Source organism: Brassica napus, chromosome A8 (genome assembly GCF_020379485.1).
Source record: "Brassica napus cultivar Da-Ae chromosome A8, Da-Ae, whole genome shotgun sequence".
NCBI classification, from domain to species: domain Eukaryota; kingdom Viridiplantae; phylum Streptophyta; class Magnoliopsida; order Brassicales; family Brassicaceae; genus Brassica; species Brassica napus.
In genome coordinates, this window is record NC_063441.1 from 525,109 (window position 1) to 667,084 (window position 141,976).

The 141,976-nt window shown below is 33.7% G+C and overlaps 16 protein-coding genes, 2 long non-coding RNA genes and 2 pseudogenes across 24 annotated transcripts; 9 read left to right on the forward strand and 11 right to left on the reverse strand.

The window, feature by feature from the left end:
* The first annotated feature begins 5,886 nt into the window (after nt 1-5,886).
* Nucleotides 5,887-8,364, forward strand: LOC111212106. Its single transcript, XM_022713530.2, has 7 exons — nt 5,887-6,329; nt 6,551-6,637; nt 6,737-7,000; nt 7,073-7,237; nt 7,328-7,381; nt 7,456-7,602; nt 7,684-8,364. Exons 1-7 carry the CDS (start codon nt 6,156-6,158, stop codon nt 8,059-8,061), a joined length of 1,269 nt encoding a protein of 422 aa, XP_022569251.1. The 5' UTR covers nt 5,887-6,155; the 3' UTR covers nt 8,062-8,364.
* Nucleotides 8,365-8,629: 265 nt separating this feature from the next.
* LOC111212107 lies at nt 8,630-10,372 on the reverse strand. Of its 3 annotated transcripts, none has more exons than XM_022713532.2 (6): nt 10,126-10,372; nt 9,894-9,949; nt 9,480-9,700; nt 9,124-9,394; nt 8,961-9,038; nt 8,630-8,859 (listed from the first exon to the last, which is right to left on the reverse strand). In XM_022713532.2, the coding sequence occupies exons 3-6, from the start codon at nt 9,689-9,691 to the stop codon at nt 8,809-8,811; spliced, it is 612 nt and encodes a 203-aa protein (XP_022569253.1). In that variant the 5' UTR covers nt 9,692-9,700; nt 9,894-9,949; nt 10,126-10,372; the 3' UTR covers nt 8,630-8,808. The 3 variants fall into 3 exon arrangements, with proteins under 3 accessions (XP_022569253.1, XP_022569252.1, XP_022569254.1); XM_022713531.2 differs by having other exon boundaries at nt 9,480-9,710; XM_022713533.2 differs by lacking the exon at nt 9,894-9,949 and having other exon boundaries at nt 9,480-9,710; nt 10,126-10,346.
* A 6,522-nt stretch (nt 10,373-16,894) lies between these two features.
* LOC111212108 (arabinogalactan protein 21-like) lies at nt 16,895-17,353 on the forward strand. Its single transcript, XM_022713534.2, has one exon. The coding sequence runs from the start codon at nt 16,993-16,995 to the stop codon at nt 17,167-17,169; it is 177 nt and encodes a 58-aa protein (XP_022569255.1). The 5' UTR covers nt 16,895-16,992; the 3' UTR covers nt 17,170-17,353.
* Nucleotides 17,354-18,261: 908 nt separating this feature from the next.
* LOC106443649 (ATP-dependent RNA helicase DBP3-like) lies at nt 18,262-21,042 on the reverse strand. Its single transcript, XM_013885200.3, has 7 exons — nt 20,757-21,042; nt 19,975-20,430; nt 19,806-19,894; nt 19,575-19,674; nt 19,139-19,393; nt 18,766-18,923; nt 18,262-18,669 (listed from the first exon to the last, which is right to left on the reverse strand). Exons 1-7 carry the CDS (start codon nt 20,910-20,912, stop codon nt 18,387-18,389), a joined length of 1,497 nt encoding a protein of 498 aa, XP_013740654.2. The 5' UTR covers nt 20,913-21,042; the 3' UTR covers nt 18,262-18,386.
* Nucleotides 21,043-25,688: 4,646 nt separating this feature from the next.
* LOC106443639 (serine/arginine-rich SC35-like splicing factor SCL33) lies at nt 25,689-28,126 on the reverse strand. 2 transcript variants are annotated; one of them, XM_022689699.2, is made up of 6 exons: nt 27,993-28,126; nt 27,473-27,630; nt 27,236-27,313; nt 26,539-26,709; nt 26,348-26,440; nt 25,689-26,249 (listed from the first exon to the last, which is right to left on the reverse strand). In XM_022689699.2, exons 2-6 carry the CDS (start codon nt 27,616-27,618, stop codon nt 25,934-25,936), a joined length of 804 nt encoding a protein of 267 aa, XP_022545420.1. In that variant the 5' UTR covers nt 27,619-27,630; nt 27,993-28,126; the 3' UTR covers nt 25,689-25,933. The 2 variants fall into 2 exon arrangements, with proteins under 2 accessions (XP_022545420.1, XP_022545419.1); XM_022689698.2 differs by having other exon boundaries at nt 25,689-26,255; nt 27,993-28,125.
* A 234-nt stretch (nt 28,127-28,360) lies between these two features.
* On the reverse strand, nt 28,361-33,225 carry LOC106443628 (serine/arginine-rich SC35-like splicing factor SCL33). The gene is made up of 5 exons (XM_022689700.2): nt 32,173-33,225; nt 31,535-31,699; nt 30,523-31,299; nt 30,323-30,436; nt 28,361-30,237 (listed from the first exon to the last, which is right to left on the reverse strand). The coding sequence occupies exons 3-5, from the start codon at nt 30,624-30,626 to the stop codon at nt 29,856-29,858; spliced, it is 600 nt and encodes a 199-aa protein (XP_022545421.2). The 5' UTR covers nt 30,627-31,299; nt 31,535-31,699; nt 32,173-33,225; the 3' UTR covers nt 28,361-29,855.
* A 229-nt stretch (nt 33,226-33,454) lies between these two features.
* On the forward strand, nt 33,455-35,156 carry LOC106428098. Its single transcript, XM_013868845.3, has 3 exons — nt 33,455-33,713; nt 33,836-34,174; nt 34,254-35,156. The coding sequence occupies exons 1-3, from the start codon at nt 33,563-33,565 to the stop codon at nt 34,916-34,918; spliced, it is 1,155 nt and encodes a 384-aa protein (XP_013724299.2). The 5' UTR covers nt 33,455-33,562; the 3' UTR covers nt 34,919-35,156.
* Nucleotides 35,157-36,884: 1,728 nt separating this feature from the next.
* LOC106443609 (F-box/kelch-repeat protein At1g55270) lies at nt 36,885-38,958 on the forward strand. The gene is made up of 2 exons (XM_013885159.3): nt 36,885-37,216; nt 37,413-38,958. The coding sequence occupies exons 1-2, from the start codon at nt 37,151-37,153 to the stop codon at nt 38,652-38,654; spliced, it is 1,308 nt and encodes a 435-aa protein (XP_013740613.2). The 5' UTR covers nt 36,885-37,150; the 3' UTR covers nt 38,655-38,958.
* Nucleotides 38,959-40,685: 1,727 nt separating this feature from the next.
* On the forward strand, nt 40,686-42,065 carry LOC106443595. Its single transcript, XR_001288054.3, has 2 exons — nt 40,686-41,005; nt 41,802-42,065. It is a non-coding gene; the product is annotated as an uncharacterized LOC106443595 (long non-coding RNA).
* A 6,373-nt stretch (nt 42,066-48,438) lies between these two features.
* Nucleotides 48,439-50,046, reverse strand: LOC106443584 (non-specific lipid transfer protein GPI-anchored 6). Its single transcript, XM_013885136.3, has 3 exons — nt 49,616-50,046; nt 48,938-49,048; nt 48,439-48,728 (listed from the first exon to the last, which is right to left on the reverse strand). Exons 1-3 carry the CDS (start codon nt 49,953-49,955, stop codon nt 48,586-48,588), a joined length of 594 nt encoding a protein of 197 aa, XP_013740590.1. The 5' UTR covers nt 49,956-50,046; the 3' UTR covers nt 48,439-48,585.
* Nucleotides 50,047-56,673: 6,627 nt separating this feature from the next.
* LOC106443573 (E3 ubiquitin-protein ligase BRE1-like 2) lies at nt 56,674-61,846 on the reverse strand. Its single transcript, XM_013885130.3, has 19 exons — nt 61,593-61,846; nt 61,341-61,502; nt 61,173-61,260; nt 60,850-61,080; nt 60,598-60,765; nt 60,293-60,486; nt 60,116-60,199; nt 59,913-60,032; nt 59,639-59,825; nt 59,396-59,556; nt 59,009-59,080; nt 58,671-58,747; nt 58,392-58,586; nt 58,227-58,299; nt 58,064-58,150; nt 57,811-57,948; nt 57,519-57,721; nt 57,275-57,437; nt 56,674-57,161 (listed from the first exon to the last, which is right to left on the reverse strand). The coding sequence occupies exons 1-19, from the start codon at nt 61,704-61,706 to the stop codon at nt 57,030-57,032; spliced, it is 2,649 nt and encodes an 882-aa protein (XP_013740584.2). The 5' UTR covers nt 61,707-61,846; the 3' UTR covers nt 56,674-57,029.
* Nucleotides 61,847-67,090: 5,244 nt separating this feature from the next.
* Nucleotides 67,091-68,698, reverse strand: LOC106375419 (transmembrane protein 45A-like). The gene is made up of 2 exons (XM_013815320.3): nt 68,018-68,698; nt 67,091-67,659 (listed from the first exon to the last, which is right to left on the reverse strand). The coding sequence occupies exons 1-2, from the start codon at nt 68,526-68,528 to the stop codon at nt 67,241-67,243; spliced, it is 930 nt and encodes a 309-aa protein (XP_013670774.1). The 5' UTR covers nt 68,529-68,698; the 3' UTR covers nt 67,091-67,240.
* A 5,410-nt stretch (nt 68,699-74,108) lies between these two features.
* Nucleotides 74,109-75,621, reverse strand: LOC106360014. Its single transcript, XM_013799628.2, has one exon. The coding sequence runs from the start codon at nt 75,587-75,589 to the stop codon at nt 75,047-75,049; it is 543 nt and encodes a 180-aa protein (XP_013655082.1). The 5' UTR covers nt 75,590-75,621; the 3' UTR covers nt 74,109-75,046.
* Nucleotides 75,622-85,684: 10,063 nt separating this feature from the next.
* On the forward strand, nt 85,685-88,513 carry LOC106375410. Of its 2 annotated transcripts, none has more exons than XR_001275261.3 (3): nt 85,685-86,402; nt 87,475-87,754; nt 88,152-88,513. It is a non-coding gene; the product is annotated as an uncharacterized LOC106375410 (long non-coding RNA). The 2 variants fall into 2 exon arrangements; XR_001275260.3 differs by having other exon boundaries at nt 85,723-86,402; nt 88,210-88,513.
* A 5,324-nt stretch (nt 88,514-93,837) lies between these two features.
* On the forward strand, nt 93,838-94,713 carry LOC106375402 (dirigent protein 20-like). The gene has a single exon (XM_013815298.3). It carries the CDS (start codon nt 93,929-93,931, stop codon nt 94,496-94,498), a length of 570 nt encoding a protein of 189 aa, XP_013670752.1. The 5' UTR covers nt 93,838-93,928; the 3' UTR covers nt 94,499-94,713.
* A 5,933-nt stretch (nt 94,714-100,646) lies between these two features.
* LOC106450253 (uncharacterized protein At1g65710-like) lies at nt 100,647-102,587 on the reverse strand. The gene has a single exon (XM_013891899.3). It carries the CDS (start codon nt 102,070-102,072, stop codon nt 100,855-100,857), a length of 1,218 nt encoding a protein of 405 aa, XP_013747353.2. The 5' UTR covers nt 102,073-102,587; the 3' UTR covers nt 100,647-100,854.
* Nucleotides 102,588-105,225: 2,638 nt separating this feature from the next.
* LOC106375384 lies at nt 105,226-106,740 on the forward strand (annotated as a pseudogene).
* Nucleotides 106,741-107,658: 918 nt separating this feature from the next.
* On the reverse strand, nt 107,659-108,898 carry LOC106375369. Of its 2 annotated transcripts, none has more exons than XM_013815268.3 (3): nt 108,669-108,898; nt 108,427-108,545; nt 107,659-107,979 (listed from the first exon to the last, which is right to left on the reverse strand). In XM_013815268.3, the coding sequence occupies exons 1-3, from the start codon at nt 108,821-108,823 to the stop codon at nt 107,960-107,962; spliced, it is 294 nt and encodes a 97-aa protein (XP_013670722.1). In that variant the 5' UTR covers nt 108,824-108,898; the 3' UTR covers nt 107,659-107,959. The 2 variants fall into 2 exon arrangements, with proteins under 2 accessions (XP_013670722.1, XP_013670714.1); XM_013815260.3 differs by having other exon boundaries at nt 108,427-108,548; nt 108,669-108,882.
* A 3,358-nt stretch (nt 108,899-112,256) lies between these two features.
* On the forward strand, nt 112,257-115,867 carry LOC106375361 (inactive protein kinase SELMODRAFT_444075). Of its 2 annotated transcripts, XM_013815248.3 has the most exons (9): nt 112,276-113,487; nt 113,566-113,720; nt 113,790-113,884; nt 113,975-114,738; nt 114,808-114,968; nt 115,034-115,110; nt 115,187-115,334; nt 115,410-115,559; nt 115,649-115,867. In XM_013815248.3, exons 1-9 carry the CDS (start codon nt 113,313-113,315, stop codon nt 115,733-115,735), a joined length of 1,812 nt encoding a protein of 603 aa, XP_013670702.2. In that variant the 5' UTR covers nt 112,276-113,312; the 3' UTR covers nt 115,736-115,867. The 2 variants fall into 2 exon arrangements, with proteins under 2 accessions (XP_048594376.1, XP_013670702.2); XM_048738419.1 differs by having other exon boundaries at nt 112,257-113,884; nt 115,187-115,559.
* Nucleotides 115,868-116,405: 538 nt separating this feature from the next.
* Nucleotides 116,406-116,897, reverse strand: LOC106360004 (annotated as a pseudogene).
* Between the last annotated feature and the right edge of the window lie 25,079 nt (nt 116,898-141,976).

Sequence of the window (141,976 nt, forward strand, 5' to 3'; positions counted from 1 at the left end):
GCCTTTGTTCCAATGTTTGTTGTTACCCGACTCACTCCTTGAGGATGATCTTCCTCTTGAGTCTGCATATAGTCCTTCTGACTGCTATTTTCCCCGAGTATGAAGACCCTTCTGCTTAAGCTCAGCCTCTTTAGAGTAAGCAGCTGTCATGACCTCGTTTACAGTCAGTGTGTCTCGACCTGTTCCATATTGTAGGGTGTGAACCAATGGTTCATATGCTGCTGGTAACCCGGAGAGAAGTTGTATAGCTTGGTCTTCATCACTGATGTTGATGTTGATACTGGCTAGGTCTGCAATCAACTTGAGGAACGAATCAACATTCTCTTCTATAGACTTCTCCTCTTCCATCTTAAAGCATGAGAACTTCTTCTTTAGGTAGATTCTGTTAGGTAAGGACTTAGTCTGATAGTCTCTTTCTAGTGCCTTCCACATTCCCAATGCCGTGGTTTCATGCATGATCTTCCTCAGTATAACATCTGAGAGACATATGCTGAATAAGCTCCTGACTCGGAGGTCCTTATCAGACTTCTTATTGTCGACTTTAGCCTCCTTTTCATCTTCGACCTTTGCTGTGTCTGACGTTGGTTCTTCATCGTTGAGAACTGAGGCTAATCCTTGAATCTCCAGTTGCGCAAGCATCTTGAACTTCCATAATCCAAAATCTCCCTTTCCGTCGAACTTCTGTACCTCGAACTTCCCTGGCGTGGGTTCCATACCGTAGTAATCGATTTCTTCCTCCTGTTACCTGCAGATAACAAAGAGCAAACAACCCCACAGCAATCCAGAATCCAACGCTAACACTTAGATCGATTTCAGAGAAAGAAAGACTCCCTTAGATTCCTTGATGATTCAGATCTAATCTTTGCCGATCCACCTTGATTCTTTCGAGTTCCTTCGGATCCCTCTCTCCGCACTTCACCGTGCTCTGATACCACTTGTAGAAGATCCTAACTCGATCTTTAGCTCGTTCACTCTCACGATCTCTCTAGTTTCTCTCTCGTGCTAAACTCTCGTATCACTCGTATGTAGGTTCGCGACTCCGTTATACGACTCGATCGAGATTACGTAACAAGAAAGAGGTTGAAGGAAAGAGATGACACAAGCAAAGTTTTAGAGTTCCCTGTCAATGTGACGAGGTACGTTTCCTTCAGGATCGGCACCTGGAATCCACTATATTTTTCTTGGGTGATTACAGAAGCTTCTTACTCACAGGATAACAATGGCGAACTCTCTAAGCCTATCTTATAAAGGCGATGCCGTTACAAGCTTTTATCCCCTGTGTCGCACTCCTCGTGGACTGTGTGTCAATTCTTCCTCTTGGGCCTCTTTCAGCTATTCTCAGGCCCAAGTCCATGCCACAACTCACACACCGAAAGAGAGAGAAAGAAGTGGTTATGGTTTTCAACAGTGCGGTGGTTGTGGCTGTAGCCGACGTCTTCACAGACACGTGGCAGATGATCTGGAGGGTTCCGTCGTCGCAGAGGATCAACGCTGAGCAGCTCATGGACATGGCGATTTGGTACCCGATGTATCAGTTGAGTCGTTTCGTGCTCTGTTTTTGGACTTTCATGTGTCTCCCTCCTGATGATTCCTTCTACTCCTACAGCTAGGAATCTTAATCCGCTTCTTCTTCTCCTTCTTGTTTTCATGACTATTACAATTATTAATCTATTCATATTGACTTTTTACTGACTTCATTAATCCTTTCAATAGCTTTTCTGAGCTTCTTGATTAGGTGATGCCTCTGTTTCTTGAAAATGTTACAATCTTTTTCTTGTTTTTTTTCTCAGTCTCTGTAAATTGTTACACTTGGATATTCAAAATACAAAAAGAAAAACAGATATATAATGCTGGTTTTGTGATGATTTTGTTCTTTAAGCAATGGTTGTTTTTCTTTCCATGTTGGTTTTGTGATGATTAACATATTGATCTGCTAAAAATGTTGTTTGATTTTTTTTCATCTAGTGTTGATTCTCATTGCCTTATAAGACCATGAAGTTGTTTACTGCTTAACACACATTTTAACACTTTCAAGAAAGTCAGATGCTTTGTAGAGATGTAACGCTGTTCTAAATCAGATCACAGCTTCTGGTGTCTGTGTCTTTTTTGATGAATCAGTAATACTACAGGTAAGGCAACGACATCTTCCATATGGGCCGGTCTGTTTCAATTGACTGTGTTTAGACTTTAGCCCAACATGTTTGCAAATTGTTAAATGCAAGTATATCATGAAGGATGTTTGTCCATATTGACCCATATTTACCTCGTTTATTTATTATATTTTACAATTTTGGTCAATAATAGTCTTGATTTCGTTTTGATAACTTTTGTAAAAAGAAAAACATTTTCTGTGTGGTGTAAAACAGAAATGTAATAATCACCCAATGCATGACTTTTAGTGTGAAACAACAAAAATATATGAACATATACTTGACATTTTGTGTCAAAGATAGTAACAAGTCAAAATTGGATTCAAAAGTTTCATCTTTTGCATAAGTGTCTGTGATTCACCAGGAAAAAGAAGATGAAGATAAAGTCACATGTGTCTCAACAGTCTTTCCCTGAAGACAAAAGCTTACATCCATTCACATGATCATGTCCAATCATGTCATACATACATCCCTACTGTGTCTTTACATGTGGAAACACAAAACTATTAATAATACACATGTACACATATAGCTTTTCAAATCTACGAAACTTGTTCTTGGCAATATTAAGAACATATATAAGTTCAAAAAAAAAAATACTAAGAACATATGCAAAGGTGAATTTTTCAGATAGATTTTAAAGTTCTTAATATTTACATTTTCATATTATTAAGTTATTTAATTAAGGCTATAATTTCCTAAAACATTTAGAATCAATATAGGTTAAGAAAGTGTATTATGAGTAATTAAGAGATTCTTATTCAAGTATTCTTCTCCCATATTCTTTTTTTTTTAATTGTTAAAAAGCCCCATTGAGATGCTCTATAAGACTATAAACCATATATGATGACACTTAATGTAATAAACTTTCTACCCATCATTTCAATTGTTTCCGTTTTTCGTAATCTATTTTCTCAACTATTTATACACACAAAAGAGAATCTCGATTTGTTAGAAGTTTATAAAGTTTGCATAATGAATGCAATAATGGAGTGGTCTAAGGAATAAATAAATAAAAAATAGTAGAAAAAGCTTGTGGTTCCACCTCCTTTCTCATGCATGCATTAATCAACAAATCTTTTATAATCCATCATATGCGACTCTTTTTATCATATCCTAGCCAAAAAAAGAAACTAATGGTTTGAAAAACAATTTGAAAAGAGATTTTAGTACACTTCAAATCTCCAACTACCATTGAAAATCATAATTGCCCACACTTGTGGCCTTGTGGGATAAAAGTTTCGTTAATAAAATCGTTTTCTACAACTCTTAAAAATACCACCAACAACGAACTCAATCGGGCTTAATGTGGGATCTATCAGTCTTCGTTCAAGTAGAACGTAAAAACATATATATAAATAATTGCTTACATGTGAAAGTGAAACCAATATAATCTCATAATATGACGTCAATGCACCATGTGGATGCATAATGGCGTGAATATTGCATTATATAGATAATACGTGTTTGTGATATCGTGACCTAACAGCGATTATCGATGACACTGCTCACTCGTGTTTTTGGACTTACGCTCAAGTGGGCGGAAGCTACAACATCAAAATGTACATTTTTAAATTGAATAGCGCATTATAAAAATAAATGATAAAGACAAGTTTTGGGTGGCTACCTAATGGAACTTTGTCCATATCATCCATTATATACATAATACTGTATACTTTTTTTTGTTCATGTTTTTTATAATTGAATGCATTGCCTCAAATCTCGACCCATTTGCATATGGTGAATCGCACAAAAAACAATCACCGACAAGAATCCAATCACTCTTTATTGAAATGGTCCTCTAGATTTATGGGTCATTAGTAAAATTTAGACCCTAAAAATATTGATTGAAAGTGCATAGTTAAAATGAAAAATTGAACTTCCTTTCCTTCGCATTGGATACCTTTACTATTATTATTCACTTTTTTGACCGTTTGGCCACTTATTAACATTATTCCGATTTTACCGCTCTCCGTGATCTGTGCGTCAGTCATGGGCTCACGGGAGTGACATACGCGTACGGTGGGTGATTACAACTTCTCTCACGTGTGGCTTTTGGTTACAACACGTGTGATCTCTACTGGCAAGCTTTTCCAGTTAATGGCAGTGACATATCCGAATCGAATCGATGATGACTCTGTAGCTGAGGGTAGTTAAACATAAACGGCGTTAATTGGAAGTTTGGAACCTTTAACGGTAGGTTCTGCAGTGCTACCGGAACTACCCATACCCTTAATGTAAAGTTTTTCTCCATAACACACTCTCTTTTTTTGTAACACTCTTCTATCTTCAAGATATATTTTATAAACATTTTTCTTAATGAACATTCCCATCTCCGTACTACACAAAGCTGAAAAAAATCAAAATTCATATATAACATTAAATGTAATGTTATAATGGAAATTTGCATTTACCCTAATTATGGGCATGCAAGTTAAAAATAAATACATTATGGGCTATCTTTGACCAGGGCATGCAATCTACCACATTTTAACGAATTATAAAACAAATACTCCTTTGGCGGTAGCAGTACAAATTTGTTCTCATTATATCAAAACCCTATGTGGTGTTATTCAATTTATATGTGTTTTTGCATTATTACTATCCAGTGTTCACATTGTTTTTATGGTTAATCACTTTCACAGTTGACGAAAATTGAGGTAGATTATATAAATTACTAACATCAATCTAGTATTAAGAAGTCCTTTCTAGTATTTTTATCTTCTATATATATTTATAAACATTTTATTATCAATTTTGTAATTTCTCATCTCCGTGCTACACAATGCTGAAAACCACAATGCATACATTTTATAATTTTATTGTTTTTATGGATTTTTAAAAAATAAATTTGCACCTATCCTAATTATGGGCATGCAGTTAAAGATAAAGAATGAGATATCTTTGACCAGGGCATGCAGTCGACCACATTTTAACGAGTTATAAAACAAATACTCCTTTGGCAGTACAATTTTTTGTTCTCATTATATCAAAAACCATGTGATGTTTATTCAATTTATCTACTCTTCAGCTTTCACATTGATTTAGGGTTAATCACTCTTCACCGTTGACGAACATTGAGGTGGATTATATAAATTACTAACATCAGTCGTGAAAAACAAAATTAATTATTTTAAAATATCAAATAATGCAGAGCAACATGCGAAAAGTATTAGAGCATAAAGAATCTTTGTCTTAGTGATGAGTGATAACATTGAAATTCGAATTATATCAAATAATATTATTATTATTAACCGTGGATTAAACGCCAATCTGGCTCTGAACCCTTCTGACCATTCCACATTGTCTTCTTTAAAATTTTCAAATCATTTTCTTGGAATTTCCACCAGATTCCTTGATATTCTTATAACCATTTTACGAAACTATTTCAATATTTCTTTTGATTTTCCATCAATAGTTATAGTCCTAATAGAAACTTAGGTTCCTGTCATTTTCAGCATGTAATAGCTATATTCAAGTGTATTAAATATCTTCTTCTTTGACATCAGTGTATTAAAAATCTTAAAAAATAAATTCGTGTGTCAAATAGTTTATACACTTTATTTAGAACAAAATATTTAGAAATAAAAGGCGAATATTCGCCATAAAGGGTAAAAAATAAAAAAAGCGAGTTGGGAAAAGAAAAAAAAGAAGAGAATATTAAATTATTTAACTTTGAATAATTCTACAGAGTGGTAAAAATAATTAAAAAGGATATTGGAGAGGGGAAAGTGAAGTGATAAGAGAGAGAGAGAGTGAGAAAGTAGAAGCTCTTTGAGAGGTGAGGAGAGAGAGAAAGGAGTGAGAAAGTTTGGATTTTGAGCTGTGTGGTTGGATTCTTGTGAGAAAGAAACCAGACCCACCACCACTTCCAAAGCCTTGTCCCAACGAACCACATTATTGTTCGAAGCTCATCTCGTTTAGGGTTTTCTTTCTTCTAAAAGCTCAGAGTGTTGTATAATTTTGAAGAAAGCTTAAGGTCTTTTCAGTGCTTAAAGGAATACAATGGGAGCGGCGCATCTTAGCAGGGAGAAGTTAGCTAGAGGTTTCTTGGTGTGTTTATGGCTGTGGGGTTTCTTCTCTCTATCATACGCCGCAAGGTCCGGCGTATCTAAGCAGAAGTTCGAAGTGAAGAAGCATCTGAACAGGTTGAACAAACCTGCCGTCAAGAGCATTCAGGTAGATCTTCTTCTTATTAATTATTCTTTTGGGTTTTTCTGATTGGATTGAGTTTGGTAAGCATCATAATAATCTGATGATTCTTGATTTCTCTCTCCTCCAACTACTACACAATGATGATGATGATTTATTTATTTCTATTTGTTTATTTTGTTCTAATTGAACAAATAGTACTTATGGTTCCTCTAACTAAAGTTTCTAACTTTGGATTTGGTAAACAGAGCCCAGATGGTGATATCATTGACTGTGTTCCCATCACAAAGCAACCAGCTTTTGATCATCCTTTCCTCAAAGACCACAAGATTCAGGTTTACATATTAACTTAATTTAGATTTTTATTTGGGGCTTTTCTTTTTTCTGTGTGTGTGTTATAAGTTGTGCTGATGTTTTTAAGTTGCTTCCTTTAGATGAAGCCTAACTACCACCCTGAGGGACTCTTTGACGACAACAAAGTGTCTTCTACCACTAAATCTAAAGACAAGGAACCCCATATCCCTCAGTTATGGCATCGTTATGGCAAATGCGCTGAAGGAACCATTCCCATGAGGAGGACAAAGGAGGACGATGTCTTGAGAGCAAGTTCTGTCAAAAGATATGGCAAGAAGAAGCATAGAACTGTCCCTTTGCCTAAATCTGCAGAGCCTGACCTCATCAACCAAAGTGGCCACCAGGTGAGTCAACTGTGGTTTGTGTCTTTTTTTGTTGGATTCTTGATCTGACTTGTGTTGTTTCTTGAACTGTAGCATGCCATAGCTTATGTGGAAGGGGACAAGTACTATGGAGCTAAAGCGACTATTAATGTGTGGGAGCCAAAGATACAGCAGCAGAACGAGTTCAGCTTGTCGCAGATATGGCTTCTTGGTGGCTCTTTCGGACAAGATCTTAACAGCATTGAAGCTGGTTGGCAGGTACACACACTCAGTTAGCTTCCACTGACTGTAAAAATATGATTTTGTTTCTCATGTTCTGTTTATTAACTCGTGTTTTCTTTACTACAGGTGAGCCCGGATCTGTATGGTGACAATAACACAAGACTCTTCACTTACTGGACTGTAAGTTCGTAAAACCACTGTCTAAATCAAATGCTTATGGTCATGTGCTTATGCTTTTAGCTTACTATATGCAGAGTGATGCATATCAAGCTACTGGCTGCTACAACCTTCTTTGCTCAGGCTTTATCCAAATCAACAGCGACATAGCAATGGGAGCAAGTATCTCTCCTGTCTCCGGCTACCGTAACTCGCAGTATGACATCAGCATTCTGATCTGGAAGGTATGTTAAGAAGCCGTAAAGAGAATTGAGAAAGAGATGAGTCACCTTTTAACTTGGCCTATGTTACTTCCTTTGTCGCAGGATCCAAAAGAGGGACATTGGTGGATGCAATTTGGAAACGGCTACGTTTTAGGATACTGGCCATCTTTTCTCTTCTCCTACTTAACGGAAAGTGCGTCCATGATTGAATGGGGAGGGGAAGTTGTGAACTCTCAAGCAGATGGCCACCACACTTCAACGCAAATGGGCAGTGGTAGATTCCCTGAAGAAGGCTTCAGCAAAGCGAGTTACTTCAGGAACATTCAGGTGGTTGATTCTTCAAACAACCTCAAGGCACCTAAAGGACTTGGAACGTTCACTGAACAGTCTAACTGTTATGATGTTCAGCCCGGAAACAATGATGATTGGGGTCATTTCTTCTACTATGGAGGTCCCGGTAAAAACGAGAACTGTCCATAAAAGTAGTAGACAACCAAGTGATGTACTGTACTGACTCACCTGTCCGGTTCTCTTGTTTTTGTGAATTCACCTGTGTTTCTATCTACACACAGTCCACCTTCTTGGGTAGTAGTATTAGGGATGGGTTAAAGTTTATGTAATGGTTAGTTTTTGGGTTTGTTTGGTTTCTTCTTCTCCATGTAAGTAGATGGACAAGAGGAAAGTGTGTCTTAAGTTTCTTTGAAAACATTGAAACTTTACTGTCTCCTTTGTATTGTGTCATTTAAACTGTTTAATCAAGTAAGTGAATCTGTCTTATTCTTATTAACAAGTTTAAGAGAAAATTCAAATGGTTTAAATTAACTTCTGCCTGAATTATTGAATTAATCTGCAGTTAGCGGTAGCTGCAGTTTTGGTTGGTATGTTGTAACATTCAGACACTTATCTGTTTGCAGATTTCATTTCCTCAAATATATAAGCTCTCTTTCTCTTTCTTCATCCATTTCTGAGATAAGAGATTCAAAAACCTTTTTCTCATCATGTAGCTCTAGGCAGATTCAACAAGTTATTAAATCAATAATAAGAAGGCTGAGAAAAGAGATTTTGATTAGATTAGCTTCAAAAGCAAAACATTCAGGAAAAACACAAATGCGTCGTAGTTGTTGTTGACCTGAAGAGAAGACATCTGAAAATGTAATGAAAGAAACAAAACAGATTCTTGTGCGTTCTCTTCTCCCTTCTATCCTTCACCAAAATCTTGGATGTTTTTTACTCTGAATCGCTCTCCATGCTCCCCATTGCCTTCAATCCTCTTGGTCGCTTCATAAGAACATGAGATTATCAATCACATCATCTTTGCATCCACAAATAAACTAAGTCTTCTAACATACTTAATTGCAGAAAGAGACAAGATCAGATACCTTCTTTGAAGTCTTCTTCTCTCTTACTTCATACCTCTCTTTGCAAAGATCTGATAGCCAAGTACCTGGACTCACCAGCTACATAAAAAACATTATAACATACTCATGAGATTTGCATCACAATGAGACTATTAAAAAAAAACAAGTGATGAAGGGGACTCACAAGCAAAGTCTTCTGAACCAATTTGGCTCGTTTCTTGGGTCTTTGAGGAAGCTTACACCCTTTCATAGCCAAGAAATCTTCTTCCTTCTCTTTATTTGACAAAGTTATAAACAACTTTGGCCACACATGCTTCTTGGTCTCCTTCACAGGTTCCTTTATAATCTTCCCACTCTCATCTACACCCATTGAACCCCTCGTTGTGTAGTACCTATCTTCCTTCTCAGGCGACGCCACAAACGATCTCCTCACGTTACCAGGAGACTCTACAACCCTATCACCCAAGAGACAAAACATAAAAAAACTAAAGAAACAAATCACTCAAAAAGAGAGAACACAAGCACTGAATCAAGCTTTACTTGTTTGGACGGTTAAGATGACGAGAAGGAGAGCCTCTCTCAGAAGAGACAGCACGAGAAATGAGTTTGCGCTTATTAGACAAACAATCAGATGACTTGCGGCTTTGATCTTTCTTCACTTTCATGCATCTAACTCTTTTCCTCTCCCCCCATTGCAACACAAAATCTGCATCAGTGGTACCGTTTCCTCTTTGTCCTTTCACTTCTTCCATTGCACAATACTTTAAGAACCTTACAGAAAACCAAACAAAGAGACATACTCACACATTAAAACATTCTTCCAGACAATAGACAACAACAAAAAAGATCACAGCAACACTAAGAAAGTTCCAGCCTTTCTATAAGATTAAATGCACAACAGAGATAAAGAAGACTAATCTGAACTAATCAGTACAAAACAAAAGACTCACTAACCTCAAGATCTGCAACTTAAACTCAGCGGCTTTAGCTTCCACAATACCAGAATCACTCTACAAAACAGCAATATCCAAAACAGTATAATAAAATTAGGATCTATTCTTCAAATTATAGGTTCTATAAATGGAATTAGAGAGTATTAACAGCAGAAGAAAGATCCATTTTTCAAATTTATAAAACTCAAATCAACCACTATATATACAGAGAAAATTGCATAGAGAACACTTACAAGAGTGAAACTTCATGAAACCAAAGACAGGAACTTTTTGGTAAAATAGAGAGAAATAAAATTAAAGTTTTGATCCTTTTTTTTTTCTCAGAAGATTAGATTCAAACTCCACCAAGGAAGAGTGTAGATTTAACACTGTCTTCTATTTTGCTCTCTACAGGTCTTGTTCTCTATCTTCTTTACACACAGGAAAAGAAACTGCTTAACCTCTCTTGTACGCTCACTCACCTTTTTGGCTATTTTGCTCATCTTCATTGTTTAGCCGTCGGATATGAAACGTACGGTGAGATGGATTTCTAGAAGTTAAAAAGACTTTAGCCTGTTTTGTTATGGATAGTAGCAAATGAAATTATGACACGTATGTAATTTTGACGGGAACACGTTACACGTTAAGACAGTCAAGATTTCGAACCACGCGCTAATTCTAAAGCCCTTTAATATTTCCATAGCAGTGGTATTCACGTGCCAAAGCTACGCCTGGGGTTATATTGAACCCTTTTCAAAAATGAAAAATTATTCAAACTTGGGCTAAGGCTAAGATAGGCCTTCCCCAGATCTCTCTCTCTCTATGGCCTCTAATAATCCATTTCATTAACATTTTATATTCTTTTTTTTAATCGAAACATTTTATATTCTTCCATTTCATATTCACATATCTATATGTTAATGTATGTCTTTCTTCATTACTATCATATTAATATTAGTTTTCTAGTCTGTATACAACGCTTAAATATTTTGTAAGAATCATGTAAGAAAAAAAAAGGGAAAATTACTTTTTTAGAACGAAAAATGATAACTATGTCTCATTAGGTTAATTTTTATTTTGTACAATTTTTGCCTCTAATGCCATTTAGTATTTTCAAATATAAATGAAATAAATAATTTTACAAACAATTTTTTTTTTCAAAAATAGCAAATACTAATGAAATATCTATATCAACTTAGTGGTATTTTTTTCTAGTTCTAAAAATATTTAAACAATAATTTCATATTTTTTTATAAATAAAGTAGAATTAGCATTCTACGAATTAGAAAATGAAATCTATTTTTTTATTGAATCTACTATGTTTAGAATATGTGATCTATTTAGTATACACATTCCGCACTTATCCTCTCTTCTAAAATCTGTAGAAATCAGAAACTACACATTACTATAAATCTAAAATATGTAGAAATAAGAATTTACAAATTACTATAAATCTAAAACCTTTAGAAATCGATTTCAAACATATTTACTGTATTCTACTATAAGTATAATACAAATTCTACGGATAAAGATAATCAATTCCGAAAATATGCGAAGAAAATATTTGAAAATATTATGTTTCCATGTATTAAAAATCGATTTTCAAAAAGAAAATAAAAATCAATTTGATATTTTCTTTTATTTTAATCACTTTTTAAAAATTGCAAAAATTAAATAAATTGATTTAATTTGTTTTAAATTAAAACTTTTAAAAGTTAAAAAAATTCCATTTTTATTTGGGGATTTTTAATGTTTTCTTCTATTTTAATCACTTTAATTATTTGAAAATATGGGAAGAAAATATTTGGAAATAATTCTGTTTCCGTTTATTAAAAATTGATTTTCAAAAAAAAAATATTAAAAATCAATTTAATGTTATCTTTTATTTTAATCACTTTTTAAAAATTAATTTTTAATAAAAAATCGTTTTTTAAATTAAAAATTAAAAAATAGCATTTTTATTTGGGGATTTTTAATGTTTTCTTTTATTTTAATCATTTTAATTATTTATTATATTTTAATATTTGACAATTGTTTTGTTAATTGTAATTGTGAATTTATAATTGAAATTAAGAGTATTATTGTCATTTTGAAAATATTTAGCCTAATGAAACATAAATAATATGAGATTATTCTAATAGAACATAATTATTATTTTTTTGGTCTAAAAAAACAATTTTCTCAAAAAAATATTACCTGAATGTTCGTTTCATCTCTCTTACTCTTCACACCTATCTTCCTTTTCTTTTAATACATGGGCTCCGGTTGTTGTTAGGACTTTGAGGATTTTGTGGGATTATAAAGTTTCTAAAACTTTTTTTTTACCAATTAGACTTTTTTTTTAAAAAAATTAATCATTCAAAAGTCTCTAAAGTTATTGAATCTGATTGTTTTTTTTTGATATCGGAAATAAAAACTTTTACGAAACTAGTTAGCAACCTCTTGGCCAGCATTTGGAGCTAGCCAACTTGGTGCAAAGCAGTTGACGAACGATGATCCGAAAACGCGTGATCTTCCCCCTTTGGCAAGAGTGTCCGCACGGATGTTCACAGCTCTTGGAATATATGCTATGGAGAAATCGATAAACTCAGCCGATAAAGCTTTGATCTCGTCTAATTCAGATGCCATTGCAGGCCAATCTTCGTCATCCCTTATCAGCTTAATTAGTTATTCACAATCAGAGTCAAAACGTACCGCTCTGGTTCCTTGCCTCAGCACTTCTTGCATTGCCCACAATAGCCCTTCGGCTTCGGCGTGGAGTGGGGACATGGCAGCACTTAGTCCCTGTGCTCCAAATAGGGTCGGTATGTCGTCCTCCAGCAGTACGAAGCCCATCCTGACTCTGTCTCTTTCATTAATCCAAGATGCATTAGTTTGACATCTCCATCTAACTGCGGGAAGCTCTTGCATACTAGTCTTGTGTCGTGTTCTTCGTTGTTTGTCGCTGTCTCCCTCCGTGTCTTCCGGTATTCTCTGCGCTAGTGTCCAACTCGCAGCTTCTTTAACCGCGAGTTGCATTGAGTCCATCGGCGTGATATCCTTGTCTTTGAAGATCTTCTTGTTACGCGCTTTCCAGATATACCAGGCGATCCATGGGAATGCAGCCAGTGCCTCTGACCTCACTCCAGTTTCCTTAGCACGAAATAACAAGAAGTCTATGTTTGAGTATAGAGAGTTACACGGGAACAGCCCCAGAGAAGACGGTATATTGGATAGAGCCCAACATTGGAGGGCCGTTGGGCACTCAAAGATTGTGTGATTGATAGTCATTTTCGTCACCGCATCGAACGCATATACTTTTATTAGCACAATGTCTCTCTTTAAGTTGCTTCGTCGTCGCTAGGTACCCTAATATAACTTGCCATAGAAAATGTTTAAGTTTTCGTGGGGCTTTGAGCTTCCATATTGCTTTCTTAAGTTCCAATGTACTAGGTTCCGTTACAACGTTCGGGTTGGCCGCAGATTGGAAATACTAAAATACAAAAATACAAAAAATAAATAAATATTTTTTTAAATCTCCAAACAGATTTTTGTTGAGAAATTGGCAATTATAACCATTAAAAATTAATTAGGAAAATAACCATAGGAACTAAATGGCTAGGATACACAATATATATTATGTAGTAATTACAATTATACCCCTCTGCATAAGCATATGTATTGGTTTTGTTTTTTCTTTCTTTTTTTATTTGTTGTAAATTTTTTTCTCCTCTAATCTTATTTTATATTCTAGCTTCTTTAAAAACAATTACTCAAATTCAAAAAATACTCACAAAAGATGTAGATTTTTTTTTATCTATGATGTGTTTTGAAATTTTTTTAAAAAATATATATGTGTGTGTGTTATAACATTTGATATATCATGTTAGAGTAAGAAAATCGAGTTATAAATGCTATACTATATCGTAAATTCATATAATATAGTCTAATTTTTGTTTCAAATGATACCCCATATTTAAATATATAGATTAAATAATTTTATATGAATTGATTTGTCTAGATCTTCTCTCATATTTTCTATATTTTCATTTTGTTCTCTCCTCGAACAACCAATATGTAATTGGTTATATTATATTTTAAACTAGGATAGGCCCGCCTTACGGGCGGAATATTAGTTAATTTGATATTCACTAAATGCTCGAGTTGACATTTGTTTTAAGATTTAAGAATTTGGTTATCTGTTATGTATTACTTATTAGTATGCGGTGGTATAGTTGTTTTTCGATTATTCTTGCTTTGGTATTGTATCAAATTAACTAACTGTCCAACTCATAATTATAGATGTACAAATGTGGATTTGTGATAAAGTTTGATGACAATACTGTTTTTTTTTAATTCTTATTCATAGTGGAGTGTGCATGTGTCAGAAAGATGCCTATATCAACTTTTATGTTTTTGCGTATGGATTTTAAATATATATTATTTTGTATAATGCATACTTGCTCTACAACAGTTGTTTGTAGACTAAAAAAACTGTTCTCTATATTTTTAAAAGAGAAGATATTTAGTCTAGAATATAATATGTCTATATAGAGAAGTTGAGTGTTATTTTAAAATGACATATGTATAGATGTTTTTCAACCATTACTTCACTAGCACAAAACATTTATAACTGCAAATACCTTTTTTTAAAAGCAAAACTAATAAAAGTGTGTACAACAAATGTATTTTGATATATATTATATGCATCAAGTTATAAAGGTTGGAAACATTGCAAAACTGTTTGGAGCAAAGTTTTTAACTTCACGATCTTCATCTTGACGTCAGTTCAGTGCCGGCCCTGACCACAAGCAAAAGAAGCATGGACTTCCAGCCGACACGATAATAAGTATTTTCGCGGCCACATATTTATAAAAAGTGACTTTAGCCTAGTGGTTCTAAGAGAAAATACCAGTGCTGGAGGTGTTGAGTTCAATTACCTCTGACAGTCTTTTGTTTTATTTTGGCCCTAAATATAAAATGAGACACGTGTCACTCCCATAACGCACGACTTGATGACGTGGCATCACAGGAGAGAGGCGAACATATTTATATATATATATATATATATATATATATATATATATATATTATATACTATTTAGTTTTAGTGATACAATATAGTTTTTTACAATATTTTTTTATTTATCTTTCTCCACTTTCTTTTTTTCTTCATTCCTTCTTATTCTCTTCATTTTTTTGTCCTTCTTTTTTTTTCTCTTCTCGTCTTTATCTTTTTCTCTCTTTTCTTTTTGTTTAGGTTTACTAGGACAACTGATAATGGAGAATTGTAATACGTTTTGGTCCTTATTGTGCTCCATGGGTTGGATGTTTTTATTTTACTTGAGATGCTAGTGCAGTTAGTAAGTCAATTATGTTTACTAATATGCTATTTGTATAAATGGATTATTCTATACTATTTGTCAAACACATATAGTATAGTATAGTTTTTATGATTCATATTACTGTTATTATCCTTTGGTGTCAACTCTCTAACTGCTCGAATTTATCTTTTAAGGGGCGAATAAATGTGGTTCTGGTGAGTAAAGAGAAAATCTAAAGAATAGAATATAACAAGAAAAAGACGAAATTATAACAAAAATGGGTAAATATATTAGTCTATACTATGTATCAATTTAAATATCACATTTGCCAAACCTTCACAGGTAGAAAAAGAGTAGCTGGTCTATTTTCATGCCAAACTGTCACATCAAACCTCATATTTTATTACATGGTTATCTGTCTAATATTTTCAAAATAGTTATCTTACCAATTCACCCATATTTGTTTATATTCTATTCAGCCACAATTATCTATATTATAATAGTGTATTCTTAACAACTGGTGAATTTGTTTCTTTACAGTCCTCATAAGAAACATCAAAAAGGAGGCAAGCAAAGATTTATAAACAGAGTTCTGGAGAAATTTACTAGATTTGAATCCCACCAACGGTCCATTACATTTCAAAGTAAAAATGTTCCAACTTGGAACGCATAATGCGTTGGTCAATCGTCAAAAAAGTTTTCACTTCTTATTTTAAGAATTAACATACATTTGAATCTCACTTTCTCTTGCGGCCTTGTTTAAACAACTCCTTAAACTTTTGCTGAGTTAAAACTTCAACCGTTAGTGATAACTGATAACTCATAATGAAATTGTAAACACTCATAGAAAAGTAAAAGAGAGAGAATAACTCGTTTTAATTTCGAAATGCTAAAAAAAAAACGGCGGCAAAGACTTCGTCTGATATGGTCAACAAAGACAGTCCAGCCTTGAGCATATGACTATGCATAGTTGTTTGTTTGTTTGGTAAGTTTTTCCAGCTAGCTATTTATCATTCTTCCTCTTTGGTCAATTTGAATTTTTTTTTCTTCAATGAATATACTATTTGTAATACAGTACTCAATGATCAAAGACAAAAATAAAATAAAATAAACAGTCATAAAAATATTAATTCTTTTTTTTTTGTAGTGGGGTTGCTGGTCATTTTCACAGTTTGGTGTGAAAGTTGATACAAGCTTTCCCCAATTTCAAGAAAACACTTAAAACGGCTACCTGAACCTTTAATGAAATGAAAAACATTACAAAGTGTTTCTTGAAGAAATATTCCCCAAAATATATAGTACTATCAATGAAGATTATTCTACAGCAAACATGCTACTATAATTTAATATAAAAATGCGTTTGTGTGACGATAAAATATGCTACTTCTTACAATTTCTAGAAATAGTAAACCTATAGTATTGTAAATCTAACTTTGATTTTCTTAGTTTTCTTAAAGCAAAAGTTAAAAGAAAAAGAAAAAAAAAACAATTAACGTAACTTGATTTCTTTTGAACTCTACTCATGTCAATGAACACACAAATTTATTATTAATGAAAAAAATTAAAGTAAAAGTATTTTTAAATACAATTGTGAGGTTGGAAAGAAAAAAAGGATAGTGGGTGAGAAAGAGTGTGGTTTGGCCGTTTGGGCCAAGAGACAGCCAATTTGCCAGCTGTGAAAGTCTCATTCAATTGTTGTATAAATAGACAATACCATCCCCACAAACTATTATCATCATAACACAACACAATACTCACAAAAAAAAAAAAAATCTCTCTTATAAATTCTTGTTCTTCTACAAACATCAAACATAAACAATGGCAATGAAGATGATGGTCGTTTTCATGGTCGTTGCAGTGGCTTTCTCAGCTGTAGGACAAGCAGCTGCCGCCACCGTAGATGCTCCTGCTCCAAGTCCAACTTCTGATGCTGCCATGTTCGTACCAGCATTGTTTGCATCCGTTGTTGCTTTGGCATCTGGTCTTCTCTTTTGAGCCAAAAACACACATTTATCATTCTTTTTTCGGTTCATTATTTTTATTGTTTTTGTTAATGAGTTTGTGTGTGATTTGATTATATTGTTATAGAGTGTTGTATTATTCTTAATGTAACTATCTGTTTCTATCTGCTTGTATGTATCAAAATTCTTCAGACTGTTTTATGGACTCGTTTATCTTACTATATGTCCACAAATCCATCGTAACTTGTTAATTGAAGTTACAAAATATCAAATTCATTGATTCAAAAGATCAATAAGACAGAAGGGATACTTCGGAATTGTCTAAGAGCAACCAATCATGCGATGAGCTGTATTTGGAAGGATGTGTGGAGGCACTAAGATGCGACATCATTATCATTACCATGGTGTTACGGTGCCTTAAGGCAACATGAGTTTCCATGTGACTCACCACCAAAAGAAAGCTAAAGATGACCCCACAATAAATGATAATCACTTGAATAAACTAGACAACTTTATTTGCAATAAAAAAGGACATGTAATATGTGAAGCAATCTCCCTTGAGATTTAAGTGTTTAAAACATACATAGGAACCCAAAACAAACCACCCACTCGCTAATCTCTAGTTTCTTTTCGCGTATAGTAGATTAACCTCCACTCTCTATATACATAATAGACTAACCTTAAAGGGATAAAGATTGGGTATGTGGGATGTTCCAGACAAGAAAGCCATGTGATGCATAGAAGGGACCATACTGTAGCATTTAAGTTCTCATTACTTTTACATGGACACAGAAAACAAACGTCTTTGTAACTGGCCGCCGCTAACATTGTCCAAATAAGCTCTCTATATCAGTTCGTTTATGTCCTGATAATCATAAAGTTCAGTGATTAAAGATAAGACACTGATTAACTGCTTTACGAAGCAAGATTTAAAACAGGAGCAGCTACGTACAATAATCTAGAGGTCTCTTATTAAGAGAGACTCTCGAGTCTTGAGAACCTAGACTGTTGTCACAATCTTCTGCTGTACAACTTGCACAACAGTCTGGACCCATTAAGTCTCTTACTGAACAACTTGACGCAAACTCCACTTTAACCATATGATTGCAATCAGATAAGGCAGATATCAGAAGAACAAAAAACCTCAATACTCAAAATTAAATCACTTTAACCAAAGTTTTCTGCAGCTAAAGCTTTCAGTAAGTAAAAACCATTGTAACTTCAAAGAGTATTGGGAAACAACAATTTTAATCAATCAGACATAGAAGCAGACAGATTCCTCCAAGAGTCAGGCACGCACTGGCCACAATCCTCGAGAACATTCACCAATGAACCAGCCAGACCAGACACATCCTCCTCTTCTGTTACAAAGCTGTGTAGCACACCACGAACACTGTCTCTAGCCATACTTGTCAGTATCTCAACGTATGTTTGGAACGATGGAACAAAATCAGGAAGTAGAACGGTTTCAAAGTTATTCATTCCGGTTGAATCAAACTGTTCAATATCAATCAAGTATGCCAACTGTCCTCCCCTACCGAAACCATAAAGAGGACAAACTGTAAGAACAACAAGGAGCTAATGGTCTTTTATAAATAATACACCAAAAGTTGAGAGAAGCTCCCTTTACCTCTTTGTGATTGCTGGGATAATTGTAGGCTCACTGTTGGCTATTACAACAGAGAGACCCTTGAGCTTAAGTAGAGCTGTCAACTTTCTGAAACTTTCCTCCTTTGCAACAATGTTTATTCCCCTTGAAGATGTTGTTGAATCCAGAACTTCTGAGAACTGACAAAATATCAAACGTTTGCTTTTTGGTTTCAGTGGACAGTTCCTAAGTAAAGTATATGACAGCCAAATAAAAAATGCAACAAATTGATGGATGACAATGTGTTTACTGCTGCTCAAAATACAAGGCTAATCTCGCTAATGTAAATAGAGAAGTCTAAACTTGAGCAAACGTTGTTTATAGATTAAAAAAAATAATGTAACAAATAGCGTACCTTTTGCAGCTTTTTTTTCTCTGAGGCGCAGACATTTACAGTCTGGATAATACAAGAGGCTTGGCTGGCTACAGAATCACTGAGGGAAAGTCTGTTAACTGATCTCCCCAAAAGACTCTGGACGGCTGGAATATAGGAAGCACTAAAACTGTCGTTGAAAACTATTGATCGGTGCTCGCTGGAAATGGCCTGCTTAATGGATTTCACCGCATCTAGATAACCACTGGCGCAAAGTGAACCTAGTTCATCAATGACCTGTGTAGATATGAGATTTCAATTAGCAGTGTGTTGGAAAAAAAACTCTTGTATATAGGATGAAGAGCTCCATAGCCATGCTACATGGAGTTAGAGAGAGACTGATCGATCCCATAAGAACCTATAAAAAAAACTGCAACGAAACTGAAGCAGAATAGCTAAACAGTAAACAGGAGCATACCAGCAACGAAACCCCCGATATATCAACTCCCTTGAGGGCAACAATCTCCAAAAGTCTCTCAGGTGTGGAAACTAGAAATTCAGGTTCTAAGCTTTTTAATCTACAGCTCAAAAAAAACAGCTTGTCAGAATTAGAGGAAAAAAAAAGATCCTTCTCCACGTAGCAAACTAGCAACAGCCTGTAATCTGTGTAAAACGAGAAAGAGAAATATAATGGATTGGTAAGATGTACCCAGAAATCTGATGATCTAGCTCGGCTCCATTGTGTAAGCTCACTGCATGAACTCCAAGACGTTTCAGTGCCTTGCAAACCGATCGAACCTAAGCATCATGACAATAAACAAAAGGTCCATAAGAATGTTGGTAAATAAAAACAGCTGACAGTCACAAGTGGTGCTAACCTGAGCGGCTTTGGACTGAGATGGTACGAGATACAACAGAAAAGGGCTGTTGCTCAGTGGATTCTCCTCGTCTTTCTCCCGTGTAGAAATAGCATCAGTGGCAGTTGAAACGATCCATGCGATTTGTTCAAGGGTGGAAGATGTTCCACTAGTCTCAACAACATCTTTTCCAGAATGAAAAGATTTCCAGAACTCAATCCCCCAAGTGCTAGTGAAGAGAGGCTTCTCAAGCTGATGAAAGGAGCTCTCTATATCGCTCAGGCACAGCATCAGAAACTTAGGTGGACCGCCAATGGACAGTCGAGATGGTTTCTTGGCTTGTCTAAGAGATTTATTCACTGAAAGAGCATCTCTAGTCTTGGCCTTGGCCTTTTTCTTTTTCTTTTTGGCAATGTCCACTTTGCCCAGCTTTTCATTGAAGGGGTCTTCAGGTGTAGGAAGGCTAAAACACATTCCCTATTATTCAATAGAAACATTCCCAAATTCATCAAACACAGACTCAATATCAACAAACAGATTATTTGATCTATAAACTTCCATTTTTCATTTCAACGCTCGTAGAGAGATGATTGTACCCTATGATTCAAAAGAAACATTCCTAAATTCATCAAACACATAATCAGATTCACTAGACACATTCCCAAATTCATCACACAGATACTCAGATTCACTATGCACACTCCCTAAGATTCAATATAAACATACTCAAATTCAGTCAACACACTTGATTCTTCTAATAAACTTCCATTTTTCGATTTCAAAGCTCTCGTAGATGATTAGACCTGACACATGCTGCGTTTGCCAGTCTGGCGGCGCTTCTTGGCGGCGATGATTGCGGCGATGCGAGTGGATACGGTGGCGGAATCGTTCTTGCGATTCATCTTCTTACGGTTGGATTTGTTCTTCTTCCTCGCCAAAGCATCGTCGCCTTTCGCCATTACTGCTGCTCTCTCAGGCGGCCGTTTTGCTCCTTTCTCGGGTTTTAGGTTTAAAATCCCCTTTTTTATATATCTTATTTAAAAAAAAGAATAAAAAGTCAGAACTTTAGAAGCGGCCCATGTATTGCGAGGGAGGAGAACCCTAAACCCCCTACCAATGTTTTTAAACCCTACCATAACATTGAACCGAACAGTTTACCGGGTTGTTGGGTCAATGGCTCAACCATAGATTAATAAATTAATTAATTTTTTATATAATAATATATCAGCTATGTAAATAAAAATATAGAAACTAAAATTTAATATTTTCTAATTTTATTAAAACATAAAATAATAGTTTGGATATGTATATATTTTATGTTTAAAAACTCTTTTTATATTTTTATTTTCATTTGACATACAAAATATCAAAAAAAAATAGTTTAGACTATTTAAAATTTTTTCTAACAAGATAAGAGTTATGACATCTAAAATAAATCAAAACATAAAATTTATAAATATTTAAATGTCTAATTGGAAGAATAAATTAAACTACAAATACAAAATAAACCAAAAGTAAAAGATAATTGTAATAAATTATCAATAACGAAAATAAACTAACACCAAATAACATCAACTAATTTTGGTTCTCTCTACCATCATCGTTCACTTTATTTTCTTCAGGTGACATAGTAAAATCTTCATCAAAATCTAAAAATCATAAATATAAAACTGAAAAAAAAAAACATAACTTTTTTTTTGTCAGTACCTAACTTCTTAATTGGAAACTTAGAATATAAAACAAAATTAAAAACTAAAAAAAAAAGAAGTAAAAGTTATTTATTGGTTCGACCAATGGTTCAACCAGTACCGGATTCCGGGTTTTACCGGGTTTACCAGGTTTCCAAATATTGGGTTTTTCAAAAAACCCAAACCGAATTTACCGGTTTAACCCCGGATCCGGGTCGGGTTTCAAAACACTACCCCCTACTAAAGAGTTTAGATTGTGAATTACACTTTCTTTACCTCTCGTCGTCGTTAAAAGGAAACACTAAGTCTCCTTCAATTTTCTAGCCATTTGTTTAAAAAATATATTATACTATTTAATAATTAATTTATACTACTATTTTTCTACGAGGCTTTAGATTATAATAAAATTCAGATAGCATTTATTTCATATGATTCAAAATATGATCGCGTGATTTCACATTTAATTATTTTCCATAAAAGAATATTTATGCATATATGGTGATGATTGGTTCAACCGTAGCTCTAAAATTTAGTTGCAAAAGTTTTTTTTTTTTGATGAAATGTTAAATTTATTGATCATAGTAAAAGAATGTATTTACAAGATTCACATGGCTAAAAAATAATAACTAGAGATTTAAGTGAGATGAGCTCCAAACCATCTACAAAGCAGATCCCTGAACTTCGGCTTCCGGAAGTATCTAGTGGATGAGATGCGGTTTCGCATTGCCTTGTCGACTATACGAGCTAACTGATCCACCGGTTTTGCAGTGTTATTGTGCCTCCTGCCGTTTCTCTCCTTCCAAATATAATAGATGGTAACCTGAAGAACCATTCTTAGCAATATAAACGTTATCCGATCATAGGTACCAGTCTGAAGGCACAAGATATTGATGCCCCAATCCGGATCAGGCTCAGCCCCAAACAGATTCCCTACAACCTTGAGCCACAGTGTGTAGGTATAAGGGCATGCAAAAAAGAGGTAGTCTCTAGTCTCATCTGGCTCACCACAATAGAGACACCATTGCGGACTACCCCACTTGCTAGTGCGATGACCTGTAGAGAGCCTGCCACGGAAAGCTAACCACGTGAAAAACGCGTAACGGGGTACACGTTATGGAAACCAAACTAGCTTACTCCAAGGCACTTTGCCCTTGCGACTTCGTATCTGTTGCCAAACTTCAGCGGAGATAAAACGATCACCATAAGAGTCAGGTCCCAGTTTTCATTTCACTCCATCAGCTTCATGATTCAACGTTATGGGAGTCGATTTAATTTCCTGTACAAGAGCAGCAATTTGATTATAGTTGTAAAAGTTTAGCGGTAGGTAAATTTGTTGTAATTGTAAATTATAAGTTGTATCTGTAAATTATAGGTTGTAGCTATTTTAAAATAAAATATGTAAAATCTGTGATGTATATATAAAATAATTATTTTTTATCAATAATTTATATTAATATTTTTTTATAAATTATCAAAGTTTACTGTTATTTGAAATGTGATATGTAATATATATGTTATTTAAAATGTTTCAATAATTTTTACAACACGGAAAATTAAATTAAATATTTATAGATATTTTTAATTATGATTATCTAATTTATTTGATATTATATAATTTTTTATTTTATAGATTTTACAGCGTATAAAAGAAAGCTTTAGGTTCTTAACCTAAAATACATTAAAAAAAATTGCTTTAGTTTTTTTTTTGCTCAATTTTTTTTTTTGCTGTAACTTTATAAATAAAGCTAAAGCATCCCACTATATAAAAGAAGCTAAATTCTAGCTTCCTAAGACTATGCACATGGGCAAAATAATCAGGATCAACCAATATGCCAGGTCATAACGAAGTAGGCTTGAAATTAAAAAAAAAAACAAAATCATCACGGCCCAGTCCATAGCCTCATCTCCCTGCCTCTCTTCATATGTATTTTGTGTCACAGCTCATTAAGCCCAACTCCCAGACAAATCCAGAGACGCTCTTACGGTTCGGGTTATATCGCCCCTTCGTCTGAAATCATCATCCCTAACCCTAAGCGGCGTCTCGCTCTGTTTCGTGATTCTCTTCCTCTCCCCCAACTCATCCCCCATAACGCCTCCGACGAGAGTGATGGTACTTCAATGTGCTCTCATAAATCCTCCATTCATGATCCCCACAGACCTTCCACATACCCTCTCCGTCTCAATGATATCTAGATCCCTATTTATACCTTTACCTCAGATCGTAAAATCCATACCCGTACCTCAGATCTTAAAATCCAAACCCTCAGATGTTAATTGAATGTTTAAACTTACTTAATATTTTAAAACAAAAAAAAAACTGATATTAAATTATTTGACATCTTATTATGGAAATTCACATATATTAAAACAAGGAAAGTCATAGTCTCGAATTATTTGACATCTTATTAAATTTTATTTGTTATAATCATAACTTAATTTATTAGTAATATTTTTCTTACCAATATCAGAGTCATCAAGTTCGAACACAACGAAATGTAAACGCGGACGTCCACTAGGAGTACGGAATAAAGTGAAAGGTATACACAAAATTAAATCACTTAATCCAGCAATGTTCTATATTTTTCAATTATTAAAAGCCCAAATATAATAGAGACATGTCTCGACTACTTGCTCCAACAAAATAATTTCATTTACTTATTCTACTTATTCCCGAACAGCTCCATCTGCGGCAATTTCCAATCAGGCTATGTTACGCAATGACAATTAACAAAAGTAAGGGTCAGAGTTTGAAAGATGTCATACTATATTTGCCACAGCCCGTTTTCACCCATGGACAGCTCTATGTTGGTCTTTCCCGAGTTACTACCAAGTCAGGCCTCAAAATTATACAAGGAAAAGATCAAAAGATAGGAAGGGTTAAAAACATTGTCCACAAAGAAATATACAACAGTCTATCGCACCTACCAGGTAATCCAATATTATTTGCAACCCAATACACAACATTATACAAAAATACTAAATTCCTTTCTCTTTCTCCTCCAGAATCACGATCCGATGATCACCCAGAGCAGACTTCCCGAAATCTTAAACAACTGTCTATACCATAAAATGCAAACTACCAGTAAGTCTGCCCACCCGAAACTCTTCAAACTCAATAATTAAGATGTACTAACAAAATTGTTTTTATCTATAGGTCCGCCCGCAATAGAAAGTGGCCGCTCTACAAGATCATTCATAATATACTTCACAGACATTGTCTACATCTTATCTTATTTTAATTTTTTTTTGTTATCTACCGGATTCTATTCCCTTTGGACAATTACTTATTTTTACTATCAAACTATTTTGTTTCTACGTCTTCACATCCAAAAAAAACAAAACTTAACTCACATTTTCAGAAACTAAAACTCCAAATTTTAATAAAACATTACTTTAATTATATATGTATTCCGCGCGAAGCGCGGACATCGGCTCTAGTGATTGGTAAAAGTTTATAGAAATTTGATGTAGGCTTTAACTATTAAAAATGAAGATACAACATGATTGATAAATTTTAGTGATTTAAAAGTAAATAAATCTAAAATAAGGTGATAAAACCCAACCAATCACCCCATATTTTACCAATCATGTAAAGATTTTTATACTATCTTTTTCCAATATGTTTCGTGGTTAATTGCAATTTATTTATATACTATTTTTAGAAATATTTACATCATCAGCGGAGATTATTCTAAATTTTGCGTAAAATATCAAATTCACAAAAATTAAAATAAATAATAAACTTCAATTTTCTTACATTTCATTATACCATATAATACATTTTAGGGTTTGTTTGTGAAATGACCAAAAAATATAGGGAAAATAAATTTTTAGTAAGAGGATTAAAATAGATAGAAAAAAAAAGAGAAGAAAGGGTGAAGTTTTGTTAGTTAGTGAATTATAATTTTTTTTAGGGTTTTTTGGCCTAATTTCCCTACATTTTATGGTTTTGGCTAAAAATATACATTTTATGGGAGAAATTTTTTTCTCAAAAGTTGATTAAAAAATATTCTCTCAAAAGTAAAAAAACTACAAAATATTTGAAACTTGGTTCTAAGAAAGCATATTCATTACGTAGATGACATCATTGTAGTAAAATAAAGTTCCTACAAAAATACTGATCATCAAAACACATGAAGCCAAGATTGGACACTACATACATCTCATCTTTTCAGATCATCATAACCTTGTCTTAGGATAAGGAAGAAAAAAAAAAAGAGAGACAACCATAAAGACTAGAGAGGACTATTAACAGAGTGAAGAATCAATCACTGGCTTGGTGAACTGTCTTCCTATTGCTCCCCACGTGGGCTGCGGCTTCTCGCTGGTGGTACAGGTGTTTTGCTCCTTATTCTCCTAGGTCTCCTACTCCTGTTTCTGCTCGCTGGTATAGGTGTGTTGCTCCTTCTTCTCCTAAGACTCGAACTCTTGTTTCTCCTCGGGCTACGGCTAATACTTCTTCTGCGTGGGCTACGGCTAATGCTTCTTCTGGGGCTACGGCTTATGCTGCGGCTCTTACTTGTGGCTGGACTTGCACTGCGACCCCTTGAGCCATTGCTGGCGGGTGAGCGTGAGTAGGACCTCCTCCTCCTATCATATCCTTCTTTCCTGCGACTATAGAGAAATAGTGAGCATTGAATAGTTACTCGAGTGGAGAAGTTTATTTTGTCCACACAGATGTGTTGTAGTGGAGTTCAGACATAAACCTTGAGTGACGTCTTCTATAAGGAGAAGGAGAACGAGAAGACATAGGCGAGCGAGAGTGGTAACGAGGGGAACTACGCCTTCTATCCCGAAACCTAATTCTCCCACAAACACAAAAAGAATGTTAAAAAACTTAAAATTCAATTGATAAACATAAAAGTTCAAAAAAGAAAGAGAAACGCTCCAAAAGCACCTTCCATCACCACGCTGCTTTGCTCTCATTTTAGTCGGTGTCTTCCTGTTATTTTCAGCAAATTCAACAGCCATCTTACGGCCAAGAAGAACGTAACCATCCATGTGATCTTTTGCCTCAGCAGCATCAGCAGGATCCTCAAATTGAACGAAGCCAAACCTTCTCTGATATCTACATTTAAAGATACAAAATGAGACCACGAAGGTGTAACCACTTTACAACACAAGCCTCTGTTGAGGAATAATTAGCAATATGATATCCCCTGCAACAGACAATATATCACAGGATAAACATGAAAATAAGTAAGCACTTGCCTGCTAAAACTCGCAAGTTTCAGTATAAAGAATTGACTTCTTCAAGACTTTGATTCATCTTCAAATTTTGAATACAACCCAAACTTCACTTGAACTCTTCACTACCATATAGAAGAACATCTTCAAAAGGACTCTAATTACTTCTTTTGATGTCTTCCAATTCTTTAGATTCACTGTTAAACCTCAACAACTTCAATTAACATATCATAACTGGATCCTTCTCCTTAAGCAAGGACTAGATAAGTACTAATTCCAAATTGACTAATCCACGCTCTTTTTTTTACTTTATGCTCTAATAAACGCATATTAGAAGATTCTGGCAAGGCCTTAGTAAGTAAAAATAAAGCGTATAATGATGTCATGTCTAGGAAACATGCTCTCACCCCGTACGATGATCCCTTGGCAAGTGAATGTCCTTGAGAGGACCGAACTGTTTAAATGACTTCCTGAGATCTCCTTCCCTGAAGAATTGAAAAAGGATACAGATTGGAAGCATATTCACCAAAACCAAACGAAGTTATCAACTTTCTTAAAGTCTTCTTCACAGTACATAAACGAGAACGTCAGGCATAGATATGAGGTGTATCCAAACAACTAGTAGAAAAATCAAGTCATGTTACCTGCAATCACGGCTTAGTTGGCAAACAAAAAGACTGCTACGAGCTCTATATCGGCCTCCTCCTCTAGGGCTTGGGCTTGGGCTTCGACCTCGCCTTCCATGACCTCTAGGTGGTGATGGTGATAGAGTGTAGCTCCTTCCCCTCATTGCAGTACCTCTCTATCAGTCAATCAACACAAAAGCAAGAGACTTAGGCAAGAGCTCTGACAGCAGACCATTCAATCTTGAAACCTAGAAGAACTAGGCCTTCTTCATGAATCTTGCAACTTAAGAACATAACTACGTTCACGATACAACTCTACAAAAGTCATCTTTGTTCCAAATGAGAAAAAAAAAAACTAAAAGAGAGCAATACTAACTGAGATCGCAAACAGTTTCGAAAGGCGAAAACTTTCGATTCGATCCTTGAAAAATCGATCGAGATTACCGTCTTTACTACAATCTACCGTCAAAGGAAGAGCCTCGATCGATGAATGGAATCGCGGCCGAGAAAAGAGCCGAGGGGAAGAAGATAAACTTACCGGAGAACGGAGGTCGGTGGTGACGACGAACGGCACGGCGAAGCTTTGCTCTATTGATTGGAGAAGATTGGGATTAAATCGTCTATTAAAGTCCCCTTTTGATCTCAAATAAGAGCGGGTTTTTATAGTGGTTATATTGTTTTTGCGTTTTAACCCCTAGAAACTCTTAAAATACTGTTTTGTGCCTAAAATTTCCTCTTTTTTCTAGAATGTCCCCTAGAATGTCCCCTTCATAGATCTAATTTTGGTTGTTTTACATTCATAAATGTTATATTTTCAAATATTTAGAGGAGGGAATTAATTATATTAACTATCATATTGGTATTTTTCTTCAACTAGTGAGAAATTATTTGTGTCAGAAAACAAAATCATGAAATTTACAAGGTTAATAGTAAAATAATAAAAGAGTATTGCATAAGACAGTTTCGTGTCTCAAAAGGCAAGCCGTTGGAGATACTTTTAAATGGAGGAATAGTTCATACTGAGGGTAGAGTTTCAGAACGAATCGATTTCCTTTTGAGCCAGGAGGAGCCTTCTAGATTTGTGCTTTTCAGGTTTGGTTTGATCCTCCCTCCAAAGTGTGTCTCTTTTAGCACATTGAATTGGCGTTTCATCCTCTTTTCCCATAAATTTATGTCCTCTAGTTTGCGGATACGTTCTTGAATGTCTTCATAGAGAACACCCCACAAAGACACTCTCTTGAATCTGTTTTTAGAGTTAAAGTGTTTCCTGGAGGAATTTGATATTGTGGTTTGTGTATGTTTTTGTCAGAGAACATTACTGTGGCGTCATTCTTGGATTTGAATTACCGTTTTGTGTGTTGCAGAGGATGGGAGAAGTTGGGTGGGACGTTTGTAATCCGAAACGACGAGTTTCCGGCTTCTCTGCTGGAGAGCCTTAACAAAACTTACAAGCTTGTCTTTTGAAACTGCAGATTCGTTTACGTTCTTGGTCTTCTGCTTCGTGGTAAAATATACTATACAAACGAGCCCTGAGTAAATTATACACCACTATGTAACTGCATATTTTCTTTAAGGAAGAGAATGATAAATAAATATATACCAGGACAGAGAGAGCGAGAGAACAGAGGAATATAATATAACTGTAACGCCCCGACCCGCCCACGGCTAATGGGCCACCCACGCCCGCTCTCTCGGCCCGTGGGCCCCATCCCGTCTGACGGTCGGTCCGTTAGTTTTCCAAAGGCTCGAAATCATTGTTTACTGACCCTGCAATCACCACCCGACCTTTCCCCATGCTTTGGCCTCACTCGCACGCTATCGCGAATCACTTCCCGATAGGTCACCCATCCTTCCACTACTCCAGCTCAAGCACGCTTAACTCTGGAGTTCTTTCAGGATGTGTTCCGGAAAAGGTAAGTCAACTTTGGTGACATAGGTAGCCAAATCAATTCTCTTAAGCCTTTTCACATATCACAACTCGGGATGTTACAATAACATTGTTTGAATGGCCTTCACGAATGAAAAGGTTGTGGTGAGAGTCTTCTTCAAATAAGCATAGTCTGGCTTATCATCAAACAAGTGAGTAGCAGTAAACGAAAGTAGGATGCAAACTCTGTTGGAACACACACACATGCAAAGTTACATTTTCTATATATCATCAACCATCTGCACTTCATCACATACTCATATGAACGAATCAGAACCAATAGTAGATAAATGCTATTTATATATATATATTTTTACATATTTCATAGTCCCCACTAGGAACCTGCTGGACTACATACATCTATAGTTGAGATCTACACCATGTCTTCCTACTTATTTATAAGAAGGTTAAAGGTTTTTATAAAAGAGAGACGACCATTAAGAAACTAGACAAGACTATTAAGAGAGTGAAGAATCAATCACTGGCTTCCTGAACTCTCTTCGACCTACTGCTCCCCACGTGGGCTGCGCGACTTCTCGCTGGTACAGGTGTGTTGCTCCTTCTTCTCCTATGGCTCGGACTCCTGTTTCTTCTCGCTGGTAGAGGTGTGTTGCGTCTTCGTCTCCTAGGTCTTGGACTCCTGTTTCTACTCGCTGGTAGAGGTGTGTTGCTCCTTCTTCTTCTCCCAGTGCTCGGACTCCTGTTTCTGCTCGGGCTACGGCTAATGCTTCTTCTGGGCGGGCTACGGCTTAAGCTGCAGCTCTTACTTGTGGCACTGCGACCCCTTGAGCCATTGCTGGTGGGTGAGCGTGAGTAGGACCTCCTCCTCCTCCTCCTCCTATCATATCCTTCTTTCCTGGGAGAGAAATGGCGAGCATTGAATAGTTATTCGAAGTTTATTTGTCCACACAGATGCGTTGTAATGGAGTTCAGACAGAAACCTTGAGTGATGATGTCTTGTAGAGGGAGGAGAATAATGATCACCACTACGTCGAGGGGGAGGAGGAGAACGAGAAGACCTAGGCGAGCGAGAGTAGTAACGAGATCTAATGCTCCTACAAACACAAAAGAATGTTAAAGATTTGGCATCTCTCTACTTATTCGATTGATAAACATGAAAATTCAAAAAAGAGAAAAGCACCTTCCATCACCACGCTGCCCTGCTCTCATTTCAGTCGGTTTCTTCCTCTTATCTTCTGCAAACACAACAGACAACTCACGGCCAAGAAGAAGATTACCATCCATCTGATATTTTGCCTCGGCAGCATCATCACGATCTTCAAATTCAACGAAGCCAAACCCTCGGGGATATCTGCATTAATTTGACATATTGAACAAACAAAGCAGTATCTCAGACTAGGAACCAAAAATACAAAGGGTGTACCACTTTACAACACAAGCCTCTGTTGAGGAACTATTTAGCAATATGATGATCCCCTGCAACAGACGATATCAACATGAAATAAGCAAGCACTTGCCTGCTAAAGCTCGCAAGTTTCAGTATAAAGATTTGACTTGTTGAAGACTTGTATTCATCTTCAAATTTGAATAACAAACCCAACTTCAAAGTTGAACTCTTGACTACCATATAGAAGTATACAACATCGCCATAAGAACTCTAATTACATCTTTTGATGCCTTCACTTCTTTAGATTCACTGTTAAACCTCAACAACTTCAATAAACATATGAAAAATCCACGCACTTTCTCCTATTGACACAGAAGAAAACTAGTGGTTTAAGACTTCAAATGAAAGAATGGAAATGGAAATGGAACTAAACATAGTAAACAGATTCAAGAAAGAGGGGGAGTATCTAATTAGATGTTGAAACATGCTCACCCGCTGTAGTAATCTCTTGGCAAGTTAATGTCCTTGAGAGGACCGAACTGTCCAAATGACCTCCTCAGATCTTTTTGCCTGAAAAAAAAACAAGATGACATATAAGAATGACAAGTAGAATTTGCTAAAAAAAAAAGAATACAGATTGGAATCATAGTCAACAATAGAGAGGGCTAAGTTTTTCACCAAACCAAAGATAGTTATCAAGATATCTCCAATCAACTTTCTTAAAGTCTTCACAGAACAGAAATGAGAACGTCATGCCTAGATATGCTTAAGAGAATGGCTCAAGGGAGTTATCAAGTCAATGTACCTGCAATCATGGCTTAGATTGCGAACAAAAAGAGTGGCAGAGAGGTCCCTATATGGTCCTCCTCTAGGGGTTGGGCTTGGGCTTCGACCTCTCCTTCCATGACCTCTAGGTGGTGGTGATGGTGATGGTGATGGGGTGTAGCTCCTTACCCTCATTTCAACCTCTCTATCAGTAAATGAACGCAAACAAGAGATCACAAACGGTTGGACGTTTAACAAACAAGAGACCACAAAAGCAAGAGCCTTAGGGAAGAGCATCTGTGAGAACTTCAACAAATCATTCAATCTAAAATACTTAACGAAACATGAAACTAAAAGAATCTTGCAACCTAAGAACATAACTACGTTCATGATACAACTCAATGGCTCTAGAAAGATCATATTTGTTCGAAACGAAAAAAAAAAAAAAAAACTAAAAAGAGACAAACACTAACTGAGATCGCAAACAGTTCAGATGGAGACAGAATGATGCAGATCAGATTTCAAGAGCAGTAAAGAAAAGTTGTTATATACACAAAAGGCGACAACTTTCGATTCAAATCGATCAAGATACCGTCTTTACTACAAGTTACCGTCAAAGGAAGAGCCTTGATCGATGAAGGAATCGTGGCCCAGAAACTTATCATGTAAAAGACTTACCGGAGAACGGAGGTCGGTGGTGACGACGAACGGCACGGCGAAGCTTTGCTCTATGGATTGGAGAAGTGGATTAAATCCCCTTTTGATCAATACGGGCGGGCTATTAGGGCTTATATAGTGGGTTATTATTTTACATTTTAATCCCCAGAGTCTCTTAAAATACTGTTTTGTGCCTACAATTACCTATTTATACAATGTCCCCCCTTAAAAGATCTAATTTTGGGTTTTTTAAGGTTCATAAATGTTACTTTGTCAATATTTAAAGGAGGAAATCAGTTATATAAATAGCATATTGGTGTATTTATTCAACTAGTGATAAATTATTGGACAATTCTCTCAAATAGTATTTTTTTTTAAAGTTTTTGTCATAAAAATAGATTTCAAAAAGAAAATGACCAAAATAAATTTTATTTTATTTTGAAATATTTATTTTTCATTTTTGAAAATTTGAAACCATATCCCGAAAACTTCACCTATTAAATATAAACCATAAATTTAGATTAGTTAACCATAGGATAAAAATACATTTTTACTCAAAAACTCAAAAAAAAGTATCTTAAGAAATTTCTCTAAATTATTTGGGTCAGAAAATAAAATCTTGAAACTATAGGCGTTAATAGTAAATAATAAAAGAGTGCGTCCTACTCTATAAAGATTCATCAAGTCTCTGCCAAGTGCCAACCTCTGATCAGAGGCTTCAGAGGTTCTGTTTCTGTAACCTGAGTTTCGGTTTCTCTAGAAGCAAAACATCACACACATCTTTGAATCAATCAAAGAAATAAATAACAAGAACACACATGCAATCTGCATTTTTTTTTCTAGGCACTCGGTTCGGTTCGATAATACCGGTTAAATGTGCAGGCAGCTAATAAAATTTTGAACAAACGACACTGCCTCTATCAGAAGTTTCACTGCCTCTCGAATACTATTTTTGTAGGAAGCTTCTATGTGCCGTGCTGCGTCTCTCTTCTACCGTGAGAGTTGCAATTCTAATGGCGACGGAGTCAAATTATATTTAAATGTCCTAGCTAGAAAATCATGTCCATGATTAGATGATCTCTTCCTGAACCACTTGGATTGGAAAATTGTTTCTTGTTCCTGTAACCCGAGTTTCTGTTTCTCTATTAAGACAATTTCAGACAACTTTTTGAATCAATCAAAGAATTAAAGAACACATGCAATCTGCCTTACTTTTCCTAGGCTCTCGGTTCGGTTCGATAATACCGGTTCGGTTAAATGTGCAGCTAGCTAAAAAAATTTCAAAACATGAACAGAGACACTGTCTCTTTCAGAAGTTTCACTGCCTCTCGAATACTATTTTTTTTTCCTCTCATGGAAGTTTCTATTTGCCGTGCTGCGTCTCTCTTCTACCGCCTGAGTTGCAATTCTAATGGCGACGGAATCAATTTGCCTTAACCCTTTATCTTTCGCGAGGTTAACGAAAAACCCATCAAATCAATTTCGTAAAAGGAGAAACCTTTCCTGTCGAACTCGTCGTTCTCGATTCGGTGCAATCTGCTCGAAGACATCCGATTATCAAGGTAACATCATCTCTCCTATTCAAATTCACTCTCTTTCTCCTCTCAATCGATCAGTAGAATGTTCAAAGATGTTACTTTTGGTTCTGTTTCCACTCTTTAATCGAAAGGTTTGGTGGTTTTAGATTACCAGAGCTATGCAAGACCTTTGCGTCTCTTACCAGCAGAAGAAGTGAAAGTTTCTATTGCAAAGAACCCATCCTTAACTGTGACCAAATCTCAATCTCTTTATAAGGTGAAGCTGCAGACAAGTAACGTGTTCGGCTCAGGGATCAGCGACATGAATGCTAGAGTTCTTATCTGCTTGATAGACGACAAGGGCGACTCAGTGTTACAGACAATACCTGCAACTTTGTCAAGCAATGATGAAAGCTTCAAGTTTCAGAGAGGCTCCGTTGATGAGTTCACGTTTCTAGGGCCGGAACTCGGCAAGATCAGAGCTTTTTGGATCAGCCTTGAGTCTGGTCAGCTTCTTTTCACTTGGAAGTTGATTTCGTTAGATTTCACAGATGAGTCATGTGTTGTTCTGTTTTCATGTTTTAGGACAATGGAGAGTTGGAGGAGTGAGCTTGTGGGTTGTTAAAGGACCTGTTCCTGGAGAGACCAATGTAGAAGAAGCGTATTGTTACCGATATGATTTTGAAGTCGATGAGATCTTGCTTGGAGAGAGCAGTGACCTGTCAATGGTGGAACTCAGACCTTCACGTATCACTGAACTCACCGACTCCGATCAACTCTCTTCATCTTCAGCTCAGAATCTTGACCGTACAGTTGTTTCCAACGAGGAAAGCATGGAAGAATATGAAAACTTGAAACTCTCTCTGCTTCTCTATGATGCACTTCTCATCCTTTTAGGAAGCTCTCTCGTTTCCTTCTCCCTAGGTGAAAATTCCGCCATTGCTTTCTTCTTCGGTGGAACAGTTGGGTTTCTCTACTTGCTGCTCCTACAGAGATCAGTAGATGAACTTCAAGTACCAGGATCTTCTTCCTCATCCGAAAACTCCAGTCAAATCCTCAGCGGAAGAGTCAAGATTCCTGTTTTAAGTCTCGCACTGGCCATAGGATTGTCAGTTTTAGCAGTCAGAGGTTACAATCCCACTGCATTTGCAGTCACGCCGAGAGACATTGTGGTGGGGACTTTGGGGTTTCTTGTGTGCAAAGTAGCCGTTGTTTTGGCTGCGTTTAAGCCCTTGAAGGATGGGTCTTAACACTTTCAAGAGAGACAATGGTTTATCTTCTCTTCTCTTCCTGGGAATCTCTCACTTGAGTGTTTAAAGCCTGAAAATAGATGTACATAACTTTATATACAGAAGATATATGTAAATAATGTGTATCTTACATACATCAAATGAAAATTTGAAATACTGTATGTGTAAGTGCACTTTAGTCTTTAGTAGTTAATGTGAATCTTACATACATCATATGAAATTGATATACTGTATGTGTATGTATTACTCTTTAGTAGTCCATATGTATCTTACTACGTGATACATCATAAGAAAATGATATGATGTATGTGTATATCTGTACTTTAGTCTTCAGTAATCCATGTACTAATAATCATAGCCAGTGACAGTTTGATTCTTACACAATTCTATCTATTATGACTTTAGCCTAATGTTTTGTGATTTTTGTTTTAGAAGAATGTATATTATCGAGGACAAAGGAAACTGTATGTATGGCATACCAAATCAGTTTGTTTTCTTAAGGGTTAAGTGAGATGTCACTGTCAAAGAATTAGTTAGGCAGGGCATGACTATGATTAAAAAGTGACCTTAGGGGGAGAAATTATATCATGGGTAAGGTTTTTTCTCAATATAAGATAGACACATTTATTTATCATAACTACTAACTACCATTATGTTTATGAAATATTGTCAAAATGTACTTTTAATCATTTGTATAAAACATATAATCAAAGTGGTGTTGAAAAATCATCTCTTATTAAGTCATAACTCTCTTGCCAGTTGCCATCATTGGTCCATTGACATGCATTCTTGTGTGCTTGAACTCATCATTTTATTTCTTTCTATTTGTATAATTTTTCATTTATTTGTTAAGCTGCCTCAAAGTAACCTCAATCATAAATCACTCCTTAAATAACATAATGATGTTTCTGTTCTACGTAAAGTTTGGTTTAGCTATATGTGAATAACAATGCCAGTTTTGGTAGGTTAACCATACTAGCATTTATATTAGCTGTATTGTACTTGGTATGACTTTTCTGTATGTATGATAAATGATATCTTGTTTGTATGCTTGTGAGTCTATTTGCATGCATATAACGTATGGTCTCAAATACTCAAAAGAGTCTTTCATATATACTTTTTAAAAAAAATATTTCATATGATGTTTGGCTCTTATCTCTTTGTACCTTCTTGAAAATGAGCAACATTTTGATAAACACCCTATACACCTCAATTATTAGAAATTTTTAATTAATATGGATAGATAATCGACATATAGTTTTGTATTTATTCTACATATAATATTTGAAAATTATGGTGTTTGTATTCAAAATATTCATGAGTGTCCCATTCCCATATGACAAAATCGCCCCCTTCCTTTAAATAGTTTTTGATGAAGTGGTTGAACAATTGCCGTATAATTTAATGTATTTTTTAATTAAATTTAATACAAAAGGTCGGTAGATGCAATGTAGTCCAAACATACCATTCGTAAGGCATCAATTAGCGTAATTTGTTGTCCAAACATTTATATTTAAATACACCTGACAGATTCCAACTTTTTTTTTAATGCAACGGTTTTAACTTGTACATTTTTAACCTTTTTACTAGAATTGTACATACTTGACTAGTATACGAATAGGGTAAACTATAATTTCTAATTAAAATTTCAACTTTTTTTTGCTGACTTACTGATAAAAAAAAAACCTTTCTTTACGTTTTGAAATCTTGAGTGGAAAATGTGTTAGAATTTAATGTTGAACCTTACACATGGTTGACTAAAAACCCAACAAACCTTACACCTTTGTTGACTATTAATTCACTGGCTATAATATTTTGAAAGGTCTATAATGGAATATTTAATCATGCATTCATTCATTCAATAAACTCTAGATTCTTTCTGTAATTACCAAAAACACTAAAAAACCTCTAAGACTAATACTAGTAATATAGCATTAATAATAGTATTAAATACCTACGCTTTACTTATGTTTCCTGAGAATTGTTAAAAAGCGTCAAGAGAGAGAAAGTTTAGAGAGAGAGAGACCCACCAGTCCCATTTTACCGTGTAGAGAGAGCGAAGTGGAAGGTAAAGCTCACGTTTTGCTTCTTCTCAGCCGCACCTTCTTCCTCCCCTCCCATGTACTGTGAGAGATTTGACCGTTAGGGCTCTCATCGGATTCTTCGATCGGCCTCAAAGTTCGTAACTTTTCGAAGATCTGTGTCTCTTATGAGCTTCGTCTTCTGAAGAAGATGGATCTATCTTCTCAACGCCAATCCCCAAATGGGTCCAGAGGCTTTCGCCTCCAAGCTCCATTGGTAAGCTCTTCCCTTCACCAAGAATCACTAACTATCCTAGTTTCCATTTCGGGAAAGCTCTGCACTTGCTCTGCCTTTGTTCAATTTCTTTCCTTTTTTAGAAACCCTAATTCAATTTGCTTCGAAAACGCTTCCTTTTGCAGAAAGTTTGCTCCTTTATTTGATATCTGAAAAAAATTGGAATCTTTTTTTTCAGGTGGACTCTGTTTCTTGCTACTGCAGAGTAGACTCAGGTCTCAAGACCGTAGTGGAAGCAAGAAAGTTCGTTCCTGGCTCAAAGCTCTGTATCCAACCTGACATCAACCCCAACGCTCACCGCCGCAGCAAGAACTCTAAGCGTGAGAGAACAAGAATCCAACCTCCGCTTCTCCCCGGCCTCCCTGACGACCTAGCCGTCGCTTGCCTCATCCGTGTCCCTCGCTCAGACCATAGGAAACTCAGGCTCGTCTGCAAGAGATGGTACAGGCTTGCTTCCGGCAACTTCTTCTACTCTCAGAGGAAGTTGCTCAGGATGTCTGAAGAATGGGTTTATGTCTTTAAACGTGACCGTGATGGGAAGATCTCTTGGAACACGTTTGATCCCGTCTCTCAGCATCCTCAGCCGCTTCCGCCTGTTCCTAGAGAGTATTCAGAAGCTGTTGGGTTTGGTTGTGCTGTGTTGAGCGGGTGTCATCTTTACTTGTTTGGAGGTAAGGATCCGTTGAGAGGATCAATGAGGAGGGTGATCTTCTATAACGCTAGAACGAACAAGTGGCATAGAGCACCTGATATGCTCAGGAAGAGACACTTTTTTGGCTGTTGTGTTATAAACAACTGCTTGTATGTAGCGGGTGGGGAGTGTGAAGGGATTCAGAGGACGCTACGGTCGGCTGAGGTTTATGATCCGAACAAGAACAGGTGGAGTTTCGTTGCTGATATGAGCACAGCGATGGTGCCTCTTATCGGTGTGGTTTATGACAAGAAGTGGTTTCTCAAGGGTCTTGGGTCTCACCAGCAGGTCATGAGTGAGGCTTATGACCCTGAGAGTAACTCGTGGAGCCCGGTTAGTGATGGAATGGTTACCGGTTGGAGAAACCCGTGTACTTCTCTGAACGGTCGTCTCTATGGATTGGATTGTAGGGATGGATGCAAGCTCAGGGTGTTTGATGAAACTACTGATTCATGGAACAAGTTTATGGACAGTAAAGTTCACTTGGGGAACTCGAAGGCTCTTGAAGCTGCGGCTCTTGTTCCGTTGAACAATAAGCTTTGTATAATCAGGAACAACATGAGCATGAGTCTGGTTGATGTCTCGAATCCTGATAAGAACAATCCTAGGGTGTGGGAGAACATTGCGGTGAAAGGGCAGTCAAAGGGCATTCTCAGTAATATATGGTCGAGTATTGCAGGGAGAGCTGTGAAAAGTCATATTGTGCATTGTCAAGTGCTTCAAGCATGACATTAAAGAAAACTCAACAATTGAGCCAGAGAGTTTAGAAGAAACCAACCACATTGAGCTTCCAAGAAGAGAAGACGAATGCTCAATAAGTGTTATACAAGAGCTCATGTCTGGTCTTAACAGTCATACAAGAGCTGAGAGAGAGTAAGAATAGACATGGCCATCTCTTCTGGTGTTGTTAATCTTTGTTAGTATTTATAGGAAGGTGGTATTTAAATGGTGTTTTAGCAATTGTTATAGCTTTTTTTGTTTGTTTACATTTTGTATTCTGTGGATTTGTAAATCTCAAGACTTTTCTCTCAAAGTTCATCTGGAAAGAATAACATGATCTGTATCTGAACGGAGAAAACTGATAGTATAGTTTACCAAAGAAAAAAGCTCCCTGATAGTATATGTGGAAAGTTGAATTTTATTTTTAAAGCATACAATAACAAATCTAAATCTAAGTCAATTTCATATCTAAATATTTTCATTATGTGTGAAAGTGTTTTGGAGTTGGTGGTTTAATCAGATACTAGATTTTGATCCGCGCTTTGAAAGCGCGGGATTTGTTTTCTGTTAAGTTAACATATCAAAACATGTTTATTTCGATTGTATTAGGAAATAAAATTGTAAGATGTGTAATTATGTTTCGAGATTCATAGTTGACAAAACTGTTCATATATTTGACTTAAAGACTGGTGTAACCGCAACGGGTTATGGTTGCGGTTGGACGGATGGTTGCGGTTTTACGCGATATTCAGGAACTTTATACGATTGGTACTACGGTTAGAACTTGGTGCTTTTAACAATATTTACATTTTATATAATTATAAAAATATTAAACATCATAATATTATAATAAATATAAAAATTATATTTATAAAATTATATTTTTTATTTTTTAAAAAAATTATAGAAAATATTTTTATTTTAATAATTTATAATATAAATTAAAATATAATAGATATATTTTAGTATTTCTATTATTTCAGTTTTAAATTTTTATTTTTATTGTTGTATTTATATTTTTTTGAAAAGAAGAAAAAAAAATTTAACTTCCCGCAACCGCCTGCAAACGATAGCTGAAACCAGCTTTTGAATTTAAGAGGTTTAGAACGGTTTGAAGCTGTTAAGAGCGGTTTCAATGATTATTGCAAAACACCAACAATCGCTAACAACCGTAAAAGTTGTGTTTGCGGATGGTAGCGGAGAAATCAGTCATGCTCTTAATGACAACATAAATCTCTAGTTTAACAATATAGATTTTATATCGTTAACTAAAACACAAAATAAATTATGATTTCTATACCTTTAGAATTTTAAACTATGCATAAATATAATCTTACACATATAATATTTATGTTTTAAAGTGTAACTTAGAAACACAGTATGATTATTATTCTTCTGCTAGAAATAGAATAACATGGTTTTTTATCTTAACCATTAAATTTAAAAATAATAAGTTGTAATGTTTTTAATAGAAATACTTTACAATGTTTATAATTTTCAATTCAATTAATTTAATTTGTTATAAAATTTAGACTGGACTTGTTAATGGGCAAACTAAATATTTATTTTAATTTTGAATAAAACTATCAAAATGGGCTGTATTTTGAATACAAATTGTTTATCAAAGCCCGTATTTTCTAAATTGGCCCAAGCCCAGTCGATTGTTTGGTTCAGTTTTCAACAGAGCTCCTTTTTCTGTTTTCATGTTTCAAAAAACTTTTCGGTATCACCCAAAAAAGTAAACTCAAATGGCGATTGAAGCAGAGGACACAATTGATAGATAGTTGGCTCCAAGGTGTGCTCATATCCTGTATTTTCTCCGTCGTTGATAGATAATTGGCATCCTAGATTCTACTTAACCAATTTCTTCTTTTTTTTTTTTAATTTCTTCTGCGTGTGATGTCCGATGGCTTAAAAGGAATGGATCCGTTGAAATCAAAACCGATCTGAGGCATTCACAGAACATATTGGTGTGGACGTTCGATTTAGTATTCAACTAAGAAAAATCTCCAAAGATGTGGGTTCAGATTGCCAGTAAATCGTTTCATTCCATTTTTTTAATCTTTTTTTCTCTTGCAAGGATCTATGAAGATAATATTAGGTGTCTTAATTTTAAAAATATGAATTTTCTGTTAAAATATATTTTTTCCTTTAAATCTAGTTTTTATTTTACCACAGATGTTAGTCCATGATCTCACGAAAAAATCAAAAAACATGTTAACATGTCTAAGTATTTACCTTTTTGTCTACAAATATTATTTCTGAAGTCTCACCAAACCTGGGATTGGATGGTTTCCAGGTATGCACCATTTTGGCGCTTGGATAAGCCACACCGTTTTCTATGGTTTAATATCATCAAGGTAAACAGTTTTTTGCTTGGAAGACATTATATGAAAAAAATAGAAAACAGCATGTTTGCTTTGAGGCTAGATGGCCAATATATATAGGAAACGTAAAGGGTGAGGGTTTAGGATATTCCTATTCAATTTAGTTAGAAAATATAGGCCGTTAGTTTAGGAAAATATCATAGCTCGAGAATCTAGTTTTTTCAAGTTATGGAAAATTATAATTTAGTTGGAAAATTAAAGATTTGAAAAAAAATTAGCATCTACAATATTGATATGTTCAAGATATGGAACTATAACGATTGGTTGGATATCTATAGTTTAGTATTTTCGATATAGGTTTGGTTTAAAATGTTGCGCCTTTTTTGGTTATTGATCTGGTTATTTGCAACTACAATATATTGCACAGCTGTTAATCCCGTTTAATTCTCAAAATTTGGGGATTTGTTATTCATTTTTTTAATATACCGGCATTTAAACCCAATAGTTATCCCTACATATGACTGACATTTTGTAAAAATTAATAATTTAATTAATAAAATAAACAAATAATTATTTGGGGTTTAGGGGTTCGTTTGTAGCTTCATACTGTACATCTAAAAATTGAAGCTTCCAAATCTATGAACACGAATGTTATATATACTTGAAGTTTATTATCGATTGCAATACAAATGTATGGTTGAAGTTAATGATTGTAATTAAAACATTGAATTACATATTAATAGATAAAACATTTGTATTGAATAATGTAAGTTTTAATTTTGAAACCTGCTGAATCCAAAGTTGTAAGTTTTAATTTTGAAACCTGCAGAATCCAAAGTTCGTGAGGAGAACACAGAAATTTAAATGTTCAAGTGTCAGTGCTGATGGAACATGATGAATTAAATTTCAATATACAATTTTCTGAACATATAAAGTTAACAAAAAAGGTGTATTTAATCTTTTTTGATGGCTACGATCGAAGGAAGGAGTTTGATATGTATTCTAGAGTTGTTGAATTTGTTAACGTCGTATAGTTTTGGTGTAGATAAATAGATATATTAATTGAGTAAAATGAAAGGAAAAAGATCAAAAATAGTTCCTGTTGAATTAAAAGGAGTAGTGAATATATGTAAAAAAAATCATAGACTAAAAATATTTCAATGGCAGAGATTTGTAAATATTTCAAAACTCCAAGGGGATCTCAAAAAAGGCCCTTCAGTTTTAATAATATTGATAGTTTAACCATTATTAGTTTTTGTGAAGTTTGCTTTTATGTTTTTATATGGTTTAGTTAATGGTATATATTTTGGCCTTTTTGCATTAAAAAGTTAATTGCTAGTGATATTTTAATTTTGCATAAATAATAGTTTGGACACTAGAAATGATCCATTATAAATTAGTTTTATTTTCAAAGCATACAAGAACAATCTATTCTAAGCAATTTCATATATAAATGTTTTCATAAATGTGTGAAAGTTTTTTGGAGTTGGCGGTTTAATCAGATATAGTTTAACCATTATTAGTTTTTGTAAAGTTTGGTTTATGTTTTTTTTTTGGCATGGATTTGTTAATGATATATGATATTTTGGCCATTTTCTTTAAAAAAATGTTACTGCTAGTGACATTTTGATTTTCAATAAAGAATAGTTTGGACACCAGAAGAATGATCCATTAGAAACCAGTTTTTGTGAGTAATTGGATACTTTTTTCTAAAAATAATTATTACTACCATAGAAAATTCTTATATCTTGTGATCTTCTTCTCTCTTATTATCACAATAACTTATAATTTCTTAATGACGACCTTTCATCAATTTTGTCCATGTTTTGAATCAATATAGCAGTCATTAAAAAAAAACTTTGGATATTATTTTTCAGTTACAATTGTTTATTAGATTTGAAACTTGTAAACTTAGGAAGAAAGTATTGAGAACGTGTTGTTGTATTCAGTACTCACAATGAGAATATATACAAGACAAAGAGATCTTCACAATAGATCCTTAGTTATCAACATCTACGTATATTCTATATTCTCTAACAACTCTTATACGACCTTATCTCGACTCCAGCGAAGCTTACTCCTCAAGTAATACCAGACCGGACAGAACCAAACCGTACCAACACTAACACTCCCCCTCAAGTAGGTGAATGGAGATTACGTACACCTAACTTGGATAGCAAGTAGTTAAACACAGGACCTCCCAAGGCCTTTGTCATGATGTCTGCTAGCTGCTCTGTAGTGCGCACATGCCTGGTCACAATCAGTCGATCCTGTATTGCATCTCGAACACTATGGCAATCAGACTCTATATGTTTCGTACGTTCATGAAACACAGGGTTGTTTGCAATATACAAGGCTGATTTGCTGTCACAGAACATCTCCATTGGCCACTTATGTTGCACTCCCATGTCGTTCAATAGTCTTTTCAACCATTTGAGCTCTCGCAACGCAGCAGCCATCGATCTGTATTCTGCTTCAGCAGATGAATGAGAGACTGTGTCCTGCTTCTTAGTTTTCCAGGAGATTGGAGAGTTCCCGAGCAGAGTGATGAAGGAAGACAATGATCGCCTCGTATTGGGGCAAGCAGCCCAGTCCGCGTCGCAGAATATACGAAGACGAAGATCACTCGCAGCGTTCAGCATAATTCCTTGTCCGGGGCATCCCTTTAAGTATCTCATCACTCGTACCACTGCATCCCAATGTGCTTCTCTTGGTTTGTGCATGACCTGCGAGAGCACATGGATAGCATAACTGAGCTCAGGTCTCGTAATGGAAAGGTACACAAGCTTTCCCACAAATCGTCTAAACCGTGCAGGATTCGTGTAGAACGCCCCCTTATCTGACAGTAACTTATGGTTCTGTTCCATAGGAGTCGAAACTGGTTTACATCCGAGCATCCCTGCTTCTGCAACAATGTCTAAGGCATACTTCCTCTGAGACAAAAACATTCCTTCAGGTCCCCTTGCGATTTCAATTCCCAGAAAATACTTAGCTCTTCCTAAATCCTTCATCTTGAAACACTCATTCAGGTACACCTTGAACTTGCTCATCATCGTTGAATCATTTCCAGTCAAGATCAAGTCATCAACATAGATGAGCACTCGCAGCGAGTTGTCTCCTTTGATATATGTAAACAATGAGTAGTCAGAGTAGGATTGCTTAAACCCAAACTTCTTTAATGCCGTCGTCAACTTTGCGAACCAACATCTCGGCGCCTGCTTCAGACCATAGAGAGATTTCCTTAGCCTGCACACTTTTCCTGGTGTGGTCGCTTGAAATCCAGGAGGCATCTGCATGTACACTTCTTCTTTCAAATCCCCGTGGAGGAACGCGTTATGTACATCCATCTGGTGCACTTCCCAGTTCTTAGCCGCAGCCACTTCCAACAAGGTTCGCACCATAGTTAACTTGGCTACCGGGGCAAACGTCTCGTCGTAGTCTTCTCCCTCTACCTGTCTGTTTCCACACACCACCAAACGCGCCTTTGGTCTCTCTATAGTTCCGTCGGCGTTGTATTTGTATTTATAAATCCACATACATGCTAGCGCCTTCTTTTCTCTAGGAAGCTTCATCACATCCCAAGTTCCTTGTTCTTCAAGTGCTGTTACTTCTACTGACATGGCTTATTTGAAGTTGGGATCCAACATAGCTTCTTTAAAACTTTTCGGTTCTGTTCCCTCTGTGATGACTGCGAGGAACACTTGATGTTTCTGTGAAAACATAGCATCAGTAACATATGCGGAGAGTGGATAGGACGTTTTACCTTGAACCGAGTCGGAGGACCTTGATGGAGTTGTTGCAGGTGAGATTGGAGTGGCGTTATGTTTATCGACGAGGCATTGTGCGTTGTATGTCACATAGTCCTTGAGTTTCACCGAAGGTTGTGACACGCGATGTCCTCTCCCCAGCAACTGTTCCTCTTGAACAGGTTCTGTAACTCCGATTTCAGCTATAGGAACTGCAGGTACTACTTTCTCTGTCTCAGTACCCAGTTCTGCTACTCTTTCTCCCACCGTCAATACTCCAGATGTCTCAGACGGTTCGACCACTGCATCACTAACACTCCCCCTTGATTCTACGACCAGTGGTTCTTCATGTAACACTCCCTGATCATAGAAGATAGGTAGCTCGTCGCTTCCAAGTGGTTCATCGTGTTCATCAAGGTATGGGAATGTGTCCTCTTGGAACACGACGTCACGAGACACAAAGAACTCGTGGCTCTCCAGATCATAGAGCCTCCAACCTCGCTTCCTGTATGGATATCCAACCATGATGCACCTCCGACTTCTTTCCTTGAACTTATCTTTATCTCTAGACATCTTGTGCGCGAAGCACAAGCAACCGAACACCTTGATGTCATCATAGTTTGGTGCCTTGCTGTACAAGCACTCATAAGGTGTCTTCCCATGTAGTAAGCTGGAAGGTGTTCTGTTAATGACGTGAGCTGCAGCAAGAATACATTCGCCCCAGAACTTGATGGGGAGACTCGCTTGAAACATTAACGATCTCGCGACATTGAGAATGTGTCGATGCTTCCTCTCAACTCGACCATTCTGCTGTGGAGTGGCAACACACGACGTCTGATGGATAATGCCATTGCTCGCGAAGTACTTAGACAAGCAGACAAATTCAGTACCATTGTCGCTCCTCACTGTCTGCACTGAGCGACCAAACTGTCTTTGAACCAGTGCGCAGAAATTTGGCAAAATCGTCTTGACCTCAGTCTTCTCAAGTAGTAGATGTATCCACACAGCCCTCGAGAAGTCATCGACGATTGTAAGGAAGTACACTGCACCGCAGGAAGATTGTTTGCGATAGGGACCCCATAGATCAACATGTATTAACTCAAATGGCACTGAAGCTTTATTAAAACTCTCGGAAAACACCCCGCGAGTTTGTTTTGATTTAAAACAAATGTCACAACCACCAAACTTTTCTTTATTGTCTAAAACACCAGAAACAAAAGGCAAATTTCCTAAAACACCAAATGCAGGATGTCCTAATCTCCGATGCCACAGCGTCTTGTCCTCAGCGGCTTTGATTCTGTGTCCTCGTGCCATAGTAACATCTCGATAAACATAAACGCCATCCCGTTCTTCACCGGCTCCAATCAGGGTCCTCGTAAAACGGTCCTGCAACACACACAGAGTGTCAGTAAAGACAGCAAGACATCCGGTTTGCTTAAGCAACTTAGCAACCGATAACAGTGTGCAATTCAGATTAGGCACAAACATAACATTCATCAACGTAATCTTGTCTGAGAGCCTAAGAGAACCACTCTTTGACGCGAGAACTTGACTACCATCTGCGAAGCTCACAGGGCAGTTCACAATATTAACAGTTTCAGTAAGCAGAGAGAGATCACCAGTCATATGGTGAGATGCCCCGGTGTCGAGGATCACCTCACCGGTCTGCTGCTTACCATTCAACTTGTCAGGAATCGGTGAGCTCTTTTGCTGCTCAAGAAGAGAAGTTAGAGAGGCCCACTGTTCGTTGGTGAGTCCAGGAACACCAGCGCTGCTCGTTGCTTGAGCTGCATTAGCCTTTGCCTGACCACGGCCTCGCCCTCTTCCTCTGTTGCGTCCACCACGCTCGCTGTTCTGACTGCGTTCTGTCCACCACTCCGGGAACCCGACAATCTGCCAGCAATCCTTCTTGTCGTGTCCAGACCTTCCACAATGAGAACATACCAACGAGCTACCACGACTGCGAGCCACTGCTGCAATCAAACCACTCATAGACGCACTGTCGCCAGCACCTCCGTCTGATTTCGCCATGAACCCGACTGCGTCTTGTTTAGGTTCAACTCTGGACGACACCAGACGTCTCTCTTCCCTTATCACTCGCTGATAAACAGAGTTGAGATCTGGTAAGGGCTCCATGCCAATGATGTTCGTACACACGTTACCAAAACGAGCATCATCTAGTCCCATTAGGAACGTGTGCACTTTCTCCTCTTCATACTCTGCAACGAACTTCTCTGAGGCCCCGCAAGTACATTGTGGGATTGGTTTGTATCTGAGAAGCTCCTCCCACTTGAGCACCAAGCGACCAAAGTATTCCATAACACTGGAACCGTCTTGTCTACAAGCCGCTAACTCTGCCCTCAGTTGATGTACTCGAACCGCATTCCCGACGGAGAATTTCCTCTTCAGATCATCCCACATCTTGTACGCATCAGGCGTGAACGTCACGGTTGAACGGATCGTGGGCGAGATGGAAGCCCTTATCCAACCCACAATCATTGAATTTACAGTCTTCCACTGCTCAGCTTCTGCCGGCTTCTCCGACTCACTCGGCATAGTCAGAGATCCATCGATGAATCCTGTTTTACGCTTGGCATGCAGCGCGTTCTCCAGCTCCGACGACCACTCGGCATAGTTCTCTCCTGTCAACGAGACTGGAGAGATGGAGACACCAGGATTATCTGAATGTGACAGAAAGTAAGGTGAGGACATACTGCTCCCACCACTGACGCTTGCAACTGCAAGATCTTTTGACATGATATTTTTTTCTCAACAATTTCTTCTACTGGATCTAGCACTGCTCTGATACCATGTAAACTTAGGAAGAAAGTATTGAGAACGTGTTGTTGTATTCAGTACTCACAATGAGAATATATACAAGACAAAGAGATCTTCACAATAGATCCTTAGTTATCAACATCTACGTATATTCTATATTCTCTAACAACTCTTATACGACCTTATCTCGACTCCAGCGAAGCTTACTCCTCAAGTAATACCAGACCGGACAGAACCAAACCGTACCAACACTAACAAAACTTGTGAACATTTATATATAAAAGGATGCTAATTTTTATCATGGAGCAGATGCAATTTTTTCTTCAATCAATTAATGTGAATTTTGAAGAGTGAATATGGTGAAAAATACTTCAATATACATACTTTATTTTTTCTTCAATACATACTTTGTTCTAAGCTGTTGTTTTACATATTTTTGAATCTTTATTTTAGAGAATATAGATTATGGATTGCTATGTGGGAGGTGAAACACTTTTTCCTCTTTGGATTTGTTTGAACATAATTTTTGATGTTTTTTTGTTTTACTCTATTTTCTTAGTTGCATTAAGATATTATTGTTCATAATATTTACTTTAGTTTCTTCAAGCCCACGGGCTGCTGGTGAAGCTTGTTGGTTATGGTGGGACGGGTCTGGGCCTTGTCACTGACACTGAACCGTAGTTTTAGTGATCATTCGTTTTTTTTTCTATATTTACATGAGAAAACTAGATTAGGCTAAGTGATTCATGCTAACGTTATTTTAAAAGCTATGATTTATAAACAAAAAATAGCATACTAACACCTTGTGTTTTTGACAACACCTTACTAACAACATTACGATTTACTAAATGATCTTAACTTACTACATTTGTTATGTCTCATACAAGAATGCACTTTTGTGGAAACAAAAAAGCACTAGCGTACACAAGAGCAAGTAACAACAAGATTAAAAGCTACGCTTTCGTTATTAAAATCTCAATACCCATTACAAGTTTGCACTCACTTACATGCATAAATCATATGCATGCACATGCATATATAAATTTAGATGTAACTATTTAACATAAATTAAAGCAGAAGAACGTAACATTAAATAAAGGAGGAAGACGTGAAAGAAGGGATAATGAAGAGAAGATGAGAGAAGAGAGCAAATATTAAAAGCTCAACAGCCAACCAACTCTTCTTCTCTCCAGTACTCTTCACTTGTTCAGCTTTTCCTCCTCCAGTCCCATCTTTATATACATACACAAAGAAAAACATTTACAGAGTCAGTAAATTTGATAAGCAGTAATTAAGCACACCATCTTTATTGATTCATATGTATTGAATTATTGATCATGGGATTAGCTCAATGGTGTGCTTAATTAGATAGTAATGTTGATTAGATTAACTTAAAAGAGATGGACTAATTACTTGAGCAAATTTAATTGATTTTAGTTACCTTTAACATTATGTGAAGGAGATGTGGAGTTGGTCTTTCCTTCATATTCAATCCTTCCTAAGCTCTCAAACTCTTTAGCCAGTGTCGAGTTTGGAGATAAATGCAGAAGCGCTTTCCCATAAAATCAAATGCAAACAAGTTTAAAATAAATAAAAATTCGTGATTCAGTAAACAAAGAAGCAAATCTATATCATTAAATACCATCAATTGTCGTTCCATACCGTATAATAACAACTGAAGAAATAATAATAATACAGTACTATTTAACAATCTAAAATATTATAAAATCATACATTAATAATTGTATGTGATCTCCAAAATAAAGACTAATAATTAAAACAGACTAAAAGTTCTAGTATCTACGGCTTATATATATATATATATTATTTTTATTTTTTTGATAAAAAAAAAAGCTGTAGATACTAGAACTACTTTCATTTCCATATGGTATAACAACTAAACTAATAAGGGAAAGAAGAATAAAAAAACTCGCAGTTTAGTATGAGAAAGGAACATTCCCCAAAAAGAAAACAACTAAACTAAAACGAAGAATACTTCAAATAACTAATAACTGAAATAAGACTGTCCATTGTACTAGGAATCACCTGCTTAGTATACGTACATGATCTCCAAAATCAAATTTAAAAAAAAAACAAAAAAGAAGAGAATGAGACTTACAAATACACTTGGTGATGTTAGGAGCTGTAATATGACAAAGGGTGGGAATATGAGCAGCTAGTGTTGCGTTAAACTTGAGGCCAAGATTAGGATCATCTTTGTCTTTGACCAATATGCAAACACACTTCTCACTCTTTGTTATAACCTGATCAAAACCACCACAACAATCTTTTGTTGGAGCCTTTGCGTTTCCTCCCACGTATGGGAGACATGGTGAGAGTGCTATCAACTGGTCCGTACACTCTTCTCTGTCTTGATCCAGATCTGAGCTTCCAAACCCTACCAACATGGAGGTTATCACGATGGTTATGATCATTAGGGTTCTAGTTGATTTCTCCATGGTTCGATGTTGTGATCTTTTATGATCTCTCTTTCTCTATATATAGATATATGTATCTGTTGATTGGTCGTCACTTTTTAGCTAGATAGAATGGTGTGATCGTGTGTATATATATATATATATATATATATATATATATATACACATACATACTATCTAAGTGTCAATGTATTGGTTGGGTGATGAGAATTTATTACATTTTCACATTTATAGTTGTGTCAAGATAAATAATTTTTAAACGTGTAATATTATATACTACTAGTATATTGTAGGAGTGTTGATTAATTATGGCTTACGACAACTTTTCAAAAGAATCAACTAATTCATTGGGGAGATAACTAATAAAAAAACATCATCAATTGGAACTTAATTATATCAAGAAAGCGGAATTTTTTTTTCTAAAAAAAATAGTTAGTATTTTGTTTGTTAGTTAGTTTGGCTTCAGTGACACAATTTATTTCCAGCCAAAAAAATATATTCCAGTATTGTGATATTTTCAAGGGGAACAAATATTTTACCGTGATAGTTATTCTTATGAAATAATGTGAATTTCTAAAGTTGTTAATCCACAGTACATGTGGGTCAATATACATGCAAAAAGATTAATTATATGATGGCATAGAATCTCTTCATCTACGTTAACTGACTATTTGAGGATGTATGTAATTTTTCAAAAATGGACAAACAAGGCAACAACTACATCAAATGTCATATTCATATATACAACCCTTAGATGTTTCACGCATTAACTATATAACTTGGTATGTTTCCGAATATCAAATACACCTAAAACATAGAGCGATTGAAGTTTTAATAAGAAAATTGCTATACAAAAGTTGTATAACTTCTTCTATATACTTTGGCAAAAAAAATTCTTCTACATATATAGTATTTGAATAGTGATTTTGGATCCTCAATCATATTATTCTATTTGAATAATCCAATCACTATTCAATTAGTATATAGAAGAAGTAATTGCTATACAATAGTTGTATAACTTCTTCTATTACCACTATTCATAATTTCAATCATATTATTCTATTTGAATAATCCAATCATAATTTTTAAAGTTAGATGGCGAAATGACAAGCCTACAATTTATGAGAGTCATTAATGGTAGTCAAGCCCTAGGAACTCTGCAATTTGCATGCATGTGGTTATGAATTTCAAACAACTCCAATTATTGTCCTTTCCTAGCTCTAATATACTCCATCCGTTTCATTATAAGTGTCAACATATTTTATGAAGATTAAGAAAATTGTATAGTAGATTAATATATCCCTCTTAAATATATAATTAACAAAATTATATTGAAATTGTAGAATGATACTTATTTTGAAACAATATAAAAAATCTAAAATGATACTTATTACGATGAGTATTTTGATTAGTATGTTTTCAAGTTGCTGATATTCTTTTTCTTTCTTCTTTGTGTTAGTTTACGGATATTAAGCCTATAATTTTTAATTTTTTGAATAAGGCACTGATAACATACGTGACAGATCTCAAAATTTAGTTCTTTTCTTTCTAACCTTGTGTTATTCATTCTTGCATGCGTATTTGTAAAACGAAACGATGTTTTTACCGACTGAACTAAAACTTCGTTTTGTAGGGATCTTGACTCCTAGCTCAGTTTCTATTTTCGGCCAGTATGTAACTTTCTTCCTAAAGTCCTCATAATAATTGAGGTAAGATATATGTACATGTTTCCCTATACTATATGACTATAAAATGATAAAGAGCTTGAAAAATTAGTTGAGATATCTATGATTAGATTCACATGGATAGTGCTCGGTTATGGTATTAACGTAAGTAAATGGTATATTTGATGAAAAATTAACGTAAGATAAAAACCAACCTTTCTTTTGAGGGACTGTTACCGTCCGACGATAATCATATAAAATATTTTGTATTTTTTCCACTATAAACCTTTCAAAATTTTAAATTAGTTATTGCGAATAGTTGCGCGGATAGAAGAATTAACTTATTTCGGTGAATCTCACCTTCAATATACGAGAGAAAATGGTTACATCTCTTGGATTATCAAAACATGGGAGAGAATCTCCGATTATCCAAAAATATGGCTTGTAATATTATATGAAACTCATAAAATAATATTTGAAACTCATATGAAATAACGTATAAACTGTGTGTGTATATTGATGATGGTATACAAGTATATATACAAGAGAGGACTACGTATTTAGATAACTACAACATATACGCTATCATTATCTCTATAAATTATATCATTATCTCTATACCCTCCCTCAAGTTGGAGGTGAAAGATCTTGAATCTCCAGCTTGGACAGTAGATATGAAAATGTAGTAGCCGGTAGAGCTTTGGTTAGAATATCTGCAGGTTGCTCGGTAGTTCTTATGTGTTCTGTAGTGATCAACTTGTCCTCCACAGCATCACGAACAAAATGGCAATCAGACTCAATATGTTTAGTACGTTCATGGAAGACCGGGTTTGCAGCAATATAGATGGCTGCTTTGCTGTCACAGAAGAGTTGCATTGGGTGATCATGAGATATTCCAAAGGCAGTAAGTAGTTGCTTGATCCATTTGAGCTCTTTCAAGGCAGCTGCCATGGATCGATACTCAGCCTCAGCTGAAGACAAGGAGACCATTTTTTGTTTCTTAGTTTTCCAAGATATGGGAGAAGACCCAAGTAGAACAATGTAGGCGCTTAGAGATCGACGTGTCAAGGGACACGCATTCCAGTCCGAGTCACAGTAAGCTCGAATAGAGAGATCAGAGTCAGCGCGGAGTAAGATGCCTTGGTCAGGAGAGCCTTTGAGATAGCGCACCGTTCGCAAGGCTGCGTCCCAATGAACTTGTAAGGGACACTGCATGAATTGAGTAAGAATATGAACAGCATAGCAGAGCTCCGGACGGGTAAAAGTGAGATAGATCAAGCATCCTACTAGACGACGATAAGCCTCTGGATCAGCAAAGTTGGGAGAAACAGCCAGAGCGAGTTTATGATTAAGCTCTATGGGTGTGGAACACGGTTTGGTGCCCAGTAAGCCAGTCTCAGAGATGATGTCTAACGCATACTTGCGCTGAGAAATAAAGATGCCGTCAGCGTTGCGAGCAACTTCAATGCCGAGAAAATACTTGAGTTTGCCCATATCTTTCATGTGAAAGCACTTACTCAAATAATTCTTGAATTTTTGTATGGTAGAAAGGTCGTTGCCAGAGATAATGAAGTCGTCCACATAAATCAAGATGTGTAGACTTATGTTTCCCTTGATCAGCGAGAAGTGTGAATAGTCGGCTCTGCTTTGCTTGAAGCCATAGTTCTGCAAAGCGGTACGGAGCTTAGCAAACCAGCAACGGGGAAACTGCTTAAGACCGTAAATAGACTTTCGTAGGCGGCAGACCTTTGTAGGGTCAGGATGTTCGAAACCAGGAGGGAACTTCATATAAACCTCCTCTTTCAGATCTCCGTGCAAGAAAGCATTGTGAACATCCATTTGATGGATTTCCCAATTCTTAGCAGCAGCAATTTCAAGCAAGAGGCGCACTGTGGTTGGCTTAGCAACAGGCGCAAAAGTGTCAGTGTAGTCTAGACCTTCTCGTTGTCTGTTACCACAAGCGACCACGCGAGACTTGCGTCGAAAGATTTTACCATTTGATAGATACTTGTTTTTATAAACCCATTGACACGCAATTGCCTTCTTGCCCGGAGGAAGAGAGGTGACGTCCCAAGTGTGTTGCTTTTCAAGCGCTGTGTACTCATCACCCATTGAATCATTCCATTCATCATCGAGACAAGCTTCCTTATAATTGCGAGGTTCAACGTTTGAAGTCAGAGCTGCAACAAACGCCTTATGCCCTGCGGAAAAAATTGCCCGTGAAAGGTAAGCAGAGATGGGATAGGGTGTCGTACCTGAGACCGTAATAGAGGCACCCGGAGCAGATGAAAGCGGAGCGAGAGGAGGGGGTTCTTGAAGTGTAGTGGCATTGACGACGTAGTCCTTTAGTAACACAGAAGGTTTGTGTGATCTATGACCACGACCAAGTAGTTGAGGAAGTCCTGGAGATAGAATATCAGGTTGCTCAATGGCTGAAGGTACAGGTAAAGCTGGTGGGGACGGAGATGAAGTAGTAGGAGTTGGAGAGGGAGTGGTAGATGGTGTAGTAGGAGATGATGGTTGAGTATCAGGAGTAGGTGTGGAAGGTAGTGAAATAGGTAGAGTTGTCACAGGAGATGGTGAGGAAGTCGGTAGTATCCAGTCATCAATGGCAACATCGGGTTGAAACACCGGAGGTGTCACATATTGTGTATCGTGTGTTCCAGGGAACTGATCTTCTAGAAACACCACGTCGCGACTTGAAAAGAATTCATTCTTCTCTATATCAAATAATTTCCAAGCTTTCTTGCCATAGGGGTAACCCATAAACAGGCATTTCCGACTGCGATCTCCGAACTTATCTCTATCACGCGGTCGACGGTGAGCATAGCACAAGCACCCAAAGGTTCTTAGAGAATCAAACGAAGGAGATACTCCATGAAGAAGCTCGTATGGAGTTTTCCCGTGTAATAGTGGTGTAGGTGTACGATTTATCAGGTGGGACGCAGTGAGGATGCTCTCACCCCAAAAGGAAACTGGTAGTTTAGCCTGGAATAAGAGAGATCGAGCCACGTTCAATATATGGCGATGTTTACGTTCCACACGGCCGTTCTGTTGAGGTGTGTCAACACAGGAGGTTTGATGTTGTATTCCTTGTTGCCGAAAGTAAGAAGACAGCACCATGAATTCGGTACCATTATCAGAACGAACGCACTTGACAGGTTTATCAAACTGCTTCTCACTCATTGTACAGAAGTTCTTTAAGAGACTTTGAACTTCAGATTTTTCGAGCATAAGATAGGTCCACACTGCTCTGGAGTAATCATCAACTATAGTCAGGAAGTATGCAGCACCACAAGAAGATAAGGTACGATAAGGACCCCAAATATCGCAGTGAATTAACTCAAAAGGTGCCGAAGCTTTATTAAAACTATCTCGAAAAACAGAACGAGTTTGTTTGGCTTTGAAACAAATGTCACACGCAGGTGTATCCAAATCCACACGAAAATCAGAAAACATAGGTAAAGAAGAAAGCATCTTGTAGGAAGGGTGTCCAAGTCGTCTGTGCCATAAAACTGTAGGAGATATCTTCTCTTTTCCAGTCTGATTAGCCTTCGCAACTGTGACCCCTTTGAAGTAGTAAACCCCCTCTCGCTCTTCACCTGCTCCAATCAGGGTCCTCGTAAAACGGTCCTGCAAAACACATAGTGTGTCAGTAAAAATAGCAATACATCCCGTCTGTTTAAGAAGCTTTGATATTGATATCAAAGTGCATGTAAAATTCGGCACATATAGAACATTAATCAACGAGTGATCTTTGTTCAACCGCAATTTGCCGATCTTAGTAACCCTAGATGCTGAGCCATCAGGGAAAGTAACAGCAGACGGAGTAATGTCTATGCTATCATGAAGAAGAGATAGATCACCGGTCATATGATGAGAGGCGCCGGTGTCTAAAATAACATCTGTAAGTTTTGTCTTACCAGAGAGTCGATCAGTTGACAGCTGATTGGTTTGAGTCTGAAGTAAACTGATCAGTGTAGCAATCTGATCTTGAGTAGAAGTAGATGCATTGCCGGCAGCTGCAGTAGCAGAGTTGAGACGCCCACGACCACGACCACCTGCTACATGATTTTTATCCTTTTTAATAAAATGTTATCCTTTTTAATAAAATTACGTCGATCATATACACAAATGTATACCAAGACACTTTATTTTTATCCCAATACATGATTTTTTTTCCAAGCAGATTTAGTTAGCACAATGGCTGTGACATTAATGTGTTTATTTGCCCGTTTACTTAGTTTCATTTGTTTGTTTGTCCTTTGTTTAATCTAAATATGAACGTAAGATTCGAGTTTCAAAAAAACTCAGTTACATATGCATGTGATTAGCAGTAACCAAACAAAACGAATTTAACAGTTTTGTTGGTGTTTGTCTTGTTCTCTTCAGATTCTTCACGAGAAGCCTGAAAGCAAGATTTGATATAAGCAATTAAGCATTCTAATCTTTAAATTATAAAAAAAAAATTCAAAAAGTTCTATTGATTGCTCACGAGAAGCCTGAAAACAAGATTAACATATATTCTGTTGATTTTAAATTTATGTGATCACATAAGGTTTTATTGATTGTAAATACACGTGAACGGTGATACTAAAACAAACCACTAGTCCAATGTGTTTATTGATACAGTAAAACACTAAAGAAGTTCAATCTCTATTACTATGAATGATACTTTCGACATCTATGTAGATGATGTGTAACCATTAGCCAATTAGGTAGTCGTATTATCAAGTAAAACCGTAATTGACTAATACCAACATTTCATAATCAGAAGAAAGTACACTACTAATGATTATTGTAGATAAGAGGTTAGACCATCTTCACGTGTAATTAAAAGCCTTTAAATGTCACCAGATTATTAGGTACTCCTACCAAACAATAGATAGCTCACAAGCATCATTTAGCTAAATCAATTATATTCACTTTGTTGATTTTCTAATTAAAGATTTCACCAATTAGTGATAAACTTTTCACATAATTCTTTATAGATCTTAGGAAAAATACAGACTACTCATTCACAAGCCGCAAGCTATAACTGGGAATCAAACAATTCCACAACAAAGCATGAGAAGTTTCACTGCAAATTGCAAAGATGCAATATTATCTTACTGCTCTGGCCTATTTGTGATGTCTTTGTCGGTCCCCATGTCATTAAACGAAGGCATAAATGGAGGCAACACAAAAAAAAACACACTACTGTCAAAATACTTAAAAACTACACTCTCTCCATAAAGATGCCACACCTAACTTCTCATCACCGACTTAGCTGGAAACACAGAGATTTGGTGGTTATATCTTAACCAACACATCCACAGAAGAGGCCACCATTTCCCATACAATATATTATTGAAGAGTGGCAGGTAAAAGATGAGATTGTGGACCTTAAAGTAGTTAAGTGTGTTATGTACTAACACCATGTGTGTGTGTTTTACATTTTGACAACCCGGACGTCACTCTGGCCAAACGCCGTACCACAACCTGGACATTTCCGGTGTCGGATCTCCAAGCTTCGTTGGATGCATTGCTTGCAGAAGAGATGAAAACATTTCATAATTACCACCTGGACAAATATTTGTTTGTGTGATATTAAATGCTGATAATGATATGACAGTGATAAGAGAGGATAATCAGATCATTATGTCTGCTGTGCTGATGAGATATGAGAGTAATTACCTCTTTAGGCCGATCAAAACAAACGCCACACTTGAGGATGTTTTTGCAATTCTTAACTTCTTCCTGGAGTCTGAGTGTTGCAGCTTCTACACTCTCAGAACCCAACTCTTCAAGCTCCTTGTTCAACTCCATCAGCTCTTCCTCAAGCTTTTTCTTCTCACTCCTGTTCAGTAGATAGATATTACAACCAATCTGCCAATATATAGTTATTCAGTTCAAACAAGAGATCTGTTTCCAGGTGCACCTCTCATCATCCAATTCCAGTTTGATTTCGTCTGTCCTCCTGCTGATCTGTTCATATTCCTTCTCGGATGAAGAAACAGCCGATTTGATCCACCTGAACTCCTTTTCAGCATCAGCTAATTCCCCCTTGGCGGTTTCGAGACTGAGAACGAGGTGACGATCTTCTTGAATCAGTTTATAAGCCTCAGCGAAACAGCCTTTCATCTGTAAACGTTGGACCATTAGTAAAAGGACAGTGAAAAGAGCTGTTTTGGGAGAGTTACAATAACTAGACAAGAGAAAGCTTCTCTAACCTGTTCCTCACTATGTGCAATCCTTGCTTTTAGAGTCTCTACTGATGCATTAACATTTTGCAGCTGCTTTTCCATTACTTGCTTCTCAGATAAGTGAGTGTTGTAAGCATGCTTTGTCTTGACACTCTCGGAAACAAGCTGCATCAAATAAATAATTTAAAACTGATCTGTTCAAAGGCTAAACAGAGGTAAGAAAAGGTTTGAATTGAGAAACGAGCCAAAAACAACATGTTCTAGTAGCAATAAAACCAACCTTGATATTATAATCATCCCGTTCAGCCACCTGCTGCAACAAATGTTGGTTCTGTGTTTGCATGTCTTCATAGGCTTGACCAACAGTCTAGAACAAAGAAAGTTTCGATGAGCATTTTAGACTTCTAGATTTAATAAAGTCTAATAGGATGATTGTAGATTACCTCCATTTCAGCAATCAAAGCCTCGGCCTCCTGCTCTTTGACTTTGATACCTTCCTTAAGTTCCAAAACCTCCCTAAAATTTAGAAAACAGTATCATAATAGTCCCAACACCGGTGACAAGGATAAACTCTATGACCGTTGATGTGGTAACATGAGAGAGCATACCTCTCAGAAACATCTAACTGAGTCCTCAGTTCAGCAATTTCAGCCTTTGCGGTAGCAAGCCGTTCTTGGCAAGCAGTTTCAGTTTCATTAGCCGCTTTCACTCTCAATTCAAGAAAGTGTTCATCTAAAACATTTTTCAGCTCCTCAGCCTGCGCCTGAGCTTTCCGTTGTGATTCCTTGATTTCTGCTAATCCTCTGAAATTGGAAAAAGCTCAAATCTCATATTTTCAGCAACAAAAGGAAAAGGGTATTGGATAATACACTCAAGTAGTCACTTACCTTTCATCATTACACTCACGAGTATAGATGCTCGCTAGATTTTGCAACTCTAATTTCTCTTTTAGCAGTTTTTCAATCTGCAATGTTACAATAAACCATTGAGACACTCACAGCTAAGTTTTCTGGAGTTTCAGTAATCAGCATTCATGAATTCCTAACAGATTGCTGAAGATAAAAACGCTAAGCATGCTGAAGAATTAAGTGCCTCATAAGATGGATACCATAAGAAGAAGTTATTAGCCATGATGGCCTAAGGGGAACGTAAATTGAGTAGAAAAACATGGTAATGAAAAATGGGAGTAGATGGTCATGGTTTAAAGGACATAAAGAAAACTTACTAGAGCCTTGAGAGATTTAATTTCCGCCATCTGTTCAGCACATTTATTCTCTAAACCCTTCTGTTCGTCTGCCTTTTGTTACCATGAGAAAATCAATACTTCAGGGAACAGTCCACTTTATTAGTCCAATACAAGTGAACGAACTTACACATTTGTATTTTATAGTTATACCGACTAACGTTGCATAAAAAAAATCTTATCACTTCTCCTCATCTTATCACCACTCAAGTCATAGAAAATAATACCTATGCCACATTACTATGTGAGTAAGTTGTTCTTAATAATAAATCATGCAGTTACTGAATAGTCCATCCATACAACATATAAATAAAACAAAGCTAATGGCATTTAGGAAGAAAAAAACAGAGGAAATCTTTGCGTGCATACCTTGTTACTTAACGAAACTCTCAGCGACTGAGCTTGTTGACGCAGGTCAAGAGCATCATGTGCGGTGTTCTTCCACCGTTTCAACTGCGCTTCCATCATTTCCATCTCTTTAGACAACGTTGATGCCATTGTAATAAACTCCCTTTTAATATCTTGCCGCTCTGGAACAAGAAAATACTTTGTTAAGAGCAGAAACTTAAAACGTTACACAAGCAATGAGTACTGAAACGGAGTGACCATCACCAGAGTCTTGAATAGCTTCTTCTGTTTCTAGCTCCAATCCATTCTTTTCAACTATACAACTCTGCAGCTTCTGTTCCAGCACTTCAATTCGAGAACCAACACTAGTAATCTTCTGTTTAGCTGCCTCCAGGGATTCTTCCCTTTGATTTAGGTCCTTCTCTCGTCTCATTACAAAGGACCTTTCAGCCTGAACCAAGGGTTAGACAAGGATCTGCATGAAAACTCACTCACATACGAGGGAGAGAAACACACGCAGATTAAATAAGAAGCTGACCTGAGCGGCCTCGGATAAAAGTTTATACCGATCCACATCATCGTTCCAGTGATGAAGTTGCTCTTTGATCAAGTTATACAGTCTAGACGAGTATATATACTGGTCATCCTTTAGTTCATTCTACATCCATCAAGCAAAACATGTCACTGTCAACTGCAACTATTACTCTTCGAAATATCTTTATCCAAATACTGTGAATATACCTCAATATCTTCACACTGTCTTGACAAGGAAAGATTATACTCTTGTGCAGCTTGGAGCTCAGAGAGACGACCTTCTGCCACTATCTAGAGTGATCATTAAAAACACTACTGAGCTTACAAATTGGGAAGGAAAAGAAAGATAATATGAACTACTATAGCAAAGAGCGAGCTAGTTACCTTTATTTCATCAATTGAGTCCTTCAATTCACGCAACTTCGTTTTATCTACAGGCTTCTCAGGAGAAACGCTTCCATTAGCTACTGCTGGTGATGATGTTACATGACCTTCACATGCAGCATCCTTTTGCATTTTCAGGTTTATCAATTTTCGTCTATTCTCTTCAAGCTCAGCCTTGATCTCTTCCAGTTCACCTTCAATAACCAAAGTTATTCCACACTCAGAGAAGAACTAGCAAAAAAAATGTGCCACGCTTGTACAGACAAAGAGCTGATTTTCTCATGTTTTCTAGAATAATGTATGACCTTTGAGGTGTTTAAGCTCGGATTGATCTGTTGAATGGCTGCTTACATACGCTTGAATCTGCTCAGTCTGTTCTTTGTGCCTCGCATTTAAAGCGTCAATCATCTCACGCAAGTTTCTGGCCTCCTCTTTCATTAAATCGTTAATGTTAGACAACTGAACAGTGGCGTCTGGAAAAATAAAAATAGTATGTGAATTTTCTATTAGCCACTAAAAAAAAAACGAACTGATAATTATCACACCAACCAACCAACCTTCTGCAGATTTCACAGCCTGTAAATTCTGTGATATGCTTTCAGCTTTAGTCCTCTGAGTAGCAATGGTGTTTTCAAAGACTCCCATCAACTCCACTGTAGAGGAATGACGCAGAGAAAGAGCTTCTTCAACCTTTCTCACTACCTCATCACTATTACTAGCACCTATGGAATCTACTTGAAGAAGTCTACATAGAAACATTTCGTCAGCAGCACAAGGCGGAACTGAACCTAGAAAAAAACAAGACATATACTTAATCATCTATGCTTATACTTAAGAACAATAGAGAGAGAGAGAGAGAGAGGGCTCTTATTAATAATACCTCGCTTTTTATCTGCAATGTCCAAGTATTTGAGAGCCTCTTGATTGGCTCCAGCTCGAACTCCAAGCAAGACCAGATCATCTACCAACTAAACCATCCAAAATCCATTAATTTAACAACCACAGAACCTCTAAATTAAATCATTAAGCGATGCAATTAGTCTCTGACCTGGTTCCAGAGCCGGTTAACAGAGATAAGCTGGTCATCATAAGAGCTTTGATTGAGATGCAACTCATGAATCTTAGTCTCAACATCGTACATACGTTTCTTCTGCAGGTCTAACTGCTGCACAAGCTTCTGATTCTGTAACTGTAGAACCGTGGCATCAACCTAGAAGTGAACAGTCCTTAATTCAATCAAAGGCCAAAGCTTTGAAGTGAAATAATCATTCGTTACAAATTCTCAGAGGGAAAGACTTACACTTTTAGCGACGGGATGAGACGGTGAAGAGTTAGGGGCCGTGGCGGTCGGAGAAACGGAGTCCAGAAGATGAGGCTTCTTCTGCATCGGCTCGTCCGAGTCCTGGTTCTCCATAACACCTAAACCCTAAATCGATAATGACTCGTTCTCAGGGATTACACGGAGGTTCGGAGAGTTCGCCGGAGAATCAATTTCAAGTCGACTGATTATTGTTTTTTTTTTTAATCTATTAAGAGAATAAACAAACTAAAACGGTGCGTTATTAGCTTCAATGCCCAGTGAAAACCCAAAGCCTATTGGGCCTATGTTGTATATATAGAGTGAGAGGCCCAATACAAACGTACAAAAACTCATTTCTGGTCTGTTTTCACAGAGGTAATGTAGCTTTGGTGTTGAGAGTCAATCCGGTTAGGCTTAAACCGAGACTGGTTATGTCAATTGAGTTGTCAAAATTTGAAGAGGACGGTTTATCCGGTTCAGAAAAGTTGTTAGCTCATGGTTTATGGTAGTTTGGTATCAACTTAATGTGTGTAACAAACTCTATCATATGTGGTTAACCCATCTCTTCAAAGTGAGCAAGAGAGTGATTATTCAAGATTCTTGATTCATTGTAACAGAAGAAGAGAGATAGTGAACTGCTGAGAATCCACACCTCGAGACGTAGGGTTATTACCCATCATGAGGGCCTGAACTCGGTTAATCATGTGTGTCACTTTTGTTCTGTCTTTCTTTCATTGCTTGAGAGAGTTATGAGGTTGGGAGTGTTTGTTGTTCTTGAGCTCATTGATCCCAACAGCTAAATCCTATTAATCATGTTCTCTTCAAGCTAAGATCGGATTTATGCACAAGATCGTATATTTAATACGAAATTAAATATGGACTTATTTGCTAAATAACCAAAAAAATAAGGGAAATTAGATTTTGAGAGAGAGAGTAGAGAGAGATAGGAAGGGAAAGTAGGAGACAAGGGGTGTTTTTAGTTAGTTAATGAATTTTGGTTTTTGTTGTGTATAGTGAATGCAATTTAATTCTTTTTCAAAAAAAAAAAAGATCATATATTTAACTGCATTATCTTCAGTTTTCTAGAATTTTATTTTGTTTTAGGGTTTTCTCTATTTTAATTTACATGTAATCATCAAACACAACTTTTTTAAGAAAAAAAAATCTGAAAATTAAATTTTACTATATTTTAAATATGAGAAATTCGAGTTAAACAATACATTAACAAAAACACTGGTGTTCCAAGTCATTGAGATGGTTGGAAAGAATGGAACCCGTCAGAGTCAAAATGTTGATGTCTTCTAGTTACAATGCTAAAGAGAAAAAGATTATACATAGTTCTTAGAACATCTCCAAAAGAAACTTTATAACTTAAAGTTTTTTGCTCTCTAAAAAGGAATTTCAAAACTTTAAATTTGAAATTTTAAGGAGTGAAACTCTATATTTGAAGTTTCACTATTCAAAACTTCAAATTTGAAGTTTCATATTTTTATTTGCATTTTGGTCCTTACAATTACACATCACATTTATGATTCATAAATATTTTCTTGTTTATTGTTTTAATCCTTATAAAAATGATATCTCGTAAATATTTAAGTTTTGTTTACAAAATTTAAGTTTATACATAAAATTAAAAATAAGATTTTTTTAAAACTAGATTTAGATAACAAAAAATATACAAAAGAAACTTAACAATTTCTTTTTAAAATAATTACATGAAGACATAACTATTACATAAATTTAAATATTACAACAACACTAATAGTCATGTAAGTTTGAACCGGAACCTTCGAAATTTCTAAATATTGTCCAATTTTTTTTTTGTGTAACTGAAGATGGTTGTTGTTGATGATGATGTCTTTTCGTACAATTATTTCTTATTTATATTAAATATATTCACGAGTATTAATATTATCGATAAAAGTTAGTCTTTTAGCAATTTTTATGTTTCTCTTTTACTTTCTGGTTCTTATCTAATGTATTTACAAATATTAATATCACATGATTTTAACAATTTTTATATCTAATCTACAAATTAAAAATGAGGATAGTCATTTTTATTTCAAAATGCACTAGTAGATCATATATGCATTACGAAAATCACTTTATGGAATAATATGGTATTTTGATTGAAGTTTAATATTAATTAAGTTATTTTGTTTAAAATTTTATATGTTTATATATGTGCTAGTTATTTACAAAAAAGTTTTAATGAATTCAAATTAGTTATGATAAATATAAGGACCATACTATAAAATACAAATAGTTTTAAAGTTGAGTTTGAAGTTTTGTTTTTGGAGAAAAACACATTTAAACTTCAAATATAAAGTTTTAGAAACTTTAAAATAAAGTTTCTTTTTGGAGATCTCTTAGTGTTTGAGTTTAAAAATTGGGAACCATGGTGATGAAATTTGTTAACTGTGAGGTATTTAGGCCTAATAATCCTTCCAGACCGGAAAAAATTTGATTCGTTCTTATGACATAGTACAAATTCTTTCCCCCCCCCCCCCCCCCCCCCCCCCCCCCCAAGTTTCGGACTAGGAGCGCAATGTTGAATTTTTTTTTGATAGCGCAATGTTGAATAAACGGCACTATTGCTGAATAATTCGAGCCGGGTGCCACATGTCTACAAGTGTTCCTATGTTGTGTGTTTTATGTCCTAATTAGGTAAACTTTACAATGGTCATATTTTGGCGACAAAAATAGCGATGAATATGCGTTATTTCTCATTATATTAAATTTGTATTTAATACGTGGTGAATAATTTGGTATATGTTTATGGAATTTCTTTGTTCAAGCTAGAAGAATACATAAACGACAGGTTCTTCCTACTATAGCATTATAACTAGAACTTGATCCACATGGTATTTATTTTTAATTTTCGTAAATAAACATTTCAATATCTACATTTTATTTTATTTAATATTTAAAATAACCATGTACACTTAACCATTTGGTATTACAAAATGTATATTATACAAGTAACCTGATGTTGCTAAAAGCCTATGATTAGCAAAATATCCACCTCAACTTAGCAAAAAAAAAAGCAAAATGATATTTTTTATTTGATGTAACTTAGTCAACTGATATTTTATTTTATTACAATAGAGAATATTCGGTGATACAATTTACTATTTGATTATGAGATAGATAGTTATTATTAGGGGTGGGCGTTCGGGTTTGGATCAGGTATTTCAGATTTTCGAGTATTTCGGTATAGAGGTAGAAAACCCGTTCGGATATTTATATACTTTGGGTCGGGTTCGGGTATTTTTACTTCGGGTTCGGTTATTTCGGATCGGATTCAGATATTTAGATTTTGAAAAAAAAATTAATTTTTTATTTCTCAAATTTCTTGTATTTAAAAATATAACTTTCACTTAACTAATTTTTGATTTTTGATAGATTGAATGATTAATAGATTTGGACATAACATTTTAAAACTAAAAAAAAATTAATTTGGTTATTGTTTTTAAATTTTGGATGTAACTTTTTGTTAATTCTTGAAATAAAAAGTTTGACATACATTTCAAGTGAGTAACAAATCATTTTCTCAGTAATTCTATGTATATCATATGAACTTAAAGTATGTGTAGTATCAATAGAAATATTTTATATAAAATAAGAGATGTAAACTAAAAATATATGGTTAATTATACATATGTTCGGTTATCTTCGGATATTCATTCGGGTTTGGATATTACCTGTTCGGGTTTGAATATTATCCGTTCGGGTTCGGATATCCAATCTCTCCTAATTCAATACCCGTTCGTATATTTTGCTACTTCGGTTCAGATTTTGGTTTGGGTTTTTTGGATCAGATTCGGGTGCGGCTTCAGATATCGGGTAAAGTGCCCACCCCTAGTTATTATTACTTTAGTAACACATATTATTGATGTAAATTAAGGTTAAATTTTAAAATTATTTCAGTTTTAATAAGATAGATGAATTAAATAATTGTTATTATGACAGTTTAAAACACAAACATTTTATTTTTACATTGAGTAATTATATTTTGTGTTTTGATCGATCAATTTTACCACGAATGTTGATATCATAAAACAAATCCTACATTTATAAAACTTATATTTATGTCAAAATAATCGAAATAAATATTTAATACTAAGAATCTTCAGATACTATAGATTTTTGAAATTGAAAAAGTATATTATTATTTTCGGTTATGTAGGCGATTAGGTTGGATGACTATATTGATAATATATCGTATAGGATAAATTAAAGGTAGATTGATTAGTTATAGAATATAATCTGTTGGTAACCTAGATTTAAGCAAGTTAATTGGACTGAAAAAGGAAAGATTATAATTTACTGAATTATTGTTACATACTGTATTATTTTAATAAATAGGGAATATTTTTTATTAATAACTGATAGCCTAGAATTTAGGAATTAAGTTGGAAATAAATAATATTATTTATTGGTAATTTAGATTTTAGAAAACAAAATTAAAAAGGAAGATTACGATTTGTAATTTAGGTAATAATCATTTTAAGAAAATGCATTAATAAACAGAAAAAGACAAAAAAATATAAAAGATAGATTAATTAATTATTTCAATATTGTAAATAAATCATAAAATTAATAAAAATTTCTTATTTATACTTATATTTTAATAAGATAGATTAATGCTTAATAAGTCGCACTTCTGATCTGACTTTTGAACATGCATTTTGGATTAGTTGCAATTTGCAAAGTAGACGTCACGTCACGTCACTCATATATTTTTTATACGTTTCGTATCTTCTCGATCGAACGTGATTCAGATGATTCTTGGTTTACTTTCTTTACGAGTTTTTTTTTACTTCGCAACAATAGTCCAACCAGAAAGCATGGAGGATTCTGATCCGCGCCCTGACAAACATCGATTTCGAGAGACTTGGCTCCACAGCTCAACGTGTTTCATGCAAAGTTTAAGTGCTGTCCTACTACAGCTGTTGTATATCCAGAATCGAAAGACCATGCTGCCTACTACAGCTATTGTATTATCCAGAATCGAAAGACCAAACTGAACTAAGAGATATAATAAACTAAATCAAATAATTATTAATGTCCAAATGATTACTAGTTTAAATGTGTAGGACACCTGAATGACTGTCCAAATAATTATTAAACAAAAAATGATAGGATTTATACGGGCTAAAGTTAGACTTGTGTTTTCTATTTCAAGCATTGTTCAGTTTGATTCGACTTGAAATCATCATGATCGTTTAAACGATAATTAAAGTAAACACTGAAAAGTTACGAAATTCCAACTTGTTTCTTGCACATGGTTGATGAAACACATTTTACGATCAATACACTATACACAACACACAAGATCAACCGAATCAAAGAATTTTTTTTAATGTTATTTTCTGGATAATTTTGGTTTAATTGAACTTGTTTTCAACTTTTTAAGGTTTTAAAGAATTTAAAAGTTTGTGGTAGTTAATGTGTTGGAAAAAGAAGCACAATTTTTGGGTGGGTGTGAGGAGAAATAGTTTGGAGAACTTCCTTTTATTACAACAAACATTAAAACATGAAAACATTAATAACAATTTGAATTGAGTTGGTAAAATAGACTTTATTATCTAGAATAAACATTTTTTGTATCTCATGACATAACCGATCATCACTAAGAAAGTTTCTCACATTTTATCTTCATGATCAACAAGTTTACCCATCTGGACAAAACTCATTTTCTGAGTCTCGAAGTGTTGTTGCTCTTCATCATATTGACCTCTTTGATAATTGGTGGTTAGACTAGAATACTCTATGTTTCCACCGTAGTTTCGATCCATAATCAAAAATAGTGTCACAACACATATTGTGTTTATAACGAATAAGCAACTGAATTCGAGGTTGACCAACGCTTTAGCTCTGTGAAGAGCTTCTTGGGTTGAACAATTGACCAGTTGGTGCCCATCTTCAACGTAAATAAAACATCCTTTAGGGATCAAACTTGGTGTGTAAAGCATGCAACCCAAAAATATAAACCACACTCCTTGAAAAACTATACTTGAAGATCTCACAAGGCTCACCAAAAAGCTCTTGGGCAAGGCAACACCTTTTGAATTAAAATGAAACGATTAGTGAGATAGTAATAATGTAGAACGAATTACTCAAAAGAGTATTTATCAAAATTGTAATTTTAGAAAGTAAAACAAACAAATTAAAATATGAAAATTTGAAATGTATGTCAAAATTAACGTATATAGATAATATGCATACTACAATTAACATAGTTTCTGATGTTTTTTTTTTGTTAATAGAGTTTTTGATGTTTTGCACCGATCTTTATAATAGTATTGGCGAACCTAATACTAAGAAATAGTTAAATACAATTCCTTTCCATATATATACATGTTAATTAAGAACTTCAAGATACTGTATTTATTATAGGGGTCTCAAAACAATGTACCTACCCATGAGAGTGGTGAGGAGAGAGACAAAGATAATGAGTTGGAGGATCAAATGGTACTGTCCCTCAAAACCCACGTGGTCGGTAGAGTGAAAATGGAAAAGAAGTAGCTCCTGACTGAAGGCAGCGGCTGCAGCTAGGATGGTTAGCCCCTCAGAAGCCGCTGCTCTAGGTCGTGCTCGGTCAAGCACTAGTGCTAAAACAGCATAAACCAAGAAGGACATGGAGATAAAAGAATGTTCAAAGTTGTGGAGGTGGTTTGATGGGATGGTGCCATCTGAGTCAAAGGGCTGGTGCTTTGTAGGTCCAACGAAGAGCTCCATTGATATGGAAGCTGATGAAGAGAACATGATGAAGTAGAGCTCTAAGTACCTGATCTTTGATACTGGGAACCATATAGATGAATAGAATATGTTTGGACGAAGACAAAAGAGCTTTATGTTGTTGAATAAGTGCCATAAGCCAAGTGCTAAGAAAGCAAGACCTGGTAAAACATGTCCAACGAGTGTTCCCATGTTGTGGATTTGATGTCTTAGTGATCTTTGGTTTGTGTGCCAGAGAGAAAGAGAGGAGATAGTTTCTGACTGTGAGCAAGAATCAATGAGGAGTCGATGGGTTTAATACGAAATAAGTTTGAGGGATAGGCTTCAATAATAAGCGTTTGCATAAACGTTCAACTGCAAGTTGACTTTATAGGGTTAGTTAAATAAGGCTTGTCAGCCTAAAAGTTCAACTGCAAGTTTGGATTGGGTTTTCTTTATTAAGCAATAAAAGCACATGTGCTTGTTGAGATCTCTTTGGAAGCAAAAGAATCTGCAAATAAATTACTCCAAAAGTCCATAAAAAGTTGATGTCTCGTGTTCTATATACGGAATAAGTTAATTCGTACTTTTCTTAGTAATGTTAAAAAAAGTATTTTGCATGATTTAGAAAACGCACAAAGGCTCTATCAAATTTCAAATGTTGTTGCTTGTTGTTTGTTGCAAGTTTCTATTTGTTCATATAGAATAATTAAGACACTTGAAAAATTATGTTTTTTATCATCAACTTAAACATACTTGATTAAGACTCAGATAACCAAAAAAAGAGACTTTGTATTATTGTGGACAAAATAAAACGATTAGTTTCGAGCACCGCATACTTGACTGTCCGTCTTTACGTTTTTGAGTCTGGAATACGCGTTTTATCTCAAATGTGTTGAACCCTTCTTGTAACTGTAGAATTTCTACACTTAAACAATTGTCACTTTTAATTTTCAAATCATCAAATGTAACACCTCTTAAATTGAGATTTTACTTAATATACCTTTAAAAAATTGATAATAAATATCATAATTACTATTTGTAAAAATGATTTAAAATTAAATCATAGATAAAGATTATTAAACTGCTATTAAATTTAATATCAAGATGAATTTTATTTTATTCGACCAGTCGATTAATAGAATTTATAGATACGGAGAGTATGCTATTTATAGAATTTAAATTATGATGAGTAAATAAAAGAAACAAGGATGTCTTTTTTTTTGTTCAAAATAATAGATACATAAGTTTTGATTTTTGATTTATTTTTAATCAAAAACTGTTGAGAATAATATTATGGTTGCAACACCTCAGCAATTTTGATATTCAGTATTTGTCTAGTTCTTTCTTTTAAACTTCACGTACTTATCCAGAATAATATTTAATCTTTTCATTACTTATCAGCTACTACGTGTATTTTGTCTAATCAAAGCGTATTTTATAAATTATTAGAACCGGCCCGCCCTACGGGCGGGATATACTTTACTTGTGATCTAGGTTATTATTTTTGTATGATTTTTTGGTTTGTGTTTTTGGTTTACATTTGCAAGAGATGTGTATGATAATGAATTTTGTCTTTTAAAAGAATTTAGGTGAGGAAGGATTAAATATGTGATAAGATATATTTTGCTTGTTTGCAATAGTTGTTTATCTATTAAAGAATTGTGGCATTGGTATGCTGTGAGAGCTCCAAATGGTCTTCATGTTGTTTCTTTTACAAAAAAATTATTCCGTATTTGGTACTTATTTGTGGTTTGTAATATCTAGGTTCAGAAGAATTGGGTTGTGAGTAAATTTTTGTGTAAGTTATAAGAGTATTTACTTTTTATGTTGAAATCATAGTCTTTTGACATGCTATTGGAGTGGAAATGGTGATTATATAAAGTTGCATTTCTTATTAAATGTAAAATGTTATATTGAATGAGAAGAAGGTAGTAACGCAAAGCTAATCAAAGTACGAAAACATTGAAACTGGAAAATGTGAAAACTGAGCAGTGGCCGATGAGTGTATGCACTTGTCAGTCACCGTAAAATCAACACCAAGAATTTCTCCATTTGTTTATAGCAGTAATAATCACTATATCAGTTTTTGAGATTATTGAGATGGCACTTTCTTGGTGGCATTGTAAAGATCATATTAGTTCCATACCACTTTTTTTAATGTAGATATGTCGCATAAGGAACGTTTGATCTATCTCAGCATTTGTCAGCTCAAGACATGTCGGTTAGATGTTCATGTCGATCCATAAATTTCATGCATTCCTCATGTACATAGCAAAATTATGGCATAGAGATAATTACCTTTACCACAGTTGTTGTGATTATTAATGAAGTTGTGTTCTATTTTTATTATGCCAGTATAGATATTTTAATGTTTGTTTTAGTATAAGTTATCTAATTTCATTTCTGTTATTTTTTGTTTGTTATCCGGTTATTTTACATTATGTCCTTTGTTGGTTTATGCAGTTATATATATATAGTTTCATATCAATACTATTAAAAGGGAAGGAATTCTAAAAAATCTACATATAAAAGGTTGTTGCACCTACTTAATTAATTGTTGGACCATATAATAAGTTAAACTAACTATAAAATATCAATTAGTGCTTCATACCCTATATTTTCTCCTGCAGTCAACCGGAAATTATAACTAAGCAAATCAAATCAAATTAATTTTAATCATATGTCGATGGTTTCCACCTTGCTATATATATATCCACTTTCTTCCATATTATTATACTTACCATATAAAAAAAATTGGCCTAGACACATTTTAAATATATACTGATTGTAACACTAAGAAATAGTAAAATACTCATGTGAACATGAATCTTAATAATTATAAAGTTACCCCGTAAAACATTTCCTACATATTTGATATATATGTATATCATGAAACATTAGTAATAGTTATGTTCATTGTTCAATGTTTATAAAACTATTGTTGTCGATTGATTATAAGTCGCCCTTTTAACATTACTATATGGATGATATATATACTATGTCTTTTAATAGTATTGATCATTAATACAAATGCATAACAAAAATAAAATTTACATTTTATATGAGTAATCAAATAGTTTATTCAATTTTATATACTATTATAAAGTATATGAGAAATTTAATTAATTTTTTTTAAATACTATTAAGATTTTTTTGGTTTTTAGCAAGTCAACCGGTGTCGGTTCACTGGTTAATAGCAATTTTTGGGTTAATCAGCTTTTAATTAATAATTTTTTTATTAAATTCAAATTTTGTTGAAACATATCGGTTGATAGAATCTCTGATAGAATGTTACATGAAGAATGTAAGCTATTCTGGATTATATACAGCCATCGGGTTTACCGGTTCGACCGCAGGTCCGAATGAGACTTGAAAACCATTGCTTATATCTTAATTTGTCTATATATAAACCACGTATGTACCCTACTAAAAGTAATTAAATAATTTGTATACTTTCTTCACACCATTTAAATGTGATGCACTATTAGTCCTCAACATTTGATTTCAATTCAAATATTTTAGTTTTTGGTGTTTTGGTTCTATAAATATAAAAACTGTTCAGGTATTTACAAAGTTTGGTTAGGTTTCAGTTGGATTATTTTGTTTTTTGGTTCGGTTCAATAGCAAAGTTGGGAACCGGGTCAGTTTCAAATTTTCAGTTCCATAAATATATGATCTACTTGGTTTATGAAATCCATTCAGTTTTTTTTTTCTTCAGTTTGGTATGGTTCAGTTTGTTCTTTTGGATAAATGTGCTCAGACTTATACATTATCTTATATTGAAATTCGTTAAAATATTGTTAATTTCGAAAACAAACCCGCGTTTTCAAACGCGGGTCAAAATCTAGTTAATATTAAAATTATGTTTGAGCTTTTTATTCTAGTATTTTCTTTTTAAAAAATCACATTTAATTAAATAAAATAACCTTACATTTTGTATTCACAATACCTATAAAACATATATTTATTTTGCCCTAAAACCCAATTTAATGTAATCTTTTAAAATGTTTAATTTATTCTCAATTATATGTAACATTAATCTTCACTATTTTATAACAACTTACACTATTTAATTTATTATTATTTTGTAAATTATTTATATATATTTAGTTTCATATCAATATTAAAATTATGTTTGAGCTTTTTATTTTAGCATTTTTTAACAAAAAAACCACATTTTATTCAATAAAATAATCTTACATTTTGTATTCACAACACCTATAAAACATATATTTATTTTGCCCTAAAAACCAATTTAATGTAATCTTTTAAAAATGTTTAATTTATTCTCAATTATATGTAACATTAATTTTCACTATTTTATAACAACATACACTATTTAATTTATTATTATTTTGTAAGTTATTTATATATAAATAATGAATGTGTTATGTAGTGCGTGATATGCCAGTTGTTTTTGGTGTATGCAAGTATTTCTTGCATAATATTATTGTTTATTAGATAAATTAGTCTTTGGAAGTAATGAATGTGTAAATACATTTGCTATTTTTCAACATGTGGCCGAGTATAGATGTTATAGAGAGGACTACTGAAAGAGTAATTTTCAATGTTGTTAGTGTGGTTTCTATATATTCTGGAACGATGATCAATTTCATGTGCATATTAAGGAAAATAGTGGAGGAGAAACATATTTGAAAAGGTTCTTAGAAAGAATTTTAATCTCGTGAAATAACTTTGTTTCAATAGGCTTCTCAAAGTGAATTGTTTTCTTTTTTGGTATTTGGATTAGAGGACTTTTTTGTGGGAGGTCAAGAAAATAACAATGATGACTCTTTGGTTGTTTTTTTAAACATGTGATATTCTGAATAGTGAATATTAACTTAGTGGTCACGCGAGAAAGGAATTAGTATGTCTTACCGTACGATAAGAGTTCTATTTTATTGGTCGAAAGCATGTAAAGTTGTAAGCTCAAACTTATGTCGTTTTTTAGTATGGTTGAATCGAGGGAGGAAGCTAAATTTAGATTATGGTAATATCGACCAAAGAAAACTGTAGCCTTTTATGTTTTCAGTTTTTTTTTTCTCTTATTTTGGCCGTAGAGTAAAGTGTGAACAGTAATACAATGGCTTTAGCATCTGAGATTACTGATTTACAACCAAAAAGAGTTTCTAAGTGGAAAATCATCAACACACAAACACTACTTCTGCGCTTCTCTCTCTCATCACCTGCAACACCTTTAGCTTCTTCTATCCTCACGTACAAACCATCTGTTTAATCAAATCTTCAATACGACCATGAAAAAATATTTTTCTTTATCATGTGTGGTGTGATATAAAAAGAGTGTGTTTACCAATTTGCAGATGTTTTTTTTTCCTTTCAGTGTCTTTGAAGCTTCTTCGGCATAAGCTCGAGCAGCTTCTGCTGCATCTGCTTCCTTTGCAGATTCTTCAGCCGCTGTCATGGCAGCTTCTACCTTTGAAACTGCTTGTTCTGCATCTGCTTCCGCCTCATGTGCGTTCATAGTCTTCTGGCTAACTCTGTATTAATCTGGACAGTTTTCTGAACAGTCCTTTCTTCTCTGTTTGTTTTAGGTGCAGGTAAAGAAAGAACTCTATGTTTTTCCAGACAATGTTCCCAAATGTCTTCTCCTGTGGGAAGCCAAAAGGATGGGAATGTGCAACTCTATACCTGTGTTTAGCCTGTAAAGAGAAAATTCTGATCAATAAACGTCCCAAGTTGCTGTGAGTGAAGCATGTCTCAGGTATAGAGAAGAAAATAAATTGCACAAAGATTATATGCACACGATACCTGTGTCAAATACATTGAAATGGCTGTACCAACTGATTAATTGTTAACTTGATAAGTCTATCACAAGCAGTCAAGATTAACCTGGTCGACTGCAACCGTTTTCAAGTTTGGCGGGGTGTTATTGTTCTTCCTACACGAACGAAAAAAGCAACACATAAAGTCAATCCACTAAGATATTAAGAACGGTTGCACAGTTACTTAAGGCATAATCATTTATATATATTTATTTAAAAACTATGCTGTTTACCAAAGCTTTCAAAAAGTAGTGACAAAGTTCTTAGTGACCAGAGAATTACTGTAACGGAAAAAAAAAAAGAAGAAAAAAAATCAAACCATTAAGCCTTGGATCATGGATTGTAATGGGGTGGTAGCAACTCAGGGGGTGTTCTCTTTTTTTTTTGTTAGTTCAGATGTACGAATTGAATCAAATTCCATGAAAATTCCCCTGTTTAAACAAAGATTAAGCACTTTGAAATTTGGCTCATAAGAAGATCATGTTACAAAAAAAAACGCATTGGTCATATTACCTGAATGATTTTCTTTTGAAAAGAATGTATTTCCAGGATAGTTCCGGAAGAACACCAAAGAGGCTTAATAACTCGGAAATTTCCATGCAAGCAGTTTGACAAAAAAAGAGTGTTTATAATACACAAATAGCATCTCCCAGCAGGCCCGTCCCTCCCTTAAGGCAGATGAAGCATTGGCTTCAGGCCACAAATATAAAAATGAAATATAGGTCACACTAACCAAAATATAGGCCACACTAACCAAAATTGTACGTTGCTTAAATGTTTTAGGAAGATAAGTTGGATTTTCTTGTCCCTAGTTCGAGCAATACCAAAACCATATCATACGCTTTTGTTATTAACAATTTTATTTATAAGGGCCACATATCTTGACAGGCTTTAAGCCTCGTAAAGTTTTGGAACGGCACTGTCTCCCACACTAAGCAAAAATAATCAGTAAAAGACATATATCCGAAGGATGAAAGTGGTGAGAGTGGTGATTAGAGAGACAAAGATAATGAGCTGGACGATGAAATGGTATTGTCCCTCAACGCCCATGTGGTCGGCAGAGTGAAAATGGAAAAGAAGTAGCTGCTGAGTGAAGGCAGCGGCTGCAGCTAGGATGGTTAGTCCCTCGGAAGCCGCTGCTCTAGGCCGTGCTCGATCAAGCACTAGTGCGGAAACAGCATAAACCAAGAAGGCCATGGAGATAGAAGAATGTTCAACGTTTTGGAGATGGTTCGATGGGATGGTGCCATCTGAGTCAAAGGGATGGTGTCTTCTAGGTCCAATAAAGAGCTCCATTGATATGGAAGCTGATGCAGAGAACATCATAAAGTAAAGCTCTAAGTGCCTGATCTTTGATACTGGGAACCATGGAGATGAAATGAATGTGTTTGGACGTAGACAAAAGAGTTTTATGTTGTTGAATAAGTGCCACAAACCAAGTGCTAAGAAGGCAAAACCTGGTAAAATATGTCCCGCACGTGATCCCATGTTGTGGGTCTTTATATTTTACTGATCTTTGGTTTGTGTGTTAGAGAGAGATAGTTTCTGATTGTGAGCAAAATCATGGATGAGTCGATGGGTTAAATATGAATTGAGGTTTGTGGAATTGGCATATAGATTAAGCGTTTATTTAAACGATGCCCATGTACCATTAAAGAGAGTTTAATATACATTAATACAAATATAGAATGTGTTTAAAATTTTTAAAACTACACTAAAAATCATAGGCTTCAGTATATCGAGCATTTACCGAAAAAATCAATAGTTTCGTAGAGGTTAACCCATATATTTTGAGAAAGATTCAAAACAATGAAAATTCTATTTTAATGCATAGTTGCATCCTTCACTAACATATGATGAAGGTCACAGAGGTTTGGAACCTTTGTGATCTCCGTTTTTCTTGAGAATAGCGTTTTTATAATGGTTAGTCAACCAATATATGGAGTATTATGAAGATTTACTAAATTAACTGACCATAAATTTAAACGATCCCCATGTACCAAGAAAGAAAGTTTAATATACATTAATACAAATGTAGAATGTGTTTAGAAATTATAAAACAACTCCAAAGATCATAGGCTTTTAGTATATAGAGCATTTACCGAAAATATAAATATTTTCGTAGGGGGTTAACCCATAGATTTTGAGTTTTGAGAGAAATTCAAAAAAATGAAAATTATTTTTCAATGCATAGTTGCATCCTTCACTAACATATGATGAAGGTCAAAGATGTTTTGAACCTTTGTAGTATTCGTTTTTCTAGAGAATAGTGATTTATAGTGGTTAGTCAACCAATTTAGAGAGTACTATAAAGTTTTTATAAATTAATTGACAAAAAATTTAAACGATGCCCATGTACCATTAAAGAGAGTTTAATATATATTATTACAAATATAGAATGTGTTTAAAATTTTTAAAACTACACTAAAAATCATAGGCTTCAGTATATAGAGCATTTACCGAAAAAAATCAATAGTTTCGTAGGGGTTAATCCATAGATTTTGAGAAAGATTCAAAACAATGAAAATTCTATTTTAATGTATAGTTGCATCCTTCACTAACATATTATGAAGGTCACAGAGGTTTGGAACCTTTGTGATCTCCGTTTTTCTTGAGAATAACGTTTTTATAATGGTTAGTCAACCAATATAGAGAGTATTATGAAGTTTTACTAAATTAACTGACCATAAATTTAAACTATCCCCATGTACCAAGAAAAGAGTTTAATATAAATTAATACAAATGTAGAATGTGTTTAGAAATTATAAAACAACACCAAAGATCATAGGCTTTAGAACCAAAGATCATAGGCTTTAGAACCCATAGATTTTGAGAAAAATTCAAAAAAATGAAAATTCTATTTTAATGCATAGTTGCATCCTTCACTAACATATGATGAAGGTCAAAGAGGTTTAGAACCTTTGATGTCTCCGTTTTTCTAGAGAATAACGTTTTTATAGTGGTTAAGTCAACCAATTTAGGGAGTATTATGATATTTTACTAAATTAATTGACAAATATTTAAACGATGCTCATGTACCATTAAAGAGAGTATAATATACATTAATACAAATATGTAATATGTTTAAAAATTTTAAAACTACACTAAAAATCATAGGCTTTGGTATATAGAGCTTTCACCGAAAAATTAAATATTTTCGTAGGGGGTAACCCATAGATATTGAGAGAAAAATTTTAAAATGAAAATTCTATTTTAATGCATAGTTACATACTTCACTAACATATTATGAAGGCCAAAGAGGTTTAGAACCTTTGTGGTCTCCGTTTTTTTAGCGAATAGCGATTTATAGTGGTTAGTCAACCAATTTAGGGAGTATTATAAAGTTTTACTAAATTAATTGACAAAAAAAATTAAACGATGCCCATGTACCATTAAAGAGAGTTTAATATACATTAATACAAGTGTAGAATGTGTTTAAATATTTTAAAACTACACTAAAAATCATAGGCTTCAATATATAGATGGAGTATTGTGAAGTTTTACTAAATTAAACGATACCCATGTACCATTAAAGAGAGTTTAATATATATTAATACAAATATAGAATGTGTTTAAAATTTTTAAAACTACACTAAAAATTATAGGCTTCAGTATATAGAGAATTTACCGAAAAAATCAATATTTTTTAGGGGGGTTAACATATAGATGTTGAGAAAAATTCAAAAAAAATCTAAATTATATTTTAATGCATTGTTGCACCATTCACTAACATATGATGAAGGTCAAAGAGGTTTGAAAACTTTGTGGTCTTCCTTTTTTTAGAGAATAACGATTTATAGTGGTTTGTCAACAATTTAGAGAGTATTATAATGTTTTAATAAATTAATTGACCAACAATTTAAACGATGTCCATGTACCATTAAAGAGAGTTTAATATACATTAATATAAATATAGAAAGTGTTTAAAATTTTTAAAACTACACTAAAAATCATAGGCTTCAGTATATAGATCATTTACCGAAAAATCAATATTTTCGTAGGGGTTAACCCATAGATTTTGAGAAAGATTCAAAACAATAAAAATTCTAATTTAATGCATAGTTGCATCCTTCACTAACATATGATGAAGGTCAAAGAGGTTTGGAACCTTTGTGATCTTTGTTTTTCTAGAGAATATCGTTTTTATACTGGTTAGTCAACCAATATAGGGAGTATTATGATGTTTTACTAAATTAACTGACCAAAAATTTAAACTATTCCCATGTACCAAGAAAGAGAGTTTAATATAAATTAATACAAATGTAAAATATGTTTAGAAATTATAAAACAACACCAAAGATCATAGGCTTTAGTATATAGAGCATTTACGGAAAAAATAAATATTTTCGTACGGGTTAACACATAGATTTTGACAAAATTTTTAAAAAATGAAAATTCTATTTTAATACATAGTTGCATCCTTCACTAACATATGATGAATGCCAAAGAGGTTTGGATCCTTTGTGGTCTCCGTTTTTTTAGAGAATAACGATTTTATAGTGGTTAGTCAACCAATTTAGGGAGTATTATGAAGTTTTACTAAATTAATTGACAAAATATTTAAACTATTCCCATGTAACATGAAAGAGAGTTTAATATACATTAGTACAAATGTAGAATGTGTTTAGAAATTTTAAACAACACTAAAGATCATAGGCTTCACTATATAGAGCATTTACTGAAATATTAAATATTTTCGTAAGGGTTATACACATAGATTTTGAGGAAAATTAAAAAAAATATAAATTATATTTTAATGCATAGTTGCATTCTTCACTAACATATGATGAATGTCAAATAGGTTTGGAACCTTTCTGGTCTTCATTTTTCTAGAGAATAGCGATTTTATATTGGTTATTCAACCAATTTAGAGAGTATTACGAAGTCTTACTAAATTAATTGACAAAAATATAAACGATCCCCATGTACTATTAAGGAGAGTTTAATATACATTAATACAGTTATAGAATGTGTATAAAATTTTAAAACTACACTAAAAATCATAGGCTTCAATATATAGAGTAGTTACCGAAAAAATCAATATTTTCGTAGGGGTTAACCCATAGATTTTAAGAAAAAATCAAAAAAAAAGAAAATTTTGTTGTAATGCTTAGTAGCATCCGTCACTAACATATGATGAAGATCAAAGAGGTTTGGAACCTTTTTTGTCTCCGTTTTTCTAGAGAATAGCGATTTTATAGTGGTTAGTCAACCAATTTAGGGAGTATTATGAAGTTTTACTAAAATAATTGACAAAAAAATTAAACTATGCATATGTACCAAGAAAGATAGTTTAATATAAATTAATACAAATGTAGAATGTGTTTAAAAATTTTAAAACAACACCAAAGATCATAGGCTTCAGTATATAAAGCATTTACCAAAAAATTCAATATTTCGTAAGGGTTAACCCATAGATTTTAAGAAAAATTCAAAAGAATGTAAATTCTATTTTAATGCAGAGTTGCATCCTTCACTAACATATGATGAAGGTCAAAGAGGTTTTGAACCTTTGATGTCTCCGTTTTTCTAGAGAAAAGCGTTTTTATAGTGGTTAAGTCAACCAATTTAGAGAGTATTATGAAGTTTTACTAAATTAATTGACAAAAAAATTAAACGATGCCCATGTACCATTAAAGAGAGTTATAATATACATTAATACAAATATGGAATATGTTTAAAAATTTTAAAACTACACTAAAAATCATAGGCTTTGGTATATAGAGCTTTCACCGAAATATTAAATATTTTCGTAGGGGTAACCCATAAATTTTGAACTTTTTTTTAAAAAAATGAAAATTCTATTTTAATGCATAGTTGCATCCTTAACTAACATATGATGAAGACCAAAGAGGTTAAGAACCTTTGTGCTCTTCGTTTTTCTAGAGAATAGCGATTTTATAGTGGTTAGTCAACCAATTTAGAGAGTATTATGAAGTTTTACTAAATTAATTGACAAAAAAATTAAACGATGCCTATGTACCATTAAAGAGAGTTTAATATATATTAATACAAATGTAGAATATGTTTAAAAATTTTAAAACTATACTAAAATCATAGGCTTCAGTATATATATAGCATTTACCAAAAATTAAATATTTTCGTAGGGGGTTATTAACCCATAGATTTTGAGAAAAATTCAAAAAAATAAAAATTCTATTTTAATGCATAGTTGTCTCCGTTTTCCTCGAGCTTATTTATTTTTATAGCATTTACCGAAGAATTCAATATTTTCGTAGGGGGTTATTAACCCATAGATTTTGAGAGAAATTCAAAAAAAATAAAAAAATTCTATTTTTATGCATAGTTTCATCCTTCACTAACATATGATGAAGTTCAAAGAGGTTTGGAACCTTTGTGGTCTTCGTTTTTCTAGAGAATAGCGATTTTATAGTGGTTAGTCAACCAATTTAGGGAGTATTATGAAGTTTTACTAAATTAATTTACAAAAAAATTAAACGATGCCCATGTACCATTAAAGATAGATTAATATACATTAATAAAAATGTAGAATGTGTTTAAAATTTAAAAACAACACCAAAAATCATAGGCTTCAGTATATAGAGCATTTACCGAAAAATTCAATATTTCGTAAGGGTTAACCCATAGATTTTGAGAAAAATTCAAAAGAATGTAAATTCTATTTTAATGCAATGTTGCATCCTTCACTAACATATGATGAAGGTCAAAGAGGTTTGGAACCTTTGTTGTCTCCGTTTTTCTAGAGAATAGCGATTTTATAGTGGTTAGTCAACCAATTTAGGGAGTAATATGAAGTTTTACTAAATTAATTGACAAAATATTTAAACTATGCCCATGTACCATGAAATAGAGTTTAATATACATTAATACAAATGTAGAATGTGTTTAATTTTTTTAAAAAAAACACTAAAGGTCATAGGCTTTAGTATATAGAGCATTTACCGAAAAATTAAATATTTTCGTAGGTGTTAACCCATAGATTTTGAGAAAAAATTTAATAAAATGAAAATTATATTTTAATGCATAGTTGTATCCTTCATTAACATATGACGAAGGTCAAAGAGGTTTGGAACCTTTGTGGTCTCGGTTTTTCTAGAGAATAGCGATTTTATTGTGGTTAGTCAACCAATTTAAGGAGTATTATGAAGTTTTACTAAATTTTTTGACTAAAAATTTAAACGATGCCCATGTACCATTAAAGAGAGTTTAATATACATTAATACAAATGTAGAATATGTTTAAAAATTTTAAAACTACACTAAAAATCATAGGCTTCAGTATATAGAACATTTAACCCATAGATTTTGAGAAAAAAATAAAAAATAAAAATTCTATTTTAATGCATAATTGTCTCCGATTTCTCGAGCTTATTTATTTTTATTTTTTTTGTCATCAAAATACAGATTTATACTGATTTTGTAAACCAAACTGGATTATCTGCATCCATGTGAACGACAATAGGCCGTTGAGTGAGATTAGGACTATGATCGTGAGGAAGAAGTTTTCATGAATAGATTAAAATTAATAAGAGTTGGAAATGAGTTAAAAATGTCCACGAGCCACGACCACGAGAAATCAGTTAAAAATGCTCATTTAGAAAAGGTGTATCTGCTAGAAATTTTCTTATATCAATAGACTAATTTGTTCAGAGAACGATAAGATAACATAAGTGAGCATCATGACCATCATATTATCCCAAGCCAAAAAGAAGTCAGCAATATGGTTTTTTTACTAACAACATGATTTATTATACATTACATCGAATCCAAACGAGAAATCTTGATAACATTATATGTGTAGAGCCTCTAAAAGTCTACATAAAAATTTACCAAAAAGAAAAAAGTCTACCTAAGTTCTGAACTATTTCGACGAAAAAAAAAATCTCTATAATATTATTTGAGAAGTCAGTTTCCTATGTGTCGTTCTCACGTTAACTATCACGATGGTTGATTACACTGATACCTTTAAAGAATTAAAAGTATTACATTTAAAATACTATTATTATTATTTTTATTTAGTTTTCTTTTTAAAATTTTACAAAAACATATACTGTACATGTAATAAAAAAAGGAAATTTTTTATAAAGTTAAAAAAAATGAATTGAAAAACGAAAAAAATATGTATATATTATATGATTTCATAAAAAAAGGAAAGTTCACAAAATAGTAATATTAAAAAATATTTTTAAATAACATAAAATATACTTTTGAAGTAATAAAATATTTTATATATATCTATCTATTTTCTTAGATGATTACATAAAATAATTAAGCAACATAAACTTATATATGTTTAATTGACTAAAAACATTTATAATTAGTATTATTGAAATGTTTTATTTATTTTTCATATATTAGTTGACTATAATATCTTACAATTACAACAAAAAAAATATCGATAAATTATATTTTACTTATATAATATTATTTTCAAATACAATCACAATTTTGTTTACTACTTATATTTAAAAGATATTAAAAACACTAAAAATAAACATCGTTTGATAAAATAGTTAAAAAATAGTTGAATGAGGTAGATATATTATATTTTATTATTATTAAAGTTAGTTGTTCTCCTAATATTAATTTTTCTTTTGAATTTTATGTTTTTACGTTTGTGGAACTTAATAGAACCATAATCAAAATACCAAACCAAATCCGAATTCTCATTTTTAAAATTCTTTAAAATAAACTTCAGTTTCCATTCAATAAATCAAAGGCATAAATTTATTTAGAATATAAAAAATATTTTAGTTATTGTAAATTTTGATATGTTCATGAGCTTCCAAAAATGTATCAGCTACTTATGCATGTAACTTCCTACGTATCGCTTTATTTTGTAATGTTTATTTAAAAACATCAACATATAATTTGATAATTATCATGAAAATACATACACATTTAAATGATAAATAAAATTGATTTTATTTGACTTGAATTAATCATAATAAAAAATAGTTATACTTCATTTATATGTAACTCAATATACTCACAACATGAGTAACTCGACTAATCCAACTTATATCTAAAATTATAGATTTATCTACTATAAGAATATATAATTTTATAAAAATAGTAATTTATTTTATAAATTTAAATCATAGGAAAACTCAAAACATATTAAAATAAAAATAAAATATTAACCAATTTTTACAATTTAGTTCTTTTGTCAAATTTATATATGTGCATAGACTTTAGAATATTATCGTTATATTAATTTATGTAATTTAGAATCATACACTTTATTAGTTTATTTTTTTTTCATTCTAAGCACAATATATTTTAAGTTATACATAATTTTCATAAAATATATTTATATATCTAAGAAAACAACCACATAAATGAAAATAATAAATTAATCAAAATTTTAATATATAGAATAAAAAACATTACAGTTGAATTCAGTGATGGAATCCAATTTTATAATAATAACAAAATGATAACTAAATCTACTGTAATATAACTTATATAAAATCATATGTATAAATAAATTAATATAATATTATTAATATTATTGATGCATACAAAGTATAAATTAATTTAAAATTAAAAGTAAATAGCAATCAAGTATTATAGTATATTTACTTTAGAAATATATAAACTGTGCATGCACGGAAAAATCACCTAGTAACTAGTAAAATAATGTCAAAAAATAAATTTTCAATTATAAAAATTGATGGACTGTAAAAGAATTGACTTATGAATATTATTTCTACATATGGTGATGATAATATCTGAAATTGTGATAATTTTTAACTAAGAATATTTGAAAATTACTAAGCTTAATTAAATACTCTTTTTTATAAGAATATTTTAAATTTTGAAAACCTTAAACCATTAGCAAATGTGGATTGTCAAGACTGGCTCTTTGGTTAGTCGATGGCTGAATTCAGTGTACCCAAACCCGCGTATGAAAGCATACACAAATCCAAGCATAGCTTAGCCTTAAAGAACTAGACTTTGGAGGTAATAACAAAATTGAGTAAAGAGAAATATTTGCACTTCTATAGTTAATATATAAGTAAAAACAAAATTATGTAAAAAATGTTGTGGACCCTATTGAACTTGTAATTTTTCTAACGTTTCAATGGGCAAGAATCTTATCGTTAAAATATGGTGTTGTTCGGTTGACAAAGAATATGATAAACTATATACTTAAGGTATTAGCAAATTCGTATCAAGAAAGTTAACCAAATATACCAGAGTTACAGAGTAACTGTAAATTTGAAGTGTATACAATTATGTTAAAAAATAACATGTTTAATTTGTAATGTTTAGGATTTTCCGAAATAACTCACGACGTTCTACAACACACAACTCACAAGGCAATGCTTCTAGACCAAAATCCTCAAAAGTCCACATGAAATTTACAACCATTCTAGCTTGCTGAAAAAAATTGGGCCACATCATTTGATTAGTCATATTACTTTGAAAATTAGAAAGCATATAATTATAAGAGCATCTTATATATTAAAAGAGAAGTCACAACTTTGACTCATGTGTGATTTTTTAAAAAATGGACTTAATAAACCTATTACTAGAAAATCATGTTACATTCAATTTCTAATATTATCATTATTATAGATCTAAATAACTTACTTTCTAGATTATAGGAACTAAATAATATGTCTACTACATTATAGGAATTAAATAATTATCAATTTTTTTCTAGCAAAAAAAACGTGATCTAGAAACAACCAATTCAATAAAAAAATATACTATAAAATTATTATATTTTAAAAATATACGATAAAATTATATTAATATATACCAATGTAGAATTAAAAACAAAATGTTTATATAAAAATAAAAACCCGCGCAACCAACTAGTATAATATTAAGCAAGATATTCAACTGGAAAATTATATATTACATATGCGAATGGACTACTTACAATATTCATTGTCCAACAAGTATTTTTCTGTTGTCCATCTGACCAAAAGAGGAAATTGCGTGTCTTTAACATATTCCATATGCTTTAGGCTTAGTAAATCTAGGTTTAGCTTTATTTAAATCTACACATGTGACAAAATATAGACAAGCAGAGTAATAGTTATGCTGTAAAAACTATATATTTTATTTAATATTAATTGATTGGCAGTACTTTAAATAATTTATAACATATACAAATATGGCAATAGTTGATTTCTTATTAAAAAAATTATAAAAATATAGACAGTGAGTATTTGATTAATATTTACATTTTGGAATACTTTCTTAAATATTCTTTTTGGTAAAAACTTTCTTAATATTTTTTTTTGGTAACAAACTTTCTTAATATCTATCCTATACTAAAAGGGAGATATGCTCAATAGAGAAGGTATCCACGTCAGCCAATTAAATCAACCAATAAAAAAAGAGTAAACTACCACGTCACACACCTTGGTCGACTGCAGAGGTTATTGCGCATTCCGTTTGGGCTGTAACTACAAAAACTGAAATTCAATATATTTTTTCAACGGCCCAATATCAAGCCCGTTTTTGCCTAACCCTAATCTCCACTCGAGAGTTGGGACTCCACGACTTTTCCACTTCGTCTTCACCGGTTCTTATGTAACTCCGTTACACCGTTACCGCCAGCTCCTCTTCATCAATCAATGATGTCTTTAACCTCTTCATTATTGTTTCATTCTATCTCCTTCTCTATCTCCTCATATATAAATTGGTGCCAAATCTTCATCGATACTTTTTTTTTTGACAAAACTTCATCGATACATACTTCAATGTAAATAGTTCAATGCATAAAATCTCAAATGAAAACAACCTGGCAAACAATTTCTTTCTCTTTTAGAGTTTTGGTTTCTCTTTATATTATTTTTAATCATTCTTTTAAAGTAACTCTACAAAGAGCGACCTGTCCATGAATGAATATTTTATGCTTTTGTTGATCATCAAAGTGTAGCATAGTCGCGATGGGTTTTGTTGTCTACATTGTGAATAAATGTTTTTATTTCAAGTGGTGATTAAATATTACTGTTTTTTTCTGCCATATTTAACTTATATTCTTTTTGAACAACGGTGTAGATGTTACACGAAGCTGGTCAGTGGACAGTCTCTAATTGACCACCCCATCCTCGACGAAGTGAAGATAGCAAGAACCCGGCATGTTATGGGTCATCTGCAATCACAAGATTATGTGTTTCCTGTTATTAAAATCACGCCCTCTCCGTACTGCGCTTAACCCGTTATTAATAAACTTTTGCCTTTTGCAGGGGGCTGTTATGAAGCTGTACTTTTGGGACCAGTCTGCAACAGACTTCTGCAAGAAATTTACAGCATATGTAAATTAGTCACTACAGCGAACACAAAATGTCTTGGAGGTAATCGTTTATCCCTTTAGCATAATAACCTCACTGAGAATCATAACATTTAATGTTTTCCAAATTGTTTGTACTCGGTTGCTAATGTGATACTTATTTGATCATCATTGCGGGCGTGATGAACTCTTTCTATAAATCATGTGATACTTATTTGTACTTCTGTTTATAACGTTAGCTTGGAGAATATTTGTTCACTATCTATTTTAAATTTATAGAGCTCCAACTGGGATATTTAAGTTGGCTTTTTGAACTCTTTCTATAAATCATCTAGCTTATGCAAAACTGTGTTTTCTTCAATCAATAAGTTGATCATTGCTTCATCGGTTGTGTTTGATCACTCATCTCCACTTTGTGTTATATTGCACACAATATTCTATCTTGCCAAAGTGAAACCGTTTTTGAATTTGCTATAGATTTTTCTTGACACGGGGGGCTTGATCTTCTGCAATACTTATTAATTAATTCACACTCTCATAATGTTTTATGCGTTGAGAGAATGAATTATGTATATGAGAGTGAATTTGTATATGTACCCTCATCTTAGACAGGTACATCTTATACACACATTCATTTTCAAGTTGATCATATATACTATGTTGCCTCATAACTACATGCTGCATTATTAGACTCCGAAAGTTGAGAATATCGCAAGTAAGTAAAAATAAAAATGGTTGTATTGCTCATTTTGCTAAAATAATAATTTACAAAAAAAAAATCTCACTTGCTGGATCATTGTGTTTGTGTATGAACTTAATATTGATCGTAGAGACTTGGGTTGAGAGTTGGCCTTGCTGTAATAGTTTTTTTTTCCTTTTATTGTGTGCCATAATGTCTAAATTAACAAGAGTTTGATATATGCATTATTAGCACATAAATGCATGAAGCTAAATATAAAAGAAGTTTACTGATCTTCACTTCCAGAACATACTTGAGTTGTCGTTTCTCTCATTTACAGGGATCAATTCCTTATGTCATGTTTTTGAACATTAATGTGAACGTTTGGGGTATAGTGCTGAGCAGTTATGATCATTTATAAAGTTTCTAATGGGGTCCATTGACTGATTTATAACAGAGTTTATCCCCAAGTGTTACTTCAGATATCCCCTGAATTTGGAATACCAGGGGGATTTGGTGTTGCAGTTGGATTTTCCCGCTTCCGTTCTTTGAGTTACAAATACTTGAAGTTGAGAAGCGGCATGAGCTAGAGCAGAGTGATATGTGACCACAGAAATTTTCTTATACATCTGGAAAACTAACATGGTGGACCCGAGGAAGAAGTGAGCCCAGAAGAGAAAATTAAAGATATGCGATATAAACCTGAAGTTTTGGTTGTGGCCATCGTTCAACCCATGGTATTGTCTTATCTCATCATATACAAATTCTGCAAATTAGTCTCATGTCTCCAAAATTGCTTACTTTCTGACTTCTGACAATAATATGATAGTATTATTAACTCTGCAAAATTTACTAGGTTCGTTGACATTTAGGACTGAGCAAAGTTTTAGTGTTGTCTTTTACTTCTGCTTTGGATTGAATGCTTAGAAGCTGCCTAAGTTTCGGGAATCTTTAATGTGTTATTCTCTGAAGTAGAAATTGAGTGAAAATTTACTTGACAAAAGGCAGGGTTAGTGCTATACAGTATACCTTAGAATAAATCCGTATGAACTTTCAGATTCTGCATTCGTGTTAATCTTACTACTGCTCTTCTGCTCAGTTTGGGAATTGGCTTTTGTCGTGTAATATGTATAGATCACGCTCGAAAGAGATACTGGTCGTTCACGTGGATTCTGGTTTATCACCTTCGCAGATTGCCAGGGCCATCCACGAGTCCATCAGAGAGATGCATGGTAGGGACTTTGGTGATCGGGTCATTTCAGTTAGGAGCTGAAATGTGAAAGTGTTGCAAACACCTAAATGTTGAGGATTCGTGATAGTGTTGTCCACATGTTCTGTGTTTGAAAATTGAAGATGGAAGAACCCATTGGGTTGCTGTTGATTTGTTGCCACTTTTTGATATTTATTTTTTTCTTTTCTGATTTGAATTTAAAAAGAGATAAAACTTCTCTAAGATATGTAAACTGGGAAAAAACCTTTAGAAAGCATTTACATAATTCAGACTTATAATATATACATATAAAACCTGTGTAAAATGTGCCTGAATATCTTTTTTTAATGCGTTAAGAGATCATACTATATATATAACATTATTTTAAAATTTCAAAAAGTTTGTAGCACATGCACAAAACCACCAATAAAAATATAAATCTCAATCTACAACAAGAAAAATGAAAAATTATATACATAATATTAATATAAATTAAGTAAAACTAACATTGGAAAACAAGAAGTTAATGTAAAAACCCGATAAATAATATTATAAATAAAATAAATTTAAAAGACATAATCCGCGCGAAGCGCGGAAAAAAATCTCTAGTTTTATTAATAGTAGTTGATTAGTTGATAAAAACTTGTTCAGACGTAAAGCTGTATATGAAAAACATAGAAAATGGATTATTTGAATAATATTTACTGTTTTAAATGATTTCTTAAAAATTTATTAATAGTAGTTGATTAATGATTAGTTGATAAAAACTTGCTCAATCCACACGTAAAGCTTTCAAATTTCAAATTTTGTGGACTAATATGTACAGAGAGACTTGCTAAGTAACGACGCGCCCACGACAACGAGAAGAGAAAGTGGAAGACTGGCTTTTCAGTGTACTGTATGTAGTGCTCGATCAGTTTTTGTTTTCAAATGAAATGAATTTAAAAACTAGACCAATATATTATTACCGAGTTACCGACTCACATGCATGGTTCCTACTTCCTACTGCCACGTTGCTTGTACGTAAGCTACGACAAATTCAATAACTTTCCTTAGCTAAATATTTTAAATTCGAATTACGTATTGAAAGGTTCACAATTTGTCATTAATTTCGTTATATATTAAAAAGGAAATGAATTAAAACTTTTCGAAGTGAACAAGAGAAAGCGAATAAAGCAAAAGCGTGAATAATACTGCAAAGAAAATGACACCATGACCATACATGTTTTTTTCCCGGAACTGACCATGACCATATATATGTTTATGCTGACGGTCGTCGTCAACTAACTAAAAGCCCTGTTTGAAACTACGCTAAGCGCTAGTCGGCGGCTATTCCGGATCTAGCGAGTTACCAAATAATCGGGGAGTAATCAGAGATTAATCGGGGATTAATTCCAAGACATTTTACTGATATATATTTGATTTGACAAACATACCAATATGTTGACTTGTCCTGGTGGTTAGAAACGTAGAGAAAGACATCGTGACCCGGGTTCGAAGCCCATCTTGAACTTTCTTTTTGCATTTTCTGGCTTTAATTCATTAAATGAGAAAATTACATGTCTACCCTCGTCTCTTTGCTAATGTTCTCTGCAACCCTAGCCGCCATCTATATGCTTCAAACACGATTTTTCATCTTTTTATCAATTTTGTTCAAACTTTCTCGGTTTAGCAACACGTTTTTGTAATCTTAGGCACCGATTTCACTGATTCCACGTTTAAATCGAAAAAAAACAGTCCACCGCCTGGCCACTCCGATTTGCTCCTCCTCGCCACGGTGAGCATACGCCTAACGCTTATCCGGCCGAGAACTCGTCAACTCGGACGCGTTTTCGAACAGAGACTAAAAGTAATAAATATAACATTTCACATTTACTAATGGGATAATCGATTTATAACAAAATATAACATTTCACATTTCACTTTTTGTTGGTTGTTCTATTCCGGTCTGGTTATTCAGACCACCTCAAGTTTGACTAATAGAATGACCGTTTGACGTCAAAAAAAAAATGTTCTAAAAATAATTATAATACTAAATTCTGAATATATAATAATCATTGCATAATCGTCGGCGAAAAAAGCATAACTAAATATGTATAAAAAATTTAATATTGTTAGAAAAACAATGATTGTCAGAATCTAATTATTCGATTTAGAGAACTTATCAATAACTTGTATTCGAATGATCTAATAATTAACAGTATTAGAAACCAATATTTGACTAATCCCGAAGATGAAAAGCTCCAAACAGGTTTCTGAATATCGGTCTATCGCGTTGTGTACTATTCACTACAAGATTATCGCCAAACTACTGTTCAAGAAGATGCAACCTCTGTTGCACTCCATAATTTATCCAACTCATTCGTGCGATTTCTGATAGTGTTTTCATTACCCACGAGATAATCCACTATCTACGAAAATCAGGAGAAAAAAGTTTGTTTCTATGGCAGTAAAGATGGACATGAGCAAAACGTACGATAGAATATAATGGAGTTTTCTTCGTGCGGTTTAACCTTGATTGCGTTTTCACGAGACACTGATCTCTTGGCTTATGGAGTGTGTCCTCGGTCTCGTATTCCTTTCTCATAAATGGGGGCCCACAAGGGAAAGTGAACCCCAAGAGAAAACTCTGCCAAAATGATCCATTGTCTCCTTATCTATTAATCTTATGTACGTAAGTATTATCGGATTTGTGTCGCCAAGCGATGATAAGAGGAATTTTGTCAGGTGTGAAAGTTGGACAAAGCTCTTCGCCAATAAATACGATGTTCTTCGGAAAAACAAACTCTGAGAGCTGTAGGACGCTCACCTCTATTCTCAACAGATATAAAACGGCATCAGGCCAATGTATAAACATATCTAAGTCTGCTATCACCTTCTGTTCAAAAACTAATATGGCAGCAAAGATAAGAGTCAAGGAGGAGCTGAACATTAATAATGAGGGTGGTATTGAAAAATACTTAGGTCTACCAGAGCACTTTGCGAGGAAAAAAAGAGATATTTTCGCTGAGATTGTGGACTGAATTAGGCAAAGATCACATGGCTGGACAGCTAGGTACCTCTCAAACGCAGGAAAACGGGTTATTCTAAAGACGGTTTTAGCTCTGATGCCAACCTATGCAATGCTTCAAGCTCCCAAAATCTTTCTGCAAGCAAATTCAATCGGTTCTCACCTGCTTTTGGTGGGACATGAAACTGGGTGTGAGGAAAATATGTTGGGTCGCTTGGAAAAAATTCACACCTCCAAAATGCGATGGTGGACTCGGATTTAAATATATTAAGGTCTTCAATGATGCTTTACTGGCTAAAGTTGCATGGAGACTGCTGAAGAACCTGTCATCGCTACTAAGAAGAACTTTGTTGAGTAAGTAATATCGATACAACAACTTTCTGATTGTTCGGTCCCAAATGCAGCATCCTATGGCTGAAGGAGAATACTGGCGGGGAGAGAAATAATCAAACAAGGACTGGGCTGGACTATAGAATCTGTCAAAGTGTGGAGAGATAATTGATTATAACCTAGCTAACAAATATGCTCAGTAGAACCACCGTTAGATGAAGCTCAAGATATGCTGGTTAGCGACTTGATTGTATCTGAGTCAGCAGACTGGAATGTCGAGAAGATAAAGTTGTATCTACCTCAGTATGAGGACCTGATAATGAAGCTGGTTCCTAGCGCATGTGATATGAGCGATAATTTGGTTTGGCTGCCTGAGAACTCGGGAATTATACTACCAAAACAGGGTATGCGTTAGCTAAGATCAATGTGGCAGAGAACCGAGATGCTTTTAATTGTTACCAGTGTGTTTAGAATGTCAAATGCTCACCATTGATAAATAATTTCTTTTGAAACTTGAAAAACAATGTTGTAGCTATTGCAGAAGCACTGCTCAAGAGAGGCATTATGGTTGTTGGAAAGTGTAAGAGGTGTGGCGAGATCGAAACCACTATCCATGCAATGTTTCTTTGTCCGTTTGTGAAAAACATCTGGGATAAAGTCTTTGTGCTACTTGTTCCTGGTTTGTCGATTGTAAAATTAATTGATGAGTTACTAAAAGTTTGCACCTGGATGATCATTCTCCCATCAGTGGGATTGACTTCGCCCGTGTACCCGTGGATCATGTGGGTGCTATGGACAAGTAGAAAGTAAATGATGTTTGAAGACAAGTATTTCTCGGAAACAGAGGTCTTAGGAAAAGCTATGAAACATGCACTAGAGTGGCAAGACTCGACTGCAAACACCAAACCTCCCACTTTTTTGCCTAAATACTTATCCACTATTGTGACTCAAACTCAGTCTCATGCATCTTGGAATAGTTCATCCTGTGCAGGAGGAATGTGTAGAATATGCTCAGACTCCGCCGGTACTAGTTTCATGCAAAGCTTAACTTCTCGTACAATTGTAACCTCGACCCTAGTTGCTGAAGCGTTGATCCTCGACGCGGCGATGGAAGCTGCTATCTCTCTTAACATCAAGGACCTGATCTGTTTCACAGATTCAAAGGTCTGATCAATTTAATCACAAGAACACATCTGTAATCACTCCTCAAGAGATTCTCCACGACATCAGTATGTTGAGTAAATCCTTGTCATCTACTCCCTCCGTTTCAAAATACATGAAGTTTTAAGATTGTGCACAACTATTAAGAAACTTGTTTTTTATATTAAAAATATCATTAAAATATAAATTAAAAGTTATTTAACAAATCACAAAACAGATAACAAAATATCATTGGTTACACAGTTTTTGATAAAGTAAAAAAGTGCATTGATATAAGAAAACATCATCTATTTTGAAACATCAAAAACTCTCTAAAACATCATCTATTTTGAAACGGAGGGAGTATTTATTTTTATTAACAAATTCTAGAGAATGGTCTTATTAGTCTGTCGCCACAACATCAGATTAATAAATAAGACCATTTACTTTAGACATAGTTCATAAATTCTCCAATTATCCACGACATCAGATTAATAAATAAGGCGATTTATAAATTTTCCAATTACCCATTCAAACTTTTATTTTATTAACAAATATTAATCTGTAAATGGTCTTATTTATTTTTCAGATTTTGGTTTTGAAAAAGTAACGACAACCAAAAAAAAGTTTTGAGTATGACTTCACCGTAAATCATACGCCTGGATGACGCAATGATTATGATAACTAGTACCTCACAGTTCACACGCCTCACACATCTTTAATCATAAAAATTTATAAACAAAAATATAAAGTTCTTCCATTCGTCGGTCAATGATGTTTGTTGTCACCAGCAGGGCCGTCTAACAGCACGTGTAAGTGGAACGGTCGAACAGGGTTCGAGTAAAAAATAAAAAAAATATTTAAGAATTTTTGTAAATAAATATATAAGTTATGATATAAAACTTTAAACTTTAAATATATACTAAATTTAGAGTTTATAATTTCAAAAAAAGTCAAATATATATAAATAAAGCTATATTTTTTTTTAAAACTACTCCATCACATTGTTAAATATATAATTAATATCTTTTTTGAACAGGGTCCGTAAATAATTAGAGACGGCCCTGGTTGTCACATTCACAAAATCATAACGAATCCACAAAGTGAATATTTTAAAATCATTTCCTCTCGTAACATGTCTAAAGCTCGACATATATAAATAACGTCACACACCTTCTTGTTCAATACAAACCATCCATTATAAAAAAATAATAACACAACATGACTAAGCTCATTTTATTCCTCGCCGTGCAAATCTCCCTCCTCATCGCCATTTCTTCCGCCGGAGATGACGGTGAACACTTTGCAAGAACCATAGACCGTAAACTTCTCGGTCTCCACAAGAAAGAGAAACTAACACATTTCAAAGTGTATTGGCACGACATCTTAAGCGGTCCAAACCCAAGCTCCATCAGAATCCAGCCACCGGTTGCAAACTCTACCACCTACTTTGGAGGAATCACTATGATCGACAACGCCTTGACGTCCAAAGTTGAGATGAACTCAACATTAATAGGCCAGGCACAAGGGTTTTACGCCGGTGCGGCTCAAAAGGAGTTGGGTTTTTTCATGGCGATGAACTTTGCTTTCAAGACAGGGAAGTATAATGGAAGTACCATCACGATTCTTGGTAGGAACACGGCGATGTCCGAGGTGAGAGAGATGCCGATCATCGGAGGAAGTGGGCTTTTCCGGTTTGCTAGAGGCTACGTTGAGGCTCGAACAAAATGGCTTAATTTCCAGAACGGTGATGCTACTGTTGAGTACAGTTGTTATGTTTTGCATTATTGATGCTAATCATGTCTTTGTCCTATTTTACATTTTTAGTTTGATGACGTAACAGTTATGATTTTCTTGTTGCATTTGGCTTATGGTTTGTGGCTTACTAGTGCACCTGTCTCTCATTAAAAAATCTTTAATTACAATAATATTTTTTTGTAAAAGGAAAAAGACCGTAGAAAAAAGGAGAAGAGTCTCTCCCATATATAATTCTCTACGTATTTTAAGATACTCTCTTGCTATATATCCTTTGATTGATATATTTACTTTTAGATATTAAAATTAAATTAGATAGATAAATTTGAAGAGACTCATTTTGAAAAACTCTCGGCTAATGATGCTTTTACAATTTAATGATACATTAATATTTGTTTTATCACAAGGAATTTTTTCTAGTTGTTATAAAGAATCTCTCACAATGAGTTTTTGAAGAAAACAGAAATGAGGATCTAAGACTCATATGATTAAGATCAGACATTGGCATGAACACTACAATCTTGCCAGCAAAATGACCCTGACACACTCAATTGTTGATAACCCTATATATTACGCCAGAAAGATTACTCGAAACCTCTTAAGCATATAGTTTTGAGGATGGACCAAGACCTTTCGGGCCAAATAAGAGTCTTTGAAAAAGAAACGATACAACCAGAGTTTTGTTCTCTCATGTTTTTTATACTCCTGGTGAAACTTGTTGAAAGATGAAAGACTTGTCATAAAGGCATTGAAATACCTGCAGTTTCATACTATAAAATGTTATAAAAGACATTGAGGTAAGGAAACAAGTGAACAACAAGTCCATATCAAATAAAGCGTTCCATTGTAATAGTGACGCTGATACCATAAACCAGTTACCAATTACTGTGAGTATGCCAAAGTATTATCAACTCGGAACCAGATGGTAATCATGAGACTAAAGTTGCTACTAAATGTAAACCATAAATTTTGAAGTATTTTTCACTGGAGATTCTTCCTTTTGTTTCTCTGTTTTAACTGCATCTTGATTAACGAGGTATTCTCAAAGGAAACCACTCTCCAACCTCATTTAGTGTTTAAAGGAGGTTAGAATTTTGTTGATATCCTGTTTCTTCATGAATCTTGTGATTATTATGTTAATTGTTGGAGGCATATACTGAGAATAGTTTTTTGGTCTTTTCAGGTGGGATGATGATATGGTATTCAAGAATCAGACTCGTGGCGAAAATGAAAGCCACCTAAGCGCTTCATCAATGATACAATAATAAGGAGTGACTTCCACATTTTGACCAAAAAAAAAAAAAAGGAATGACTTCCATAGATACATCAAGTGATTGAACATATTAGGTTATGGAATTGCTTGACTTGTATTATATCGTAATAGGTACATATATATCAGAGTACATAGAGTAATAAGGAAAGCTAATATACAGCACTAAAGAGAGAGCCGTTAGTGCATAATCTTAGTATGTCTAATATATACTTTCTATATCTTCACACACCCCCACAAGACGGACGGCCGGTAGAGAGTCCGATCTTGAGCATTAGTGTCTCAAATGCAGGCCGAGAGAGAGGTTTAGTGAGAACATCGGCAAGTTGATCATGAGTGGAGACATGTGAGACTCGAAGTTGGCCTGCCTGTATGTATTGTCTCACAAAGTGATAATCCAGTGCCAAGTGCTTCATGCGTGAGTGGAAGACCGGGTTGGCCGCTAAGTACGTGGCACCAATATTATCACAGTAGATGACCGGTGTGGTAGGAGACTTGATGCCAAGTTCAGTTAGGAGTGACGTGACCCAACAAACTTCGGCGGTTGTAGAGGCTAAAGAGCGATATTCTGCCTCGGTGGATGAGCGGGAGACTCCACTCTGTTTCTTGGAGGACCAGGCTATGGGATTACGGCCAATGTAGACAATGTATGCACCAGTTGAGGTATAATCATCTTTGTTGCCTGCCCAGTCCGCGTCTGTAAAGGCATGAAGGGATGGACTGTTGTTTGCGTGAAGCATGATGCCTTTGGTCATTGTACCAGATAGATATCTCAGTATTCTCTTGACTGCGTTCCAGTGTTCGTCGGTTGGTTTGTGCATGTATTGAGACATCTTGTTCACCGGAAAGGAGATGTCCGGTCTGGTGAGAGAAAGATATTGAAGACTGCCTACAACAGCTCGATACTCTGTGGGATCAGCAAGGGGAGTTCCAGAGAAGAGAGTGATTGGTGTAGTGGCGCACATTGGGGTCGCAACGGGTCTGCAGGTTTCCATATGTGTCCTATGAAGTAAATCTGCAATGTAGCGAGTTTGAGTTAGTAGCATGCCTTTAGAAGATCGCATTACTTCTATACCAAGAAAGAAAGACAGATCATCTAGATCCTTAAGTGAGAATCGTTGAGAAAGTGAGGCAATGAACTGAGACATATGAGAAGTACTATTTCCGGTTACTATCAAATCATCAACATAAACAAGCATGTAAAGAAAAACTCCCTGTTTTCGGTATATGAATAATGATGCATCAGCCAAGGAATTGGTAAATCCCGCCTGAAGAAGAAACTGTTTGAGTTCATTGTACCAAGCTCTTGGGGCTTGTTTCAGACCGTAGATGGCTTTGCGAAGCCTGCAGACTGCATTGGGGTTGTCTTTGTCGATGAACCCTGGTGGTTGCACCATGTAGACTTTATCTTTGAGTGTGCCTTGGAGGAAGGCGTTGTTCACATCAAGTTGGCGAATGGGCCAGTTTGCGGAGACTGCAGTGCTCAAGACAATACGAATGGTGGCTGGTTTGACTACCGGACTGAAGGTTTCATGGTAGTCGATGCCTGGTTTTTGTGTAAAACCTTTCGCAACTAGTCGAGCTTTGTATCTCGCAATCGTCCCATCCGGATTCCTCTTGATGGTGAATATCCATTTGCAACCTACAACATTAAACTGAGAATCATCAGTCAAGTTCTCTAGATCCCAAGAATGATTACCCATTTGAGCATTATATTCATCAGTCATGGCTTTTCGCCAGTGGGGACTCTTTAGAGCTTGAGCAACTGTTGTAGGAGGCGTTTCAGTTGTTTGAACAACTTTTGCGTGAAGGTTAAGCTTTTGAACTGGTTTTCGTTGTCGTGTGCTCTGTCTGGTCGGAGCAGGAGGATTAGTCGGCTGAGGTTGCGGTGGTTCTGATGGCGCCTGATTCACTGGAGCTGAAGCAGAGGAAGTAGTTGTAGGAGTAGGCATGGCATCAGATGGCACTGGCGCGGGCTCAGGTGAAGGCGGTTGTGCCTGCGGTGTTGAAACTGAACCTGCAGGATTAGTATGTATAGACACAAGCTTGGCAGGAGTGTAAGTCGAAGTTTCCATATCATCAGCACTATCAGATTCTAGATGCGTAGGTAAAGAAAATGGAAAAACATGTTCATGGAAAACTACATGTCTAGACGTATAAATCCGAGATGTTGATCTATCTAAACAAAAGTACGCACTTTGCGTGATGGAGTAGCCTAGAAAGACACAGGGTGTTGATTTGGCATCTAACTTATGAGAGACATAAGGTCGAATCCAAGGAAAACACAAACACCCAAATACTCGAAGTTTTTGAAAATTTGGACTATGACCATGAAGAGTTTGAAAAGGATTTTTAAAATCTAAAGTCGCTGATGGCATTCTATTAATTAAGTAGACAGCCGTTGCAAACGCGTATGTCCAATAGGACCGTGGCATTGATGCATGAGACAGGAGGGCAAGTCCTGTTTCAACAATATGTCGATGACGACGTTCTGCGATGCCATTATGTTCGGGCGTATGCAGTGGACTTGTCATATGAGAAATACCATGCTGTGCTAAAAAATCTCGCAGTCCAATATATTCACCCCCATTATCAGTGTATAAGGTTCTTAGCTTGGTTTGAAATCGATTTTCAACCAATGCTTTAAACCGAGTGAACACGTCAAAAACTTGCGATTTTAATTTTAAAGGATACAGCCATGTGTATCGAGTGTAATGATCGACAAAAATAACATAGTATTTGAAACCATCGACTGAAATAATAGGTGATGTCCAAACATCTGAAAATACTACTTCTAGAGGTTGAGAAGATCGAAGAGTAGAATTTTGAAAAGGTAACTTATGCATTTTATTAATCGAGCAAGCATTGCATGGCTGAGCCATTAAAGCGTTTGAAACAAGAGGTAACTGAAATTGAGAAACTACTTTTTGAAGAATTGTAAAAGCTGGATGTCCCAAACGGGAATGCCAATCCGACAAAGTTGTCTTCACGGCAGATGCAAATGCAAGAGAAGGTTTCGATGTTGAGGAGTGTGGCCACTGGTACGTGCCATCTCTAGGTTTCCCTTCGAGACGAAGTGTCCCGGTTTCCAGGTCCCTCACCTGAAAATAAGTTGGTGTAAAAGTAACCGCAACTCCATTAGCAGTACATAATTGAAAAACAGAGATAAGGTTCTTTTCAAGAGCAGGGACACATAAGACTTTATTTAAAAAAAAAGGTCTAGTATAAGAGGGTAGAGAGAGGGAACCAGAGTGAGAGATGTTGAGACCAGAACCATCTCCGAGGAGAACACCATCACCACCACTATACGGATTGTGTAGTGACAGATTTGCCAAGTCGGAGGTCATATGGTGGGATGCCCCGGAGTCAAGTAACCATGTGGAGGAATCTGACATCATTGCGGGGTTAGCAGTAGGTGGCCACTGTTGAAACGGAGAGACATTGTTCCAAGGACCATGATTCCTCTGTTGAGATGGCGCTTGTTGATTTGATGAAGCACCAGGGATGATACGGAACGCAGGACAGTTACGAGCACTGTGACCTTGTGTGTTACAGGCTTGACATCGGCCTAGATAGGGCTTTGAGAAGCGTTGCTGACTGTTGTTGTTGTTGTAGCGATGCTGGTTGTTGTGATTGTTGTTATTGTTGTTGCGCCTCCAGTTCTGATTGTTGTTTTGAGTGTAGCGTGTGTCCGTAGCATGAGCAACGATCGGTGTGACCGGAGCTGCTTCAGTTGACATGATGATAGCTTCACGATTAAGCAAGCGCTCATGAAGTTCTGCATAGGAGATGGCTGTATCACGGCCATGGATAGCGTCAACTTCTGGTTTGAAATCGTCACTAAGACCAGCAAGTATTCTTTCAATGAGATCCTCATGATCCATCGGTTTACCCAAGAGAGCCAAATCATCAGCTTTCGACTTGATGAGACGAAGATACTCCGTGATTGTCTTGGTACCCTTGACACATCGCTCGATCTGTAGTTTGAGTTGCCTGATATGTCCACGAGAGGCATTGCCAAAGGTTGTAGCAAGCGTGGTCCAGACTTCTTTGGTCGTGTTAGCACTGGACACAACAGACTGAACAGCCAGAGAGATGGAGCCGATAATGGAGCTGTAAAGGAGACGATCTTGACGACGCCATGGAGCAAACGCCGGATTTGGAGATGAGACACCGTTGAGGATGATCGTTTCCGGTGGAGCAGTGTTGGTGTCTTCGATGAAGTGTTGGAGCTCGTGTCCGTCAAGCAGAGCTCTGACCTGTCGACTCCACATCACGTAATTCACATTGGTAAGCTTGGTAACACTTGACATGTTAACCGAGAGTAAAGTACTTTGGGGATCTTGTGTGTTGAACACAGAGGTTCTTTCTGCAGTTGATTCAGACATGATGTTGAGAGAAAGAGAGAATCAGGATGAAGAAGAGAAGAGAGGAGAAGAGACGGCGAAAAAAAAAAAATGGAGCCTATAGCTCTGATACCATATTAGGTTATGGAATTGCTTGACTTGTATTATATCGTAATAGGTACATATATATCAGAGTACATAGAGTAATAAGGAAAGCTAATATACAGCACTAAAGAGAGAGCCGTTAGTGCATAATCTTAGTATGTCTAATATATACTTTCTATATCTTCACAGAACATGAGTACTATATGTGGCTACTTGTCTGTATGATGAATGATCTAAGGCTTTTTATTCTGTGTGGGATTTATAATTATCTCTTGTACCAATACAGAAGCAAACCAACAACTGTTTTTATGCTTTATATCAAAAGCTCTTATGCACTTTAACTTCAATGATATTTCTCAAATTCCTAACCAAGCTCTCCTTTTTTCATCACTGGCACCTTTGACACTAACCAAAATTGGAAATACCCTGATTGATTTGGTTCTGATCTCTGTATATATATATATATATTTATGCCACCATATCACAGTGTACTTGCATACGTAGTACACGGTCACACAGTAAGTTTCTCACTATTGAATTGTTAGTACCATTTTATCTCAACATAATGTTGAAGAAAAGATTCGATTGAAGTGAATGAAAACATGGGGAACTAAAGTTGAAACTGCAACAACACAGAGAGTAGAGTTGTTGCCAGAGAAATCGAACACTAGTCACGTAAGATTGTTGCTACCACATGATTCTTGCTCCTCCAACGAACAACAACCTCTCCTCACAGTCACATACTTCTCAAAGCTGGGTTCCACCAAATCCGCTTTCTTCACAGTAGATCCGAATCTAAACTGGTTCAAATCAGAGCTGGTGGAGTTAAGATCCGCCACTGCTTCAACAATGGAGCAAGCTTTAGTAACACAAGACGGAAGACGACTAAACGGATCCTCCTCCTCATCATCATTACTACTCTTCCCATGGAAATCCTTAATGTCTTTCAGCAACAGCGCCGTGTAACTGCTCTTGTCTTCTTGGCTTGATTGCAACAACAATGTCTCTGGACTGAAATCGAAGTCCCTTGATCTCCTCAACGACCTGCTTCTGCTTATCACTTGTGGTTTCTTATCTGCATTTATCTTCTTCTTGTCTCCTTTTGTCGCGTTCTGATCGATTTCTCCCAGTGGCTTTCTCCGAGGTTGAACATTACTCATCGCAGCGGTTCTGCAAGCTTCTCCGATGCTTCTCTTAACAGTGACTCGTTTACTCGAGGGGTCCGTCGCGGGAACTGTAACAAACTTAATGTTGCTCGAAATTACTAAACTGCCACTAGGGTTTGTGGCCTGCTCCGATCGTTTTGCGGGAGACCTGCTCGCCCGTCTGCTTCCACCGGCGCCGCCGCCTCTTTCTCTTTCTCTGCTCGGAGTTCGTCTTCGCCTCTCGCGGGGCGAACCGTTCGCTCTCTCTACTCTTCCACGGTCACGATTCCTTTGAGGCGTCTTCCTTCTCTCATCCTCCACATCTCCGCCGCCGCCGCCTCCATGTGTCCTCTCGTTCTGGTCAAAATCGAAGCTTCTCTTTGAGCCAGAGTATCTTCTTGTTGAGTTGCTCCGACTTAGCTTCCCGCATTGTATCAGTATCGCATCGACTTCTTCCTTCGTACAGCTTGAGGTCCTCACCACTGGTTTCTCCACCGCTACAGAAGCTGAAACATCCTTAATTGTAGCATTTTCTTCTTCTTTCTCTACCTTCTCGGATATAATTAGTTTGGCTTCTTCCACTCCTGGATAAGGACTCTCCTGAATCTCAATCGCCGGTTTAACCGGCAGCTCAATCACCGGTTTAGTGGGTTTATTAACATCGGGTTTGACTGGATCTGGAGATTTAACATCACCACTGGAGAGAGGGATCGGAGAAGGTTTCTTGCTGAGACAACAACCCATTTGCTATAAAGATGAGTCTGAACCCCAGTGTGAGTGATTCAGAATCAAACTTGAATTTAATTTATTTTGATGAGAAAAATGGAACAGTGAGAAGAGTAGTTTTTTTGAAAATTTCCCAACGTAGATGCAATGGAGCCGTTAGACATAGGAAAGAGAAATCACTGCAGTCAATGTCGTATTGCCTCTGACTCTTTTATTCCCTTTTTCAAATTAGAATGCTTTTCTTCATTTTTTTAAACAAGTTTTGATATTGTGGTTTCCAATTCCAACGGCTATTTACATACATGTTCTATGGGTTTTGTTGTTAGGTAATGAAAACAAACTAGGGTATTGAATGGAAACATAATTAACTGCTGCAGTATGTAGTTTGAGATTAAGTTTTGAAAAAGATTTAAGTTTAAGGTTTATGTTTAAGATTTAGAATTTAAATGTAAATGTATTATAGTTAGGGTTTGTATTTGGGATATAGTGCTTGAGGTATATAGTTTGGGTAAAAAATTAGATTTAGAGTTTAAGTGTAATATTTGAGCTTAAAGTTTTAAAATATAATATTTGGACATTGGATTTAGCATTAGTATATATAATTTAAGATTGAGGTTTAGAGTATAGAAAAAAAAAACTAATATAGCCAAAAAAATTACGTGGCAAAATCGTGGCTATTAACCCTAAACCTTAAATTTGTGGCTAATACAACTAGCCAATGAAATAGCGTCGCAAAAACGCGACTAGATATATAGTCAATATTATTTTGTAGCTAAACCATTGTAAATGTAACCATATTTTATTACCTAACCATATTGTGGTTATTTGAACCACGATTAAGCTACGTTTGTTTTTTGTAGTCGTGGCTCTTTTTGAATTGTAGCTAGATCGTGGCTAAACCTTGGTTTTTTTAAAATGTTTTAGCCACGAATTTTTGGCGGCAACGACGTAATTTTCAAAGTTTTTTTTACTAGGATAACAGGATGGTTGGAAAGAGTTGTAGCTTTATATTTTTGTTTTATAAATAAAACTGTAGATTTTTTTTCTGTGATCGTAGATAATTTTGCTGTAGAATATTAGTTGTAGGTTTAAAAAGATTCAAAGACTTACATATAAGTTTTCTAAAGCAAAAAATAGGTGCTCTAGATTTATGGCTTTCCACAGCTAAAAATAAATAAAAAAGAAAGAAAAATTTGTAGCTTTAAAAAAATCTTTACAAAGCATGATTGCAAAAAATTTGAACTGTAAAAATAATTTAGGCCGTAGAGAGATCTTACAGCACTTCTAAAGCACTTGCCAATCAACCCCAACACCGCCGGAGAAATTAACAGTTACATCCTTTCAAGTTTCAATGGTGCCTTATGAGAAAGAATACTTAAGCTCTGACACTATTGCAAATGAGTCAACATCTGATGGAGATTGGACGTCAAACTATATCCAAGAGTATCTTAATATTCTCAAATTCATCGGACTGCCAAACCACAAGTCATGTCGAGAGTTGGAGCACCTTAGATGAGTTTAACGGAATATAAAACTGAAAACGGTCTATGAAGTGGAACAAGGTTAGTTGTTACACGACTTGGGAACAATATCATTAAGGTTGAAATCATGACAGATATACATGTCGGAAACAAAGTTCTCATTCTGAAGATTCAATTGTCACCCAACGGAAACATCCATCCATTAATGTTATGCAGGCACTAATACCTTTACGGTTGTCCTATGCAACAACAGTCAATAAAATTCAAGGGAAAAGTCTTAAACAAGTTGCCCTCTATCTACCTGGAAGAGTATTCAGCCATAACCAAATATATGTAGCTCTATCAAGAGTGATCTCACGTGAAGGACTTAAAAATACGAAACAAATTAGCAGGCGGAGATAACAAGCTCGGCATCAATAATATCGTTTATTTTGAAGTTTTTAAGAATCTCTAAAGTCAATAGGTTCATATGAAACCAAATAATCGGGATACATTTTTAATAACTTATTAAAACAGCTAATTTAACATTTCTTTTCAAAAGAGCATCCTACACCAAGGTTCATCATGCATCTTATTGAACCAAATACAGGATCCAAGTGTTACCAAACATTCTTCAGCCTACTGTGGAGAAAATATGGTCGTTAAACATGACAGGTCCATAGTTGAAAAGTCTGCTAAGGTATAATGCACTAGTATATTTTTTGAAGAAATCATGTATAAGAAATGTTTCTGAATATTTTGGATAGTGATATTCCTAATCATTTAGCTATTAGATGTACAATGAGAAAAATATGTGGAGATATACTTTTAGCTTTGTTAAATAATAATATAATCTATATTTATACTTCACTTTATTTTGAACCTTAATAACTGTATTTTAGAGTTTCCAATTTTTGTGGACTAAATATGTATATAACTCTTCGGTAAAAAAAAAAAAATGTATATAACTCGGCATGGAATAAATTAACGGATGCACCTCCTGTCCATACTTGCCACGTTTTTTTTTTTTTTTTTTGAAAGAAAGCCATACTTGCCACATTGCTGGTAGGTAACCACGACAAAGCTCAATAACTCTGCAAAGGTTTTAAATTGTTTTAAATTCAAATTACGTATTAAACGGTTCTTAATTTGACAAAAGCTGTCTCAAGAATGTCATTAAAATTTCATTTTTTTTTTGAAACACTTTTAAAAAGAGTGCAACACAAGGACTTTTCAGAAGATCATCCATCCTAGTACTATTCTCGCCCAAACACGTTTATAGGATCCGGTACATTAGTGATGATATGATCGCACCCCATTAAAATTTCGTTATATAGCAAAAAGGAATGAAAACTTTTCTAAGAGAACAAGTGAAAGCGAATAAAGCAGAAGCGTGAAAAATACTGCAAAGAAAAAGAAAAAAAATACTGCAAAGAAAACGACACCCATGATGACCATGTATGTATATGCTGGGGATTGTTGTCCACTACAGAAAAATACTAATATAACATTATTAATTTAATAATGGGGTAATCGTTTGATAATAAATGTGCTAAATATATTTATAATTTAAAAGTCAAAATACATAATAGTTGGCCAAATCTAAATATATATAGAGATTTTCATATTGATCGACATAATTAAAAATATTAATTTGCAAGTACTTCTTTATTTTCAAGATTTGTCTTCAAAATTTGAAAACAAAAGCTGTATATATGAAGTTCAAAAAAAAAAAAAGCTGTATATGAATTTTCCTATAACAATATTAATAATACTACCAATTTCATTCACTCAACTATCCGTTGACCAAATAAATGATTTGGTTTATTTTCAGATTGTGTTTCGAGAAAATGACAACAAAAAAGTTCTATTATGCCTTCGCCTTAAAGCATACTAGTCAATGATGCAAAGAAAATCATACTAGTCGATGATGCAATAATTATGATAATTTGATAACTAGTACCTCACAGTTCACACTCTTCACGCCGGACATAACCTTCCTCGTATATTTTACGTTTAAATTGTTGTAAATAAAAAGATATAAGGTCACCATTAAAATAAAAATAAAAATAAAAATAAATACGAAAAGAATGAATAGGAACAAAATGAAATAAATAAAAATGAATATTTAATATTTCTGTTCTATATCAATTTTGATAAAAAATATTTTTCTTCGATAATTTATTAAAATTCAAGGAATGACAAAGAATCAAACGCAACAAAAATTTTCCATAAATAGTATAATTTTTAAGGAATGAATAGGAATTGACTACGTACTCTACTTAGTTCTCTTTGTCATCATTTGGACCCAAAGTCTTCCATTCGCAGAATTAATGTTCCCTAAAATAAATCCACATTTAAAAAAAAATCCACAGATAAAATAATATGAAATCATTTTTTTTTTTTGAGCAAAATATTTACTCTCCGAACATCTCTAAAACTCAGCATATATAAATAACAACACACACACACCTTGTTTGTACACCATAATAACACAAACAAAACACATGGCTAAGCTCATTTTCTTCCTCGCCGTCCAAATTATCTTCCTCGCTGCCGTATCTTCCGCCGGAGACGACGGGGAAGACTTCGCCAGAACCATAGACACCGTAAAATCCTCGGTCTTCACAAGAAAGAGAAACTAACACATTTCAAAGTGTATTGGCACGACATCTTAAGCGGTCCAAAACCAAGCTCAATCAGAATCAAGCCACCGGTTACAAACTCTACCTCCTACTTCGGAGGAGTCACTATGTTCGACAACGCTTTGACGGCAACAGTTCAGATAAACTCCACGTTGTTGGGCCAGGCCGCCAGGGTCAAGGGTTTTACTCCGGAGCTGCTCAAAAAGAGTTTAGTTTTCTAGTGGGGATGAATTTTGCTTTTAAGACAGGAAAATACAACGGAAGCACGATCACAATTCTTGGTCGGAACCCTGTGTTGTCGAAGGTTAGAGAAATGCCTATAGTCGGAGGAAGTGGGCTTTTCTGGTTTGCTAGAGGCTATGTTGAGGCTCGTACAAAACTGCTTAACCTAAAGAACGGTGATGCTATTGTTGAGTACAGTTGTTATGTTTTGCATTATTGATGTTAATGATGTTTGTGTACTAATTCTCTTTTTTTGCATGTGGTGTCCGTGTGTGTGGTGGATTTGTTGGAGTAGGTTCGCTTATTTCAACTTAAATGATGTAATAATATTTATTCATTTGCAAGGAGCTTTTTTTCTATTTGCAAAAGAATCTCCACGATTATTTTTGAAAGAAAATGATGATATATTTCAGTTTTAAATTTCATTTTAAATATGTTGTTTATGGTTTCGGACCGACAACCTGATGTGGTCAACAAAGAGATCCAATGAAGGACACATAATTGTTTGGCATAATAAGTAAAACAATAATTTACACCCAAAAAAAAAGTAAAACAATAATTTATGCTACTGATATATAATCCTTTTGAGGGAAAAAAAAGGAAAGAGCAACTCTATTGCTAGTATTAAAAATAGTATGATATAAAAAATGAATTAGAGAATGAAGAAATATGCAATTAAAAGTACACTAAAATCTATAAAACACCATATCACTTGTTTAATTCCAGTTGATTTAATTCTTTAAAGTTTTCAAATTTAAATTAGTTATATTTTTTTAAAGTGGTTAGATTTAATAGTATAAATAAGTTATATTTTATTATTTTAAAGTATTTAAATATAATATCACGATAATTTTAATATTACAAATTAATTATGTTTAGTTCTTTTAACATTTTACAATATTGTTTCAAATTTCAATGTAAATTTTATTGAATTTATGTTATATAATTGTTTATATTCTGCTATTTGTTTTTCTACTGACTGAAATATAGTCAGTTAAATAGTTAATGATCTTTTTATTTAGAAATTATACAAAATTAAATATTTTATTAATATGTGCACATAAATCCAAAACGTGAAGTTTGTTGTGTATACGTTGAAGGAAATATTGATAAACGCTGTCATGTTTGTGAGCTTTTTAAGCGTTCTCCTTTAGCTTTCAACTCTCTCGTCCAAGAAGTAGAAGCTTCCCGCTCTCCTCTCATAAGATCATTTGGTGTCTATTTCCATGAACAATTCTTTGCAACTTCAGAATATTTGACTTAACCGCAGAAACAAAAACAGAAATGAAAATCTGCTTTTCACAATGGTGGTGGACTAAGATCAGACATGTGCATGAAAACTACAATCTTGCCAAATAAAATGACACTGATACACTCAATTGTTGATAACCATGAATTGTATATTAGGCGAAAAAGATAGCTCGAGACTTGAAGCAGAGTTTTGAGGATAAACCTGTCCAAAATTCAGGATCTTTCGGATTTAATAAGAGATTTAAAAAAAGAAACGATACAACCCACAGAGTTTTGTTCTCATGTCTTTTATCGCCCTAGTGAAACTTGTTGTAAGATGAAAGACTGTCATAAAGGCATTGAAATACCTGCAGTTTCATAATATGAAAAATGTTATAAAGACATTGAGCTAAGGAAACAACATGTCCATATCAAATAAAGCGTCCAAATACTAATAAACCAATTACTAATCACAATGAGTACGCACAAAGTACTATCAAACAGGGAACCAGATAGCAGTCATGAAGCTACTAAATCATTTAGCCAAGTTCATCCGATGATATAAGCAAAGCCAACATAATCTATCAGGTGCTGCTAAATTAATCAGCTGAGAACACACTATGTACTCTCCCTATCAAAAGTAGAACGACGCCTTCTTGCCACCATATAACCCCTAACAAAAATGTCTAAGCAATGACACACGAACAAGAGAATGTGAATCTTCTTCATACACAAAATGTAACAGTTCATCACTCTTTAAATGCAATAGAAACCTCAATATAGATAGATAGAGAGAGAGGTGGAAAAGGACAAACCTTGAGGAACTAAACCCCAGCTCATAGATTCAGCAGACAAGCTTGATACCAATCTAGCAGATGCTACTGCACTGTGTAACGGAAACAGCGACACACAGCTACTCAGCTCCACTGGTAATCTTCTGTTACATAATCAAATCCAAAATGAAACTAAAGAAAGCTTATTGATTGCTAACTAAGATTATGAAAAAACCAGAGTTTCATTATTAGGAAGAATATGTGTTTTGTCCATTAACACTGACCTGAAAGATTGGTTGATACGGGAAGTTGCTGCCGATGGTAATGAAGATTTAAGGGGAGAGGGTATGGACGAGGCGTGAACATTCGTCGTCTTGCTAAGCCTCTGGGTTAAAGAGTGTATCTTTGATGATAATCTGCAGACTTTAGAAGACGCCATCGTCGAGGAGTGAGGAGAAAATCAGATTGAGATCGGAGTTTTTAGGGTTTAAGATTGCTGGGGATAATTACGGGTCGGGTTGAGTCGGGTCAACCCAATTGACTAACTTACTATCCAAAATAAGGAAGCTTAACGAAACGATGTCGTATCAAGTATTAACCAACAAGAGTAAAAGGTTTAGTTTTAGTAACTTGGTTGGTGGCTATCGACTAACTAACGTGTCATTTGATCGATGGCATGGTGGTACATTGCTCAACCAGACAGCCGCTACTAAAACTTGAATAATCGTTTTGGCTAGGCTCTCTGATACTATTTACTTTATAAGTCTCTGGTTGTTATTCTTATATTGGCAATTTAGGCTATTGTAATTTTGTTTATATTGTAAACTTGAAAACGAAATTGTAAACAATATTTGATTAAAATTTAATTGGTTGATTTTAGATTAAAATACTATATTGACATAAGAGTATAAAAGTAGATTTTAAAAACTTTAAAAACTAAAAGCTGAAAGTTTAGAGAGTTTTAGAGATATTATCAAAAAGTGAAAATCGTGCATGTCTCTCTTCGTTGATAGTTGGAGTATTTATAGCAAATGATACTTGCTTAGTGTTTTCTTGATATGTGTCTTCTTCTGTATGAATGGTGATGACACTGAGTGGTGCTGACATTTTAAATGGTTGATTGATTAAAAAAATTATTATTTTGGTGCGGAAATTTTTCTATGGATCTCATCTGTCGATTATCATGACTGCTGAGTAGTTTCTTCGTAATCTTATTTAATTCAGTGTTGCCAGTAGTAAACGGAGCATAACTTAACAACTAACACCTAGAACACTTAATCAAATACCTATAATATTAATTAAGCGGTTTAGACATTTATAAATTATAATATATTAAATTTAGATACTAATTTATATTAAATATCATTATTCAAAAGTAATAAATTTATATTATAAAATTATCATAAGATTTTGTACTATAATAATTATTATCATTTATAAATAATGTTATTATATTTTTTATTTTTAAAATTGTATTTGTCTGAGCGACTTAGAGTGTGATTGTTTGACACTTCTAGCGAGAACATTTCAGCTGAAAACATAATTATTCTCATTTTCACTAAAACTAAACCAATCAGGTGAAAAAGCATTTTACATATTTTACTCTGATTACTGTAGATTCAAAGGTAAAATCATTTATTTTGTTCCTTACAGTTTTGGTGGAGGAAAAGTGTTGCGCTGGTTTCCACTTTCTGTTTGTACCTTTATTACATTTTTACTCTGCAACTTTTACTCTCATTTCTTCTACTTTTTGTTACTCTAATTACCAATGACACCCTTAGAAATAATTTGTCACCATTTTAAGGGGTCTAACACATAATAAGTGTTTAAGAGGGGCATTTAAAACGTTTTTAGAACACTACTAAAACTTTTCTTCAGCCCAACTGTTTTTTGTAAAAAAATTCCATTTAATAGCATTAAAAAAGAGTGTGACAAGACGATACTGTGATAACAGCCGTAACTGTTCAGCATCCGGAGCCGACGGACTGGTCGGAGAAACTCAGCATCAAATGGCCCAGCGATGGTGACATGTTTCCTAAACTCAAAATAGATAGTAATAAATTGGACAAATCTTCTAAAACAAGTTTTTATAACAAAAATAGCACAAAGAAGAAAATGATTCGAATAAATTTTATTAAAAAACAAAAGACTAAGTTTTCCTTTATGCATAATACATTTGATATAAATAAATATTTTTAAACCAAATATTTTTATCATTTTAATTTTTACATACTAAATTCTAAATTCTACACCATGATCCCCAAACCCTAAACTATTTCCTCCTCAAAATCTAAACTTTAAATCTACAGATTAATTTATTCAAGAGATATATGGCTTTTCTCTTTAGTGAAATTTATTTTTGTCATTTTATTATTTGTTTACTATTAGAAGATATTTCTCTAATAATTCTTGTTAGTTATTCTGTTATTTCATCATTTTAAAAAAATCCATCAAAAGCCTGCATTGGGGGTGTTATTGAAACATATATTTGGTCAAGTAACAAAAGATTTTTTTTTGTTAATTAATGACTTTTTTGGTTTATCAAAACATATTTTAGCATTTGTTTCTTCATGATTATTCAAATTTGAAAGTAGATATTGAATCACGAAGTGTTACGTGTTTTCTACTTTATGATTTTGTTATTTTAAGTTTTATACATGTTGATGATGTGTATTAAAATGCTTTTTAAATCAGATATATATTTCTTTACACTTAATAATATTTAAACAGAAAATTTTCTTAAAACAGTATTTCTTCTGTTTCATGAAAGTGTAATTTTGATATTTTTGCATAGAATAAGAAAGTGATTAAAATGCATTTATTTTTTTAATAAACACATTTATTAATTGAGATAACTATAAATATTTATAAAATTAAAATATTTGGTAATTTATATTTATTTTAAAATAGGTATAAATTTCATAGAAATTCTAAATTAACAATTCTTTTTATAACAAGAAAAGTTATTAATAACCGTTTTATGAGACGAGACATATGGAATATTTATTAAAAGATGATATGCTAAATTACTCCAAAATTTAAATCTTACTCTAATCTCAACCTTATCTATACTATTATTTGCGAAGTAAATTTTTGGAATCGAGCTCTCACGTTAAAAGTTAGAGTGGTTAATATCTATACTACCCTTAATGAATTTTTATATATAAGTTATTTATAATCAAAAACGAATTTTGTAGTATTAATATTAGATTTATATGTTATATTAGATAACTGATTATGAATTAATATAATAAATTGTCAAAAAAAAATTATGCGAAAATAAGATAACTCTTAAATATATATTATGTTGTTATCTAGAGGTAATATTTTTATCTATACTATTATATAATTAAAAAAATAATTAAAAAATATAATCAAAAAAATATAATTAAAAAAAGATAATATATATATATATATATTGTATAGTAATCTGAAAGAGTATTTTAGTAAAAAGTTAAAACATAAATTATATAATTAAATATTAATCAAATTAATTTTTTTACTAAAATTATGAATATAGTGTACAAAGAACTTTTAAAAAATTATGAAAATGTTTAAGCCCGCGTCGCGGGCAAAACACCTAGTAAATATTAAATTATAAACTCTAATAACTATACACTAAATCTAAATATTATAATAAAAATTATATTTTTAGAATTTTTCCTTATATTAATTTTTTATAATAAAACGTTGGTTAGTGTTATTTGAATAATTTTCTATAACACTAACGCACTCATTGGTTTAAATTTCAAAATTTCAAGGATGTTTTTAAATCACAGACTGTTTTGACAAATAAAGAAGAAACCATAAAAGCTGATTTCATATTTTCGCGCTTTTTCTCCTTGTTTCTACCTGAGCAGCATTTATGCTGCCTGCTCTCTAGATTTTCTACACTGTCTTGTTTCCATCTCTATAAAAGTGCTTCTGATGTTAAAAGCAGAAAATTTTCAAGTCAGACAAAACATAGCAACATCAATGCTTCAACTGAATACTACTACTAATTAATAATCTTCTGTCTTCTTCAAGTGAGATAATTAATAAACATAGCGAAACCATTGCTTGTTTTCATGGCGGTGAAATATATGAATGCTTAGCTTGGTGAGAAATTCTGAAACAAGAAATAATAGTGTCCTTGTGATGCAGGTTGTACATAATGTATACACATTTATATATCTGATTCTTGATGCTTTTTTTTGTGTATTCAAGAAATGATTTAATTTAATTTATTCATCTATTTCCATAGCTATCCATTATTTTTGCAAGTCTAGTTATTTTGGCAGTTTCTTTAAATCTTCCGTTTCAAAAAAAAAAAATCATCCATTTCATTCTCTTACTGTAGGTGTGATCTTGAAGATTTGGCAAATACTGTTGAAAGTGGACTGAAGCAGAGATATTTGATTTTTTTTTTGTTGCCCTTTCTCTTGTGGAAAGGGTTAGATCCACCACAAGTGGAAGAGGCTTCATTTCCTCTGTCTGTTTCTTGAGAAACATTGACTCAGTGATTTGACAAAAAGAAGGATAGGTTAGAGTTATTGGAAAGAGAGGAAAAAGTGTATCCCTTTGGATCCTTTGGAGATTTCAGCCTAAATTATTGAAAGCCTACAATGAGTTTTGGATTCATATAGCTTCAAAAAGCTGGTGTGTAATCTCAAAAGAGGGAGTTTTTTGGCTGAGGGCTTTGTGTTTTATGTTTTGAAGTTAATGTGATTCAGTGAGAAGAAAGTGGTGAGTGAGAGGTCTTGTCATGTCTACAAGTTTTGTATCCATCTGCAACTCAAGCTGTGTGTTTGGTTTGGCCTTGTCTTGATGTCCAACTTGCCTTAATAATGCATTCATCATTACAAAATCTCTACAGGTTTCAGTAGAAATCAATCTTCTTAAAAGAGAGATAGGAATCTAGAGAATAGTTATTGCATTTAAGTCTTAAAATGATCAGAGGAAAACATGAGAAGAGACCAAGTTCTAATGGGACTGAGAAGGTTCTTGTTGCTGTTAAAGCATCTAGGGAGATTTCAAAGACAGCATTGGTTTGGGCTTTGACACATATTGTTCATCCTGGAGACTGCATAACTCTTGTTGTTGTTGTCACTTCTCACAATGCTGGTACTACTTTCTCTTCTTTGGTACTAAGTCATGGAGATGTACTTACCTATGTTTTAATCCATTGTCTTGTTTGTTTAGGTCGAAAGCTTTGGACTCTCCCTAAGTTTGCTGGAGACTGTGCAAGTGTTCATAGGAAACCACATTCTGATGCAATCCCTGAGATAAAAAGTGACCTCACTGATACTTGTTCTCAAATGATTCTCCAGCTTCATGATGTCTATGACCCAAACAAGGTTACTAACTTAGCCCATTACCAAAACATTAAAAAAACAGTTATTCTCATGTTTTTATTTTTTTGGAAGGTTAATGTTAGGATCAAAATTGTTTCTGGATCACCATGTGGAGCTGTTGCATCTGAGGCCAAGGAATCACAAGCAACTTGGGTAGTTCTGGATAAGTAAGTACATAAATAATAATTTCATTCTTCATTTGTTTAGTTTTTACTCTCTCTTTGTGTGGTTGAAACGGTTCTTTTACTGTTTTACAGGCACCTTAAGCAAGAAGTGAAGTGGTGCATTGATGAGCTACAATGTAACATTGTGGCCATAAAGCGTTCTCAAGCAAAAGTTCTGCGGTTGAACTTGGTCGGTTCACCAACAACAAAAGATGCAGTGAAAGAGAACAAAAGCAGGTCGTTAGGTTCTGTTGGAGCAGTAGTTACAACTCCTTTGAGCAGTCCTGAGGTTGGCACACCATTCACAGGTACAGAAGCTGGGACATCATCAGTGGCTAGCTCTGATCTTGGAACATCATCGCCTATTTTCACAGCGGAAGTGAAAAAGGATGATACTAATGCTGCTCAAGAAACCAAGATTTCAAGGCGCAGTGATTCTGAGACTAGTGGAAACATAAGAGGAGCAGTTTCACTATCACGAAATGCTCCTCCGGTTCCACCTCCTCTCTGCTCTATATGTCAGCACAAAGCACCTGTATTTGGAAAACCACCGAGGTTTTTCTCTTACAAAGAGTTAGAGCTTGCAACAAAAGGGTTTTCACAATCTAACTTCTTGGCAGAAGGAGGGTTTGGATCTGTTCATAGAGGTGTGTTACCTGAAGGACAGATTGTAGCGGTAAAGCAACACAAACTAGCTAGTACTCAAGGAGATGTAGAGTTCTGCTCTGAAGTAGAGGTTTTGAGCTGTGCTCAGCATAGAAACGTGGTTATGCTAATTGGTTTCTGCATTGAACAAAGCAGAAGACTCTTGGTCTATGAGTACATATGCAATGGTTCATTAGACGCTCATCTATACGGTAAAAACTCTTAAACCAGAGTTCATGAGCTAGTTAACTTGTCAAACACTTAACTCACTGTTGATTCAGGTCGCCATAAGGATACTTTGGAGTGGCCTGCAAGGCAGAAAATAGCGGTTGGAGCGGCTCGAGGTCTTAGATATCTTCATGAAGAGTGTAGAGTGGGCTGCATTGTTCACAGAGACTTAAGGCCTAACAATATACTAATCACTCATGACTACGAACCACTGGTAACAACAACAAAGTGTACACTTTAGTTTCATATAGTTGCTTGATTCTTATCTTTTTCTGTAAGGTTGGAGACTTTGGTTTAGCACGGTGGCAGCCTGATGGAGAGCTCGGTGTAGACACACGCATAATAGGAACTTTCGGGTAAAATCTAAATCAACATTCTCTATCTCAAAAGTTCTACACCTCCTTCATTACTTACTATGCTTGGTTTGTTTAGCTACTTAGCTCCAGAGTATACTCAAAGTGGTCAGATCACAGAGAAAGCTGATGTTTACTCATTTGGGGTTGTACTTATCGAGCTAATCACGGGTCGTAAAGCCATGGATATCTCCAGACCAAAAGGACAACAATGTTTAACTGAATGGGTAAACACTGCAAACTTAAAAAGGTTTCTTGTTTCTCAAGTTTTCTTTAAGCTCATTTTAGGGTTTGGTGAGCAGGCTAGGACTAGATTAGAAGAGTATGCGGTTGAAGAGCTGGTTGATCCGAAGCTGGAGAAGAGATATTCAGAGACAGAAATTATATGTATGATTCATACAGCTTCATTGTGTATACGCAGAGATCCGCATGTGCGTCCTCGTATGTCTCAGGTAAAGCAAATCAAACACACTCTTGAAGCTTGTTTTCATTCTTAAGTCAAGCACTCTATTCGAGACAGTGTCTCTTTTCTTTGTTGAAGGTGTTGCGTTTACTGGAAGGAGACATGTCAGTGAATGAGAGGTTTAGTGGAAGATTATCGACTGAGAGTCAGAGATCAGTGAGATAGTTATGTACTAATGATGATGTTAATGACTAAATAACGTAACTAACCAACAAAACATGTTGTCAACAAATTGTTCTTATGTCTCTCAGTCACACAAAACTATTTATGTTATCGTCGAGTGAGAGAAGTCAGAGATTAGTGATAATCTTGTACTAAATATGTTAATGATTAAAATAAAGTAATCAACCAACAAAACACACATTGTCTATAAACTGTTCTTATGTTTCTCAATAACACAAAACTAGTCATGTTTTGTGTTTTCCACTAAAGTAAGGGGTTCCTCCTTCGCCATGCAATCCCAGGAATCAGACTGGAAGCTACTTAGTGGAAAACTATCTACTGAGAGAAATCAGAGATTAGTGAGATAGTTATGTACCAATGATGATATAAATGACTAAAGTAACATAATTAACCAACAAAAAAACATTGTCAACAAATTGTTATGTTTTTCAATCACACAGAACTAATTATGTTTTGTGTTTCCATTAAAAACGTCGTTTAAAGAAGATTATCGAGTAAGAAGTCAGAGATAATTATGTACTTATAATGATATTATGACTAATAAAGTAATTAACCAAGAAAACACATTGTCAACAAACTGAACAGAGTAAAAGAACGTTCTCATGTTTCTGACAGTAACACTCAAAAAAGAACAACAAGTTCGTGTTTGGTTTTATGACGAAGGGTACGACGTCAGCCCCGAATATTCACTCGCAGCCACAGCTTCTTCATCTAAGAACAGATTATCACTCCTCCTAACCGCCGCGTGGACCAGAACCAACACAACAGCGGTCAACATCGCTCCGAGAACATTCGCCGTAGCGTGCGTGAACAAAAGCATAACGACGGTCAAAACCGAGAGACAGATCATGACCGTCCGATCGTCGATCTGGCGGTTGAACACCACGAGAGGCTCGTCGCGGAGGAAGTAGAGGAAGATCCAGAAGACGACCAAGATGGCTAAGACGAGGAGCGAGGTCGGGTGGTAGATAAGACTTAGGAAGAGGATAACGAGGACGGCGATGACGTAGTTTGCTCTGAAGTAGACGAGGTTCGGCCTGATTTGATGCGCTGCTTGGCGCGTAGTTCGTCAATGGATGCGGTACTCGAGATCAATCGGGGGAGATGGATGAGACGAAGTCGGAATGGTGCCGTAGTTCATCATTTTCGTTCACGCGTCTCTTTCAGATTGCTTGAAAAGTGAAATCCCTGAGAAACATTACAACATTGTTTTGTACACGCATGTCAGTTTAAGCATGAAATTCTGAATTGTTAGAAAGTTTCCAGAGTCAGAATCATTTGTTAGATTATAACATTCAGCTTGTTGATTATGATCATTTTTCAGATTTCCCAATTTTGAATTACTAAGAATCATGTTTATTGTATTATTTTTATTTACTATGTTATACCATGCTTATATTCTTCTAAAATGATCATTGGATTTGAATTTTAATTTTAGGATTTTGATCAAATTGATAGTATTATTTAATCGTTTCTATGTACATTTCTCCTTACAACAAGGTTTTATGGTAGTATTTATCTTATACCTTATATGTAATTATCATATGTATTATTCATTATTTCATGTTTATGAATATTTGTAAATTTTAATGAAAGATAGTGACGATTTGTACTATCACATATTAATTTACTAAATATTTAAGAAAGTACCAAATTTTCTGTCATGAATATATTCTCATATTATTTTCCAATGCACAAAATATGTCATGTACGTTTTACTATTCTATATGAACTTTTTCTATTTTTTACTGTGTAATATAAACCTACTTAGATATAAACACAATGAACCTGAACTCATGAAACACATGGTGCCTTGGTTTAGAGGTTTTGAAGGACAAGTATTGCGCCTAGATAAAGGGAGATACAAAACCAAATGTGTATTTCAAAAAATTGATGATGAGAGTATGTGTTACGGTCTTGCCAATGTATATGACAACGCGGGTGTATGTGAGAATCCTGGAATTAAATGTTGGAAAAGAAGGGCTTTATCAAGGTATTTATGGTTTCCTTACTCACATAAGTAATTTTCATTTATCTTTGTTTTAACGGTTCACCTTTCTGGAGATGTTCTCTAGAGAAATCTCTGGTACAAGCTTCCAATTTCAGATCAAATTAACACCCAATAACATGAGCACTGCTGAGGAAAATTTGCATATAGCTTTCTGTTTCGAGTTGGCATTTTCTACAACGAGAATGTATATCTTTAGCCCGAAGGGGCTATAGCAGGATAGAAGTCTCCACTAGAAAGTAAGCAAAAATCCAGATTCTTCTTACTCATTTCTTTCTTAACCATAAATATATAATAACTTCTACATCGGATTTCTTGTAGTAATTGAGGAGTTTTACAAGTACAAGGTTACTCAATATTTGTTTTTTTTTCCTCATTGCTAACAATGATTTTGTTTTTTTCCTCGTTACTCAATATTTGTTTTTTTTCCTCGTTGCTAACAAGGTTACAAAGTAAGAAAAAGCCAATGATTTTGTTTTTTTCCTCATTGCTAACAATGATTTTTTCATCAAGTGTTATAGACTTGTTAGATCTACCTTTCTTTCATCGTGTGTTAGATTTGGTAGAGTACAATTTTTTTACAAAACTTTATGTTAGCAATATGCTAGAATTAGATTAGAAACTATTTAAAGTAATATACTAGTGATCTAGGTTAATTTATTAATTATCAATTAGTTTGGATAAATTTTAAGTTAGAATTCCTTAAAAGTGATAAAGAAAAATAAGCATTGTAGTTTTGATTATGCTATAAATTGATTAAGTAATGGTACATAATTTAATTCACACGATGCATAAAACTCATGGATAAATCCATTCCCAATTTATAAATGAAAGCTCTTGAAACCTTCAGAAAAGAATATTTTATTTAGTATACAACGTTTCACCTTTCCAAAAAGCTGTGATGGAAAATTTTATAGAAGAACCATTAAAATTTATATTTACTTAGATAATCATATCAATTTGTTGCATAGAATATTAAGGGTGTAATATAGATTATAGTTAAATGGAAGACTTTATTCTGTTTTTCTCATTTCACTTGGTGTTCAAGATTTTTATTTTTTCTTTACATTTTAAGATTCTTATATTAGTTTCAACTTCCAAGTATTTTTTTCTTTCTAATTTCTCTTTTGGTTTAATCAAATAATCATCAAAAATTACAAGAATATAATTAACATTCTGACATAAGAAAATGTGTAGACGTACTTAAAGAATCTATCAGTCATATTCTCTTACAGCCATCATAAATATGTGTTAACTATGAAGAGTTCTAGGTTCACTTTCTCATCCATTTGAATCGCCACCTCCATTTTTGGTGTTGCTTAGCAGATCATTTTTTTTTCATATTTTCCCAATTTTGAATTACGAATAATCATGTTTATTATATTATTTTATTTACTATGTTATACCATGTTATATTCACCTATTATTCTAAAATATATCTGATCATTGGATTTGGATTTTAATTTTTATGATATTGATCAAAATGATAGTAAACAACTTCTGGAGCCAAAAGCTAACAAATTGAAATTCAATTCCTAAGAAACAAACTACAGCAACAAGGCTATCTTAATTAAACCAGAAAACAGATCAAAGACTAAAAATCAGCACAAGGGGGGAAGGCAGACTGATAGATGTGGGGGCATGTGCACCCATAATAATTTTACTATTTATAAATTCTATACAAAATCATTAAAACTTTGGTGTAAGAGATGACAAAAATCTACCTGTGCACCCGTAATAATTCAAGTTTGATACCTTATTATATTTTTTGTTATATCTTTTTAGCACTAGTGCACCGATTACATTTATATTCGAGTTTCGTCAACACCCCAGGATTAGAGATGCCAACAAGTATAAAAGGTGGAGACAATGTCGAAATTTACTGTGGTTGAGGCCCGAAACTCATTATATTTCTCCAACAACTAAGAGGAGCCACGAGCAGTCCGTATGGATACAAACAAGGGAGACGAGGATGAGAACCTGATTTGACCTAGCGTCTACTACGACACGGAGCAAGGAGAACTGAAGCTCTGAATCATGTGACTTTAGCCGGAGAATCTGAGCGAAGGCAAAGATTACCACACAGTCATCGAAGAGACCGATTTTATAATCAATATTTTCACCTACACCTATGAATTAAGATTTAACCAATGATATTAAACTCTAATATTGTTATAATCGAGAGAAGCAGATAATTTAGATAAAAATATGAATAAATGTAACAAGAAAAACAACACAAAAAATTATTGTGGCTTACCAATTTGAAAACATCTAGAGAGAAATTTCTTGTTTTTACTAAAATCTAATTTTTAAATTACATCAAAACTATAAAACCGAAAAATAAAAAAAAGTTTATCGCATCAAAGAATATAAAATTGTGACAATAAGCATGATAAAGACATTTTCCATTGTAAAAAAAATAAAGAACCTATATTTTATTTTGCAATATAATCTGGGATACAAGTTCTATAAAATCATTAGTAATTACTTTGGAAAAGAATATATGTCCCTCACAAAAGAATAACAAATTAATTCTTCAGTCATTTTAAGTATAAACTTTCAAAATTTCAGTTTAAACTATCTTTCATGGTACATGAGCATCGTTTAAATTTGTTGTCAATTAATTTAGTAAAACTTCATAATACTACTTAAATTGATTGACTAACCACTATGAAATCGCTATTCTCTAGAAAAACGGAGACAAAAAAATGTTACAAACCTCTTTGTCCTTCATAATATGTTAGTGAATGATGCAAATATATATTAAAATAGAACTTTCATTTTTTTTTTCTCAAAATCCATGGTTTAACCCCTACGAAAATATTTAACTTTTCGGTAAATGCTCAATATACTGAGGCCTATGATTTATAGTGTAGTTTTAAAATTTTTAAACACATTCTACATTTGTATTAATGTATATTAAACTCTCTTTAATAGTACATGGACATCGTTTAAATATTTTGTCAATTAATTTAGTAAAACTTCATAATACTCCCTAAATTAGTTGACTAACCACTATAAAATCACTATTTTCTAGAAAAACGGAGACAACAAAGGTTCCAAACCTCTTGACCTTCATCATATGTTAGTGAATGATGTAACTATGCATTAAAATATAATTTTTATTTTTTTGAAATTTTCTCAAAATCTATGAGTTAACCCCTACGAAAATATTTAATTTTTTGGTAAATGCTCTATATAATGAAGCTTATGATTTTTATTGTAGTTTTAAAATTTTTAAACACATTCTACATTTGTATTACTATTAATGTATATTAAACTCTATTTAATGATACATGGACATCGTTTAAATTTTTTGTCAATTAATTTGATAAAACTTCATAATACTCTCTAAATTGGTTGAATAACCACTATAAAACCGCTATTCCCTAGAAAAACGGAGACAACAAAGGTTCCAAACGTCTTTGACCTTCATCATATGTTAGTGAAGGATGCAACGATGCACTAAAATATAATTTTCAATCTTTTGATTTTTTTCTCAAAATCTATGGGTTAACCCCAATAAAAATATTTAATTTTTTTGTAAATGTTCTATATACTGAAGCCTATGATTTTTAGTGTAGTTTTAAAATTTTTAAACACATTCTACATTTGTATTAATGTATATTAAACTCTCTTTAACGGTTCATGGGCATAGTTTAAATTTGTTGTCAATTAATTTAGTAAAACTTCATAATACTCCCTAAATTGGTTTACTAACCACTATGAAACCGCTATTCTCTAGAAAAACGGAGGCAAAAAAGGTTTCAAACCTCTTTGTCCTTCATCATATAATAGTGAAGGATGTAACTATGCATTAAAATAGAATTTTTTTTTTTTGAATTTTCTAAAACTATATGGGTTAATCCCTACGAAAATATTAATGTTTTCGGTAAATGCTCTACATAGCCTATGATTTTTAGAGTTGTTTTAAAAATTTTAAACACATTGTACATTTGAATTAACATATATTAAACTCTCTTTAATGGTACATGAGCATCGTTTAAACTTTTTTTTTCAATTAATTTAGTAAAACTTCGTAATACTCCCTAAATTAGTCAACTACCCACTATAAAATCGCTATTCCCTAGAAAAACGAAGACAAGAAAGGTTCCAAACCTCTTTGACCTTCATCATATGTTAGTGAAGGATGCAACGATGCACTAAAATTTAATTTTCAATTTTTTGATTTTTTTCTCAAAATCTATGGGTTAACCCCTACGAAAATATTTAATTTTTCTGTAAATGCTCTATATATTGAAGCCTATGATTTTTAGTGCAGTTTTAAAATTTTTAAACACATTCTACATTTGTATTAATGTATATTAAACTCTCTTTCATTGTACATGGGCATTTTATAATTTTTTTGTCAATTAATTTAGTAACAATTTATAATACTCCTTAAATTGGTTGACTACCACAATAAATTGATATTCTCTAGAAAAACAGCGACAACAATGGTTCCAAACCTCTTTGACCTTCATCATATATTAGTGAATGATGCAACTATGCATCAAAATATAATTTTCTTTTTTTTTTTGAATTTTTTTCAAAATCTATGGGTTCCCTACGAAAATATTTAATTTTTCGGTAAATGCTCTATATACTGAAGCCTATGATCTTTAGTGTTGTTTTAAAATTTCTAAACACATTCTATATTTGTATTAATGTATATTAAACTCTCTTTAATGGTTCATGGGCATAGTTTAAATTTTTTTTCAATTAATTTAGTAAAACTTCATAATACTCCCTAAATTGGTTGACTAACCACTATGAAAAACCTCTATTCTCTAGAAAAAATGGAGACCACAAAGATTCCAACCCTCTTTCACCTTCATCATATGTTATTAAAGGATGAATCTATGCATTAAAATAGAATTTTCATTTTTTAAAATTTTCTCAAAACCTATAGGTTAACCCCAACGAAAATATTTATTTTTTCGGTAAATGCTCTATATACTGAAGCCCATGATCTTTAGTGTTGTTTTAAAATTTCTAAACACATTCTACATTTGTATAATTTATATTAACTCTCTTTCATGGTACATGGGCATAGTTTAAATTTTTTTGTCATTTAATTTAGTAAAACTTCATAATACTCCCTAAATTGGTTGATTAACCACTATGAAATCGCTATTCTCAAGAAAAACGAAGACAGCAAAGGTTACAAACCTCTTTGTCCTTCATAATATGTTAGTGAAGGATGCAAAAATGAATTAAAATAGAATTTTCAATTTTTTTTTATTTTTTCTCAAAATCTATGGGTCCCGTACAAAAATATATAATTTTTTTGTAAATGCTCTATATACTGAAGCCTATGATTTTTAGTGTAGTTTTAAAAATTTTAAATACATTCTATATTTGTATTGATGTATATTAAAATCTCTTTAATGGTACATGGGCATCGTTTAAATGTTTTGTTAATTAATTTAGTAAAACTTCATAATACTTCCTAAATTAATTAACTAACCACTATAAAATCGCCATTCTTTGGGTGACAACAAAGGTTCCAAACCTCTTTGACCTTCATCATATGTTAGTGAAGGATGTAACTCTGCATTAAAAACGAATCTTCATTTTTTTGAATTTTTCTCAAAATCTAAGGGTTAACCCCTACGAAAATATTTAGTTTTTCGGTAAATACTCTATATACTGAAGCCTATGATTTTTATTAAAGTTTTAAAAATTTTAAGCACATTCTACATTTGTATTAATGTATATTAAACTCTCTTTAATTGTACATTATTATCGTTTAAATTTTTTGTCAATTAATTTAGTAAAACTTCTTAATACTCTCTAAATTGATTGACTAACCACTATTAAACCGCTATTCCCTAGAAAAACGGAGACTACAAAAGTTCTAAACGTCTTTGACCTACATCATATGTTAGTGAAGGATGCAACTATGCATTAAAATAGAATTTACATTTTTTTGAATTTTTCTCAAAATCTATGGGTTAACTCCTACGAAAATATTTATTTTTTTGGTAATTGCTCTATATACTGAAGCCCATCATATTTAGTGTTGTATTAAAATTTCTAAACTTATTCTACACTTCTATTAAGGTATATTAAAATCTCTTTCATGGTACATGGGCATAGTTTAATTTTTTTATCAATTAATTTAGTAAAACTTCATGATAGTCCCTAAATTAGTTGACTAACCACTATGAAATCGCTATTCTCTAGAAAAACGGATAAAACAAAGGTTTCAAACCTCTTTGACCTTCATAATACGTTAGTGAAGGATGCAACTATGCACTAAAATAGAATTTTCATTTTTTTTTTATTTTTCTCAAAATCTATAACCCCTACGAAAATATTTAATTTTTCCGGTAGTTTTAAAAATTTTAAACACATTCTACATTTGTATTAATGTATATTAAAATCTCTTTAATGGTACATGGGCATCTTTTAAATGTTTTGTTAATTAATTTAGTAAAACTTCATAATACTCCCTAAATTAGTTGACTAACCACTATAAAATCGCTATTCCCTAGAAAAACGGAGACAACAAAGGTTCTAAACGTCTTTGACCTTCATCATATGTTAGTGAAGGATGCAACTATGCAACTATGCATTATAATATAATTTTCATTTTGTTTTTGATTTTTTCTCAAAATCTATGGGTTAACTCCTACGAAAATATTTAATTTTTCGGTAAATGCTCTATATACTGAAGCCAATGATTTTTAGTGTAATTTTAAAATTTTTAAACACATTCTACATTTGTATTAATGTATATTAAACTCTCTTTAATGGTGCATCAGCATCGTTTAATTGTTTTGTCAATTAATTTAGTAAAACTTCATAATACTCCCTAAATTGGTTGACTAACAACTATAAAATCGCTATTCCCGAGAAAAACGGAGACAACAAAAGTTCCAAACCTCTTTGACCTTCATCATATGTTAGTGAATGATGCAACTATGCATTAAAATAGAATTTTCATTTTTTTTCCTCAAAATCTATGGGTAAATGTTCTATATACTGAAGCCTATGATTTTAGTGTTGTTTTAAAATTTCTAAACACATTCTACATTTGTATTAATATATATTAAACTCTCTTGAATGGTTCATGGGCATAGTTTAAATTTTTTATCAATTAAGTTAGCAAAACTTTATCATACTCCTTAAATTGGTTGACTAACCACTATAAAACCGATATTTTCAAGAAAAACGGAGATCACAGAGGTTCCAAACCTCTTTGACCTTCATCATATGTAAGTGAAGGATGCAACTATGCATTAAAATAGATTTTTTTTTTGAATGTTTTTCAAAATCTATGGGTAAATGCTCTATATACTGAAGCTTATGATTTTTCTTGTTGTTTTAAAATTTCTAAACACATTATACATTTTCATTAATGTATGTTAAACTCTCTTTCATGGTACATAGACATCGTTTAAATTTTTTTGTCAATTAATGGTACATGAGCATTAACTGAAAATACTCATGTACCATCAAAAATATTTAATGTTTCGGTAAATGCTCTATATACTAAAGCCTATGATTTTTTGTGTTGTTTTAAAATTTATAAACCCATTCTACATTTGTATTAACGTATATTAAACTCTCTTTAATGTTACATGGGCATCGTTTAAATGTTTTGTCAATTAACTTAGTAAAACTTCATAATACTCCCTAAATTAGTTGACTAACCAATATAAAATTGCTATTCTCTAGAAAAACAGAGACAAAAAGGTTCCAAACCTCTTTGACTTTAATCATATGTTAGTGAAAGATGCAACTATGCATTAAAATAGAATTTTAATTTTTTTTATTTTTCTCAAAATCCCTACTAAAATAATTATTTTTTTCGGTAAATACTCTATATACTGAAGCCTATGATTTTTATTGTAGTTTTAAAATATTTAAACACATTCTACATTTGTATTAATGTATTAATGTATATTAAACTCACATTTAATGGTACATGGGCATCATTTAAATTTTTTGTCAATTAATTTAGTAAAACTTCATAATACTCCCTAAATTAGTTGAATAACCACTATAAAATCGCTATTCCCTAGAAAAACGGAGACGACAAATGTTCCAAACCTCTTTGACCTTCATCATATGTTAGTGAAGGATGCAACTATGCATGAAAATAGAATTTTCATTTTTTTTGAATTTTTCTCAAAATCTATGGGTTAAACCCTACGAAAATATTTAATTTTTTGGTAAATGCTCTATATAGTGAAGCCTATTAATTTTAGTGTAGTTTTAAAAATTTAAACACATTCTACATTTTTATTAATGTATATTAAACTCTCTTTAATGGTACATAAGCATCGTTTAAATGTTTTGTCAATTAATTTAGTAAAACTTCATAATACTCTCTAAATTAGTTGACTAACCACTATAAAACCATTATTCCCTAGAAAAACGGAGACAACAAAGGTTCCAAAAGTCTTTGACTTTCATCATATTTTAGTGAAGGATGCAACTATGCATTAAAATAGAATTTTCATTCTTTGAATTTTTCGCAAAATCTATGTGTTAAACCCTATGAAAATATTTATTTTTTCTGTAAATGCTCTATATACAGAAGCCTTTGATTTTTATTGTAGTTTTAAAATTTTGAAACACATTTTACATTTGTATTAATCTATATTAAACTCTCTTGAATGGTACATGGGGATCGGTTAAACGTTTTGTCAATTAATTTTGTAAAACTTCATAATACTCTCTAAATTGGTGACTAACCACTACAACACCGCTACTCTCTAGAAAAAAGGAGACAACAAATGTTCCAAACCTTTTTGACCTTTATCATATGTTAGTGAAGGATGTAACTATGCATTAAAATAGAATTTTCAATTTTTTGAATTTTACTCAAAATCTATGGGTTAACCCTACGAAAATATATTTTTTTTGGTAAATGCACTTTATACTGAAGCCTATGATTTTTAGTGTAGTTTTAAAATATTTAAACACATTCTACATTTGTATTAATGTATATTAAACTCTCTTTAATGGTACATGGGCCTCGTTTAAATTTTTTATTAATTAATTTAGTAAAACTTCATAATACTTCCTTAATTAGTTGAATAACCACTATAAAATCGCTATTCCCTAGAAAAATGGAGACGACAAAGGTGTCAAACCTCTTTGACCTTCATTATATGTTAGTGAAGGATGCAACTATGCATTAAAATATAATTTTCATTTTTTTAAATTTTTCTCAAAATCTATGGGTTAACTAACCACTACGAAAATATTTATTTTTTCGGTACATGCTCTATATACTGAAACCTATGATTTCTATTGTTGTTTTAAAATTTTTAATATTTCGATAAATGCTCTATATACTGAAGCCTATGATTTAATATTTCGGTAAATGCTCTATATACTGAAGCCTATGATTTTTAGTGCATTTTAAAAATATTTAAACACATTCCATTTGTATTAGTATATATTAAACTCTCTTTAATGGTACATGAGCATCGTTTAAATTTGTTTTTATTTAATTTAGTAAAACTTCATAATACTCTCTAAATTGGTTGACTAATAACCACTACAAAACCGCTATTCTCTAGAAAAACAGAGACAACAAAGGTCTCAAACCTCTTTGACCTTCATCATATGTTAGTGCAGGTTGCAACTATGCATTAAAATAGAATTTTCATTTTTTTGAATTTTTCCCAAAATCTATAGGTTAAAAAATATTTATTTTTTCGGTAAATGCTCTATATATTAAGCCTATATTTTTTAGTGTAGTTTCAAAATATTTAAACACATTCTACATTTTTACTAATGTATATTAAACTATCTTTAATAGTACATGGGCATCGTTTATATTTTTTGTCAATAAATTTAGTAAAACTTCATAATACTCCCTTAATTAGTTGACTAACCACTATAAAATCATTATTCCCTAGAAAAGGGAGATGACAAAGGTTTCAAACCTCTTTGACCTTCGTCATATGTTAGTGAAGGATTCAACTACGCAATAAAATATAATTTTCATTTTTTTGAAATTTTTTTAAAATCTATGGGTTAACCCCTATGAAAATATTTAATTTTTTCTATAAATGCTCTATATACCGAATTCTATGATCTTTAGTGTTGTTTTAAAATTTCTAAACATATTCTACATTTGTATTAATGTATATTATTAAACTCTCTTAAATGGTTCATGGGCTTAGTTTAAATTTTTTGTTAATTAATTTAGCAAAACTTCATAATACTCCCTAAATTGGTTGACTAACCACTATAAAACCACTATTCTCTAGAAACGGAGACCACAAAGGTTCCAATCCTCTTTGACCTTCATCATATGTTAGTGAAGGATGCAACTATGCATTAAAATAGTGTTTTCATTTTTCAAATTTTTCTCCAAATCTATGGGTTAACCCCCTACGAAAATATTTAATTTTTCGGTAATTGCTCTATATACTGAAGCCTATGATTTTTCATGTTGTTTTAAAATTTTGAAACACATTCTACATTTGTATTAGTGTATATTAAACTCACTTTAATGGTACATGGGCATCGTCTAAATGGTTTGTCAATTAATTTAGTAAAACTTCATAATACTCCCTAAATTGGTTGACTAACCACTACAAAACCGCTATTCTTTAGAAAAACGGAGACAAAAAAGGTTCCAAACCTATTTGACCTTCATCCTATGTTAGTGAAGTATGTAACTATGCATTAAAATAGAATTTTCATTTTTTTTGAATTTTTTTCAAAATCTATGGGTTAACACCCTACGAAAATATTTAATTTTTTGGTAAATGCTCTATATAGTGAAGCCTATCATTTTTATTGTAGTTTTAAAAATTATAAACACTATCTACATTTGTATTAATATATATTAAACTCATTTTATTGGTACATAGGCACCATTTTAATGTTTTGTCAATTAATTTAGTAAAACTTCATAATACTCCCTAAATTGGTTGACTAACCACTACAAAACCGCTATTCTCTAGAAAACGGAGACAACAAAGGTTCCAAACCTCTTTGACCTTCATAATATGTTAGTGAAGGATGCAACTATGTATTAAAATAGAATTTTCATTTTATTTTCATTTTTCTCAGAATATAAGGGTTAACCCCTACGAAAATATTTAATTTTTCTATAAATGTTCTATATACTGAAGCCTATGATCTTTACTGTTGTTTTAAAATTTCTAAACACATTCTATATTTGTATTAATGTATATTAAACTCTCTTTAATGGTTCTGGGCTTAGTTTAATTTTTTTGTTAATTAATTTAGTAACACTTTATAATACTCCCTAAATTGGTTGACTAACCACTATAAAACCGCTATTCTCTAGAAAAACGAAGACCACAAAGGTTCCAATCCTCTTTGACCTTCATCATATGTTAGTGAAGGATGCAACTATGTATTTAAATAGAGTTTTCATTTTTTAAAATTTTCTCCAAATCTATGGGTTAACCCCCTAAATGCACTATATACTGAAGCCTATGATTTTTCGTGTTGTTTTAAAATTTTGAAACACATTATACATTTGTATTAGTGTATATTAAACTCACTTTAATGGTACATTGGCATCGTTTCAATTTTTTGTCAATTAATGTAGTTAAACTTCATAATACTTCCTAAATTAGTTGACTAACCACTTTAAAATCCCTATTCCCTAGAAAAACGGAGACAACAAAGGTTCCAAACGTCTTTGACCTTCATCATATGTTAGTGAAGGATGCAACTATGCATTAAAATAGAATTTTCATTTTTTTGAATTTTTCTCAAAATCAATGGGTTATACTGAAGCCTATATACTGAAGCCTATGATTTTTATTGTAGTTTTAAAATTTTGAAACACATTCTACATTTGTATTATTGTATATTAAATTCTCTTTAATAGTACATGGGCATCGTTATATTTTTGTAAATTAATTTAGTTTAACTTCATAATACTCCCTAAATTGGTTGACTAACAATTATAAAATCGTTACTCCTAGAAAAACGGAGACAACAAAGGTTCCAAACCTCTTTGACCTTCATCATATGTTAGTGAAAGATGCAACTCTGCATTATAATAAAATTTTCATTTTTTTGAATTTTTCTCAAAATCTATGGGTTAACAACCCCTACGAAAATATTAATTTTTCGGTAAATGCTCTATATACTGAAGCCTATGATTTTTAGTGCATTTTAAAAATATTTAAACACATTCTACATTTGTATTAATATATATTAAACTCTCTTTAATGGTACATGGGTATCGTTTAAATTTTTTCTCAATTAATTTAGTAAAACTTCATCATACTCCCTAAATTGGATGACTAATAAGCACTATAAAATCGCTATTCTCTATAAAAACGGAGACAACAAAGGTTCCAAACCTCTTTGACCTTAATCATATGATAGTGAAGAATGCAACTATGCATTAAAATAAAATTTTAATTTTTTTGAATTTTTCTCAAAATCTATGGGTTAACCCCTTCGATAATATTTAATTTTCGATAAATGCTCTATATATTGAAGCCTATGATTTTTATTGTAGTTTTAAAATATATAAACACATTCTACTTTAGTATTAATGTATATTAAACTCTCTTTAATGGTACATGGGCATCATTTAATTTTTTTGTCAATTAATTTAGTAAAACTTCATACTACTCCCTAAATTAGTTGAATAACCACTATAAAATCGCAATTCCCTAGAAAAATGGAGACGACAAAGGTTTCAAACCTCTTTGACCTTCATCATATGTTAGTGAAGGATGCAACTATGCGTTAAAATAGAATTTTTTTTTTTTGAATTTTTCTCAAAATCTATGGGTTAACCCCCCCTACGAAAATATTTAATTTTTCGGTAAATGCTCTATATATTGAAGCCTATGATTTTTAGTGTAGTTTCAAAATATTTAAACACATATTACATTTTTATTAATGTATATTAAACTCTCTTTAATGGTACATGGGCATCGTTTATATTTTTTGTCAATTAATTTAGTAAAACTTCATAATACTCCCTTAATAAGTTGACTAACCACTATAAAATCGCTATTCCCTAGAAAAACTGAGACGACAAAGGTTTCAAACCTCTTTGACATTCATCATATGTTAGTGAAGGATGCAAATATGCATTAAAATAGAATTTTCATTTTTTTGAATTTTTCTCAAAATCTATGGGTTAATCCCTACGAAAATATTTAATTTTTCTGTAAATGCTCTATATACTGAAGCCTATGATTTGTATTATAGTTTTAATATTTTGAAACACATTCTATATTTGCATTAATATATCTATTAAACTCTCTTTAATGGTACATGGGCTTCGTTTAAATGTTTTGTCAATTACTTTAGTAAAACTTCATAATACTTCTTAAATTGGTTGACTAACCACTATAAAATCGCTATTCCCTAGAAAAACAGAGACAACAAAGGTTCTAAACCTCTTTGACCTTCATAATATGTTAGTGAAGGATGCAACTATGCATTAAAATAGAAATTTTATTTTTTTGAATTTTTCTCAAAATCTATGGGTTATTTTTTCGTGTAAATGCTCTATATATTGAAGCCTATGATTTTTCGTTGTTTTAAATTTTCAAAACACATTATAATTTTTTATTAATGTTTAGTTTTTGTTTTGACACAACTGAAATGATTATTTTGTGATGAGCCACAGAGAGTGCTTTTGAAAATACCAAACAGCTTTTGCTTATTTCAAAGACACAAATGTTGTCAGTAGACTGTGTCCAGAAGAGAGAGAGAGAGAGAGAGAGAGAGAGAGAGAGAGAGAGAGAGAGAGAGAGAGAGAGAGAGAGAGAGAGAGAGAGAGAGAGAGAGAGAGAGAGAGAGAGAGAGAGAGAGAGAGAGAGAGAGAGAGAGAGAGAGAGAGAGAGAGAGAGAGAGAGAGAGAGAGAGAAATCATGAGCTTATGGGTCCGATTGGTAATGGCTGTAGCTTTAAATATTTTGATGTAGAAAAAAATCTTTAGACTTTTTGCTGTGGCTTTAGATTTTATTGCTGTAGAATTTTATTGAAGCACTAAAAAATTGCTTTGGATATTTGGCTCTGCAGAGCACTTGTACAGCTGTAGGATATTTTAAGAGATGTGGTTTCAAAAAAAAATTTAAAGCTTGATTGCTCTGAATTTGGTGCTGTGGAAATAAATAGGGCTGTGGACAGCACCTACAGCAACTACCAATCACCCCCTATGTATATGTTTTATTTTATTTGTCTTTCCTTTACTTGAGTTTTTTTTCTAATACTAAAATCTTTGGAAAAAGGAACTTAATACTACTAGAATATTTTATTTTCCCCCAAAAATTTGATTTTTCCTAATTAATTATTTTGTTATTAATTGACCAAAATTTTATTGCATTTTTGGAAACATTGGAACAAATTCTTCTTTTATATTGGTCAACATTATAAATTTATTGAAACTTTCAACTTTCTCTTAAGAAATTGGGTCAGCATTTTTCCATCCCAATCAACTTTATAAAATTGTAAACATGTTATCTCCAATAAAATTTATTTTAAATATTTGTTTTATATACCAAAAGAGCAATTTAGTGAACATTAATCTTTGTGTGCAAAATTGTCCGTCCCATTTTTTTGTGTATGGGGTATGTGTTTGATCTCAAATGTGTTGAAATTTTTCATTAATCTTTGTATATCTTCCAAATAAGTTGTAAAATCAGGTAATTCTTCAAGTTCTGATACCATCTTCATCAATTTGGAACAATCTTTCATAAATATCACTTAAAATTACGAGAAAGATTTCAAACATTCAATTGCCCAAATAGAGGTTTCAAATTCCGCATGCAAGGGTGAGAGGCTACCTCTTGTGTTTCTTGTCCCCATCAAACTCTCATAGCTTTCTAAGTTACTATACAAACCTTACCCAGAGAAGACATTATTTTCCTTCTAAGATCCATCAGTGAAACACCATCTTCCTGATTTTGGTGGTATATTTTGTGTAATATCATACATAATGGCCAGTAGTTGTGTTTTTCTGATGTATTACCACATGTGCTTTACTCCAATGTATTATTGATAGCTCAAAATTTTAACCTTTGAATACCGCAATTGCGCACCAAATCACAGTAGTATAAAAGGAATCAAATCTACGGAGACCAAGGAGAATAAAGTTAAGCTAAGACAAAAAGAGAGATTGTTGTTTTCCTAAAGCTAAGCAGAAATAAAATATATAATAAAAGCTAAAACATAGAAACAAAAAGTGTTAAGTATTATAGAAATTATAGCAAATGACATGAATGTTAACAGTTTATCAGAGAATTAATTAAGCATCATTCTAGAACTCAAAACACATTTGTATAATCTTCCCCATTAAGTTTGAGTTTGATCAATAGGTTCACAAAGTACAGTAACATCAACTCATGTTGGGTAAGGACACTTTGCTCACAGAGATTATGTTCAAGAAATCAAATCAACTCCTGATGCATAAATTCAGTTAACCTAAGATCGTGAACTAGGTGATAAATCCAATTCAATCGTTAAAATAGTCAACGAGAAAAACTCTGATAAAGATTCTCTAATCAACCAACCTTAAACATTCATTCTCAGCAATTATTTTGAAACCTTAAAACCTAACTACTTAGACATAACCAGATAACACAAGATCAATGACAAACTCTGAATAATTAGATTAAAGAGATAAAAACAGGGGTTCAAAAATATTATATCATCTCTCATGAGCTCTAAAACCTAAAATTCTGATATAAAATAAATATTTAACTTATACAAAGACTCGTAAAAGTAGGTATACAGTAGAAACTCTATGAATAAATAATTCATAAACTAATAAATAAGATAAATTAAGAAATTTCATCTGTTCCAATTTGAGCAGGGTCAAAATATGACATAAATAAAGAAGATAATAAGATAATAAGTTTTAAGAAAATCAATCATATGTAAATATATGGTCCAATTGGAATCACAAAGTAATATTTTGTATATATCAGAGAGGTCGATAGGAGAGAAAAGTAATAGATATTTGATGTTCTCAACCATTTGTAAATATATGGTCCAATTAAAATCAATCAATGATAATAAGTTTTTAATAAAATCAATCATATGTAAATATTTTGTATAAAAAGTTTGCTTTTTTTTTGTAGCTTTAGAAATAAAGTTAAAGCATGATTGGTAAAAACTAATAGAAATTTGATGTAGACTTTTAACTTTTAAAAATAAAGCTACAACATGATTAGTAAAATTTAATAATATATAAAACTTAACCAGTCACCTCCCATAATTCCATATATAATTTTCAAAATAGTACACAACTGTTGTTATATGTTTTATATACATTTGTGTCAGATTGGCTTTCACCTAAAGATATGAATTTGGCATTTAACCAATGATAATATTGTTATAACTGATAGAAGAAGATAATGCAGATAAATAGGTGACTAACGTGATTACATAAAAAAATACTCTCTGTTTTAGATTAGTTGTTGTTGTAGGGTAAAATTTCTGTTTCAAAATAAGTGTCGTTTTATAATTTTAATGCAAAATTTATTGATTATAAATATCAATCTATTTTTCTATTGGTTGAAATGTGGTTAGGTGTGGTAATAATGTCTGTCACATGTGCGTAGTGGGATCTGCAGCATGGGATGTTATGAAGAACTTCGAGCAGAGATGGATGAAATAGTCCTAACCCTTCGGTGTTAGCCAACACTTCAGGGATTAGAAACAGTAGGCAGAACTAGACCAGCAACCACTAAGTAATATAACCGGAAATGGAATGCTCAAGTTCTGAGATCGATAGATCACGTGTGAGCAACAGAGATGCTAATACGAAAGGACAAGAACAATTATTTTAAAATTCTATAGCATAATTCTGAACTAATTTGTTTTTCATTTTCTTCTAATATTAAAGAATATGCAGCGGATGCACAAAGTTAATACTGGTTGAAAAAGCTTTATTTAGAGCAATTCCATGGTGAGTTATCACCATTGTGTTCTTTATGTATACACATATAAATATGTATTTGTGATAACATAATGGTGAAAACTCTCCATTAAGGTTTCTCTACGATACGAGCAAGGGAGACATATTTGCAGTGTGCATAGTGATGCCAATGTGGCCGGACAGGCCACCGGAGAGAGAAACGATCAGTAATGTATATGATCATTTAGAAAGGCGATATGGGAAACTGGAAACAGGCTGCATCCTAGGGACTATCTAAATTTATTTGTTTTGCTGCCGCATCCAAGAACGTATTATTGGAATGCGCAGAGGAACCAGAGATTCATAGTCTATGTCCACTCCAAGATCATGATATGTTAGTTATAACTCCTAATCAAGATCATGATAGGTTTTTTTGGTTGTCGTGAGATAGCAATAGGTTGCTACCAAACTGATATAACCAACACCAATGAATTTCGAGCGTACCAGTTATCTCTATGCTACGACCATACGGCCAGATCACATTGGATGAGTTAACCTTGTCTGGACCAGAGAGTCTTGAATGCACCAAGGGTTGCAGACAATGTGAGAGATTTACAGCAGAGTCAAAGTCGTGGAAATGAATGGTTTCCATTTGGTTGCACACCCAATTCGGGTGACGAGAGATGGTGCGGTTGAGGACATCCTGATACCAAAACAATTGGTGGAAGGGAAAAAGTCTAAGATGTTGCCTCCGGTTCTAACAACTTGAAAGAAAGTTTTCAGAGTCAGAATCATTTGTTAGATTATTATAACATTCAGCTTGTTGATTATGATCATTTTTCAGATTTTTCCCAATTTTGAATTACGAAAAATCATGTTTATTGTATTATTTTTATTTACTATGTTATACCATGTTTATATTCTCCTATTATTCTAAAATATATATGATCATTGGATTTGGATTTTAATTTTTATGATTTTGATCAAAATGATAGTATTGTTTAATCGTTTGTATGTACATTTCTCCTTACAACAAGGTTTTATGGTAGTATTTATCTTATACCTTATGTGTAATTATCATATGTATTATTCACTATTTCATGTTTATGAATATTTGTAAATTTTAATGAAAGAATAGTGACGATTTGTACTATCACATATTAATTTACTAAATATTTAATAAGCATTGTAGTTTTGATTATGCTATAAATTGATTGATTAAGTAATGGTACATAATTTAATTCACACGATGCATACAACTCATGGATAAATCCATTCCCAATTTATAAAGAGTTATTTTCATCCTAGGACAGTTTCAAGTTATTAATTACAAGATAGAGCAGATATTGCTCTTAAGGTAGTTTTTTACAACTACAAGCTAACTAAGTTTATTCTTGCAACTAAATAGGTCCCATAATTTTTAATCTCATTTTTCTTCTCTTTTTCTAACAGAGAAATAATTATAAAAGTAACAAAATGAAGAAGTTGATAGATCGTAATCTGAACAAAATATTGAAAAATAAAATGAAAAATCCTGAGAAATCCCAAGAGAAAATCTGGAAAACAAAATGAAGAATACGATCTCTTCATATTTGCCGCCGAAAACAAAATGAAGAACACGATTGTGGTTCTTCTGTTTCTTCTCCATGAATCAACACAACCAAGCTTCTTCCTCTACGCCGTGCTATGCAACTCATCCGCCTCGCATTGTGACAGTAATTAAAAAAGAAGCAAAATTTATGTTTTTGTTGTAGAAACAGAGTAATTTTGAGCTTGAAATAGTGTCTTATACGATATTTCTACAGGTTTAAAGGTATAATAAGCAAGACAAATGAAAAAAGTGATGATTCAGGTGAGAATAATGGATGGCGGCTATAGAGAGAAATTGCAGAAAACCCTAATTGATTTTGGGGAAGATGAAGTTAAAATTACAAAAATGCCATTCATTAAAAAAATGAAAAAATGATTCATATGTACATGATATGTTGTACATACAATTATACTATCCACATGTACAACAATCTATATGTACACTATATTGAAATATTACAAGTAGCTCAAAAATAAATTCAATTAGACATTTAGGAGTTTGTAACATAGATTTACAAGTTTCAACATTGTATGTTCATATGTACACAAAATTAATGTCACATGAGAATTCAAAGCAAAGTCTAAATTGTTTTGATAATGTAAATTTTGATTATGAGAATTCAAAGTAAAATTAATGTACACAATTTTTCTTCACAAAATAATAAAGAACTGTTTCTCCAACAAGAGGAATGTATCACATGTCCATTCTGATTTTTCTTGTCCTTATATATGTATACATATAAATTTATGTACAATATGTTTTTGTAAATGTACATTGTGATTTTGTACACCCATGTCGTGTATACTACCACATTTGTTGTACACTTGTACGACACCAACCTTTAATTTACACATGTACACTAACGAATGTACACAACTTTACAACATGTTGAACATGTAGCATGTGTCTCAAACATATGTGTACATGTAAATATTCGATAAAAGATAATATGTATATTGTACACGTATGCACTTGTCAATAATGAATATATCTACATGTTTGTTTATCAATATTGACATGTACATTTTATCATGGTGCAAAATTCAATTAGACATTTACGAATTTATAAAGAAAGAAACTTGGTTTTGGATGGTTGTTTTCTTATTATGTAGCGTGTTGTACACTTGCGATGTTTTATGTACATCATGTTCGTGTACACCAAAGATGATGTACACCACAATCGGAGATGCACCTTCACATATCTCAAAAGATAGATTGTGTAATAGAAAAAATTATTTCGTGTATACATGTACAGTCTAATGGATAGTGTACACTTTGATGATAGTGTACAGACAAAACTATGTAAGGTGGACATATTTCAAAAAATTTACAAATGTAGAAAACATTTTGAAATGTATTACATCTTGAAATATTAAAAGTAGTTCAATAATGAACATATCTACATGTTTGTTTACCAATATTGACATGTACATTTTGGCATGGTGCAACATTCAATTAGATATTTACGAATTTATAAGAATGAAACTTGGTTTTGGATGGTTGTTTTCTTGTTATGTACCGTGTTGTACACTTGAGATGTTTTATGTATATCATGTTCGTGTACACCAAAGATGTTGTACATCACCATCGGAGATGCACCTTCACATATCTCTAAAGATAGATCGTGTAATAGAGAAACTGATTTTGTAAAAAGAAATTTTGAAAAATTAAATTTAAGAAACAGATTTCAGTTTTCTAAGAAATTGGGTATTTAGGAGGAAGAAAGCGAAGGAGAATGGAAGAGGAACCCAATTTATTTTTTATATATTTAACCTCTAAATATATAAATGAAATTGACTTTCTCCAATACTGATAGAACCAAAATAAGGATCACTCTTTCGGTAAGGTTGATATGAACTCAGATCCGAGAGGATTGAGAACTGATGGTATGAACGGTGACACTAAGGGTTGCGGAATAGCCCAAAGATACTACCAGACTTCGATCGTTGCCGGATGTGACGCACCGGTCCAACAAAAGAAGGATCGAAACTTGGAGATAACCTCACCAAGAAACTAAGAAATGTTCTAACAAAGAACAAAGAGAGTAAAAACTCAAAAGAATGAAAGCAAAACGAAAATTATCTTATTCAGATCTGATGGTTACATTATATAGAAGTTCTAGTCAAAAGACTTAAAGAAAAATGTGGGAAATCTAAACATAGAAAATGATAAAATTGACCAGATCTGGTCAAGGCACGAAATCACACTTTGACTAGTGAAAAACCCTTCAAATTCCGTCCAGGTTCATTGCTTCCTGAAGCATGTCCTGCGGACTGGGCCAGTACACAAGCAAGACAATCCAAAGTAGCCAGTTTTGAAGTGTCACGGCCTATCTTGAGTTTCACTCGTCCGAATCCAAATCTGTCTCGACCGTTGCTCTTAAAATGCCAATCAGTACGGGAAATACGAGCTCCAGTTCGGTGAATTCGATCGTCTGGACATGGGTATTGATGAAGCCTCAAACTGGACATCCGGGCGGTACATGTGGTACTGTCCAGAAATGTATAGCAATGACCTAACTCAGGATCCGTGCGTCCGAATGCGATTCCGTCTCGACTGTTCTTCATCAAATGGAAAACAGGACGGTGAAGACAAAGTCCAGTACAGTGAAATCGATCATCTGGCCATGGTTCCAGCCAAAGCTCACATCCGGATGCATTTGGGACAGTCCGGTCAGTCTGGCCAGTATGGTGAAAATCATGAACCTCGGTTGAAAACTTCAGAACGTCCTGAACTTCATGCTGGTTCGGCTCCATGTACTGATCCGTGGACCGCGGTCTATCATTCCCTCTTTCTTCAAAAGGATTTGTCCTCAAATCCAATGTACCTATATCAAAAAGAGATAAATCAGATACAAAGGAATTAAAATTCAAGGGAAATTCAGTAAATGAATAGAATGGACAGAAATTTCCTTGGAGTTTTGAAGTCATTTTTATCAAGGAATTCCAAGTACTTTGGCGTCCATTGGTGCTTGCTCTCCTTAGAAACTGATCATGCTTATCCTGTTTATTCAAAGCAACTAGAGAAACCACATCAAATCTGCCAAAGAAATAATCAAAGGGTTTCTCTATCCTTAAGACATCAAAATCAGGATCCAAGCCCTTAGGATAATCATCAAGGACGTGGGCAAGCATTAAGCAAGTAAGCTGGTTGCCAAAAATTGATTTATCAATCTCAAAATCAGGCGAAGGTGAGAAACTGTTATGGAAAGAAAGAGACAATGCCAAATTTGAAAAATTATCATCATGAACGAAATCAAAAGAATTCTTTGGCCTAAGCAATTTTAGTTCATGCTTTTTCCTACACCAAATCTCTTTCAAAGCACATCTCAATGAAATCAATTCATGAAAAGGTTTGAGCAAAACGTTTTTCAACCAAGTAAGAATATGTTTTTTTTTTGAAATTCTCGGTTTCAAAACATTTTCATGAAGAGTAGAGGCAATCAACTCATGATCCTTACAGTGCTTTTGGTTTAGACAGGAGAATGACCGAGGAAACATCTTTTGTTCATGGAGGATCGGTTTTGGCTCAGGTCGATTCTTTCTGGGGCATGAATCTCCTTTAGAAATCTGGTACTCGCGGATAGATGGACTGAAGAACCTCCGGGTTGTAAAATTCATAACTTCTTCATCCGTGAAGCTTCTCATGCGATTCCAAGCCTCAGTGAATACCTGTTGAGTTGGCTTTCTGGGAAAATTGGATTCATGACAAAAGGCCTTCGGAATGTTGAGAAATCCTCCTTGGACTGAACCTCTGTCGCTGGTATCAAGGTAGCCGGTTTCAACAAAGCTTCTCCAAAACTCAGACTGTTGGGCACGGACAATGCTTTCAATTCTTAGAGGCTGAACCTGTCTTTCCTGTATACTCAAAATAAACACTAAAAGACCAGGATCAAATGTGCAAGATAAATATTTGTTCAAATCACAAATCAAGATATCTTTTCCAAGAACAAATTGCACATTTTTCAGCCTGTCAAGGTGCTCATCAAAGTAGATATTACAGACAAGAATTTTATCAAGGTATGCAATAACAGTATTCATTTTCAAGATGTGCATATCCTTCCCAACATCTGAACACACAAGCTTAAGTTCAGTTTGAGAATCATTTATCAAAAGTTCAAGGCATTTTTCAAAGAATGTGTTGTAAACCAAAATATCATCAGAACTCAAGACAGCACCATTATCACGAAATGATCTCAGAAAATACCAAGTCTTATCAGTTTCAAAACTTAAGAGATCAGGCTGCAAAACAGAACCACAAAATTCAAGATCACGAAAATCATTTTCAGTTTCAAGTGATTTCTGTTCCAGCAACTTCTGAATCAAAATTTCGTCCAAGGCATAAGAGGATGCAAACAATTCATCAGTGATCAGTACATGTCTAGAAGAACTCAGATCAAAGCCATTTTCTTTGCAAACAAACAAATCAAGAGATTTTTCAGCACAAAAATCAGTTTGTTGCAATTCAAGATCAAATGGCCTTCCAAGAAGATGAAAACCTTTGTTATGTTCCAAGAACTGATCAAAGCTCAAAATAATTCCAGAAGTAATGCCATTGACATTTTGAAAACGTGATTGACCAAGACATTTATCAGGTTCAAAGATTTTTAAAGAATTAATCATGTTATCAAAAACAGATTTTGAAACACAAAAATCTTTCATCTTGTCAAGACCAAAACGAATTACATCATCAGTACTGACTTTCAGAACCATGTCAGGCAGAGAATTAAGAGAAGAAGGTTCCTCAAAGTTCTCTTGAAGATCATGAAGCAAAGGGGCAGGAGATGAAGGAGCAGTAGTTGTGCCGGAATCAAAGCAAAGATGACTCTCCATAAAGGTGGATATGATGCTTGTTGCTTCTTCATCAAAGACTGGACCTGGTTCGTCCTCCTCATCAAAGATAGGACCTAGATCATCATCCAAACATATCCTAGTGTCAAGACATGGGCACTGATGTGAAAAATCCAGTGGCTCTTCCTCAAAAACCTGTGGAGACAAAACAAGACTACTCGGAAGCTCCGGTTGCAAAACAGTTAGTTCTACAATAGCTTGTTCATTATCAAGATTAAACTCAGTTTCAAGAGAAGGAAGATCACAATCTTTTTCACAAAACATCAAGCTTTCAATTAGCTCTTCATCAGATTCATCAAAAATGGGTAGAGAATCTGAAAAATCTTTAAGTTCTTCAAAATGGTTTTCAGATTCACCTTGGGCTTTCTTACTGATGAACAAGGATGGCTCAGCTACTGGGGCACGTGTAGATGTGCTCTTCTTTTGGCTCTTGCTGAAGTCCTTAAGGGCTTTGTCCACTCCCTTCACAAGGTTATCACAAATTTGTTGGACATCAATTTGAAAGGGTTGCCTTTTTGGATCACCCACATCTCAGGTTGTTTTTCTCCTTACAGCTGGCTGTTCCTGCACACTAACAAACTCATCAAAATAATTCAAAGGATATTTAAAAGGAGTTTGAGAGTTAGAATTTCGTTGAGGCTTCTCCTTGTTACTTTTCCTTTGCAAACCAAACATCATAAACCTGGAAAATCTCAACACAAAAGTTAGTAGATAAAAACCTCACACTCTCAAGTGTTTGATCCTCACCCACACAAGTGTTTCTCTCAGATTTAGGTGATCACACACAAGTTTTTACTCAATGTTATAAGAGAACAAATCAAAGAATCCCAATGGGCAAATCCAAGCAAACAAGGGAATTTTCTCAAGATAGAAAGATAAGAGATTTTTGATTTTTGAAATCCGTTTTAACCACCTCAAAGGCTGGATT

Bases quoted from the DNA above. Each gene is read 5' to 3' on its own strand.
- LOC106428098 (XM_013868845.3), top strand. From the start codon at position 33,563: ATGGCGACGGAATCAATTTGCCTTAACCCTTTATCTTTCGCGAGGTTA. The intron at 33,714-33,835 runs GTAACATCATCT...TGGTGGTTTTAG, and splicing joins GAAGACATCCGATTATCAAG to ATTACCAGAGCTATGCAAGA. The intron at 34,175-34,253 runs GTCAGCTTCTTT...TTCATGTTTTAG, and splicing joins TTGGATCAGCCTTGAGTCTG to GACAATGGAGAGTTGGAGGA.
- LOC106375402 (XM_013815298.3), top strand. From the start codon at position 93,929: ATGACTAAGCTCATTTTATTCCTCGCCGTGCAAATCTCCCTCCTCATC.
- LOC106443584 (XM_013885136.3), bottom strand. From the start codon at position 49,955: ATGGAGAAATCAACTAGAACCCTAATGATCATAACCATCGTGATAACC. The intron at 49,049-49,615 runs GTAAGTCTCATT...TTTATGGGAAAG, and splicing joins TAACATCACCAAGTGTATTT to CGCTTCTGCATTTATCTCCA. The intron at 48,729-48,937 runs GTAACTAAAATC...ATGTATATAAAG, and splicing joins TCCTTCACATAATGTTAAAG to ATGGGACTGGAGGAGGAAAA.
- LOC106443639 (XM_022689698.2), bottom strand. From the start codon at position 27,618: ATGAGGGGAAGGAGCTACACTCTATCACCATCACCACCTAGAGGTCAT. The intron at 27,314-27,472 runs GTAACATGACTT...TCAATTCTTCAG, and splicing joins CAACTAAGCCGTGATTGCAG to GGAAGGAGATCTCAGGAAGT. The intron at 26,441-26,538 runs GTGCTTTTGGAG...TGGGAGAATTAG, and splicing joins AAGCAGCGTGGTGATGGAAG to GTTTCGGGATAGAAGGCGTA.
- LOC106375419 (XM_013815320.3), bottom strand. From the start codon at position 68,528: ATGGGAACACTCGTTGGACATGTTTTACCAGGTCTTGCTTTCTTAGCA. The intron at 67,660-68,017 runs GTAGGTACATTG...TTAATTCAAAAG, and splicing joins TCTCCTCACCACTCTCATGG to GTGTTGCCTTGCCCAAGAGC.
- LOC111212107 (XM_022713532.2), bottom strand. From the start codon at position 9,691: ATGGAAGAAGTGAAAGGACAAAGAGGAAACGGTACCACTGATGCAGAT. The intron at 9,395-9,479 runs GTAAAGCTTGAT...CTTGGGTGATAG, and splicing joins CATCTTAACCGTCCAAACAA to GGTTGTAGAGTCTCCTGGTA. The intron at 9,039-9,123 runs GTGAGTCCCCTT...TTTTTTATGTAG, and splicing joins TGGTTCAGAAGACTTTGCTT to CTGGTGAGTCCAGGTACTTG.
- LOC106443628 (XM_022689700.2), bottom strand. From the start codon at position 30,626: ATGGATGGTAATCTTCTTCTTGGCCGTGAGTTGTCTGTTGTGTTTGCA. The intron at 30,437-30,522 runs GTGCTTTTCTCT...TTGTGTTTGTAG, and splicing joins GGGCAGCGTGGTGATGGAAG to GAGCATTAGATCTCGTTACT. The intron at 30,238-30,322 runs GTTTCTGTCTGA...TTTCTCTCCCAG, and splicing joins ACAAGACATCATCACTCAAG to GAAAGAAGGATATGATAGGA.
- LOC111212108 (XM_022713534.2), top strand. From the start codon at position 16,993: ATGGCAATGAAGATGATGGTCGTTTTCATGGTCGTTGCAGTGGCTTTC.
- LOC106360014 (XM_013799628.2), bottom strand. From the start codon at position 75,589: ATGGGATCACGTGCGGGACATATTTTACCAGGTTTTGCCTTCTTAGCA.
- LOC106375361 (XM_048738419.1), top strand. From the start codon at position 113,313: ATGATCAGAGGAAAACATGAGAAGAGACCAAGTTCTAATGGGACTGAG. The intron at 113,885-113,974 runs GTAAGTACATAA...ACTGTTTTACAG, and splicing joins ACTTGGGTAGTTCTGGATAA to GCACCTTAAGCAAGAAGTGA. The intron at 115,111-115,186 runs GTAAAATCTAAA...TGGTTTGTTTAG, and splicing joins CGCATAATAGGAACTTTCGG to CTACTTAGCTCCAGAGTATA.
- LOC106443609 (XM_013885159.3), top strand. From the start codon at position 37,151: ATGGATCTATCTTCTCAACGCCAATCCCCAAATGGGTCCAGAGGCTTT. The intron at 37,217-37,412 runs GTAAGCTCTTCC...CTTTTTTTTCAG, and splicing joins TTCGCCTCCAAGCTCCATTG to GTGGACTCTGTTTCTTGCTA.
- LOC111212106 (XM_022713530.2), top strand. From the start codon at position 6,156: ATGGGAGCGGCGCATCTTAGCAGGGAGAAGTTAGCTAGAGGTTTCTTG. The intron at 7,001-7,072 runs GTGAGTCAACTG...CTTGAACTGTAG, and splicing joins TCAACCAAAGTGGCCACCAG to CATGCCATAGCTTATGTGGA. The intron at 7,238-7,327 runs GTACACACACTC...TCTTTACTACAG, and splicing joins GCATTGAAGCTGGTTGGCAG to GTGAGCCCGGATCTGTATGG.
- LOC106375369 (XM_013815260.3), bottom strand. From the start codon at position 108,823: ATGGCGTCTTCTAAAGTCTGCAGATTATCATCAAAGATACACTCTTTA. The intron at 108,549-108,668 runs GTCAGTGTTAAT...ATTATGTAACAG, and splicing joins CGTATCAACCAATCTTTCAG to AAGATTACCAGTGGAGCTGA. The intron at 107,980-108,426 runs GTTTGTCCTTTT...ATGAAACTGCAG, and splicing joins CTGGGGTTTAGTTCCTCAAG to GTATTTCAATGCCTTTATGA.
- LOC106450253 (XM_013891899.3), bottom strand. From the start codon at position 102,072: ATGGGTTGTTGTCTCAGCAAGAAACCTTCTCCGATCCCTCTCTCCAGT.
- LOC106443649 (XM_013885200.3), bottom strand. From the start codon at position 20,912: ATGGCGAAAGGCGACGATGCTTTGGCGAGGAAGAAGAACAAATCCAAC. The intron at 20,431-20,756 runs GTCTAATCATCT...ATTGAATAATAG, and splicing joins GCAAACGCAGCATGTGTCAG to GGAATGTGTTTTAGCCTTCC. The intron at 19,895-19,974 runs GTTAGCACCACT...CATGATGCTTAG, and splicing joins CTCAGTCCAAAGCCGCTCAG to GTTCGATCGGTTTGCAAGGC.
- LOC106443573 (XM_013885130.3), bottom strand. From the start codon at position 61,706: ATGGAGAACCAGGACTCGGACGAGCCGATGCAGAAGAAGCCTCATCTT. The intron at 61,081-61,172 runs GTATTATTAATA...GTTTTTTTCTAG, and splicing joins CATTGCAGATAAAAAGCGAG to GTTCAGTTCCGCCTTGTGCT. The intron at 60,033-60,115 runs GTATATTCACAG...TGATGGATGTAG, and splicing joins GACAGTGTGAAGATATTGAG to AATGAACTAAAGGATGACCA.